This window comes from Mytilus edulis, chromosome 3 (assembly GCF_963676685.1).
Source record: "Mytilus edulis chromosome 3, xbMytEdul2.2, whole genome shotgun sequence".
In the NCBI taxonomy this organism is placed as follows: Eukaryota; Metazoa; Mollusca; class Bivalvia; order Mytilida; family Mytilidae; genus Mytilus; species Mytilus edulis.
The window spans coordinates 25,229,008-25,343,445 of record NC_092346.1 but is presented as its reverse complement, the minus strand read 5'-3'; the positions used below and the strand labels follow the sequence as shown (position 1 = coordinate 25,343,445).

Below are 114,438 nucleotides of genomic sequence, written 5' to 3'. Positions count from 1 at the left end.
TTTATATGTAATAAGAAATATACCAGATGAATTGGTTCGAAATTTGTGATTTTACTCTTAAACGAATTTCGGTTTTGTTTTACATTTCATTTATTTGGGTTTTTGTTCTGTTTCAAAAGATGAACATAATATAAAAAAAGAAAATGTAGTATGATTGCCAAAGAGACAACTTCCCACAAGAGACCAAATAACACAGAAATTAACAACTTTTGTAATAACTTTTTGTAAAAACTTTTGTAAAACGTGTGGAATAACTTCTTAAGATGCGTCTTCTAAATTTATGTAACATGTCTTTAAAAATAATACATACTATTATTATTTTTCATGAATTTTGATAAAAAAAAAAACGCTGTATACAATTCCTACAAAATAAAACCAAACGTCATAAAAACAGGTGTCCGTTTACTCGTTTTCAAGCGTGTGGTTGACAATTAGTTGGATAATATCAATTGGAAACGAAGTTGTAACTTTATCTAGGATCAGACTTCCATTATGTAGTTATTTTTGACATAAGTGGTATTCTTGCCTCTTCTTACTTTTCACACAATAGGATAAAGTGTTCCATCATTTCATCTGCTTTACTACAGAGTTTACAAGTTGAGCTTATATGATTCTTTGAAAATGAAAATGGGTTTGTAGGATATAGTTCCCAGTTGAAATTTTAAGACGTACAGGAATGTTTGGTGAGTCTTTTGTAGACGAAGCGTGCGTCTGGCGTAAATATAAAATTTTAATCCTGGTATCTATGATGAGATTATTTACCACCACTGGGTCAATGCCACTGCTGGTGTAATTTTAATTCCCCGAGAGTATCACCAGCCCAGTAGTCAGCACTTCTGTGTTGACTTGAGTTATCATTGATATGTTCATAATTATAAATTAACTGTTAACAAAAATTTGAATTTTTGAAATACTAAGGCTTTTCTACATCAGGAATAGATAACCGTAGCTGTATTTGGCAAAACTTTACTCTTAAACTTTGTACTTTATTTGGCCTTTTTAACATTTTTTTATTCGAACGTCACTGATGAGTCTTTTGAAGACGAAACGCGCGTCTGGCGTAAATGTAAAATTTTAATCCTGGTATCTATGATGAATTTATTTACTACAACTATCCCATCACTTTAACCTGGACCAAGAAAATAATGTAAAGGTCAGATGAACCAAACTGGAAATACATGTGGACCTTACAATCATTTCATACACCACTTAAGCTTTAAATGTAGTTGACCTATTGCACACGGAAGAAACAAACAAAACCAGGAAAACTTAACATTGCGCAATACACCATGAAAATGAGGACAAGGTCAGATGAACGCTGCAAGACATGTACACCATACAATCATTACTTGTTTACAATACTGTTGACCTGTTCCATATAGTATCTAAGAAAGAAACCAAATCAGGAAAAATTAAGATTGGCCAATGAACCATGAAAATGAAATCATGGTCAGATGATAATTGCCAGACTAACATATACACCTTTTAATCATTCCATACACCAAATATAGTTGACATATTGCTAAAAGTATTAGAAAAACAGACCAAAAACAAAAATTTAAGATTGAGCAATGAACCGTAAAAATTAGGTCACGGTCAAATAAAACATACCAGACTAACATGTACACCGTAAAATATTCCTATTCACCAAATATAGATGACCTATTGCATATAGAATTGAAACAACAAGTCGAAACACAAAAACTTAACTTTAACCACTGAACCATGAAAATGAGGTAAGGGCAGACGACACATGCCAGTTGGACATGTACACCTTACAAGTATGTCATAAACCAAACATATGAGACCTTTTGCTTATAGTATCTGAGATATGGACGTAACCACGAACACTTCATCTTGTTCACTGATCCATGAAATGAGGTTGAGGTCAAGTGAAAAGTGTCTGACGGGCATGCGGACCTTACGCACATACCAAAGATAGTTATCCTATTATAAAGTAGAGAGAAATAAAGAATACAAAAAATCTTACATTTGTTTTCAAGTAGTCACTGAACAATGAAAATGAGGTCAAGGACAATGGACATATAACAGACGGAAACTTCATAACATAAGGCACCTATATACAAAGTATGAAGGATCCAGGTCCTTTACCTTCTGAAATATTTAGCTTTTAAGCGGTTAGCTAACGTCGTCAAGTTTGTTAACAATTATACTCGTTCATAATTTACAATAATAATTATATCAAGGAAAATTCTTGTCCAAACAGACATGCAGATAACTGGACTCCCCTCAAAACAATTGTGAACATCTTAGCTGGTTCTTCCATGAATTACATCCAGAAGTAATATTCGGAGGTAGGAGGTTAAAATCTTTAATTGGCAGAAGTTGAATTTCAAAGTGTATATCCTTGGCGGAATTCTGAGAACATTCTGACTGTCATTAGATGTTCTTTTGTGGTCTTTCAAAATATTCTTTTGATATTTTGACTTAATAATGTATATATTATCAAAATAAAATCAGTCTGAGCCAAAAATTATATAAAGTCATCAGTCACAAACCAATAAACATTAAATAAAACCCACTAAAATTGGTATTATATTTGTATTGAATTAATTCATTCGTTCTTTAATTTTTCAATTTGGTTTATCGTAGTAAGGTTCTAATATTCCTTCCAAGCTGTACGATATTTTTCCAATTCTAAAGCTAAATAATGACCTGTATTTTGTGGGGTTTTTTCCCTTCTCATAAGAAGATTTGTTCGCCGTCTTGTCTTATCTTGTTATCGGGTGTATTGGTAATTAAAAGATAACTAAAATTGGCAAATCAAATATTGAAGAAAAAAGTAGTAACATTCCGGAGCACCTGAGATCACCCCTAGTATTTTGGGGGGTTCGTGTTGTTTATTCTCTAGTTTTCTATGTTGTGTCATGTGTGCTGTTTTTTGTTTGTCTTTTTCATTTTTAGCCATGGCGTTGTCAGTTTGTTTTAGATTTATGAGTTTGACTGTCCCTTTGGTATCTTTCGTCCCTCTTTTGTATACCTTTTTGTGACCAAAATATAGGGAAAATGTCAAGTCAACATATAACATCTGTCACAAACCTTTTAAATTCAAATATCACATTGAATGGAATACTAAAGTTTCATGGAGCATTGAACATCGCACTTTTTGAACGTTCTGTAAATTTTCTTGTTTTTCAAAACAAATTATGTAGATTTTTAAAGCAAAGTTCTGACTTCATTTAAAAAAACCTCTTAAGTCGAAAACAGACAGACAACGTCATTACAAACTAAACAGCTGCGCCATGAGATCACGATACGCTCGTCTCTTTTTCAGAGAATATAAGTTCAGTAACTTCTAAATGTCATATCAGAAATATATATACTAGTCAACAAAAGAAACGATACACGACTTTTTTCAAATTTCAAAATGAAGTTTTCCGTTTATAGGACCAATATTAAAGGTACCAATACTTAATGACAATGGAAATATAAATCCGTTGAAAATGTTTTTTGGGCTTCCATGACGTCATTTGGCGAAATTATTTTTTGGGACAAAATTTACATAAATCGCAATTTTAAAAAAGCAGAAGTTCCAACTAATTATGCCAACTCATTTAAAGGTTAAGACAATGTTTGCCATCAATTCTTTTTTTTTTTTTAAATCATACAGTTTCCTTGTTTATTGTAAAGCAAAGTTCGGCCACACAAGAAATCGTTAAAATGTATACATTATCCATTGATCTACCATAGACAGTATGTGTAAAGTGAAACTAAAAAAAAACGGTAACAATCTTAAAACTAATCCGAAAGGTTCCAAATTTACAGTGTGTTGTTTTCATATCTAAAGCATTTATTTGAGACGAAAACATTTTTTCTTTTTTTTTGCATTTTTTGAGATTCAAAAAAACACCTTTTTTTTAACCAAAAATTAAAAAAAAACCAATAATTTAACTCATAAGTTACAATATGAACATGACTTGATTAGCATATTGAATGAATATTTTTAACCAAATTTTAAAATTCATTTAGTACTTAGAAAAGTATGTGTCGATTTTTTATCCAACTTTCTGCAAACATAATTTGCACCCTATGATCGTTTACACGGAATTTTGTTACTTTCCGATTAGTTTTGATTTTCATTATCATATGTGCATACATTGCAAATCAAAAGTTTTTAAAATAATGTATCTCATTTTGTTTTATATTTAAAACTTTTTGATAAATTTTATTCCAAAGTCGTGTATCGTTTCTTTTGTTGACTAGTATATATGAAAAATAAAGGAATGTTATTTTAATAGATATAAACAAGTCATCAAAGTTTAATAAAAACTGTTCAAAGCACATTTGAGTTTAAACTACTCAAAAGCATTGTTTAGTTACTGTCCGAAAACTAAAATCCTCCCTTTTTAATGAATAAAATGTCATAACTCAGAAACATACAATCTAAAATCCCTATAAATCGAATAAATAATACATATAAATAACTCATCAAAATTTCTTGCAAATTAGTGAAAGTGTTATTGAGTTACTATCCACAAACTGGAAAATCATCCATTTTAATGAAACATCGGAAATTTGAATATGAAATTCATAAAATCGAAAGGGAGCTAACATCAATAGATATTAACAATTCCCCAAAATTGCGTGTTTGAGTTATTGTCCAACATATTGCTTTATTTGTTATTCTCATCGTATTTTGTCTAATGCTAAGTTCGTTTCTGTGTGTTAGATTTTAATGTTGTGTCGTTGTTCTCTCTTATATTTAATGCGTTTCCCGCAGTTTCAGTTTGTAACCCGGATTTGTTTTTTACTATCGATTTATGAGTTTTGAACAGCGGTATACTACTGTTGCCTTTATGTTGACGACAGACTGACAGACAGACGGTATGCCATAATAAAAACGAGCGTATAAAAAAAAGAAAGATACCAATATTAAAATCCGGTTAGGCACCCACTGTGTTGCTCACATGCGTAAATACAAACCCGATGATAAGTCTTCTCTTATATTTAATGCGTTTCCCTCAGTTTTAGTTTGTAACCCGGATTTGTTTTCTTCTATCGATTTATGGGTTTCGAACAGCGGTATACTACTGTTGCCTTTATTTATTCGGTAGGTCACTTTTGAGGAAAAGGACGAAGGGATTGTGATTACAACGATTGCAACATATCCGTCGTCATCTGTGAAACAGATATTCCATAACTCGTATTTTTTTTATATGGTTCCAATTTCATTACTTTGAACTCTTGATTTAATAGCTTTCTTAAGCTTGTGAGCAGCAATCCTCTATCAAGGAATTCCTGATATGAAACGCCAACCCTAGAATATCAAGGGGGGTATATGCAATCCATATGTAGGCGCTGTTAGAATGTTGCTTTCTAGAAATGGAAAGTTCACATTTATGATGTAAATCAAGATACGAGACCGTTTTAACTGTATCTGTTGTATTCTTAATTTCAAATCCAATGGAATACATGCGTTCAACATAGTCACCAACTTCGAATTATGTGGTGTGTTGACATCATCAGAAGTTAGGAGATACTTCTAACTTCGTTCAATTCTTCTTAAGATACTCCTAAGGGAAGTCAGCTGCATGTGAAAAAAAGAACAAGTCTACAAGAAGGGGAACACGGTTGATTCCCATTAAAATTTCGATAAATTGTTGAAAAACACGTCCTCCAACGTTTGGAACGTCCAAATAAAAAAATCAAGCATCTTTATTATGTCAGTTTCAGAAGAAAAAAATATTTGTTTAAATCAAAGTGATTTTTTACAAAGGACGATGTATCCCTCCTAAGACGAGATACTTGTATTATATCTACGTTTGTCATTCTTTTTATTAAACAAAGAAGGGCCATCCCTTTTAATTTGTCCTTTAGTTTGGAATGGGGAATACTTGTGTAAAAGGTAGAAAAGTCAAATGTTAATAATACTATTGCAGGATGAAAGAGTCTTAAATTGTATGTACTCTAAAAGATCTTTTTATATTTATTAGTATCCACATCTGGTTCACGCCCACTGTAGAATATGCAGTTTTGCAATAACTTTAAAGTCCAGCTTTGATTGCTGATAAAACTGATGTAGATACTTTAGAAAAAGGATTCGTAGAGCAATATACCGTTGTTTGTAAGGACACTTTTCTACCAAAGGAATACTTGTCTTTTTATTTGGCACATTTTTTTTTGAATTTTGGATCCCCAATGCTCTTCAACTTGTATTTGTTTGGCTTTCTAAATTTTGATATGAGCGTCACTGGTGAGTCATATGTAGACGAAACGCGTCTGGCGTACTAAATTATAATCATGGTACCTTTGATAACTATTTACACCAGGTGGTCGATGCCACTGCTGGTGGACGTTACCAGCCCAGTAGTCAATACTTCGGTGCTGACATGAATATCAATAATGTGGTCATTTTTATAATATTGTTGTGTACAAAACTTTGAATTAATAAAAAAAAAAAAACTAAGGATTTTCTTAACCCAGGCATAGATTACCTTAGCCGTATTTAGCACAATTTTTTGGAATTTTGGATTCGTAGAGCAATATACCGTTGTTTGTAAGGACACTTTTCTACCAAAGGAATACTTGTCTTTTTATTTGGCACATTTTTTTTTGAATTTTGGATCCCCAATGCTCTTCAACTTGTATTTGTTTGGCTTTCTAAATTTTGATATGAGCGTCACTGGTGAGTCTTATGTAGACGAAACGCGTCTGGCGTACTAAATTATAATCATGGTACCTTTGATAACTATTTACACCAGGTGGTCGAAGCCACTGCTGGTGGACGTTACCAGCCCAGTAGTCAATACTTCGGTGCTGACATGAATATCAATAATGTGGTCATTTTTATAATATTGTTGTGTACAAAACTTTGAATTAATAAAAAAAAAACTAAGGAGTTTCTTAACCCAGGCATAGATTACCTTAGCCGTATTTAGCACAATTTTTTGGAATTTTGGATTCGTAGAGCAATATACCGTTGTTTGTAAGGACACTTTTCTACCAAAGGAATACTTGTCTTTTTATTTGGCACATTTTTTTTTTTGAATTTTGGATCCCCAATGCTTTTTAACTTGTATTTGTTTGGCTTTATAAATTTTGATATGAGCATCACTGATGAGTCTTATGTAGACGAAACGCGCGTCTGGCGTACTAAATTATAATCCTGGTACCTTTGTTAACTAATTAACTAGTTGTATTTAGCAAAACGTTTAGGAGTTTTGAGTCTTTTGTAGACGAAACACGCGTCTAGTGCAAATACACAATTTCAATCTTAGTATCTATTATGAGTTTATTTATGTAGTTTAGGTATCCAATATAGTGATGGAGGATCCAGTAATTCATCTTTGGTTGAAATTCCAAAGGAAAAATGAACAGACCAATCGTTATCTTGGATTCCCTCTTTAGAAAGTGTCGTGTTGAGTTTCCAATGAAACTGCCAATACCTAATTCATTTATCAAGCACTTTATGTAATGTGATCTACAAAAAAACGGTTGTGTGGGGCTTTATCTGCGGGGATAATAACATATTTGTCATGGAGGTAGGACAAGATTAACCCATTTCCTGGCATAATCCTCGACTGAATCAATCAATATTTTGAGGTTGTGTTTCCAATTGACGGGTATAGACGCACGAGATTTCGGGCCTTTAGATAACGCATTTCGCAGGCAAGTGTTATTGACAATGTATAGGTCAACGGTAATAACGTGTTCAACCGGATTATATATGAATGGGGAACTAGTACCGGTGCACTCAGGAGGTTGAAACTTGAAGTCATCAATATTGAGATCTTTCAACACGTTTTTTATTTGAAAATTGTACATGCAATTGATTTGGTATAGGTACAATGTATAAGCAATGTTAAGTACAAACTGGTTTTTAAAATAGGGAGGTATTTTCAGGCGAACAAATTTCTGGTGTCGCAGTTCCCAATTGTCGAATCCAGTATATCTCTTTTAGTCCTAGGAGAGGCATTGCAAGATGAGGATTTTTGTTCTGTGATGTATTTTTTTGATAATGCGAACTTCCATAGAAACGAATGAATTATCAGGCTGATTTAAATGCTGGTCAATAATGCAGCTTGCATTGTTGTTGATGTCTGATCTATGGTCGCAAATACGTTTGTTTAGCCTTCCTTTCGTTTCACCGACTTATACCAATCCGCAAAGGTTACTCTCTAATCTGAAAGACGACATTTATAGATTTACAAATCAGATTATCTTAACCTCTGGTAAAATAAGACTGTTTAGTTTAATTTCTAGTGAATTGAGCATCTGGTATTAAAAGTTTTGCAGCCATTGACTTCACATTTCGAATTGAGATTTGTTTAATATCACAGCCTTAGTCTATTTCGAAAGAGCATATATATCGTTTTGTTGCGTTTATCCCATTACGCTGGCATATTAATCGACTGAATCCATCAGTATTTTGAACTTATGCTTCCAATTGATGGATTAAGCCGCAGAATATTTCGGTCCTTTTGATTATCTATGTTATATATGTTGGAAGCATTTTGGAAGTCTTTATAATATCTTCCTATTTTGGGGTCATAAAGGCTAATGACTTATTTGGTAAAACTTTTACAGTATTCAATTTGAAAACAATTGATGTTTGACCGCATCCTTTTCATCAAATATAAAATTGTAGTAAACCAGTGATCAGTCATTTTAAACCAATAGGAATAAAAACAAAATAGAAAGTTTAAAAGTGGTCTTTATTATAAACAACTGAACTTATTAAAACAAAACAAGGTAACATGATTATAGTAACATTTTGATTAAATATCATAATTTAGAAGAAAATAACAGCACTTCAAATATTGTATGTATCTGCTACATGTATAGTTAGTATCTGGATGACAATAGAATATAATGGTGATTAATTGTACTTTGGGGTAATTTTTTTTTAATATAAACTAAATCTACCATTAAACATGAGCAACCAGAGACATTTTTTTCATCTGTTTGAATCAGGTTAACATATGTTTTACCCTTTAGTATTCTAAAACAAACTAAACTTTCTATGAGATTAAAATATTGGTCATGTGTTGTGATATAAGTCATTTCTGTGTGAATAAATTTTGTATAATTCTGGTATTTTTCTGCATTTAAATGGATTTGTTGTCATTGTTTTAAACCAGCAAATCAATATGTTTAACAAAAATTGTTTCATGCCAAACTTCTAAAAAAAAATAGAAGAATAAAGCACAAGATGGCATTTCTAAAACACTTCATTTCTCTAAATCTAATATACTATGGTTTTGAATGAGTAAATATGTGCATAAATGCCATTTTTATCTGCTTTGAATGCCTGGTATGAGGTATATAGTTTTTATAATGGGAGGATTTCAATGTTCAGCTCAACACCTCTCATCAGGAAAATCCCCTTTTAAATGGCAAGTTAGAAGGTATAAATACAAGTATCTTAATCCATGATTTAAAAATGATCACTTTTGAAATACATATCATTAAGGGCTGATGTATAAATGTAAAATTAATACTCATACAAAACAACTGTTTCAACTAGTAGAAGCACTTCATAGAGAGCAACATTCATATATAACAGGCTATTATTTCAATACGGAATTATTTTCAATTGTGGAATTTGCACAATTTCTTGTGCTTGAAATTTTTGATAAATTACATGTTTATTTGATATTTTAATGTTTTGAGCGGTTCATAACACTTTCAATGCATTTTGTATAGATAGTGTTGTGCTAGGCACAGTATATTCTATTGAAAACATACTATCTTCTTTGTAATAGAAAGTGTTGTGCGCTTAACAGAACATTAAAGTACAGAATAAGCGTTGAATTTATTAATAATTTAAAATACTAGAAATTATGCAAATTCCATAATTAAAAATAATTCCAAGTTCAAATAATAGGCTGTTATATGTACATTGAAAAACAAAATAAATTAAACATACTAATGGATATAAATTGAAAATAAAAACTTAAAACCTATACTTTGGTTTTGCCATGATTTTGGATTTACATGTAGTGCAAATCTACAAAAACAAATGGGCACAAATAAAACATGATGGAAAATCTTGAAATGAATAAAGAATTGACACTGCCATACACCAGCACTTTAGTTTCTAAATTTAACCAAAGCTGTACATTTAATGGAAAAAATGCAAAGCATAAACTTTAACTAAATTTGAAACATTTTATCAGCATTATATAAATCATTGCCTGCCATTCCTGATTCAATTCAAGTTCAAAACAAGTACACTATTTATTATATTGACTACATAAAAGAGTATTGTGGCATATATATATATCATATATGTCTATAATAATTAAATGGTTATTAATAAATCAAATTCTAATAAATAATAAAAAAAATTATGCATGGCATAATATAATATAGTCATACAGTTAACAAACAAAAATCAAGCTACCAATGAACACATACTTCAGCAAATACCATATCACATATAACAATTTATATGATAACATATTTTCTTTATAACATAATAAATTAAATCATGACTCATTTAGGATAATATATATATATATATACATTGTATATAAAGTTATAACCTAAACCATATACAAATGAATGTTTTGTGAACTTTTAAATAAGTTTCTTGCAACTGTTCACTTCATAAAGAATGTTTGTAATGCTTCTTTATGTACTTTTATTAGAATGTAAAATTGTTGACCAAAGCACATTTTGTATGAAAATGTGCAATCAAAAGTACATCAAGATTTTGCTTTGTTTTGCTATGCATTGTAGTGACTTTTTCATAAGACAACATGTGCAGTAATTAATGTTGAATTTTATTGAGAAATACAATTTGTTATTGGAATGCCTCCAGATTGCTTTTTGCCAATCAAAAGTACAAATTCTTATGAACCATATGTGTAATATGGAACTATAGTTATATATGTCCATGGTTCAATAAAAGTTTAAGTTCATCATTTAGGTATTGTAATCATCACTCTTCTGATAAGGATACTTCTATAGGAAACTTACATGTTGATAACCCAAGTTCTACCAGAGCGTCCTTTGTCAGAGAGGCTCTAAAATGTATTGTTATCCACCCCAAAATGGAAAAGAAGCAGGAATGGGCAAATACAAAATTCACTAAATTTCATATATGCAAAATTAATTTTATAGCATAAAGTGGCCTTTGCTGTAAATGACTGCAATGTCACTGGACTCTATTCGTCATCTGATTTGTATGTGAATTTTTGTTACAGGTGAAATTTCTAAATAAATTGCAACAGTGATCAAATTAAAACAAATTTCGAATCATCTTTGTCATGTTACTCCCATTGTAAATTCACCTCGGAAGATGTAATGTAGATCTACTTGTGTTACACTAAGTAGTTTTCATTTTATTTTAGAAGCTATTAGTTTTTAATAGCTATTGTTTAATTAAAGTTTTAGTGATTACTTTATAAAAAGAAAGTACAAGAAGAGATGATTAGTGTCTACTGTTCATTTAAATTATTTGTTAGCATGAAATATTTGATGTGTTCAATCATTAATGTGTATATTTCTTCTTGTTTTGGAGAAGACGTTACTAAGCTGTAAAACGTGTGTCTAACCATTTGTCATTTTGAACAATAAAATTTGTTTAACTAAACTATTGCCTTAATATATCTCTCATTTGAATCAGTTAATCAATAATACATGCTGTAATTTTTTTAATTTACGGTATCAAAACATCATGAAAAATACAAAAAAATACACAAAGATATTCAGATTGATTAGTTAAATAACAGTAAAATAAAAATCTAGCATATAAAAAGTCTGCTTACAAAGCTACTTACAAAGCTATATTTTACACTACAGTATCACAGACTAGTTATTGAGATCTTTGAACAAGTACAAATAAATGTTTCAACCACATGCAGCCCTGTATTCATATAAAAGTTTCACTTGATAGGGTGTGAAATACATTAAAAACATTTATGGCTTGAGAAAATACCAAAGTGATATCAAAATTTAAAGTAATTTAAATACATTTGTATTTCAAAATGAGTATCCGTAATAATTTTTTTGAAAAAATTGAATAGATAAATATTAACCTTTCATTTAAAAAGAATTTCCCTCTGTAACATAGCAGAGTTCACCATTGTTTTTCTAGCAAGTGTTCAATTCCATTTTTTTATTTCTTTAGTCAGATATTGAAGCTCAAATTTCTCATCAGGAATTAATCTTTCATTTCCTCTGAGCAATAGTGATTTCAATACCTTACATCTGATCAAAATGCTGTTCATGAAATAAAAAACAAATTGGTTAAATTCAAGAAAATTTGTGAATAAATGTATGGTTGATGGTGTAAAAAAAGTTCAACCATTTTCATAATCTGACACCAACTTGAATTGTTTGGATATACACTTTGTTAAATCATGTATATGGTCCATATATCTTTGCTAACATGTCTAGGATTATTTCCAGATTGAGAGTTGATATCCACAGAGAAATAAATCTCAGTAAGATATGTTTTCCATATAAAGAAAATAGTAATTTAAAACTCGGTGAATCCTGCTTCATATGTCATTTACTCTTTTCAAAAATAGTGTTCAGAAGAGAGAACCATTTAAATAAAAATGTTAGTGAATCATCTGAAGAACTTATATCATCATGGTGCAGCTTAAGGCTTACATTTTTACAGCATTATTACTTTTGATTAATTATAAATATCAGGCAAATCCAAATCCTTGAAAGCCTTCAGTGATCGCTGTTATCATACATTTATGCATCTGTTCCATTGAAGTATATGAAGGGAGACATAACTGGTTAAAACTGAAACAGAAGAAAACGAAATCATTACAGAAACATGTAAACTTTCCTGTTTACTCCTTCCAAATGAGCCTTATAAAAACATATACTACAGATACTATTTTAAACTGGTGTAAAATACACTAATCCCTAGGTACCTAGACATCAATTTTTCAAAAAGATTTAAGAATAAACAAATAAAATAAACAAAAACAAAATTGCCAAAAAAATTCCTACCATAAAATAAACTCTACTGACATATGTTCCCATTAAAATTCCTATTCCTTGTGCAGAAAAATAATGTTAACTTGATTGTTTTTTTTGTTTCTACATGATTTTTTTTAACTGTGAGGATCATATTGCAATAAAGGTCTTCAACCATTATGTATTTAGCATGTATCAATGCATAAGTTTGAGGTCCATGGATTTTTCATGGTTTTTCTAGTGACTGTAGGACCAGATGAGCTAAATTTAGTTAAGTTCTTAATATGACAAGAATATTCTAACCTTATAAAACTCACCATGTATGTGCTGTGGGTAAACTGTTTGTGGAGTAGGATGTAAATGAGATTGTAAAGTTAGGATCTAGGTCTTTAAATCCTCCTGGTGGTAACTGAGAGCTGCCTGTTGTAAATTGTAATAGTCTAGCCATCTGTTCATCTGTGAAGCTGGCAACAATTGCCCAAAACCATTCCAATAACTGAAAAATTAATTCATTTCAGTCACAAATATTTTTTCATCTTTACTATGTCAGCGTATTTATGTTATACAATAATGATTGGTGCTATCCTTTTGTTTTCCATCTTACTTTCCATTTTTTTGGAAATCTGTGAAATTGATCAAGAAACCTATTTGCCAAAATATCAAAGTTGGAGAAATTGGCACAGTATTACAGTGTAAAAGATATTGTTGGCTTATTAAATTAAAATTTACATTCCATGTATGTTTCATAGGAATCTGTTAGTTTGATTGGCTAACAACAATTGTGTGTCATTCAAAAGCCATCCTGCCTATCAAAATGAAATATTACATTCATGATGACAAGTGCCTTCACAAAGAAGTGCACAGGTGAATAAAAGAAACTTGATAAAACTTGTTTTTCATGGTCTTATTTGCATAAAAATGTAATTATAAGAAATAAGTGTCTCTTTTTGTAATTGTATTGGGGTGTAAACATGTTGATTGTGTACACATATTTAGAATGCAGCGATTCCACACTTTATACATGTTCTTCCATCAACACTTTTACATCCTAATAAAATTACAAAAAGAAGCATTCATTTCTAAAATGAAATCCTACAATGAAGTTGCTTTGTTATGCAAAAAGAATACCCAACTAGTTATTCAAAGTATAGGAAAACAGAAAGTAGGTGTATTGAAATAATCCATATTTATCCTTCTCACCTTACTACCTGCAAAATCTCCTGATATGACTGCATTCTGTTTAAAATCACTAAAGCTGTAATTATCTGTACCACACATTAATAGCTAAAAAACAAAGTAAAATCAGTTTAACATTTAATTACGGCTCATTTATTATTACTATATTGAAATTAAATGACATGAGTTGATATCAAGCAATACCCAATTCGTACTTGCTACGAAACCTAGCTTTTTAAAAACGACATCCCTATCAACCCAGGACACCAATATAATTTCTATCATAGAAGGCTAAACAATTTTTGTTTGACCTACTTGGAACTACTTACATGTTACCAATGATTCGAAAACAGAAATAGGCCTGTTATACACCATTTAGTAGATAATTTAATGTAGATTTATGGCACGACACATTTCAATCAAATAGACAATTGCAGAATCCCAATATATTGGAAGTTTGCTAACAAGTGTAATTTCTCAAAATCACAGGTTGGATAAATTGTGTTATATTAAAGTATATAAGTCATTTCTTTCAGAAAAAAGTGCCTGTGCAATTGAACTGTGACTGATAATATATCTTTAAAGATGGCTGATACATTCAAGACTTTCATCTGTTATTATCTTATTTTATTTCTTAAATATGTATCTTGATATTTTGTTGTAAACATCAAAGATGTTTAATGCATTGTTCTTACTCTTTTTTAACTGTAATTGATGGTAGAATAAAAGTTTTTCTATATATTCCTTTAAACGATGGATACATTGATAATTGTTTAAAAGCTTACCTCCAGTTCATTTTCATCAAAGATACTAAGTAGATTATCAGGAATGATTGCATTAAGTCCCTTTAAAAAACTTTCTACTTCCTCCTTCACACCAGATACCAGTTTATATTGAGCAAGGCAGTTCAGGTAATACAGTTTATTGTCATCTGTTACATTCATTTTTGAACCATTAAGAACAAGATCAACAGTCTGCAAAAAAAGTAAGAATGTCAATATTAAAATAACATTGTTATCTTTTGCAAATTGTAACAATATCTGATACATAGATATCATTCTTTAAACTTGTACCAAAGACTCATGTTTTGTCATCAGTGACACTCTGTTAAAGGTTAAAAATGACAAAAAAGGAAAGGCCAAAGAGAGTATGAAGTTGAAGAGCATTGTGGACTGCATATTAAGTACACTAACATTACCCCATGAAAACATCACCTTTTTTTAGTGACAAAAATGCATTAATACACATTAAAATGCAAGCTTCAAGCTGAAGTTATATCTAGAGTGGTTCATCTTTTACAAAATTATTTATAAAGGTTTCTTACAACATGAAAAGGTCAGCAGTACTCAGCACTTATAAATTCCAATCAATTTCTTAGAAACTGACTTAAATTCAATACTTAAAGAACGTAACTAATGCTTAAAAAAAAAAAAAAACTCTGGAAAATTTCATAAATGGTTGCATTATACTAGAAGACTGAAGTAGTATGCCGATATTTAATTATTTTAAGTTTCTACACTATAGAAGTAAGACCAAAACTAATCAAATCACTCACCATAGTGATCAAATCTCTTATGAACAATATTGAACTATGAAGAGAATTCTTTGCATATATTTCTAGGAAACATAAAACATAACATAACCAAAGTCACTCAAATGTGGAAAATAGGACATAATGACTTAGATAAAAACAAGAATATTTGTATATATCCAAACTTTCTTGAGAAATGGATCATATGAAAAAACAAAATTGGGTATGGTCATAAAACTTTACTTTGTACAAGAAGTACAAAATTTTTGCTATAAACACAGAAACTAAAAATTTGATTTGTCTATTTCTGAGTCTGAGTACAACAATCGTGCTCGAAAGTTTTATGACCACAAGGCCAGAACACATCGATGGACCACACTATATACACACATTTTTGCCCTAATATTAGTATGAGTTATCTCCCTCAAATTGTTCTCCTTTTAAAATATTTACCTTCACAAGATGTCCATCCACATATTCATCTTCACTAAATGTTAAATCCATATCTTCTATACTATTATCTTCTATAAACTTTATCTTGGTTTTATATAAATCTGGGTCATCTGTTTCAAAATACTGAAGAAAAAAAAAACATATCAAATATATCACTGAAATCAATTTATATATTTACTATAGTTGAGCTTTTGCAGAAAATCACGATACAATCAGACAATATTCAAAATACCATGAATATTTTTCATCTCTTAGACACCAATATTCAAAATTAAAGAAAATTAAATAAATAAAAGTTATTTATTACCAGGTTCAACCCACCCTTTTTTATTTATTTCTGCGTTCTGTTGTTTTCCCCTTATAGTTGATTTATTTCCCTTGGTTTTAGTTTGTAACCCAATTAATGACATTTGATCAGCGGTATACTACTGTTGCTTTTATTTATCATTATGTTATGTTTACATTTACAGGAGAGGTTGTTGGTTCATTCAAAACCAGTTTGAACAAAAGAAATAAAAAAATTGTTACATGTCTTAGCTGAATCTTTGCCATGCACATGGATAATTAGGATTTATAGTAAGGATGGTTCATGTGAGTCAGAATATGAATTGCTACACAAATTGGTGTGTATTTGACATCAGAAATATTCATTCAAGGAAGAAAATTATTTTCTGTTAATTCAGAAATTATTGAAATGTTTTTATCATTGCCAAAAAATGTGACATATCGCAAAAAAAAAAACTAGCATTTTTGTCTTAAATAACAAAATCGCAATTGTAAATGCACACAATAATTTCTGAATTTACAATATTTGAAATTTGCTGTAGCGAACAAAGATGAAACAGAATCATCCAAAAGATCTAACAACAGTGTTTAATAAAATGCAACAATAAGATCTGTAATGTTTAAACATATTGATACACAGAAAGTACAAATAATTTGTGCCAAGTGTGTAAAATTGATATTCTGATAGCGCATATTGACAACTGACAAAGATTTGTTTATCTCCTATTAAAACAGAAATATTCTGTTTTCTCTGAGATCAATTTTATGTACTGCTGATCAGCTCTATCTATATTCGATAACTATTTGTATATAATGCTAAAGTAAACTGTATCTGAAACTTACCTTATAATTAACCTGAAGTCCAATGATCTGTGCTAGGAAAGACCTGGAAAAGTTGGCTTTTATATAAAGCTGAGATGTACTTCCTAGAGAACTGTCAAGTAAACATTTACCAACAAGTTTACCAGCTAACTCATATAATTTTAATTTGACACCAGTGTTTGGACGTGGATGAATCTGAAACAAATGAAGAAACTTTGATTATTTTAATCCTCTTTGGAGTTATAGTATTTTAGTTGTATCAGGAATTTAATTACTGTGCTAAATGGTTTCAGTTTAAACGATTGGTTAGCTTTACCAAATGGTTAAAGCTAGTGAAAGTAAACAAACTAAAAGTTTACTTCAGGTTAATTTTTTTAGCAAATAAATCCAGATCTTTTTTTACATTTCTACATATTTTACAGCAAACAGTCATAAAGAGACAAAACAAGTTCTATATTGCAAGTAATACAACTGTTTATCAAGAAAATACAAAGGAACATTTGTTTTAAAATTGACTTCCCTATGATTTATCAGAATAAGAACTTGGATTAGTTAACAAATCGAATGAAGATGTACCTTATTATTTAACTTTTTTTAATCGAGCATCACTGATGAGTCTTTGGTAGATGAAACGGGCATCTGATGCAAATACAAATTTTCATTCCTGGTATATATAGTGAGTTTATTTATAAGAATATAAATAAGATGATAAGACACATTTTTTTCAAGATGATAAGACACATTTTTTTCAACACAATGCACCAACAGTACAATACTGTGGATTCATTATTATTTATTGGATACCAATTTTTCGTGGATTTTGTTGGTACAGGTGAACCAGAAAATTTAATGTTCAACAAATGACACATTTTCTATAGATTTGTATTCAGACTTCAGCAATACCATGAAATTAAATATCCACGAATATGGAAGTTATCCTTAATCACGAAAAGTGGTACCCACGATAAAAAACGAATCTACATAATGGAACCATTTAAACATCTGCCAAGTCAATTATATAAAGGACACGTTCTACAGAATACATACTAATCCCTGAGCATTATCTGTAAATCTGGTGAACAATCCAGATTTATCAGGATCAAATAATTCTGTACTTAAAACTTGTATCCATTCTCTTCTCAAACCTCCCCAATCTAAACCTAAAATGACAATTACACATATACTTTTATACTTTTGATATTAATTCTTTTAAAGATGAAATGAATTATGTTAGTTGTTCTTTGGCGGAAAAAAAAATGAAAGTGGCGAAAAATATTTTGAATTTGCAAAAGAAGTGACAGAAAAGAAAAATGATCCAGGGGAAAATCTGGAAACATCTATGCCTCCATTTGGAACATTTGTAGCAAGCAAGACAAAATCTTTAATAAATAATATACATTGTAATGACAATTTCCATCAGTATAATGAATTGGCTATAATTTATTTCTAGTACATGTACAAATAATAACTTACCTAATTCATTTATAAACTCTATATTAAACATTTTAAACCAATCTGAGGCATATAAACTCTTTGATGCTTTATAGGACTGAAATAAATATAAAATTCAATTATGATACAAAATCATCTTTCAAAAAACATTGGATTAATTCATCTTATTCTCATCATCTACCCTAAAAACTGAAAATGCTTCCTGTCGTACATATCTGGTTGATCAACAACTGAATAGAGTTAATTTTCCTAACTATACAACATCTACCTATAAGAAACAGGAATATTTAATTACAGATGTTATTCCACAGTAAATAATCCAAATAAACTTACACTTTGAAGTAAATTAGCTCTGTCTATTTTGAGAGTGACATTTCCTTTCTTAGTTGATTTTTTCACTTCTTGAAGAAAAAATATTCTTTTATCTTGAAAAGTTTCTGATCCACCTAAAATAAACAAAGAATTATTCTTAAAGTAAATTTGACATCTTCCCATTCTTCAAATCGATCATAAAAAAGCGAGGAGGATATTTAAAAAAAATTTGAATCTGAAGTTTTTTTCAGCAGTATACAGTGAAATCATTTTTATTCTGAATATAAAGAACTACATAACAATTCAATTTGGCCTTTTTCTTATAACTTATAACCAAAAAGTCAAAAAGTTGGTTTTGATATATTTTAAAGAAGTTGCATAGGGGGAAAAAATTTAGATTTGATCCCTTTTTGTCTGGACAATGGAAAATATTTATTATCTCCCCTATGTATCTTGTTGAAGAAAAAGTTTTTTTGGTTTCATTTTATGAGTGCATGACAATAATAAAAGCAACAACAAATAAATAATCATACTTTTCAGCTTACTTTTACTAAAAAAAAAAATACTATTAATAATACCAACCAATATTTCTAAGGAGAAAATTTGTAAATGTAGCTGCTATAATATTTCTATCTTTGGTGGCTAACATCACTGGTAACTGTGAACATCCATATATTTTCATTACAGGAGCATCATATCTTTTATTATATCCAATAAATGAAAACTGAAAAAAAACAAGGACATAATACATTTTTTATTACATTCTAAATGCAGAAAATTTCATATTTTATAATATTTTTAAATGCATACACCAAATCCCTTACATATAGAAAACCTACTAAAATTTTATCAATATGGAATAATAATGAATCATTGTCTAAAGGACATCATACTTAAAACACATGTTTACCAACATTAGACTGATAGAATTCACTTGTATCTACATTAAATAGCAGCTATTAACTGTCCCTATGCTATATAAATTAGCTATTAAATTCAATTGTGAAGACTAAAGATCAAACACAACATTAAATTCAGAAGTGGAATGAAATGTAACATTCATGGCAAACATATTTAAAATATTTCAATTTAGTTTAAAATCCCATCTTTGTCTATGTTAAGTGAATAACTAATGTTTCAAACTTCAAGCAGTTTCCTTCTTTTCTTTAAATCTATATAAGTTAACAATGATATAAAATAGTAGCACATACCTTAGTTGAAGGACAAACTCGCCAAGTATGCAGTTTCTTTCCAATAATTTTTAAAAAATATTCTTTTATGGTTAATTGCTGAAAAATAACATCTAAACTGTTAGCACAGAAGTTTATCTCATCTGAGCAAAATATACACAAACTTAAACATTTGTTGATACCATGTCATAGGAAACAGTCTCCCTTCTGCTATTGTGAAAACAGGAGAGACAGATTATATTACATCATTTATTTGCACTTCTGAGTTTGTAATTATGTTATAAAATGATAACAAATATGCTTTATTCACCTGACTTAAAACTTCCTTAAAAGAGTGTTAAAAGATAAATCAATCATAGGGTCAGGACACTGTTGTTCATTGTTAAAGGCTGTATGATAAACTCTTGTTGCTAACTACTAAGTCTTTGATCTCTCCTGGTGAGTTGTCTCAATGGTGATTGTAATCATTGTACCATATCTTCTTATTTTTGATGTACTACAATGAAATACCTATGATTTCCCCAAGATACTCTGCTTAATGTTTGCACTTTTAGCGTATTTCTTTCTTTTTTTTTTCTTATTTGTATAATTCCATTACCTTTGGAGATATATACACATACACCCTTTTTGCCTTTTCAGCCGAGTCAGCAGTATCAGATAAAAGACGAGCTTCATACCATAAATTATGACTTTTTTTAGATGTTGTTTTATTTACAACTTCCAAATCATCATCTGAAAAAAGGTGAAAAAAAAACATATAACTAGTAATGAATTATTACACATTTTCTCTAAGATTCTTTATTTATCAAACCTTTCAAAAAAAGAGTATGGAAAGAAAATTACATGTAAAAGTGTGAAAAGAATGAGATTTTGAAATAATTTGCCAAATAAGTAAAAAAGAAAAAAAGACATAAAAATACAATATAGACTTCAGGACATCAGCTATTGTAATTTTATTTCATAATTCCAGGTCATATGATCTATCTAGATTTTACAGTTGCAAATATCAATTCAAAGTTCTATTTTGTGTCACATGATCATACAATATTTAACACATTTATATCGTAAAATATCAGCCGCGAGCCTGAACCTTTTTGGCAAGTGAGCACAGCATACGAGCTAAAATGCTTCACATTGCTTCTATTACTTGTCTTTTCCCCCTCCTAAAGACAGTTTTACGCTGACAAAAGCAAGCTTGATAATATCTTCACACATAATGACATCCCTGATAACTTCTCCTCAGACATTGTGATGTTGCTGATAATTAGGAGATAACTGTATTGTATTTTAAGCTCCGACGCCATCAATTGGGGATTTGATGGTCGCAAATTAAGTTTACTGGCGACGCGTTAGCGGAGACAGTAAACGGATATTTGCGACCATCAAATCCCAAATTGATGCCGTCGGAGCTTAAAATACAATATTGTTATCTCCATTCTAATGAAACTGACAGAAAACAACGTTAAAACATGTATTTAAAATCTGTCATATGCCGTCTGCGCTTGCGCGAACGTCCCATAGCATCAATTATCAATTGATGCCATGTAAGAAAGTGACGTTATCCAATCAAAATGAACGTTACAAACGTTTTTGCATTAGAATGCCTGCTCTCTCTCAAAGCTGTTATTCAAGAATTAAGGAGCAACTGAGCAGGATGATATAGGCGTAGGGAAGGATGATAACACCAAGTAAATGCATACAAATACAATAAAGAATTCTTCAATTTCCCTTGCCACAATATATCCTTTTTGAGCTTATGTGGCCTAAAGTAATCATCAATTATTCAATCAAACAATATTAACATTCCAGTTAACTAAGTAAGTTATAGATGACCTATAGAGAAAACTCACCACTTATGACTAGAATATTAAAATCCCCATTCCTGAGTTTAACATCACCATAAGACACAGCAGCTTGATAACAACCTTCGTTTTCCATCTTTATATGCATAGTAAGTTGTTTACTGTCAGCATTGTGTATTATTTGTGTTGTAGGTACATATCGTTCATTAGTCTCTGACTGCAAACAAGATACATGAGAATATTTAATGAAGTATACTTTTTAGTATTTTTTACATAGATATAATGGAATTAAATTGGGTTAAAATCTAAAATCAAAGAACATCAACTAGAGACTCGATCGAGTCAAAACTATTTCAAATCAAGCACCTTAAAAAAGTGTTTAGTTTAAATTTACTGCATAGGGTTTCAATTTAAATTTACAATTCATAAAATTGTGTTTAACTTTTGGCAAAGCTGTCTTTAAAACTTTAGTTATAGCTGTTCTTTGACTTTTTAAGCCTTTTTTTGTGTTAATACTCTCATACAATTTTCTTGAGCATACCTGACATACTGCGGATTCATTTATTTTCATGGGTATCATATTTACGAGGGTTGAGGAAAACTTGCATTTATGTAGATATTTGATTTCCTGGTTAAGGTAATTTCTGCATAAAAAGCCTATATTTTTTTTTAATTTATTGAACATTGGAGTTCGTGCTTCACCTGTATCTGAGAAACCCACGAAAATTGATATCCAACCAATAATAATGAATCAACAGTATTACTCGATTTATTTCACTTGACTGGGCGGAGTTTAATTGGTTCGCTCATAATAAACCAGTCTATCTACAGATAGACTGGTTTATTATGTTTTAGGATAAACTCATCAATGAATTGTCTAGTCATTGTTGTTTTGTAAATTCCTTTGATGACACTGATAGGTGATTAGAAATAATTAATACCTATAAAGGCAATCATCCTTATCACACACGTCTTCAAATTGACTGTCCCTATGCAAATTAAAACGTAAGCTCCACCCAATCAGTTGAAATAACATTGATAATACATATACACATATTTTAAGTGTTCAGACCAGTAACTTAATGTACATACCTCATAAACTTTGAATTTAAAATAATTTTTAGTATCTGTTTTAAACATTGCTGGATTGTCATAACAGTCCCTTGTTTCTATAACTAACGGATAGGACTGACCAACAGTACAAACTATTGTTGAGCAATAATTGGTAAATCCTGTCTTAGTGGCATCTATAGAACCTGAAAATAACATATTACATATAAAAATTATAAAAAATGAATATTTTTGTGTTTTTATTTAGTTGTCTTGCACTTATATTGTCTATAAAAATTACTTTTGCTTATGCATAACAGGATATTCTTGTGACTATGTAACTGATACTTTAACTTCAATAGACGTCATTTAAGATAATTTTTGATGCAAATTGAATTTAAAGAGGCTTTTTCTGACACTTCAACACTTCTAACTATTTATCCCTTATTTATGACCAGTGCTTACGAAAATAAAACAGTATTTTGTTTCTCTAGGAAAAGAATATTCAACTAAATAAAAACATAATAAAAATGTTTTTGTTTTTTTTAAATTGTAGAAACTTCTTCTAATGCAATAACAAGGCATGATATCAGAATATTCCTGTTAGTATTTATATATAAATATAATAAAATAAATTTAGAGTGGCTTACTGTACATTTTCTGTGGTCTATTCCAATGTTATGTTTTTTGTTACATTGTATATTTATTCATCTTTATGTCTGAATAGCTATGAATTTGCTACCCATGGGAGTCTAACTGTTAGATTAGAAATATTTCATGCTTAACTGTCAAAAAGTTTAAAAGCCTGTTAAGTAATTTCGGTATTTCCCAAAAATCAAACGAATCCATTTCACACAGACAAAAAAATTGATTATTTTCAGTTCTATTTTCCAAGAGATTATATCATACTGAGCCTCTGACAGTGAAGAGTGTTGCTGTGATTCAATCTTTGTTATTCTTCCTCTATATATGGTTATTTATTCAAATTTTTTTGCTTTATATATTGCCATGGCAATCATTATAATGTATGGACACAACATTCAAGCTTGATACATCTCTGAATTTGGATTGTGATTAAATAGTTGACACAGCATAGGTTTCTGACACAAAATGAATGTGGTCTAATGAACTTAACATTTTTTTTGTTGGTTTTGAGCAATTCACTATAATGTTGAATATTAATCCCCTCAAAAAAATATTTGAAGAAATTTTCTTTTAATTTCTGAAATCTGAAATGAGAAAAATTGTTCCCCCCCCCCCAAATTTGTTTCACCTCCCCCTTTCCCTTATTCCCAAAAATCTCAATTCACATTTCTAATGCAGTTTGCAACAATAACTCCTTATTTAAATCATTTAAATACAACATAAAATATTAAAATATAAAATAACATACAGTCATGGTTAAGATGAATATTAATCAATAGTAACTTCTAATTTTTTTTTACAGCTAATCATCTCAAGACAATCATCATTTCTCGATACACAATTTTCAAGCAGTGTAAGGGAGGTAATCAAACATATTACCGATATATATATATAAGTTTTATTTAAATGAAATTGGATTACCCCCCTTACACTGCTTTTAAATTGTCTAAATTGTCCTTTAACTAGAATAACCCTTTTTTTCCCCCTATTTTGCCCCTAATGCTAAATGATTTGAGCCATAACCCCCCCCCCCCCCCCCCTAACCCTCCCTTTGTAGTATGGAAACTTGTGGTATAATTTCAAAGAGATTTATACACTTAAACACAAGTTATTGACTGGAAACTACAAAAATGCTTATTTTCGCCCCTTATTTGGCTCCCCACTTATTGAAACATCCCTTGGAACAAGAACCCCAAAACTCAATTCCAGCCTTTCCTTTGTAGTAAGAAACCTTGTAGTATAATTTCAGAGGATTCATACACTTAAACACAAGTTATTGTCTGTAAACTAGAAAAATGCTTCTTTTTGACCGTTTTTTGGCCCCTTATTCCTACATGTTCCAGGAAAATAACCCAAAACTCAATCGATGCTTTCCCTTTGTTCTATGGAACCTTGTGGTACAATGTCAGAGAGATTCATACAATTATACATATGTTATTGTCCCAAAACTACAAAAATGTTTTTTTTTGGCCCTTAATTCCTAGACTATTTGCCCAATAACCCTTCAAATAATTCCTAACCTTCTACTTATGGTATTAAACATTGTTGTACAATTTCAGAGCAATTAATATACTTATAAACAAGTTATTGTCCTGAAACTAGATAAATGCTTCTTTTTGGTCCCTTTGGGGCCCCTATTCCTAAACGGTTGGGACCATAATCCCCAAAATCAATCCCAACCTTTCTTTTGTGGTTATAAGCATTGTGTTCAAATTATATTGATTTCCATTTACTTATATAAAAGTTATTATCCGGAAACTATTTGTCTTCGGACAACGCTGACAATGACGGTGTGATACCAATATACGACCAAAATAATTTTAATTTTAGCGGTCGTATGAAAACCAAACAACATAATGCACCTAAGTTGGGAATAAAAAAATGACTGAAACAGCTCACCTAGTAATAAAAAAATAAATGTAAAATTATTATATATCTATACAAACCTGCATCAAATACTTTAATAAATGGACTTCCTTTTATATGTTTACCATGGACCATGACATGTATTTTATAAGGTCCGGCTTTATGTACGGTAAAAGACACGGATACACTACTAGCATTGTCTTTTACTATGTTTTTGGTACACGACATCTTCTCTCCTTTGTGAAGTATCTCTATATTAACATTACTGACATCATTTATTTTGTATGATTTACCATTCTTCTGGCTTAGCTGAAATTAAGAATAGATACTGTGGATTCATTAATATTTGTTGGATACCAATTTTCATTAATTTCGTGGGATCAATTTTCCCATACCTCATTTAAATAAATTGATCAGTATTGATTTTCGAACATTTTGAAGACATTGCTGATATAAAGTTATGACATAACACATGAGAGCGCTAACAATACAATTTTCCATATGATTAATGTATCCAAAGGGCACAAGTTGCACAACTCTTTTAAAATACTTCATCAGCACTGATGTTCGAACATGTCCAAGACATTTGCTACTATAAACCTATGATTCAAGTTTCATAAAAAAAATGGCAAGAATTGTACACTTGAGAGAGCTAACAAGACCAAAGGATGGACAAACGTGTCATTTCGGTCTTTTGTGGACGGTTGTCTCATTGGCAATCATACCACATCTTCTTTTTTACATGTATATCAGATATTTCTATGTTCCTACAACGTGTTGCATACGGGACAATAAATGATAAAGTATTTCTCACAAGCTGTACCTTTTTGTTACCTCTTGTAAAAATTATACAAGAACACTAATTACCTGTATTACAAATGACATTGTGTTTCCAACAGCTTGTGGTTCCTCCCAGCCCCACGTCACACTGCAGTTCTGTGTAGATATGTATGATCCAACAAGCCAATTCCAAAACCACCCTTTGCTGTTGTTACCTGGTGATAATCGTGGAATACCTGTACGTGGAATCTGAGGAATATGATTATGGATTTGATTTGCTCTGCGAATTGTTGGACTTATAGCTCTTGCAATGCAATCCACTACCATTATAAAACAAAGGATAAAACCTCCTATGAAAACAGTAGCAACTGAAATATATAAATAAATTGATACCAGTGTTTGTAATACAATTGTTTATTGTTATTGACTATATATAGCTATAGGTCTATGAATAATGCAAAGTAATAAGCAATGCTAACTCAATTCTTTTATACATTATTCAAATTTCTGTCTAATATCTCCATGATTCTATATTAGATATCCCTATGGTCAATTGAGGCACAATGTGGCGAATTTTTAACACTGTACTCCGAGATTCCATTCATATACATTTGGCTAAAGTTCTACTTAACACATGTAGCTAAAGTAACAAGCATTTCAAAAAGGAAGATGATGAATTCAAATCCTCATTCCTTAGTACGTATATGTAGTATATTCTTATAGCTATTGTGAATGAGTTTTATGAATGAAGTTGGCTGAAACAACATTTTAAGCATCATTTAAGAATAATCCAGATATCAAGTGCACAAGATAAAAACATTCTTCTCCAATTATATATCATGTAAACTATAAAAGAAGCAAATATTTCAGTCAAATGTACAAATATCTCCTAAAGTATATTATTGATTGAATCCAACTACACAAGACAAATTATAATTTAAATAGCACAATACAACAATTTTTATGCTTCCTAGTCCATTTTATAAAGTCAAGCACTAAATCCATTAAATTCCTTTATTTCTTTCTTTTAAATCACTCCCAACTTCTTATTGTTGATTTCCCAGTAAACACTTCAAAGAACCTTTGTTCGTTTTTAAACACATAATTTGATATCTAATACTTTATATCTACATTGAAATAATTATAGTAGATACAATTTTATGCAAGTATATCATTGTAATGTAATCAATAAAAGATCAGATATCTGGCAATTCGGAAAAACTGTACATGTGCCGTGCCGTCCATGATTCAATAAGATCAAATGTATCACAAGTCTGAATAAACTGTGCCATCCATGATTTTTAATTCCAAAACGTATAACAAAGAATACTTGGTGTGTCACTGTAATTCAATTTTCTGTCATTAAAAATTGATGTTAAAAATGTCTTTTTCTTAACACTGACGTCAATACCAACTTAGAACACAATTATTTTCTTGAAGCGAAAATTTTCCAGGAAAATCGTTTAAACAAAAGCATGGATATATCACTTTCTTTCTGTCACTGTTAATTTAAAAAGAAAGTTATCTTTGAATAATACTACCCTTTCATAAAGAGCTAAGATAAAATAAAAGATAAATCTGATTTCATTTACCTTTGTGAAGCTTCAATTATTGAGTAAAGCAATACAATCTTGTAATATAGCAAATCTTTATCATATGAAATGTAATTTTTGACATAACAAGTTTTCCAATACTTGAGCAAATGTTTTGACTGTTGGCGATAGAAACAAGAAATAGCAGTATGACTTATTGAGTTTTTGATTTAGCACCAAAAAAAAACAAATTGTCAATTTCCTTTAAGTTCTCATATGAACAGAAATTTTAAGTCATATTTTGGTTAACCAAGTTCATGTAAAAAGATTTTATCAGTTTATATAATATTGATGCAAGTACAGTAAGAAATAAATTTTACATGAAAAAAAAAACATTTCTTGTCAGTCAAAAATCAGTTAATGAACTAAACAGAAGGTTAATGGAGTTAAAACCATCCACAGTGGGGGACAAAGGATTTGGATTATTTTAAAAATCTTTAAAAAAAAATATTTTAAACTGCATCTATTATATTTTCTTCTTCATAAAGGAAGACAAAACACCTCATAATAAAATCACTGATCGTTGAAGATAATGAATGTTAATTGCTACATTAGCACATTTTGTAATTTAATATCAATAACAATTATAAAATCAACCAGCCAAAAATTTAAGCAACAAAATCAAGATAGAATACAGAAATTAACATACCCGTAACAATAGGTCTAATCTTCCTTGTGAGATTTAGTTTTTGTTTTTTGTATTGATTAGAATAAGCCAACAGAGTGATGATTCAATTAGAAAAGAGATAGGGGAACATGTATAGATCGTCTGATACTTTGACACCTCCCTCGTGTAAATATCATATATATTACACTATATAAATTTGATGGGCCAATAAAACTTGCATATATCGATATCGGCCTTACCAATCAACTCTATGACATATAATGCACATGGAAAAATTTTGTTTTCATTTAGGAAATAGGATCAATATGAATATTATTAATTGTATAGACGATTTAACAAGTGAAGTTGATTTATGCACATGCAATTCATCTTTCCTGCTGCTATATGCATTTTAAATCAATACCAACAATATTTAGAAAGAACCAACATGTTATTCTTTAATCTGAAGAAAAAAAATCTCCTGATATTTAATTAAAAAGTTGTGGTATTGAAAAGCAACAATCTTTTGATAGAATCAGGAAAGTTAGAACTTAAACCACAAATTGCTAAAACCAATTTTTCCTAACCAGCCCGATATTACCATACTAAAGGCCGGGTTGGGACTTTGTGTGCAACCCAGCCAAAAGTGGAACAAGACTGAAATATCTTGCAATTTAATTTATTGCTCTATTGATGATTATTAAAATATATGACAAGTTTTTTACTACATCACATAAACTTAATTATCAAGGATGCATGAAAATAATGTAATGGTCCGAGGAATCATATCATACAGACATGTATACCTAACAATTGTTCTATTAACTCAATTCATACTTAACCTATTACTTACAGTACCTGAGATAACCTGACCTTATGATAACTACAAAATAAAATTTTGCGGATCCAGAAATTTTCATAAGTGAGGGTCCATTCACTGCCCAAGTCCACTCATGCCTAAGCTATAACTCCCTAAAACACCAGCAAAATTTCCCCACAAACATGACAAAAGGGCAAGGCCCCCTGCCTCCCTCCCCCTAAATCTGCTTCTGACATTCACAATTAATGTAATTTAGTTGAGGTAATAGATAATTCAAAATGCATATGAACCTTTCAGTGATGGTATTGTGAACAAATAGTAAGCATACTTACATGAGTAATACTGTATTATGACAACATCAGAAACAAAATCACTTAAGGATTAGCCATAAGTGAATGAATTTGAAACCCATGTTAGAGACTTCCTTTAAAATAAATAAAACCATTTAACTGCATTCAAATGGTGATTTCTATAAGAATTCACTGAAAACATTTGACTAAAGAAGCCTTTTTAAATACATAGCAAAAAAGAAAATAGGGAAGATTTTTGCAGTAATCAGCGTTTCTTTTGTTTAGCTTCCTTATACATGTACCTACTTAATAATTATATCCTGCATATTTTCCCCATTTTTATCTTCCTATTAGAACACAAAAGTACAAAATAGTTAATTGCACTTATAAACAATTCACATGCATTAAAATATATTTTGATGATACAATAAGAGTCAATGAATTTGATTTAAGGATGTACTTAGGTGATCTTAGGTGAAATTGCAAAATTGATACTATAAGCTGAAAGAGTATTAGTTAAGGATAAAAATAAGCTAAAAATATTGATAGGTCATGGAGCTCCTTTTTGAGATATTTGATTTATAAAAAATGATGAGAAAAGGCTGACTCGGATTTTTACCTTATATTTGCATTGCTATTATTTGGGTCTCAAATTAAAAGAAAGAAACTTAAGAATCTGCTTAAATTTTGTCAAATGACCTTTTATGAGTTATTAAGTCTTATATCAAAAGATAAATAGGTGTTTCCAGGCAAAATATGTTATCTTGTATCGCATGGAAAAACACCAAGGAGTCCAAACATCTGACACAAATTTCAAAACCTCACCTAAGTACATCCTTCAATAAATAATCCACAAGTAGAATATGTTTGCAATGAAAAATACAGTATTTTTTCCTGTAGACTTTTATTTTGTTCTTTAGTAAAAATCCTCTTTACAAGAACCTGATTAAGAAATGACAGAACTCTGTCTTTGGTTTTAAATTTTTGGCAATATCTGAATATCACTCATCTAAAAAAACTGAGCAGAAAATTATTACACCAGGGTTTTCGATATCACAAACTAGTCAAAGCATTTACTAAATTTAATGATCATTATAAGGAAACAATTCGCAAATATAACTCAACATGCAGACATCTTATACGTTCAGGTATTTCACATCCAATCTTTTATGGTAATATTCTTTACAAAGCACAAAAATGTCAGTATTCACCTCAAAAGCTTACAAAACCTTTAACAGACTTATTAAGAAGGGATATAGTTACGATACTGTTGTCAGGTCATTAAAGATTGTATATTTTGGCTTTAATATTGATTCACTTATAGGGTCTTTGCACCGGAACTAAACACATTTATTTAATAACAGTTGTTGGCATGACACAGTTTATGTTCTTCTCATATATTTTATGATAGTATGATACTAAACCCCTAACGGGAGGGATTGTGCCTGATATTCATATGATGAAGACATAATCTTTCTATCAGTTTAATTGAGGTCTGGAGCTGGCATGTCAGTTAACTGCTAGTAGTCTGTTGTTATTCATGTATTATTGTCATTTGTTTATTTTCTTTTGTTACATCTTCTGACATCGGACTCGGACTTCTCTTAAACTGAATTTTAATGTGCGTATTGTTATGCGTTTACTTTTCTACATTGGCTAGAGGTATAGAGGGAGGGTTGAGATTTCACAAACATGTTAAACCCTGCCGCAATTTTGTGCCTGTCCCAAGTCAGAAGCTTCTGGCCTTTGTTAGTCTTGTATGATTTTTAATTTTAGTTTCTTGTGCATAATTCGGAGTTTAGAATGACGTCCGTTATCACTGAACTAGTATACATATTTTAAGGGGCAAGCTGAAGGACGCCTCCGGGTGTGGGAGTTTCTCGCTACATTGAAGACCCATTGGTGGCCTAAGGCTGTTGACTGCTCTATGGTCGGTTGTTGTAGCTTTGACACATTCCCCATTTCCTTTCTCAATTTTATGTAATTATATTAATATGAAACAGTTTTGGAAGAAGTCAGTAACTTTCTAGATACATCAGAATCAATTAATAGACTACAAACAGAGTCAATCTAAGAGAGTAGCTCTGTAATTAAAAAGAATAAGCGAATGTTGAATGTGTCCTTGGATGATGCCCTGCTTGCATATCATGTAAAGTTATAAAGGAATATAACTCAAGAACAGTAAAAGTTATGCTATCCAAATTTGTACTTGATCTGAGTTTTGGGGTAACATTTAGTTGAGGCAAACTTAATTTAAAGATAGAAATTTAAAATTCAGCAATTTTTCTATTTGTAAACAAGGAATAACTAGAGGTTAAAGTGACACCACTAAAATTCAAACTTGATCTGTATTTTGAGGTGATAAGCATTGTGCATAAGTTTCATAACAATTAGTTGAGGCAAACTAAAGTTAGAGAACTCTAGAACTATTAATTGTCACCATCAAAATTCAAACTTGATCTGTGTTATGTGGTAAAAGTTTCATAACATTTGCATTGGTTGAGGCAAACTAAAGTTAGAGAACAGAAACAAACTTTGGGAGGAACAAGGGAAAAACTTAATGCCCACTCCACTTCAGCAGGGGCAAAAAACTTTTAACCAGATGCTTGGCAGGGCGCAGCTTAATACGACAGCAGAGGTCAAAACCCTGAACAGTTGGGGCAAGTATGGACACAACATTCAAGCTTGATACAGCTCTGAATTTGGATTGTGATTAAATAGTTGACACAGAATAGGTTTCTGACACAGAATGAATGTGGTCTAAGAACTTAAAAAAATTAAATTGGACATTTACCTATTATGGTCCAATATCCAAAATCTAAATCCATGGTTAGATTCAGGATATCAAAGAACCCCAATAATTCAATTTTTGATGAAATCAAATAAAGTTCGATTTTGGACCCTTTAAACTCAATGTGGACCAATTTGATAGAGGGGCCCAAATATCAAAAATCTAAATACATGATTAGATTCAGCATAATTAAGACCCCATATATTCATTTTTTGTTGGAATCAAACAAAATTTAATTTTTGACCCCTATTTGGACCCACTTGAAAACTGGGCCCATAACTAATCTAAGTACATGTTTAGTTTCAGAATAGCAAAGAACCCCAATTTTTGATCAAATCAAATAAAATTTAATTTTGGCCCCTAACTGTTGGGACCAAAACTCCAAAAATCAACCCCAACCTTCCTTTTGTGTTCATAAACCTTGTCTTTAAATTTTATAGATTTCTGTTTACTTATACTAAAGTTATTGTGTGAAAACCAAGAAAAATGCTTATTTGTGCAACTTTTTGGCCCCTAATTTCTAAACTGTTGGCACCAAAACCCCAAAATCAATCCCAAACTCTGTTTAGTGGTTTCTATTTGCTAATACTAAAGTTATTATCTAGAAATCATCTGTCTACAGACGACACTGACCACGACAATGCCATGATACCAATATACAACCAAAATTTATTTAATTTTTGCGGTTGTATAAAAAGATTATAGTTTACTTTTCAATAAAAAAAAAGTTGAACCTTATTTCATCCCAAAGTACTGAACATCAGATGACTGCAAAGTTCTTATGGATGGTCACAAGTACTTGTCTCAGAAAAAACAAGAACGTGTCCATAGTATGCTCCACTAATACTATCATTTTCTATGTCCAGTGGACTGTGAAATTGGGGGTAAAACTCTAATTTGGCATTTAAATCAGAAAGATCATATCATATCATAGGGAACATTTGTACTACGTTTTAAGTTGATTGGACTTTCACTTCATCAAAAACGGATGGAAGAACAGACGACGGAGAAATGGATGATGGAGGAACGAGGCACAGACCAGATGATGACAGGGAATTCAACCTGACTGTGATAACTTTTATATTGTAGTGGTCATGGTGATAACAATCAGTATACTCTGGGTTTGTTTTTTTATATAGATTAGACCGTTGGTTTTCCCGTTTGAATTTTGCATTCAGTTATCAGTCAAAAACGAAAGCCACATGGGTAGAAATGTCTTTTTGCAACAATACATCAGAACGCCTTTACAGTCATCAGATGTAAAAAGAAAAAAAAAAGAAAAATGCCAAATATTATCTCCCTTTCATTTGGAGAATTAGACTGTTTAAAAATAGAAAAGTTACATTATAAGTGATGTACCAAACTTATTAAGTCTCAAAATGAAGACTGTGGATTTCTTCAGTTTTCTTTCTAAGCATTGTGTATAAGCAGCTGTGTATAAGTCTCATAATATTTGGTTGAGGCACACTTAAGATACTGTAGTAATGAAATGGGCTATATAAAAAATCTAATTTATAAATTTTTTTTGCTCAATCATAAATGAAATGGAAATAGTGAAATAATAATCAACTTTTAGAGGCCAGTATGGTTCAATTTTGTCAAAATAAATTAAAAAAACATTATTACATTGGTTGCAATGAATTTCATTGATTTCCCAATTAAATAAAAACCAATAATTTCACATGTGAAATAAACTTGGTTATTTCACTCTCTGACGTCATATATACAATAATAGGCGTTGTCAAGACGTAAACGAAGCTACTTGTTTTCATACCCGTTCCCTGTTAATTGTTTATTTTAGACTTTTGATAGTTTGGATAATTGTTTTACATTGTTATCAATCAAATATGAGAATTTGATGGCAATCGGTGAACATGAGTTTGACAGCTAGTGCCCCTTTAAAGCCCCACTAGTTGTAAAAAATTCACAAATATTAGTTATGTTGATAAACATGGAAAAGACAAACATGCAAACTGTTAAATGAAAAAAAATGTACTTACTCAAAAAGAGTATTTTGAAAACAAAAGAATTTCCTGGAGTTTTCCTTGCAGACTGGTAATAGTCTATCATCAGCAGATCAGTTTTTATGGTTTTTGCAGCCTTTATTGCTTTCAGCATATATGCATAAACTGGTATGTCACCATCAACTATCTTTTCTATAGTCTGAACATCATCATGATTATTTTCAGACAGTTTGCTTAGTGCAGATACAGACTTTATCCCCATATTATTCAACCTGTAATAAATTGTAGCTTTTATTATAATAGAGGTTAATACATGTAAAAATATATTTACACAATATATTGTAAAAAATAGATGGATATCACAAGTAAAAAAAAGCAACTGACAATGCCATTTGGAAAAAACTACAAAAAATGAAAAGATAAACAAGAATAAAAAACATAGACAACTAAAGATTGAGCAACAAGAACCTCTTATAAAAGAGATAAAAATCAGGTGCTCACAAAAGTTTAGCAGTTCCTTCTCTACATGTGCCACCTGTTGTTGTTCATGCAAGTTCAATCCAAATCTTTGATAAGTTTCATTCCCTGATGTTTTAAATTACAATCCAGGAAAAGTGGACAGGATTGTCCTTACGACAATTTGAAAATAACTGTGGTCATCTGTGACACAGATTTTCCATTATAGCTGACCGCATCATGGTGGCAAAGTAAAACGTTTAAAACTTTAAAATTTTGAGCACATGATTAAATATAGCTTCCTGTCTATAAGAAAATCATGATAGGAAATTTAAGCGCTGGCATATAGTATCAACTAGAAGATATATACTTATATGCAGGCACTGCTGGAAAGGTGCTACATACTACATAGAAATGAAAAGTTCACAATTGGGAAGCTGAAATCATAGCTATATCCTAAAGTTTTGTTCTCAATTGATCCTTATTGCCAATTTCTAGAAGTAATTTAACACATATGGCAGGCTTAATTGTATCTAGGGTTTATCTTTTATTTTAAGATTGATGATATGGATACGTTCATTCTTCTTGAAAGCTTCTCTCAGTTTCCTTTTGATAAATGAAAAGCACAGGAGCACAATTTTATCTAATGCGAATGCTGATGTTTTGTTAAAAAAAATATCATAAGGAGTGCAGGGGAACCCTGTGTCTTGCCTGTGATTGCTGCTGTCAGTGTAAAAGTGTAATGTTGACTAAAAAAAGTGAGTCCATTTATCAGTGAAATACAGAATTTAATAAAAAAATCCTCTTTTTTTTTTAGACATATTAAATGCTTTTTCTTGCTAATGAAGATTTATTTAGCTCATATCTGAGTTTAATAACAAGTCATTATTTTCCTTAAATCCTTAAAAAAAATCTGCTACTGAATTGCATTACCTTTCTATCACAGATACAGGAATACTGTATTCCACATTCAGCCATAAGTTAAGTATCTTCATTTCTTGAGCAAACTGAATGGCTTTTTTAAGCTTACTTTTTACTTCATGAGGTATTGTTTCTAATGTGTTAAAATAGTCCAAGTTTACTGATGACAATTCATCATTATCATTACCTGAAATAGAGCATGTAAAAATAAGTATAAACTGTTGAAGCAGTTAAATATTTTGGCAAATTTGCCTTTTGTATAGATATTTTGATAATATAATCCAAATATCATGAATATTGAAATTAAAATACATACATGTATATGTCAATACTTTAAAATACATTGTATGAACACCTTTTTGTCATTAAAATGAATGGTTTAGCAAGACATTAAAGTCAATGAACCATGATTAAACATGCTGCATCCCATAAAATCCATGGAAATAAGAATGTCAATGCTTATACATGTACATTGTACAACCGCATTACAAATACCATTGATTTATCATAAGTGTTTCAATCTAAACTGACCTAAACACAAGCTTTTAACACTGTAAACTATGCAAAAGTTAAGTCTATGACCCATAGTGAGGGCCCAAACCATATAATCTCCATGGAAATGACATAAAATTGAAACATTAGCAATTAGTACATGAACAAGTAATTACTGTAACTTAAGAAAATATCGAGTGAAGTTTTATAATTGTAAATTTTGAAAAATTGACTAAAATGCAAGATAAATTATTGCAATTTCAGGAAAATGTGCATTCAGTTATACAAATGTATGATACATATATATCATGATTATGAATGCAGAAATAACTACATTGGGTTCAAATTTAACCAGATTCCAAAGTGACTAGAATTTGAAAATAAATAGGAAATTCAATAAAAAAAAAAAAACTAGCCAAAGTGTTCGTTTGCCTTACACTTTCACAACCTACACGTTCGTACCCAAAGTCTGTTCACACCTAGTCCGAGATTACTCTGACGTCCAACGGCTGTTTTGCCAGACAAGCTGGGGCCGTGGGACATCAGAGCTCGTCCCATATCAAAAATTGGATATTTGCCCACCCAAAATAGATGCGTTTATTTTTCCATATTTTAACAGTTTTCACGGTGACCCATTGATTTCGGCATTTTGCCTTTCATTTTCAAAGATAATCACGTGACCACGAAAAAACAGTGATGATTTATGCAAATGACCATAATGTAACACCTCATTCATTTACGATGCAAGTTATCTAAATGTCTGAGAGCTTCCGACTGTAACGTGGTTGGAACTAAATGCTTCATACCGATCTCCTGTAAAGGAGGTGAAAAATCGTGGTTGGCTACTAAATGTTAAACATCGATCTCCTATAAAGGAGGTGAAAAAATATAATTATTTGCATATTTAGAGTCTCGATACCACGAACTCTCTCGTAACTTGACGTCCATTTGAAAGTGAAAGTCAAAATGCCGAAATCGATGGGTCACTGTGAAAACTGTTAAAATATGGAAAAATAAAGGTTTCGCAGATAGGTGAAACTTACATAAATGAAGAGATAAATGAAAAATAAATAGATTGATGCCCGATTTATATAATTCCAAGGCCGTCAGTCGGCATCAATAGCGACAAAGCAGCGCATCTATTTTGGGTGGGCAAATATCCACTTTTTGATATGGGACGAGCTCTGATGTCCCATGGCCCCAGCTTGTTTGGCAAAACAGCCGTTTGACGTCAGAGTAATCTCAGACTAGTTCACACCCTACACGTTCGCACCATTTTTATTGGGTTTAAACATGAGGTGCGAAGGTGTAAGGTGCAAAAATGTTATGGGTGCGAACTGACCTAATACCATTCTTTTTCGCCCCCTTTTTGGCTTTTATGTTCGCACACAGTATTTCTCATTAACTGTGAATGATCTTACCTGTTGATTGAAATATTGGTGTTATATTTTGATGATTATTTTCTTTTAACCACAGACTAATTGACTGTCCTTCAAATAAAGTGTCGGTCCTTGCAAATCCATCCAAAACATAAGACATGCAAGTATTTATTCCCACAACACTAAGACATGTACATGTAATTGCTAACCATATCTTTCCTTTATGAGTTAAACTTCTCAAGCGTGTTGGAAAAGAATAAATATTCACAATCGTCAAATAAAACAGCCTAAATGACATTGCTGCCTTTTCTTTAACCCACAATGGCCACATCCTTGAAGTTGAGTGACTTTACTTTACTTTCATTCTGTCAAAATAAATAATCAATGTAGAATTGTAGCCATCTACACAGTGCGAAATTAGTATTAAAAAAGCGCACGCTTAACTCAATAACAAAAGTTATTTTTAGCTTATTATGCATCTTTTGGACGTTTAATATTAGGGATATGCAATCACTTATAATAAGCGCTTTGAAGACATTACAGAAGACAATTTTCCATTGCTAACCAACAACACAAACAAGAGTTAGTATATTTTTCATGAATTTAGTCAAAATTAAAAGAAAAGAATACCCTTTTCACGTCAACAGCATTCAATATTGGTATATAGAAATGTTTGTCTGAAGAAAGAAAAGTTTTTAATGATAAAATCGATGATAAGCGGGCACCTTTCCTATGTTGTTTTGATCTAGTTTCCGTCTAAATCGTCTTAATCGATTGAGTGTGGTTTTATTTCAAATTTATTAATATGTTATCTGTTTTTCTGTAAAACTTTCATACATTGTGGTTATATTTCGTTCCCAGGAAAAACAACTAAATTTTCATAAATTATATACAATGATATATGACTGACAAAAAAAGTGACATCATTCAAGGGTGTGAAAATCAAGTCAAATCGTCGCCTAGTCCATTCAGTACCTATAGCAAAAGTCAATTAGGCACCTATTTTACGTCCGCTCTTCAGAGTTCACGAAAATTGTTTTGACCCGTCGGTCATGGGGCCGACAAAGCAAAATTATTTGTCAGTCCTAAAAAACTCGTGTCAATTTGATCCTAAAATAAAAATAATAACATATTTTATCCAAAAGTAACTTTATTATTATTACTTTTATTTTTCACAGCCACGGACAAATTAATAATGAAGGACCAGTTCTAATCTTCTGATTGTTCTTAATTAAAGTCATTTTCACTATCCATTTCATCATCTGAATAATTTTCTCGATATTTGTTATCTCCATCTAAGATTTCAATCGCCGATTGTTTGCCATGAACGAATTTAGCAGGCCACGTGTAGATCGGCACTTTGGTTTCCATAGGTTTCAGTTTGTTTATAACAGGAAACCAGTACCAGAAATTAGCAGCAGGTACATCTGAAGACCGATGTAAACAAAAAAGGCACTGCAACGGCCGTTTTTACATCGGTCATCGGGACCGACACTAGCTTTCAATATACTGGTCCAAGCCTCATTTTGACCGATAGGACCGACAGGACCGACCATTTTCGCGAACTCTGGCTCTTATATTTTTGTAAGTTATGGGTATATAAAGGATCTGTATGGTACTGTTCAAGTCCAAATAATAATGACATCTTGAAAGGGGTCGTAATGGAGGTACTTTCATGACAAATAACGATAAAAAAAACTTGCAAAATTATTAGTTTTGATGCATGATGATTAAATGTATGCTTTCTTTAAGATGTCAAAAAAATCTTCTGATTTTGATAAATATTCACTTTAATCATGTTAAATATATTTCAAACATCATGGTAACGATAATTAATTTAAACCTCTGACAAATAATGGTAAAATTTTATTCAATATGAACTAATATGCTGCTAAAGGTATCCATAAACGACCATTTGACACCTGATGATAAAGGGCATTCCTACCCTTATGAAAGGCTGTTTAAGTTTTTATCTGTGGCCCCTTCCTACGACTCCATAAGCTGAAGCCACTTTCATCTGGACTTTGAGAGAGAATTGGGTTGTGTCATTTTTATATTTTTATATTTTTAACTCTGCAGAAGTGAAACCATTTTGAAACAGAGGTAGATCATTGCACATCTAAAATGAAATGGATAATTTGTACCGGAACAGGTGCTCACAACAAATATTTCTACACCCCAGAGTCCCCCTGATATTTTAAGGAACATTTTTTTATTTTTTTCTAACATTCTAAAGTGAGCCTTGTTATACATGTATGTATATACTTTATTTTTTTCTAAAGTGAGCCTTGTTATATGTATATACTTTAGTTTTTTCTAAAGTGAGCCTTGTTATATGTATAGACTTCATTTCTTTCATGTGTATTTATTTCAAAAAATCAAAATAAAAGCCAACTCGCTTTGAAAAATAGATCAGAACATTTTTAAACATTTTTTGACAAGAACAAAGAACATGAAAAATCAACTTGTGTTTTGAAATGAAATAAAAGTGACAAGTGATGCTTGTATGATGCAATTTTTTTTACTGTCTGATATCTCTATTTATTATAATGTATAAATCATGCAATCAAGTTTGTGTGCATTCAAAAAATTCTGTTTTTTATTCTCAGTGCGTGATGTAGTACGCAATGACGGCTCAGTCATTGGTCTTTATCACAGAGTAGACCATGAGGGATTTAAAGGCTCAGTCAAGTTTATTGGCACTTTACCTGATACAACTGGTAAGGTTTTTATTTACACTATTATATGAGAGTAGTAGTATGAGGAAAGGGAGATATACGGTATAAATCAATGAGACAGCATTTTTGCCACAAAAGCCCGACCGTGCAAGGGCTGTATAGCCAGTCAAGGTCCTTACAAACTTCCATTTGTTGTTGCAACAAAATAAAACTAGACGAGGCACCAAGAGGTCATATGGACTTAAACATTTTAAAACATTTGTCAACCTGTATACAATCTAATAAAGTTTGATCCAGAGTCATAACAAGTTTCTAAAACCCTGTTATCTACAAATTACAAAAACACTAAGATTTACTATGACTGGTTTTTTTTCTGATTTAGTCATTGGGAAGGTTAATATTGAATTTTGTTATGTTGTCACTTGAATAAAAAAAAATTGCGTCAGGTTCAAATATATTTAGTTTCAAAACATAGCTAGTAAGATAAATCTTATTTTGTACATGTACATTGAATGTCAAATCAATTTTGATAGGACATTTTCATTTTGGGACCGGAATATATATGATAGAACAGCACAAAAAGCTTATAGAATTTTTTAGTTTTTCTTACTGACGTCAAATGATTTAACTTTGCACTTGTTTGCAGTTGCTGATTAAACTTTACACTCATTTGCAGTTGAAATAAATGTATTGAATTTTGGTATCATACATGTAGCCTTTTGCATATAAATCTTTTATTATTATGACTTCCTGTTTCCATCTCATTGATTTGTCATAAAATGCAATGTGATAATAGAATAATTCATCGATATCACATGAGCAAATGTACATTTCCAATATAGTATATACTATGTATCTGCATTGCTGTATTTGGAAGAATTAATAACCTCTAATTACTGCTGTTAGAACTTGCAATTTCCTTTGAGCCAAGCTACATGCCAAGAATGTACAATGTAAAGTAGTGTTTATATTTAGAAAATATAATTATTACTATATATTGATTATTCTAAACAGGTTCATGGTATGGTGTTGAGTGGGACGATCCATCTCGTGGAAAACATGATGGTAGTTACAAAGGGAAACAATATTTTCACACCAGGTAAGCTACTTTTGCTCTTTTATTAAAACTGTATTCCTCAGTTTCATAATCTTTTTGATTTACACACAAAAATAGAAAATGAGATCTAATTGACCAATTTGAAAGTTGTCCTTCACAGTTCAGTGGGAGCAAATTAAAAATGAACATTTACAGCAATCTAAATTTCCAATATTTATTGTCATTTAACCAAATTAGCATATATGTGAAATCTAACACAAAAAGTGCAATTAAGGAAGTTTGCTTGTCATGTTTTGGAATTTTTGTCACATTTTCAGAATCCTCTGGTTTTATCTATTTGAATGCCTTGAAAAAAAAAATTCTTATTATAAATCTTTTACATGTATCATTATAAGCCATCTGTAAAATTCTTATAAAATCATTGTTATTTGGAAGGCTTATATCTCAAAAACAAGCACATTGACCTATTTTTTATTTTTGCTCTTTTGGTTCCTTTATTAATCCCCTATCAATAAATACTTTGTGTTATAAAAAGCTTGTTATTTTGAAAATGAGTAACAAACTTCCTTAAGGTACAAATGTATACAGAAAAATAAATCATAAAATAGCAGATTAAATAAATTTATGAATAACCCCCTGTCCTTAATTCTAATGACTTTTGTTATATAGGAACCAAAAGTTTATTTATTATTTAAAACTTCTCTGCTAGTACAATTCAATCCATATTCTACTTTTTGATATTTTTAACTTTTTCTCTTACAATTTAGTATGAGAATTGAATTTTCTAAACGAATATTATAGCATTAATTTTATCATTCACAATTACAGTAGTAGTACTGGTGGTTCTTTCATCAGACCCAAGAAGGTTGATGGAGGTTACAGTTGTTTCTTAGCCATTAATGATAGATATGGCAAGACCAATGAAGCACATGCTGGGGTCATTATAGAGGACTTGTTTGTTGTTGATGGACATAAGAAACAAACGAAAGTGGAAATGGTTGGAGCTGAAAAAGTCAACAAAAAGCAAAGGTATTTATTTCATATGCTAGAGAATAATCAATATTATTGCTATTTTACCAAATTTTCCTTTGATCTAACTGAATGATAATTTCCTTTCTTAGTACAGTAGAGAAAAATTATTACAAGAAAATAAGGGTGCACATGCCCCTTGTCAATGACATTAACAATGTTGTCATTGGTAAAATAGCGATAAACAGATTATCATTGGTCATCTCAGCTCGATGGCTTTTCTCACTTTCGCCATACCGGCTCAAGCCAGAAAATCAATCTCGTTGAGATGATCAACGATAATCTATAATAATACAACAGTTGAATGTAAAAACAAATATTTGATAGCAATCTCATTCACAATCCATATTAAACAACTGTCTCACATTAAACCAATATGAGACAAAATCTCGTGTACTATACAACGGTTTTATGTATAAAACTAATACAAGATAACAATTCAATCTCATGCAAGTCCATGTATCAAACCAATATCTACATGTAATGATAAGAAAAATCACCAACTTTATACAATACAATTGTACTCATTATATATATTATTCAATATTTTCCTGTAATATTTAAAGTAACCAAGAAAATGTTTATCAGGGAACAGCACTTGTATTGGTATTCTCCACTTTTTATTTTGACTTGATATTAATCAGAGGATGGAAATTCTTGTTTATTAGAAGAGAGGTACCATTTGGAATGCAATAATCTTTTTTTAATGATGGGAAGTTGAATAAATGGACCTTTCAATTATATGTTAAAAAATCAAATCTCAAATCCTGCAATATCCAAACTGAAACAAAGTTAAACTAGGTTTTACTGACCTCATCATATGTGCTCTGTCAAATTTGTACTTGATACTAATTGTTCGATGTATAACTTTGATATACTACTTCACTGTAAGCAAGTATTTGATGAACACGAAATATGCAATTGTTGTCTCACCTCAACCAAGTCATTTGTTTCACTGTAATCTTCTTCAACTTGCAGCAAGCTTGATCAGCTTCAGGAGGTTGTATTACGTGGTATGTCTGTATATGGGGTAGGATCACATGGCAGTGAGCTACGACAGCATACTCCTAATATAGAGGAGTTAGATATATCAGCAACACTAGTATCGTCTTGGTTGTGTGTATCACAGATTACTGAATGTCTTCCTAAGCTCAAATCACTAAATGTTAGGTAAGTGTTTTGTTATAATACAGCAAAGAAACTTTGAGAATAAATAAATCAAGAGATGTGGTTGATTGCCCATGAGAACTCTTTACAAGAAACCAATTGACACAGAAATTAACCACTATAGGTCACCATACTGCCTTCAACACAAAGCAAAGCCCAAACCGCATAGTCAGCTATAAAAGGCTCCAAATGACAAATGTAAAACAACTCAAACCAGAAAACTAATGGCCTAGTTAATGTACAAAATATTGAAATGGAAATAAGACAAGATTAAAACAAAAAAGGCCATATATTACAGAAACAACCACAGGTGGAAGTGAATCTTTCATCAAAAACACAGTTTTGTATTTAAAATAGAAATGATTAGGCAATAATTGGTTAACCTGATGATCTTATCCAGTAAAATTAGTTACATCCTGAAAATACAAATATTTATCACACTAAATTAGCCTACATTTCTTGTACATTTTTACATATTATATTGAAATTTTTTATCAATCAATATTTTTATTTCAGTGACAATGTACTACCAATTATACCTGGAGCAGATGAGGATATGCCTTGCTTTAGTACAGTTGAAATCCTATATATCAACAGAATGCACTATACTTGGAAACAGGTACTTACTTAGCACATACAGATTAAGAAACTTCACAAGAAATGGAGATTTTGTGGAATCAATAATATATTAAAGTGGTGGGGTAGGACAATAATTGTGAGCAAAAATGGGAGAGAAAACAAATATTAACTCCTGTTGGTTAACTTTCATTCTCTATTTTATTTACTGATAATTTGTATGTTATTTCATAACAAAGAAAAAAAATGAATGAGAATAACAAAGGTTTAAAGGTTAAAGGATATATTCTTCACCCTTGGCCCTTGGTTGAGTTTTAATGGTCATACTTTTACATTTTGTAATCATTCTTTTCAGATTTTACAGACTTGTAAGATGTTTCCAGCACTGAAACAGTTACACTGTTGTTTTAATTCTGTGGAAAAGTTGTGTCTTCCGAGTTCTTTGGAACAGCTTACACTGCTCAATCTAGAGTCCAATAAAGTGCCATCTTGGGACAATGTACTACAACTAGCTGGCTTATCTAGGTAAATGGTCCAACTTTAATTCTTGTATGGTCCACTATGGAACAAGTTATGTTTGATAGTTTGGTGTCCCATTGGTTTTAGAAAATAAAATGTTCATTAAATTTTCTATACTGACCAAAGGCTTGTACTGAATAGTAAACTGCACTTTTAAAAAGTTTTTGTCAAGTCTACAATATTTATTTATTTGATAAATCAAAACGTTGTCCAATAATTTTCAGATGTAATAACTGTGTCATTAATCGCACATATTTACTGCTGTACGTCCATCTATTTATCTCTGTCACATTCATGAATTTATAGAAATTTGATTTATTAAGCTGGGGATGCAATTTTGCATGTAAACAAAGTTAGATACATGTTAAGCTTACAATTAGTTTATTTACCATGTTTACACTAACAGCAATGGTTATCTTTTACAAATATTTGAATTGTTTATTTTTTTTAATTTCGCAACAGGTTGGATACATTGATACTTAATGACAACAAAATAGAAAATGTTTATTTCCCTGATGTACCTCCGGGAGATACTACCAGTTGTTTCCCTTGTTTGAAGTCTCTCTCAGTTAATTACAACAAAATATCAGAGGTTTGTAATCAACATTTCACAAGTTACGTCCCTTAGTTGAAGTAATTTTAGAAGATTGATTATGAAATTTTTGTTAACCATATTTGAAAGGATTGAAAAATATGATTAAGATGATTTAAAGATAATGCATAAATGAGATAAAAGGAAAATTGGGGTTATAAATACTATCTTAAGTATTTTGATTACATAATTATGTGAGCAAAGGATCCCTTTCTTTCTCATTGTTGTAGGCTATAATTTCTTTATCCCCGGCTTAGTATATATCTAGGATTTTGATTGGCTAACGCACGTCGTTACAAAACCCATAGCCCCTGGGTGTTGCTAACCCATATCCCCGGACGTTGCTAACCATTTTCCTGGGGAACTTCACGCAAGTTTTCTTTAGTTCCATGATTGCTCCTTGTGAAATATTGAATTCTGTAGATTATCCATAATGTTTGTAATTAAATATTTAATTCATTACCGATTTTGTCCTAGTATGGCGATCATTTACACTCATTTCATTAAATGCTTCACTTGACTGCCACATTTTCAAGGAATGGGACTACTGACATAGCTATGCAAATGACCCACGTTGACGTCACACCATCTATGGCATAACTCTCACAATATTGAGCGCCAAATTTGACTCAATCCAGTTTCTCTGTCTCCGTATTAAAAACGTCTTATATTGACTAACTGTAGGGTTCTACCAAAGGTAGTACCCTACACCCCGTAAAGAATATAAAAAATTCCAAATTTCAATAAAACTTTTTTAGATAATGAAAAAAACGTTGTTTTCACGTTACACTTTGTATCGGAATTTCCATAAAACTCGCCCGATTCGGACTAAGACCGGGGATAAATTCATTATCTACGTTCATATCCGTAGATATGGATATTTTAACACCCTAAAGTACCCCAGTACACCATGAGGCATAATATCTACTTCCACTTCATTTGAACTTTGGTGCATAGTTGTCTCATTGGACATCATATTTGATCTCATTAATTTTATATCAGGTATTACTTCAGTATCATAAGATTGTCATGAAGATTTTTAATTATTTTCAGTGGAAGAGTATAAATGAATTGAATAAGTTGCAACAGCTAGGAGAAATAAGAATTGTACACAATCCTATAATGGACTTAGCTACACCAGAAACAGTTAGACAGATGCTAGTGGCGAAGATATCTACCCTGAAAATGTGCAATAGAACTGAGGTAAAGCATCCTTTGTGTCACAATTTGGTTATACATGTATAAGTTATACTTTGGCATCAGTATTTTTCATGGGATACCAATTTTCAGGGATTTCATGGGTACAAATCAACCACTAAGTTATAAGTTCAACAAAGTAAAAATTGTCTATATGGTTGTATGCAGACCTTATCATAACCACAAAAACAGATATCAAAGATACCCGTTATACATGTACAATTTTTCCTTTATCCACAAAAATTGGTATCAAGGAAAATAATGAATCCACAATCATAAGACGATGATGAGTAAACAAATTCTTAGATGTTAGTTCACAGATAATATTTTTTTTCAAAATTTAGAGTCACCATATCCACACTCAACAAGGAGGTTTCCTCCTACATCATTTATTTAACTCAAAATTGTGTGCAGATGTGACATAGATACACTCAAACACAGCTCATTGCAAGTTTAACAAGTTCCCTGGTAAATACATATTTATTCTAATCCGTGGCTAGATTTAACTAGTTTTATAACAAACTACTTACATGCACATGATAAAACTGAAAGCAAAGAAGCTAGCTATGCTTTGTAGTGCTGTTCTTAATTTCTTCATGTAGTCTCTAACATAGAGCAAAAAGTTGCACTGAATTGCATGTTCTACACTGCTCCTATCAGATGGAAATGTTGTCGGTTCATTGTAGCAAGATTGAACCAAATTAATGAATATATTCAAACCCTTCCTTGCCCTAGTCATTGACTGAATAAGTGAAAACAGTGCAATATACTACAATCCTAGGGTTCACATCTATTGCAGGTATTTGAGGATGAGAGAAAAGGTGCTGAAATAGACTACTTAAAAAGATTTGGTCCACATTGGTTAAAGGCAGGTGGTCACCAGGAGAAAGACAAAGACCAAACAAGTGCAGAATTCCTTCAAGAACATCCACGCTTCAAACAATTCCTTAAAAGTATGGTTCTATTTCATCTCATTACTCAATCTCATTAAATTGAAAAGATGGGGTGGCTTCGTGTTTTAATTCATGACACAAAATAAATCCAATTAACAAACCCAAAGTAAAGGAATAGAGTTTTTTCCTGTTTTCATCTGAATCACAGCACCTTTTTCATGTAAATGTTTGTTAGATTTTCATTTGTTAATAAAATATGTTTAGTGGTAATGAAAAGTTTTAAGGTATTGAATTTATAAGAGAAAAAAATACATTTTAACAAGCACTCATTGTGTGAATTCATTGAAAAAATAAATATTGGTTACTATTTGTAAATTTTATTTTTTAGAGTATGGTGCTCCAGAAACTTCAGAAATGGAACAGAAATCAAAAACCCTGAAAGACAACCTCATTTGTATCCTCTTTAGTTATAATTGTGGATTTCCTATGCATACTATTTTGATTAAGACTTAGCATGAAGTCATGAATAATAGTACATTTTTTGTACTCATATTCTACTGGTGTGGTTTCATGGTTGCTTGCTTGTATCAAGTGCAAGTGGTTTGAGTTTGATCATAGATCAGAAAAAAATTAAAAAAAAAATATTAATTTTTATCTGACATCTTAAGGCAATCAATTTTATTATCAACTATATATTCTTTTTTCTGTCAATTTTTGAAAAGAATATCTTCCATTTGAATATTTACACATTAGAAGGATATAAAAAAAATATATATATAATGAGAAAGGAATTTCATGATAAGAAATAATTGGAAAAGTCCAAATATAATGGATTTATGACTCAAAAGTCATGAATATTATGTTCTTTCTTTTGAAAAGACTTCAAAAAAATTTTGGGATCGTATAATGGTATGATGTCGTCGTCTGTGTCGTCGTCCGAAGACACATTGGTTTCCGGATAATAACTTTAGTTTAAGTGAATAGATCTTTATGAAATTTTTTCAGAAGGTTCAATACCACAACATGAAGGTTGGGATTAATTTTGGGGATGATGGTCCCAACTTTATAGGAATTAAGGGCCAAAAAGGGGCCCAAAACAAGCATTTTTCTAGTTCAGGATAATAACTTGTGTACAAGTATTTGAATTGCTCTGAAATTATATCGCAATGTTTAAAACCACAAGTAGAAGGTTTGGATTCATTTTCAGGGATATGGGGCCAAAGTTTAGGAATTAAGGGCCAAAAAGGGGCCAAAACAAGCATTTTTTTCTAGTTTCCAGACAATAACTTGTGTGTAATTGTATGGATCTCTCTGAAATTGTACCACAATGTACCATATAACAAAGAGGAGGCTGGGATAAAGTTTTGGGTTAATTGCCGGAAATATGTTAGATTTAGGGGCCTAAAAAGGGCCAAAAAGAAGCATGTTTCTAGTTTCTAAACAATCATGATGATAACTTGTGTTTAAGTGTATGGATCTCTCTGAAATTGTACTACAAGGTTCAATACTACAAAAGAAAACATGGGATTGAGTTTAAGGGTTATTGCTCCAATGAGGGTTTCAAAAAGTGGGGGGGGGGGGTTTGTTTACCATTTTTTTAAGGGATTCCTTTTTTTTCAAAATTTTTCAAATTTCAAATTTTGAAAAGTTTCAAGAAGAAATATTCAATTGCACAGTATTGTGCAATAGATTTGTAAGATCTTTGACCACATTATTTTGTGACAAAAACTCATATTATGTAAAAAAAATTATCACAATCCAAATTCAGACAGTATCAAGCTTGAATATTGTGACCATATTTGCCCCAGCTGTTCAGGATTCGACCACTGGGGTCGTATATAGCTGCGCCCTGCGGAGCACCTGGTATATTTTATGATGTATTTAAATGAGTAGTTATTGTTGAAAACTCCATAAGAAATTTGAATTGAGATCATTTTTGGAATAAGGGAAAGGGGGAGGTGAAAAAAATTAGTGGGGTTCAGTTTTTCTTATTTCAGATTTCAGAAAGGAAAAAAAAAATTTCTTCAAATATCAAAGGATTAATATTCAATAGCATACTGAATTGCTCAAAAGCAAAAAAAAAACATTTTAAGTTCATTAGACCACATTCATTCTGTGTCAGAAACCTATGCTGTGTCAACTATTTAATCACAATCCAAATTCAGAGCTGTATCAAGTTTGAATGTTGTGTCCATACTAGCCCCAACCGTTCAGGGTTCGACCTCTGCTGTCGTATAAAGCTGCGCCCTGCGGAGCATCTGGTTTACTTTGTATACTGAATATACTAGAGCTTTATTTTTTATTCTTAACACTCAACAGCTGTCAAAATAAGAAATCCTGACCAACCTGACCAAAGAGTTATAACCAAAAAGTTACCAGGTATTTATATATTTTGTTACTTTTCTATAGTGTGTAATGTTTGGAAGTACATGCATTTTATTTGAATGTGAGTTTATGACAAATTTTTGTATGGAAAGTAGAATAAACCATCTTTTGTTTTTGACATTTGAAAAAAATTCTTATGTATTCTTAAGAAAAGGTAATTTAGTATTTATAAATACATGGAATTGAAAAGAAAAAGTATCATTAGAGATTTTTCTTTTAAAAATGGAGCTAAATTAAACCCAGCATCCTATTCTGTCAAAGCAATGTTAAATTATATTTTAATATGATTACAGTTACCATGGTGATACAGAAGGTAAAAACCTTAATACAGAGGTTGTACAAAGTTGGTGCTGATGAAGTTACATTGTCATATATTAGCAAAAAGGTAGGGAAAAATAAATGACAGCTATAAATTTCCATTCATTAAGTTCACAACAGTATCTGCAATGAAAACTGAATCAAATGATAAAGACATGAGACAATCAAAGATCTGCTTTTACCACTAAATCTTCAAAGGAATTAGAAAACAACAATGCAAGATACAACCAAAAACATCCAACAAAGAAAATCCTGAAATGACACAGGAACATGAACATTTGGTGCTTCAATAAACTATAAGAATAACGGGATGGGATACATGTTTTGGTTTAAATGATATTTGTGTGTGTGCAAAAATATGTTACTATGCCAAATAACTTTCATCAAAGGAAAAATTGTTAATAGTCAGATTCCTCAATGATTTAATTTATTTTGGTAACTTAGTACAAAATGTATTGCATTGTAAATTCAGTTAAACATTTTCCTATAACATTGATTTATTTTACATTTTAGATGCCTGATCAAGAAATTCCTTTCGACAATGATTTAAGACAAATATCTTTTTATTCTGTGGAAAATGATGATGAAATCCTAGTCAGATGGTGAATCCAGAATCCTTCAACAACTTAGCCCCTCATATATTTTCATACATTTGACTTTTGCTATTGAAAATTGTCTTCAAATTGTTAACATTTTTAATTAGCTAGAAGTTGCAAATAAGAATTTTCAAATTAAATAAATGAATTTGTATGATTAAATTAACAGAACATTTGGGTAGTAAATCATGTAGATATGGTGTGAATATACTGAAGATAATAACACACCATTTATGAGACAATTAGCACACAGCAAGATAAGTGCTTTTATTGCTGTTCTTCATTTTCAAAATAACAAGAAGTGTCAAGGCATCCAACACACACAGAAGACAGCAAGTGCGAGATGTTCCTTAGTGTTGATAAAACAAAGAGTGCTTTTAGTATTAGAATCAAATAAGATAACCTAGCAACAGTGATATTGTTTGACTAAATAATTGAACTCTCAATTTATTTTTTCTTCTTCTATTTTTATGTTGTTTTTCAATATGACATTTTAACACTAAACCAAAGGACTTCAGGTTTTTAATGCACACAGGGTTTTTTTTATAAGTGAGAATGCAAGAACTTTAGGTTTTTAATGCACACTTTTTTTTAAAGTTTGATGTTAACTGTTGCAGGGTTTTTTAATTACTTCTGATTTTCAGAAATAGAAATGGTATCCAGTTCTATGTACTTAATTAAGTGACATTGTTAAATCCATGCTTTATCTCGTTCATTCATTTATCATTTTAATGCTAGAAATAAAGAAGCAAGAATGTTATTTTACACAGAAATGTTGTAAGCGCCATGGAAATGTTTATCAAAAATGAACTTAATATTATTTATATTGTTAAGTTATTTGTACTCCTATAAAGCATAAAGACTTTTACCTTCTTAACAATTGTGTTTATTTATTAATTTGCCATTACATATTAAGTTTTTTCCTTAAGTCCATATGGCTAGGAAATAGCGATAGTGGACTGGCGGCAGCAGCGTTAACTTACTTCTTTTAAGATTTATATTTTAGAAGATGGAAGACCTGAATGCTTCATACTTTGTAAATAGATGTCTCATGTTATGAATTTTCCATTTGTTGTATGTCCATTGACCTTGACCTCATTTTCATGGTTCAGTGACTACTTGAAAAAAAGTTAAAATTTTTTGTTGAGCCTGCGACTTTTGTCGCAGAAAGCTTGACATAGGGATAGTGATCTGGTGGCTTCTACGGCGGTGGTGTTAGCTTACTTCTTAAAAGCTTTATAATTTAGAAGGTGTAATACCTGCATGCTTCATATTTTGTATACAAATGCCTCATGTTATGAAGTTTCCGTCAGTCACATGACCAATGTCCTTGACCTCATTTTCATGGTTCAGTGACTACTTGAAAAAAAAGTTAAGATTTATACATCCGCAAAAATTTTAATTTTTTGGTCGTATATTGCTATCACGTTGGCGTCGTCGTCTGCGTCGTCGTCGTCGTCCGAATACTTTTAGTTTTCGCACTCTAACTTTAGTAAAAATGAATAGAAATCAATGAAATTTTAACACAAGGTTTATGACCACAAAAGGAAGGTTGGGATTGATTTTGGGAGTTTTGGTCCCAACATTTTAGGAATAAGGGGCCAAAAAGGGCCCAAATAAGCATTTTCTTGGTTTTCGCACTATAGCGTTAGTTTAAGTGAATAGAAATCTATGAAATTTTGACACAAGGTCTATGACCACAAAAGGAAGGTTGGGATTGATTTTGGGAGTTTTGGTTCCAACAGTTTAGGAATTAAGGGCCCAAATAAGCATTATTCTTGGTTTTCGTACAATAACTTTAGTATAAGTAAATAGAAATCTATGAAATTTAAACACAAGGTTTATGACCATAAAAGGAAGGTTGGGTTTGATTTTGGGAGTTTTGGTCCTAACAGTTTAGGAATAAGGGGCCCAAAGGGTCCAAAATTGAACTTTGTGTGATTTCATCAAAAATTGAATAATTGGGGTTCTTTGATATGCCGAATCTAACTATGTATGTAGATTCTTAATTTTTGGTCCAGTTTTCAAATTGGTCTACATTAAAGTCCAAAGGGTCCAAAATTAAACTTAGTTTGATTTTAACAAAAATTGAATCCTTGGGGTTCTTTGATATGCTGAATTTAAAAATGTACTTAGATTTTTAATTATTGGCCTAGTTTTCAAGTTGGTCCAAATGGGGGTCCAAAATTAAACTTTGTTTGATTTCATCAAAAATTGAATAAATGGGTTCTTTGATATGCCAAATCTAACTGTGTATGTAGATTCTTAATTTTTGGTCCAGTTTTCAAATTGGTCTACATTAAGGTCCAAAGGGTCCAAAATTAAACTAAGTTTGATTTTAACAAAAATTAAATTCTTGGGCTTATTTGATATGCTTTATCTAAATATGTACTTTGATTTTTGATTATGGGCCCAGTTTTCAAGTTAGTCCAAATCAGGATTCCATATCAAGTATTGTGCAATAGCAAGAAATTTTCAATTGCACAGTATTGCACAATAGCAAGAAATATCTAATTGCACAATATTGTGCAATAGCAATTAATTTTCTATTGGAGTTATCTTTCTTTGTATAGAATAGTAGTTGATAATATATGTTGGAAATTTGCCAGACATGACTATGATGTCATTTTCTATTTTTATTTGCCAATAACTTTATGTAAATAACTTCATTGGAAATTTGCCAATATAAAATGTTGCTGATGAAGCTTTTTTTCCTTATCTTATCTAAAATGTTTTTAGATAATGTATGTTGGACATTTGCCAGACATGATTATGATGTCATTTTCTATTTTTATTTGCCAATAACTTTATGTAAATAACTTCATTGGAAATTTGCCAATATAAAATGTTGCTGATGAAGTTTTTTTTATTGTTTTATACAATAAACAATGTATATTCACTTTTACTACCAACCAATCTTTACCATACAGGGATAACAAGCACTTTATTTTACATTTTAATATTTTATGATGTATTTAAAAGAGTAGTTATTGTTGCAAACTCCATTAGAAATTTGAATTGATATCAGTTTTGGAAAAAGGAAAAGGGGATGTGAAAAAAGGGGGGGGGGGGTTAAATTTTTCTCATTTCAGATTTCATAAATAAAAAGAAAATTGCTTCAAACATTTTTTTGAGAGGATTAATATTCAACAGCATAGTGAATTGCTCAAAGGCAAAAAAAACCTTTTAAGTTCATTAGACCACATTCATTCTGTGTCAGAAACCTATGCTGTGTCAACTATTTAATTTTAGATTTAAAAAGTTTGAAGAAGAAATCTTTAATTGATTTGTAAAATCTTGACATTTGTTTTGTGTAAAAAAAACCCATGTAATGTCAAAATTTGATCACAATCCAAATTCAGAGCTGCATCACGCTTGAATGTTTTGTCCATACTTGCCCCAACTGTTCAGCGTTCGACCTCTGTGGTCGTATAAAGCTGCGCCCTGCGGAGCACCTGGTTTGTAATGTTAAATTCTCTCTTATTATAAGTAATAGGATAACTATATTTGGTATTTGCAAGGTCCTCATGCCCGTCAGACAATTTTCACTTGACCTCGACCTCATTTCATGGATCAGTGAACAAGGTTATGTTTTGGTGGTCAAGTCCATATCTCAGATACTATAAGCAATAGGTCTTGTATATTTGGTGTATGGAAGGACTGCAAGGTGTACATGTCCAACTGGCAGGTGCCATCTGACCTTGACCTCATTTTCATGGTTCAGTGGTTATGGTTAAGTTTTTGTGTTTTGGTCTGTTATTCTTATACTGTATGCAATAGGTCTACTATATTTGGTGTATGGAAGAATTATTAGCTGTACATGGCATGGTTCATCTGACCTTGACCTCATTTTCATGGTTCATTGGTCAATGTTTAGTTTTCTTGCTTAATGTTAAGTTTATGTGACAGTTGTAATAAAGCTTTATATTTAGGACTATCAACATAGTATCAATGCACTCTTGTTGTAATGTTAATTTCTTTCTTATTATGAGGAATAGGATAACATCATTTAGTGTCTGCGTACCTTGCAAGGTCCTCATGCCTGTCAGACAATTTTCATCTGACCTCGACCTCATTTCATGGATCAGTGGATCAGTGAACAAGGTTTAGTTTTTGTGGTCAAGTCCATATATCAGATACTCTAAGCAATAAATCTACTATATTTGGTGTATGGAATGAATGTAAAGGTGTACATGTCTAACTGCCTGGTGTCATTTGACCTTGACCTCATTTTCATTGTTCAGTGGTAAAAGTTTTTGTATTTTGGTCTTTTTTTTCTATTACTATATGCAACAGGTTAACTATATTTGGTGGATTAAAATATTTTATGATGTACATGTCAGTCTCACTGGTTTTATTAGAACATGTTCATTGCTCAGTGTCAAGTTTTTCTGAGACTATAAGCAATAGGTCAACTATATTTGTTGCATGCAAGGATTGTATGGTGTAAATAATTCTATGTTTGTTGATGTGGTTCATAAATGTTTCTTGTCTCTCTTTCTATATAAAGATTAGACTGTTGGTTTTCCTGTTTGAACGATTTTATACTAGTTATTTTTTAGGACCCATTATAGCTTGCTGTTGAGCGTGAGCCAAGGCTCTGTGTTGAAGACCGTACTTTGATCTATAAATTAATGGTTTACTTTTATTACAAACTGTGACTTGAATGGAGTGTTGTCTCATGGGCATTCATACCAAATCTTCTTTTATCTATGTCAGTCTAGCATGGTTCATCTGATCTTGATCTCATTTTCGTGGTTCATTGGTCAATTTTTAGTTTCCCTAGAAGTCTGTTTCTTAGAACCTATAAGCAATAGGTCAACTATATTTTGTGTGTTGACATAGACAGGGGAACACAGTGCTTGCAGATATACCATCAACTATGTGATTTTGGGTGTCAAGAAAAGGATCTTTTGGTGCTGTAAAAGTATTAGGTGATTAACTGTATAGTGTAAGTAATATACACTTGAAAAGAATACACAAGGATTCCTGACTAAAATTAAAAGTCATACAAGACTAACAAAGGCCAGAGAGGCTCCCGACTTCCCCCATTACCTCTAGCCAATGTAGAAAAACGAAACACATGTATATTTATGAGGAACAGACCATCCTAAAAACTTAACAATGACCAGTGGAACATGACATTTAGGTCAAGGCCATACAACGTATGAAGATGGATAATTACTCCTCATAAAAATAATCCACATACCAAATTTTGTTGAACTGTCATGAATATTTGTCATGAACCAATCTCATCCAGAAATGGTTAGTTCACCACAGGATCATGGCATTGATGTCAAGGCCTTATGATTGACTTTTACGCAATATGTATTTTATTTTTTATTTCAAAAGAATGTAATGTCATAAAGTATGGCACACATATAATATGCAGGACAAAAAAAAACATTTATGTAAAAACTATGTATATTAAACACACAACAAAAAATAAAGTGACATTACATGTACATCAAGGAAGACATAAAAATATTGCATTTCTCACACTTAATATCCAAAAGGAAAAACAAACAACAAGTAACACATAAATTGAATAAATATGAGATCTAAAGGTAACTTACAAAAACTTGCTATGATTAAGGACAGAAATCAAGTACAAAAAATGTAAGTATGGAATGTGGTAGGAATAAATACATTATGTTGACCTCTAGAATGAGTAGATATGTTTTTGTTTTTGTGTAGTTTGGTTGCTGTCTCACTGATGTATATTCAGCATCTTCTTTTAATCATACACACATATTTTGACATGTGTAATGTTCTAAGACATGCAAATATGACCTAAAGGGGTGATTTATTATACTTTTAAAATAGGATATACATGTATATGTAAATATTTTATTTATGAACTTTGTGAAATATAGTTTCTACAGCAGTGGCGGATCAAGATATTTTGGTAAGTGGGGTCCCAGTCCAGTCATGCTTCAGTAATTTCCTATATTATCAACCATTTTTTTTTCCACAAAAGGGGGAGCCAGGCTCTAAATCCGCCTGTGTTCAGTTTAAAGGCAAAATCTTTGAAAGATAACTACTTTTTTTACTAGTCCAACTTGGCAAGCAGATAAATAACATCCATAGAATTTGTAAAATAAATTGGTAATTGAATGGACATTCAATGCTGGAATTATATATTTTCTTAATAAATCCTACAATCAGACAGTAAAATAATCTCAAATTCAACATATTGAGCTGATTTTTGTTCTATTTGCCAAGCAAAAAAATTACATGTATACTTCTGGCTTTTGTCATGTTTGTATGTTGGATGTTGTGAAATTAATTGTTTCTTAAAAACTTCATCTACTAAAAATAGGTGCATTAGGTTCATGTATCCAAAGAACTAAAAATCAGTTGAATTTGGACCAAATGTATTAAAGATCAGATACTAACCCACATGTCCCATGGAAATGGTATTTGATCAAATTGAGACTTTATAGTTCTTTTCTTAATATCTAAAGACATTTCAAATCTTAATGAATTTGATCTAGCCTTAGAGATTACATCTTGGTGTTGACTTGGAGGTAATGCAGTTGTCTCCCCTGGATCTTCTTTGATGTTATAAACTAAAGGATCTTCAAGTATATAACCACTGCAATCATTTGATATATTTTGAGAAACAAAGTATATTTTGTAATCTCCAACCGTAGCTGCAGAGACATCTCCAGTATCACAGTAATGGAGTAATACTTTATGGATTTCATCAGACTTTTTATTCGGATTTTTAAATAACTGTTTTAAATCTTTACCATCGAAATGTCTCATATGTGTTCTTTGAATTTTATTTGGTTGTCCAATGAGATGCTGAATTGTGGGGAAAATATCCATCACAGATGTGACCACAGCAGTTTCTTGGTTAGGTTCAATGAAATTTGGCCAACTAACGATAGCTGGTACTCTTATACCTCCTTCTCTCAAAGAACCTTTTTCACCCTGTAGTTTCATGTCCTTACTTGAATGCTTTAAATGAGAATTTGTATATGGGTGTGTTAAAACAGGTCCACTGTCCGAGAGAAAGAATATAACAGTATTGTTTTCCATTCCTTGTTCCTGAAGAGTATTCATCACCTCGCCAACACTCCAATCTAATTCCAAAACGGAATCATAATATTTATTAATCCCAGACTTTCCCAGGAAATTTGAGGAAGCAAATGCAGGATGTCCTGGCTGATGATAAGGTATGATTAACAAAAACGGAGGTCTTTTCCTAAATTTTATGTAATGTTGTGCTTTCTCTGTTATCTGACTAGTCAGTGTAGTATCAATATAAAAATCTTCTTTCACCATCTGGTTGTCAAATACCTTGCATGTTATACTGTTTAATGGAAGCATCCAGCAATATATTCTAAAAATACCAATACTTATAAACACCATGGATATCAGAGGAATGAGTAATTTGATACTTATGAAAGAAAGCATCTTTGATGAGATTATTAAAATCAAAAATGTTATGATAAGGGGTCCTAGTTCTGCTAAAACAAACCAGAAATAGTCAGAGTCCGCAAAAAAGTCCTCAGCATCACTGCTACATGCAGGACTATGTCCCATCACAGTGCCATAAAATCCTCCAAATCCTTGATTAGTAGGCAATGACCAGGACCATGAGCCAAGACCCCATCGTCCAAATAAGAAAGGTACATGTCCTTTCATTTCATAGTATTTGGCCATGTTCATTTCACTGAGTGGGATACCTCCAGATTGTGCAACACTCCAAAAACTTGGCCAGCCTAAATTTCCTTTCACAAGTCCCATTCTCATTGGCTGTCTTCCTGAGAAAAAAAAAGAAGAAAAAAAACAACTTATTAACTTTGTTGAATTAAATTACACCCCCAAAAAAATCTATAGTTGTTGATATTGCCACATTTACTTTTTTTTTTTTTATGTCAAATACAGGTGAAATAGGTGTATTGTTTGGTAGTTACTTTGAAATTACAACTGATTTTTAGTTCTTTGGATATTTTAATGAATTAATTTTTTTTTGCATTCTTGAAAAAAAGTTTCATAAACAAGGAAATTTCATAAAAATCATTAAAATAAAATCTGTACTATAAAATTATTCTGAATGTGAAATAGAAAATAATTGGAATCTTACAATAATGACAATCATAACAATGTGGACTCTAATACATTTAATACAAATGTACATTTTCATTTATCAAGGTTTATGAGCATTTTCCATAACTTTAAAAGAAATATATGTTATAAAAAGAAAATATTACAAAATAGTCAATAAACTATTTGTGACTTTTTGTCCTATCGAATGACTTAATAGCTTTATGTCCTGTGACTTTCTGTCTGTTTACCCAAATTATTTGTAGTTATAAAAACCAGAACCTGCAGGTAGTGTCATGAACACTTTGGACATCAAAAGATTCATTTATAATGTTAATATTAAAATAGGTTACTCTTTTAAAACAACAGTACTACTGTTTGAAATGGGTAAAACGGGAAAAAGCTGACAGAAAATCTTTGGACTCTTTTTTTAATTCAGTAATGAAGATAGTTGATATTCGAATACAACATTTTAAAGAACATTTTACCCTCAACAAAAACTATAAAAACCCTATTTCGCGTATCAAAAATAAACTAACAGAACTAGCCAAGGAATTCGTGTTTGTCCCGGCTGATAAAGCTGCTAATAATATCATTATTGTTTGACGTAAATTTTATATAGAGGTTCTGCAAAAGGAAATCACGAATTCACCAACATTCCAACTGACTTCATTTTCAGAAAACGACATCTGTAACAAACATAAACTTTTAGCTACTTCTTTACAAGCAGAACCAAACACAATGAAAGTCCCAACTATGTACTGGCTTCCGAAGCTGCACAAAAAACCTTACAAATATAGATTTATTTCATCTTCCAGCCATTGTTCAACTACTAAATTGTCTGTTTTACTTACTAGTACACTTGGTACAATAAAAAACCTGATAATAAATTGTTCAAATAAGGCCTTTGAAAATAGTGGAATTAATTACTTTTGGAGTGTCAAAAACTCGTTGGAAGTACTTGATAAATTGCATGCATATATTGGTGATTTTGAATCTGTTCAAAGTTTTGATTTTTCTACCCTATATACCACTTTGCCTCATATTCTTATTAAGAAAAAATTCACATCCCTAATTAACTGGGCATTTAAAAAGTCGGAATGCGAGTACATATGTTCAAACTCTTTTAGATCATTTTTTAGTAGCAATAAACAAAAGAACTATGTCAATTGGACATGCTTTGATACTATTTATGCACTTGAATTTTTACTTGATAACATTTTTGTTCGCTTTGGAGATTCCGTATATCGTCAAGTTATTGGAATTCCAATGGGGACTAACTGTGCACCACTTATTGCGGACCTGTTTTTGTATTGTTATGAGTTACAATTTATGACTAAAATTAGCAAAGACCCATCAAAACAACATTTGATACAAAAATTTAACAATACTTTTAGATATTTGGATGATATATTGGCTCTAAATAATGACGACTTCAGTATGTATACTAAAGAAATTTATCCTGTAGAACTTACTTTAAATAAAGCTAATGATAACAATGACCACTGCCCTTTCCTCGATCTTGATATCTATATCATAAACGGGAAGCTTAATACAAAAATTTATGATAAAAGAGATGATTTTTCATTTCCTATTGTTAATTATCCATTTTTAGATGGTGACGTTCCCTTGTCACCATCTTATGGTGTTTATATATCTCAACTTGTACGATTCGCTCGTGTATGTAACAATGTATTAGATTTTAGCGAGAGAAATTTATGTATTACTGAAAAATTATTACACCAGGGTTTTCGATATCACAAACTGGTCAAAACATTTACTAAATTTTATCACCGGTATAAGGAAATAATTCGTAAATATAACTCAAAATGCAGACATCTTATACGTTCAGGTATTTCACATCCAAAATTTTATGGAAATATTCTTTATAAAGCACAAAAATGTCAGTATTCTCCTCAGAAACTAACAAAACCTTTAAATAGACTTATTAAAAGGGGATATAGTTACGATACTGTTGTCAGGTCATTAAAGATTGCATATTTTGGCTTTAACATTGATTAACTGATAGGGTCTTTGCATCGGAACTAAACACATTTATTTCTAAAAAAACAGTTGTTGGCATGACACGGGTTATTTTCTTCTCATATATTTTATGATAGTATGATACTAAACCCCTAACGGGAGGGATTGTACCTGATATTCATATGATGAAGACATAATCTTTCAATCAGTTTAATTGAGGTCTGGAGCTGGCATGTCAGTTAACTGCTAGTAGTCTGTTGTTATTTATGTATTATTGTCATTTTATTTATTTTCTTTTGTTACATCTTTTGACATCAGACTCGGACTTCTCTTGAACTGAATTTTAATGTGTGTATTGTTATTCTTTTACTTTTCTACATTGGCTAGAGGTATAGGGGGAGGGTTGAGATCTCATAAACATGTTTAACCCCGCCGCAATTTTGCGCCTGTCCCAAGTCAGGAGCCTCTGGCCTTTGTTAGTCTTGTATGATTTTAAATTTTAGTTTCTTGTGTATAATTCGGAGTTTAGTATGACGTCCATTATCACTGTACTATTATGCATATTTTAGGGGCCAGCTGAAGGACACCTACGGGTGCGGGAATTCTCGCTACATTGAAGACCCATTGGTTGCCTTCGGCTGTTGTTTGCTCTATGGTCGGGTGGTTGTCGCTTTGACATATTCACCATTTCCTTTCTCAATTTTAGTAATACATGTAGCATTTTGGCACTCTTGTTTTTATTTTCGACATTATATACCGGTTAAACTAGATTTATACAGGGACTTTCTATACTAATCCCTGATTTATATATATATATATATATATATATATATATGAATGAAACTTAAAAGGGTATATGGGGTATAAGACAATAACACAGAAAACAGACAACACAGATGACCAAAATATTCAGTTTTTCATGCATAATATATTATTTTATTGTAACTCTTGCCCTGTAGTTTAATAAAGACTTTGCCCTGTTTAGTATTAGCAGCAACCCATTTCCTTTCCCAAAGTTCCTGAAATTTTGTAAACATACCTGTGTATATAGCTGCTAAGCTTCCAGCCTCTGAAGGCATCGAATACATTCTGGTCAATTTCAGACCATTCTTGGCAAGTTTATCAATATTTGGGGTTTGTATTAACTCATTTCCAAAGCAACTCAAATCTGAGTATCCGAGATCATCAGCTATAAAGATGATTACGTTCTTAGCTTTTTCATCTAAACAGTGGCCTAATCTTGAGATACAGGCGATGCAAGACAAAATAGTCAAAATGTATAAAGTTGTTGACATATTTTCTAAGGGAAATAATAAACAGCTCATACACCCTGGTGAGGATGAGATTAAATTCCGTGTAAGATAATAGAAAGGAATGTATTTAATATTTTTTAGTAAGTAAGTTTACCTTTTAAGAGGGAAGTGAAGCGATTCATTTAATTTCGCCAAGGAAGTATTAGACAATATCACTTCCATGATTTTACGGAGGAACTATTTTAGGTTTCTTATTTTACTATAATACTTTGTCATGGGAGAAACAAGAAATATTAACATAAAAAAGTTTTGAGCTTGTACGGTATATTAAAAACGGCAAACGTGAAAACAGAGCAACAGAAAAAGCACACATTGTAGAAAAAGTCACACATTGCAGAAAAAAATAACACATTGTAGGAAAAAGTTACACATTGTAGAATAAAGTATATACAATAATTATTATTATTTTTAGTTTTTTTAATTGTTACATGTTTCAATCAAATCTTCACAAGTCAATTTTCTCAAATCAAGTTGTAAATTGGTTATTTTTGTTGTTGATTTAAGTTTAAGGAGTCTCACTTTCATACACTGGTCAATACCTGTATGCCTAATTAACAATATTATTCATCATTTATGAACTATTTACGACCTAATTACACACTACTTTATTAATTAGATGTGATAATTAGTGCTAAAGAAGCCATAAAATTGTCTACAGGTAAAATATCCTTTGAAGTTCAGGTAGATGGGCATCCTGGTAATAAACAAGGTACAATTAAGTGTTAGCTACTATATACACAGAGTTTGACAGCATCCCGACAGCTTGTTGGGGAGGAGCAACAATAAGGTATAAATAATAATCGCTCATCTCGTCTACTATTATTTATCGCTTATTCATGAAACCGAATAGAGCTCAAGAATTAGACTGGTCATCGAAAATAATGGACAACTTTAAGACACCTTGCAACAGATACAGTCAAACTCCTAATTTAGATTATGGTATGTTTTTGGTTTCATTTAGAGCTTATCGTAACTATAACTTTCTCATATATACATCAAATAACCCTCAACATTAACTGTGATTTTAACCTTACGAAGTCAAGAATCTACAAATTTGTCATAATTATACTATTTCCAATTTAAAACATTCTGAGCATAAGCATGTGCAGTTTTTTTTTACAATTATGAATTGACCAATAAGATGAGGCACTACAGTAACTTTCATAATTTTTTTAATTTTTTAAATAAAAAAAAAAAATATACATTTCGAAATAACAGCAGTTTGCAGTTTCAATGTTAAAATCAGAGATATATATGCATGTACCAAGTTTACGTCAGTGAACTAAAAAAATAAGATGGGGGTTTTAATATGTGTTGTTTTTATCTCTATACCTTTGTAATTTGGGTTGTGAGAATATACATATATATTTTTTTTTATGGTAAACTGACAAAATTTAAAGACAAAAAGTCATAAAACTGATAGAACATAATTTTACTATATCGATCGATAGGACAAAGAATATATGTTTGATACAATGCATCAAATAAATCCACTTTGTTAACTTTTCAATTAAATTCGTTAGATGAATAACTTTCAGCATCTTATAGTGTTAGGAATAACTACATGATGTCGACTCAAGCTTTTTATTGTAGTAGTCTCAGATTCAAGTTAGAAATAAATATAACGTATCGGATAATATCAGGATACAAAATGCATGTTTTTAAAACTATATATGTAAGTCAGGAATATGACAGTCTGTCAGTTGTTGTCCATTCGTTTGCTGTGTTTTATCTTTTGATTTTGCCATTTGATTAGGAACTTTCCGTTTTTTAATTTTCCTCGGAGTTCATTATTTTTGTGATTTTACTTTTTACACCGAAAATAAAACATTAATTATTTTAGTTACTACAGAGTATATTGTTAGTGTTCTATTCCCAGGTTTTTAAAGTGTCAGTGCAAGTCACTTGCAATAATCTTTTTTTATTTTTTTTATTTTCAGACTTCTTAGATGAGATATTCAAAGACCTGCAAGATGTTCCATCATGTCAAATAACAGATGATCATACAGAACAAATGACACCTTCACTGTATGACGAATTGTTTCAACCATCATCAATAAAGAAACAACCGGCAACTCCACAACTGGATATCAATCTCCTAGATGAATTCATTTTACAAGAACTGGACTTCATTTCTACAGAACTGTCTTTTTACAACAATAACAGACGGGGTCAGAAGGTCAAGAAAAGATTGTTTAGCTGTAGTATTGATGATGAACCTACGCCAAAGAAACTATGCACAGTGAACCTATCCGATAGCTATTCAGAGGATGATTCTGAGTTTACATGGTCATCAATTGACCGGAGTTAAGACATCGTTATACATCATTTGTTAGATATTATTTTTGTTACGTTTTTATAACACACTTTATACATACATGTAAATCAACAACGCATAGTGCTAAATAAACTACTGTTATACATAATATTTGAGTCTTTTTGATTTTGCAAATTTGTGTTCTCTAGGTTTCAGTATACCATTTTTAACACATTTTTTCTTCTTTTTTTTTTTGATTTTCAACACATTTTATTGCATCTTGGTTAATTCATGTTAAAGTCAGATGTGTTATGATTGCCAATGAGACAACTATTAACCACAGTTCAAAAACAATTAAAAGTGGATGCAAGCAAATATAGGCAACTTTCTTCAGTGGTGGGCACTTGTTGAAGAGGTTCAACAGGGTTTTTGTCGAGCCTACGGCATCTGTCGTAGAAAGCTCGACATAGGGAAAGTGATTCGACAACGATGCTAGTTCACTTCTTTATCTTGATCCTTTCTACTTTGTATATTCATGCCTTATGTTACTAATTTTCCGTCTGTCGTATGTCCATTGTCCTTGACCTCATTTTTATGATTCAGTGACTACTTGAAAAACAGATTTCAGTATTAATTTCTCTCTTAATGAGATAACTATATTTGGTATGTGTGTACCGTACAATATCCTCATGCCCGTCAGACACTTGACCTCGACCTGATTTCATGAATCAGTGAACAATGTTAATTTTTTGTGGTCAATATAAAAAAGAAGATGTGGTATGATTGCCAATGAGACAACTGTTCACAAGAGACCAAAATGACACAGAAATTAACAAATATAGGTCACCGTACGACCTTCAACAATGAGCAAATCCCATTCCACGTAGTCAGCTATAAAAGGCTCCGAAATGACAATGTAAAACAATTCAAAAACGAGAAAACTAACGACCTTATTTGTGTACAAAAAATGAACGAAAAACAAATATGTAACACATAACAAACGACAACCACTGAATTACAGGCTCCTGACTTGGGACAGGCACATACATACATAATGTGGCGGGGTTAAACATGATAACGGGATCCCAACCCTCCCTCTGACCTGGGACAGTAGTATAACAGTACAACATAAGAACAAACTATAACCAGATGCTCCGCAGGGCGCAGTTTTATACGATCACAGAGGTCGAACCCTGAACGGTTTGGGCAAGTATGGACACAATATTCATGCTGGATACAAATCTGAATTTGGATTGGGATTAAGTAGTTGACACAACATAGGTTTCTGACACAGAATGAATGTGGTCTTAATGAACTTATAAAAAAAAAATATGGCTTTTGAACAATTCACTTTGCTGTTGAATATTAATCCTCTCAAAAAAAAAATATTTGAAGAAATTTTCTTTTTGAATTCTGAAATCTGAAATGAGAAAAAAAGATTGACCCCCTATTTTTTTTCACCCCTCCCCCTTTCCCTTATTCCAAAAATGATCTCAATTTAAATTTCTAATGGAGTTTACAACAATAACTACTCATTTAAATAAATCATAAATTTTTTAAATATAAAATGTCATACAGTCATGGTTAAAATTAATATTAATTAATAGTAACTTCTAAAAAAATAAATGGGGAATGTGTCCAAAGGGACACAAATGATGCCCCTGCTAGCATATAACGTTATAAAGGGACATAACTCAAGAACTTAAAAGTGAAGCTGCCAAAAATTGTTGAGAGGTTATAAGCATTCTATACAAATTTCATTAAATTTAGTTGAGACAAACTTAAGTTAAGAGAACAGAAACTAAAAAAAATCAATTTTTCCACTTGTAAAGATGTATAACCCTAGAATGGTAATCAAAGTGCTTGTAATCACTGATTATAATGCAACAACGTTTGTAACGTTCATTTTGATTGGATAACGTCACTTTTTTACATGCATCAATTTACAATTGATGCTATGGGACGTACGCGCAAGCGCAGACTACATATGACAGATTTTAATTACGTGTTTTAACGTTGTTTTCTGTCAGTTTCATTAGAATGGAGATAACAATATTGTATTTTAAGCTCCGACGGCATCAATTGGGATTTTAATGGTCGCAAATACCCGTTTACTGTCTCCGCTAACGTGTCGCCAATAAACTTAATTTGATCCCCAATTGATGCCGTCGGAGCTTAAAATACAATACAGTTATCTCCTAAATAGTAAAGATTGCTTTAGTTTATCAGTTGGTAGTAAAGTGAATATTGCATTGTATATTGTATATAGCATGGATTTAAGTTGATTTAACTATTATTCTGGACAAAGAAAGATAACTCTAATTTTCAAAGAAAATTTCATACAGCATTGGTTTTAGGTGATTCAACAACCATTCTGGACAAAGAAAGATAACTCCAATTTATTGACTTGAAACTACAAAAATGCTTGTTTTTGGCCCCTTTTTGGCCCTTATTCCTAGACTGTTTGCCACAACCCTTAAAATATAGCCCAACCTTCTACTTATGGTATCAAACATTATGGTACAATTTCAGGGACTTATTTTCGGCTCTCCCTTGAAACCATTTGCGAGTATGGTCTTGAGGAAACGATGATAGAACGTCGGAAGGGGACGATAAATGATTGACCCGTGTTAAGAGAGAGTCATAACCCTTGCACGTCAAAGACACCCTTGTAGAGGCAAAGTGATCACAACGTTTTAGTTTTTGAGTATAAATGTTATATTAAACATGGAGTATCTAAGTCGGAAAAGTTTAATTATTTTAAAGCAGACTTTGAAATGTTACGTCAAGATTTTGTCTTAAATGTTAATTGGGAAGAATTATTAGCAGACAAAAACACTGAAAAAAGGTTAGTGCTTTTATTGATAGATTACAAATAGCAATGAATAACCATATTTCTAAAAAGAAAATATCGAAAAAGAAGTATAATAAAGAACCTTTAAGTGTAGAAGCTATAAGAGTAATAAGGAAAAAAACATAGAGCATGGGGAAAGTATTCATATAAGAGAGACAATGATAGTTATAGGGAGTATACTAAAGCTGGTAACAAGGCAAAATCAACTGTAATTAGTAGTGTTGTCAACGGTTAACCGGTTAATCGGTCGAACGACCGAATACCGAATACCAAAAACGCTAACCGGTTAACCGGACTTTTTTCAATTTGATAGATTTTATATAAATTTGTGTTGAAAATCAAATCATTAAATAGTTATGTTTTATTTTAAAAATGTCGTCGTTATAATTAGTTTGACAGATCAATTGTCCAGTATATTGATTGATTGTTAATCCTACAAACATAAAATTAATTAGAGTTCGGGGCAGGATCTTTAAGAAACATAATTAGTAAACATGTTTTTTTAACAGTAACTTTAAATCAGTAATGAGATTTAATTTTACTAATTACTTCATTATTTCGTTTTCGGTCGAATATTGTGTAAACCTACATTTAAATGTGCAACTTACGTAGTGCAAGGGTTAGTCATACTTTAAATTTAAAAAATTGTGAAATGCAAACCAATGTGAATGTACTCAATGTATACGTGAAAGTACGAGTAATATGCTTAAAGAAAAAAGCAAACACAGTGAAGAAACAGGTCGTACAGCATGTACAATGGCCTATAGTTGTTAATTTCTGTGTCATTTTGGTCTCTTGTGACGAATTGTCTCATTGGCATCATACCACATCTTCTTTTTTTATAATTAATCATTTCAAATTGAAATACACCCCATTATTTTCGGAGACAACAAGAGAAAAGGAAAAAATAATCGATTTCAGACATATGACATATTCAATTCTACGAGATTAAGATTTTTTTTTTTATTTTTTAATCTGAAGTTTGTACAAACGCTATAGTTGATACGGTGTATTTGATTATTAAAAGTCAAACTTCGCCAGGAATCCCCACAGACAAGCCTTATAATGCTAAAGGAAAAGCTTCAATTCTAAAAGCGTATTTATGACTTTGATGAAAGTTTGTCAAATTGACACTCATACCACATCTTAAATCGGTGTGTTCTCATTTCGCCTTAACTGGGAATTCCATGTAAAAAAGGTAAAAAATATACTAAGGCCAGATGGGAATTGAATTAAGGCGAAATGTGAATTTAGATAAAAATATTAAATAAACAAATTAAACCTCTGTGTTTTTATTGCAATTTAAACAACATGCAACATTTTAATTAAAGTGACCATTTTTATGATTTCAAAAGTTGTGAAATTAGGAAAAATCTAAAATAAAACATTTTTAAGTTGGAAAGTTGCTTCTCTTGAAATATTGTTTGTTTCATATTTCATAAAAGTTGAAACTTTTATTTTTATTTTATGCAGTTAGAAAAATCTAAATAATCTAATTATCCTTTTACATTATGCAACACTCAAAAAAGCTTAATAGAACAAAAAAACATGTTTTTCAACAGACTTTTATAACAGAAACTTTAATAATAAAAAAAAAATTGAATTAAAAAAAAACTGTGCTTCTTGTATATTAAATTTGTAAGGATTCCGTTGAACCTGGTGTCTCGCCTACTTTTGATGTTAATCGCAGTCTCAACAAAAATGAGAAAAAATAATAATTAAGATATTCCTCTCTATACTAACTTTTGATTGTCCAAGATTTGTAAAAAAAAACAGGATAGTTTATGAATCTAATAAATGTTTTAAAAACTAGCTTTAACTGCAGACTATATGTAATGCATCTAGAAGAAAAGCTAAGTCCATTCATAAGTAAAATACGGAAATAAAGAACAAAATTTTAACTTAAGTTCTTTCTAGATACTAGCTTTTGATAATAAAAAAGCTTCTGTCTAAGTTTGGTACAAATCCAGGATAGTATAAAAAAGTTATCAAAATTTTAAAAACTTTAACCTCTAAGTGAATGTAATGTTTTCTTGGCAGAAATGAATAAGTCCATTTATATGTAAAATACTGAAAAAAAATGAATATTTCATTTTACAAAATTTACTTCTGTATACTATCTTATGATCATAAACAAGCTTCTGTCCAAATTTGGTACAAATCCAGGATAGTTTAAGAAAGTTATTTTAAAAAGTTTAACCACAGAGGGAAATTGTAATGTTTCCTGGCAGAAAAACTAAGTCCATTTATATGTAAAATACTATCGTTATATTAATATTTATTTATGTTTATATTTTGTGCTTTTTGTATTAATGCTTTTCTCTCATGTGATTCTTAATTACATGCATGTACATTATTAGTTTTCTAATTTAAAAATACATTTTAAAAAAGATGAGCCACTCTTAAAAGAATTATTCAAAAAGAGAGACATTGGAAAGACACAAAAAAAAAACATCTTTTAAAAAGTATTTCAAGACTGATTTTGACATTAAAATAACACATATCAAACATAATTGCAATAAAAACAAAGAATAACTTAATTCCATTGTTTACACAAGTTCCCATTTCGCCTTAGTTAATTCTTTTAACCTGAAAATTTGTACTAAGGCAAACTGGGATTAATTTTATATTATAATTTTGACAACTAAGGCGAAATGAGAATAAGCCCTTAAATCTATGTGTAGGGTTCTATTGATAAGGCTTTCAAACACCAACTTAAATTACCGGTTAACCGGTTAATCGGTCGAACGATTATCCGAGTAACCGGTGAGGCAAAAATGTACGATTTGACAACACTAATTATATTTTTCAATAAGTCAACTGTAGCTGCAACTTGCCAGTCCTCCGAAGAGGTAATATTATTTGAAATGATAACTGGTGAAGAATTATCAAGTTTCTCTACAAGAGTTCGCACTTGTTACGGTATAAGTTATCAAAATGAGATGTTTTAAAACACTGTGAACCAGTGAATCCTTTTTAAGGACGACTCCGGAGGGTGAAATGTAAAGCACATTGTTGTGTACTGTAACAGATAATTGTATCATTTCTTCCAATTTTTCAAATAATACAGTTTTATGTTACACGATAAAAGGCGATCTTGCTTGTGAATTTCAAGATCCAGATTTGCAATCCCCCTGTGATGTAAGTTGTAACCATGGACGAAGATGGAAATGTCCTTGTAACCGGATCAAAATCAAATAACGTCTTTGTAATCTCACCTGATGGGTAAAGTGGCAGAGCAATTTTACAAACTGTAGACAAACCTAATGCACTTCATTTTGATAAAGCGTCAAAGGTGATGGTAGTTGTCAGCAGAACTTGGTTCCACAAAGGTGTACCAGAAATAAATTATTTAAATCGGACCGATCGAGTCGACTTCCGATGCAGGTTTTCAAGTTTTACTTTTGACATATAAATGGAAGTGAAAATAATATTACTTTTTTTTTATTTCGATCTACTAATAAATAAAAAAATTACTAGAAATATAACCAGTTAGTTTGTTGCTTTTCTATTTTGAAAGAAACAATGACAAGTGTTTTTGGTTTTGAACTACTTTAAGTAACTGTCAGTACTTTGAGATGCTCAAACTATTACATCAAACCTTTAGATCGATACGGTATGAGTTCTACTGGTTGTTGAAGACCGCACGATGATTAATATAAAGTAAGTCTAAACAAGTCACATTTCTATGACAAATTCATGCACCAGTGAAAGTGACACATGACTGAAAACACTAACGTATATACTGCTTGCATTCGTCGTTCAGCATTCCATGACAACAAACATATAGATAATTATTATTTTATTATAATGTTACAATCGAAAAATAAATATTCAATGAATAACTTCAACATTGGCTTTTTATTGTTTCTCCATCAAAGATCCGTACTATCTTTGAGGTATCCGAACAGATATCAACATAAACTTTTATTCGGCGTATACTTGCAGAATAAACCATGATTCTTGTTTTTATCATATTAAAAATGCTATTGCATTGTATTCTACTAAAACAATAACATATTGTATACGGTAGCAAGCCATTTTATAACTTGGCCAATGCGTACCTCTCCCATTTCGTATCCCATATTACCATTTCGTATCCCACATTTGCCATTTTGTACACACTTTGAAAAATATTTCGTAACCTATATTCATCTACCATTCGTATCTCATGAACTACATAAAATTTTTAATGTTTACCATTTCGAATCATTTATTTGTAGAAGTTATATATTTTTTAAAGATATTTATTAAACATTTTGAGATTAGTTTTTTTTAAGTATAACACAAATAAATTGCATCCAGTCGTACAAAAATCATGAATTACAAATTGTTTGTTTGCAGGATTTATCCTTTATCATGGTCAACTCTAAAAATATGAGGTTAATCAACCAAATTTCTCTGCAACTATTTTTATATTTTTTTAAATTTTTGTTTTTTGTACTATTGTTTGTTTGTCTTTTTCATTTTTAGCCATGGCGTTATCAGGTTTTTTTTTCGATTTATGAGTTTGACCGTCCTTCTGGTATCTTTCGTCCCTCTTTTATAGTTATTAACAGTTGTTGATGTCAACTAATATATTTATATTTAAGAAGTCCGTGGATAAAAATATACAATACAATATATACAAGTCTTCCACACGTACGAAATGGTATACGTACAATCCCTCAAAGAATTGTTCTAGATGTTAATATTCTATGAGGTACGAAATGGTCGAGGTACAAAATGGTCAAGGTATGAAATGGTTTTTACAGGGTACGAAATGACTATAATTCAAAATCATCTATTTAACATCAAATTCTCCTGGGGGATTTCTGAATGATTTATCAAAAAATCAAAAAATCAACTATATATACTGACCGGCTTTAGAAACGCAACACTAGATTATTCTTTTCAATTTTGATTTTTAATTTTTATGCATTTTTTTGTAAACAAACTTATGAATAGAAAGTTCTGTCATTACTTAAATGTTTGAAAAAAAAATGCAGTTCGAAAGTTGAATTGATTACGTCATTTTCGATGTTCAAATATTGTGGTATACACTGAAACCCTGGTTTTCCCCGTACCAATGAACGTGTCACCGTCAAAAGCAATGACTGCCTGTAACAAACGCCAAAATGATTGTTAGAAAGGTCAACCATTTCTGTTCGGCACGTTTTGGTTTCTGATTTTGTCGTTGTTCCACCCATTACAATGTGTTTTGTCAATTATGCGGTTTAAACTTTAAGGCTCTAAATGTTTTTCTGCAGTCGATTCTTTGCCAGTTCGGTTAATGGGGAAACATTTATGGCATAAATCTGTGCAAAATTTCATTCATCAATTTGGTTAGCAGTTGACGTTGCGGCCGTAGATCTGTCTCACAAATGACGTTGTCTAATCAATTTCTATTGACGTTGCATTGTCACTACATGTTGATCTAGTCTTTGATGGTCTTCAACAAATCCAGTCTACCAGTACCATTGTCGGAAGGACGGTAAGAAGAGTTTCTGACGTCAATTTTTTGTGTTGCAGCACGTTCACGTTTTCCTGTTTGCAGAATTCTAATGAGTTGATTCAGCTTTTCATTCCTGAGTTTTGGCAATATGGAGATGCCACATTTTTTAAATGATTAAAGTGTGTCCAAGGATTGAACGAACTGTTTCACAAAGAAGAAAAAAACCGGAAAAAAATCTTCTATTGGCTCGAAATTTCTCTTTCTGAAATTTCGTGCGATCTAAAAAATCTGGTATGTCCAATAACCACAGGTAAGTCAGATGTTTATTTTCGAAAGGGAAAGACATATGATGAGCATGAATAGTAGTTGTATGAGGATCAAACATTATTTGGTGAAAAAAAATCTACAAAATGAGTGTTGCGTTTTTAAAGCCAGTCAGTATATTATAAGTCATACCTTTTACCATGCAATTACTACGGAGTTAATTATATGTTACGCTTCTGGTGCTGACGAGATCAACCATGAATTTTTGGGGGTTCGTGTTGTGCATTCTTTATAAACCAATAAATCAAGGTACATGCGTGTGTATCATTGTATATTCGAAATGTTAGATAAATAACTACTGTTGACAATTGAGAATAAAGAGTCGATAGTTCAGAAATTTAAGTACCATCAAAAAAGAGTAGAATTAAATCATAATATGTATCGCCTTCAAAATGAGCCACAACAATATATATATATATATATAGGGTTATTACACACACAGTCATATGTAATGTTTTTACACCCATGTTCTGAATGACAACAGAAACCTAATACGACTTGTACACAGCGGTCTTTTAGGCTAAAATAGTGCAATGACGTTACGCGCGATGTTCGTACATGTAAGCGTAACACAACGTCGCGAATATTTCGTAACGTTCAAACCGAAAATTCGACTGAAACGTTGTTTTTAAGCAAGTGCGACATTCTTGTAAGACTCCGCAAAATCGACGGACTACTTATCGAAAATTGATGTATTTTAGTTTTTTGAAAATTTAAGAAAAATAACATTTTAAAAAATCATAAAGTTCTACCATTATAAGAGCAGTGATAAGCAAACAATTGACGTAAATTTGAGTTGAGTTCGTTTTTACGTCAAAAAATGGCGGTGCGACAAACTTGTAAGCCTTTGAAAAATCGCTCACAAATTACCATATATCATTTTTCAGGATATTTGTCTTTAAATTCATAAAATTAAGCAAATTAACATTGATTTAGTAAATACAAATACTAAAGTTTTTTCATTAGATAAATGTTTTTTTATTCTCAAATCTGGAATCCCAATTTTTTTTTCTCCCGCGGGACAGATTTGCCCTTGTAGTAAGGAACACGGTTTTTTTCTATTACGTCATCATAACGTCATAAAAAAATGCATCAAAGACTGAAGGAACCATTCTGTTTAATAATGGAAAAAAACATTTTTCAAAATTTTAAATAGTTTTGACGAAAATCATAGTTTAGTGGTTACAATAAATGAAATATGTTACACGGGACAACCTAAAAATCGCCTTTTTTTTAAATGAAGCTTGTCACATGCGGCATAAAACATAGTTTCAACAATTATTTTTTTCGTTTTTATTTTAAAAATCGTTATTTTTTAAAATCCGTACAATAGCAATGAATTTGATATCACGCAATTATATATTTTGGACTTGCATCTTGCCTACTACACCGAATTTCCAATGAGGCACGAACATCGCGCGTAACGTCACTGTAACAATTCGAATCAACCAGAAAAAGGTTCAACAGATGCAGGATTGATGAATATTCTACCATGTCCTGTCTGTTTTTGTTTAGTGTTTTCTGTTTTGTATCAATTTGAATTAAGCCTTTTTGATCTGATCTTTATATCTTGTTTTCACTTTGTGCTGCTACACCAAAGTCAAAGGTTAGGGGAGGGATAATCATATGCACTAACACACCTATTTAGTATTTTCCCAAATTCAGAAGCATATAGTTCACTGGATGTCGGTGATTCATGTCTGTCATATTTCATTTTCGTATATTTTTTTGTTAAGAATTAAACCATAAATTTTTTCACTTCAAGTCGACCATATGGTGTTTTTTTTTTATCATTGTTGATAGTCAAACGGTTGTTTATAATTTGCTCACATCCATTGACAATCATACCACATCGGCTTATTCATATAATAACAGCAAAATTAACAAAAACGAAATGAATTATATTATTATAACATCAGCCTCTTAAAAAAATTAATGGTCCATTACTTCCAACGTGATTTGTATATTTCAAATTTTAGTATTATTTATGGACAATAATTTCTCGAGTTTATTTCCAAATTTGTAACTGTGTTTTATATCACATTCTTAATGGTCAAAGGGTGTATTGATTTGATGTAATATGTGACTAGGAAGCCATCTAATTTTGCCGACGGTATATAATCTAGATAATGCATATTGTAAGGTTTCTCTTGTTGTAAAACACATCGTTGGGTGCAGGGTTGTCAAAATGGAAAACACCTATTTTCAGTTTATCAATTTTGATACCCCCGGATGTGGTATATTACTACAAAACATAAATATGTATATATATAGCACAACGAACATTATTTCTTGCTCGCAAAAAGTTGCTTTAACACTAAAATTCTATCAATTACTAATAAATTGCTGTACCAGGAGACCCTGATGCGTCAGACTTACTAAACTGCGGTCAGATGTACAGCATTGTTCTGAAATAACAAATATACAGTGAATAGTGATATAAGTGAATTTTACACATGGGACCTTTGGTAAATATATAAACATATTGACATGTTAAGTCCTTGAGGCGTTTGTCTTTAATTTCATTAATCGTGAATAAAGTAAAATGTAAAATCACAAAAAAAACTCCGACGAAAATTCAAAACGAAAATATCCTTCTCGTATAGCAAACTCAAATGCATCAAACGAATGGATAACAACTGTCATATTCCTAACTCAACCACTACGTGAGTAAGTATTCAATTCGACAAAAAGCATGATTCCAATCAATATGTAAATAATCAAAACACTAACATAATTTGTCATTACAACATTGATTGAATTTAAAGTACGTTTACAGAACAACCAAGTCGAAATATAAGACCACTATTGCAACGTAAATGGGACGAAAGATACCAAAGGGACAGTCAAACTCATAAATCTAAAACAAACTGACAACGCCATGGCTAAAAATGAAAAAGACAAACAAACAACAGCACACACGACACAACATAGAAAACTAAAGAATAAACAACACGAACCCCACCAAAAACTAGGGGTGATCTCATGTGCTCCGGAAGGGTAAGCAGATCCTGCTCCACATGCGGCACCCGTCGTGTTGCTTATGTGATAACAAATCCGATAATAGTCTAATTCGGTAGGTCACATTCAGGAAAGGGAAGGGGATTGTAGTTACGACGTAAGGAACATGTAAACGTAGTTTTCATTCATAATCTGTCTCATTACAATTCAGAATTTCAATACATTTTCGAACTTCCCCCTTTTTTGAACAAACGATGCGGTGAAAAATACCCATTACAAGTTTACCAATTCAAAGAAGCGTTTGGCCTTAGTGCTATCTAATGGAATAAAATAATTATATGATACTAGAATTTTGAGGTGTCCGTTTTCTTAAAATATTGAGAGCTGTACACTAGTCGTCTTTAACTAAAATATTATCCAATCAATCAAGTTGTGACGTCAACCTTCCGAGACAAAAAAATATATACCCACTGGTTCCCACCGACTTTGTTAGACTAGATCATGAACCTCATTATTCTATGACTAGGGAACAAAAATCGATCCAGTAAAAAAAACCACATCGCATTTCTCTATACCTGTTTAATTTTCAATCCAACCAGAGCAATGTCTGAAAACGTTTTTCAATATCATTGACCAGTTCAAGATCCAAAACCAAAACATGCGATAATACAAAATTCTATGTCAGAGTAAGGCACGAACAATTCCGTAGATTGACGACCGTTACTCCAAAATACCCCTCGGATTAGCCATCTGTTTAAATATCGCTATCAAAATGAACTCCATCTCTTTATAAACCCGAAATCATAAAATCTCTAGCTAGTGTACAATTCCCTCTATTTATTCTGGAACGGAAACGTAATTTAATATTTTAGAACTGTTTGACTACGAAACCGAAAAGAAATATATCAAATAAGAAGAAATAAATATTTAAGTCAAACATCAAAATACAAAATAAAATGAAATTTTAAAGTACAACTTACCAGTACGAAAGTTTTCCCCAATCTAAAGAAATACTGCCCTGACGAGGTTTAAATATCCAATTCTGGACATTGAGTTCAAGCACGAGATAAACGATCCCCGCGAAAAAGTGACCGGACAACTATAGTCATATATAGTATCTAAAAATAGAAAAAGGGGAATTTACGATGACCCACAAACGTTACACTATTCTTAATCAATTTAGAAAATTGAAGTCGGTTTCATAGATGAATTTAACTTAATGAGCAACATGTGAAACTTGCATTGAAAAAACACATGGAAATTCTCCAAATACTTACGAGTTACCCCTGCTGCTGACGTTTGAGTTCCCGAATGCATCATCATATCAGTAGTCTATATTCGTTACTTGCATGAGAAATACAAAATAAGAAGATGTGGAATGATTGCCAATGACATATGCCTACACACATGACACAAAAGAATGTATTGAATAGAAGTTTACTATAGGCTCTAAATAACTTATGTATAACAATTCAAACCAGAAAAGTAACGGGCCTGACTGATTTTCAAAACAACGAAAGAAAACCGAATATGACATAAAGCAACAAACGTCAACAACTGATTTGAAAGACTTATAATTTAGTTATTACACTTATTAAGCAGTGGGTTTAAACATTTTTGCGGGCGCCATGGGACAATGGTGTAACAAAATTACTTATTTCTGTATTATTGCCGGGTAATGAAATAGATAAGAAATTAAGATTCTCTCTGTCTCTTTTCTTTATGTTCACTATTGTCATATTTCTCCATACGTGTTAACGTATTTATTCATCCCTGCCCTTCTATCTCGATGGATGCTTTTATTAAATGCCATCTAAAACTATAAAACAAGTCTCTCAATATTTTATAAAATGCAACAAGTGTGGACACAGATGAGTGTGGATAGTATGTTTTGATGTTTGACAGTTATATAAAATGCAAATAACATATCTTCCTCAGATAATTCATATTTGGCAAATAGTATGTCGTTCTCAGCTAATGCATGTTGCTCCTCAAACAGACACATGATATTATGTCAATCTACAAAACGGAGAAAATTCAATATCAGATATGACGTAATTATTTGTTTTAATGTAGCAAACCTTTTTTTTTTTTTTTAAATATGAACCTGTTTATGATAATTGTAATGCTGTATCGTTGTTACCTGCTTCTATCTTAAGAAAGATGTAGTTACCACTATATAAACAACCACAAATAGGAAACATAATTATATTACAATGAGAAAACATTTAATAAATTTGTCATTATTGTGTAAGTCGTATATAGAGACATGGTTGTTAATCAATTATTTACTATTGATGATGAAATACGTGTGATGTTTATTCTTTTTCCAACGACCAAAAGAGTGAAACATTTATTTTAACAAAACGCATTTAACTAGTAGGTCGAACAACTGATGTTCCTAATCCCTGCTGACTGCCATTGGCGGTTGCCCAATAAATTGATCACAAAGTGTAACAAAATTGATCTCTATATTAACTGAATACCAAGTAGAAAACAATAAAAATTGCAGCAAAGATTGTAAAGTGCTAAATGTTTTCAACCATATCCGGATTTCGACAATTAATGTCTCTTCTGTGATGATAGGGATCAAAAAGTGTTCTAAAGGCTATTTAATTTACCTCAATTTAGGATCGACTCTTGAATTTTAAAGAGTCAAAATAGGATGAAGGGATTATATAAACCGGAGGGAATATAAAATACAAACCCAAACGAAATAAATATAAACAGGTCTAAACTGAAAACAACGTTCAAACCTATCATTGCATTGGATAAAAACCGCAATTTTTACAAAATGTTTTGTACGTGTGCATGTTACACATGACGTTGTAGAAGGGTCTAAATACAGTACAAACACCATTTTCCAAAGACCAAAAGAGTGAAAAAAATATATTCTAACAAAACGCATATGACTTGAAGATCGAATATATGAATTATTTCTCGTTTTTATAAAAACAATGAAAAATAAGACTGTTGGTTTTTTCGTTTGAATGGTTATATACAAGTAATTACTGGGGCCCTTTATAGCTTTCGGTTCGGTGTGAGCCAATGCTCTGTGTTGAAGGTCGTACCTTGATCTATAATTGTTTACTTTTATTAATTGCTCCTTCGATGGAGAGTTGTCTCATTGGGACTCATACCACATCTATTTATATACATATATATCTATAAACGCAAGTTGGAATCTGTTTCTTGTTTCCATATTTAAATGAAAAATACGATTAAAGAGTAAGCTTTAGATCGATAGCATTTCTCATAACTACTACTTATGGATAACTTATGGTGACTTGAGAAACACCAGTATCACTCAGATTACAATTCTACCTTGACAGGTAGGTTTGTATTTAGCCTATAAAATACTTATTTAGCCTTGAGAATTGAAAGGTCAGTTTATCCCATTCATACAATAGAAGTTGATAGATTTGGCTTCACGCCATTTACCTTGTCCAAAATTAAGGTCACTTTATTGTTATTGTGATATTGTTAAAGTACAAAAGAACCCTATATTCTGACCAATACTTAAAACTTTGTGCATCTTGATTTAATTGTTAAAAATCTGTTAATGTTGAATTTTTGGGGTTATTTTCGGCCTTTTAATTGAATATTTCTTTACAAGGTCGTTTTTTTTTCAGTTATAAAAAAACTATCTGCTTGACTGTTATAGAAATAGACAATGCTTGCAGGTTATCTTATAACACTGTCTTGTTTTGTGTTTACACCAAATCTGACAGATTATTATTTAGTTGCAAAATATTTTAAATGAGATCTGAAATTTTTCTATCTTTATATGTGCATTGAAGGTTAAAATAATCATAATGTGAACAAGAATGAAGGAAACATCTTGGTCCCAAAAAAAACATCATCAACTAGGATATATAATTCAAAATATTAATTTATTATACTAATATCAGTTGAAATTTCAAGCCGCTGTTTTGCATGTTAACAATGTAGGTCATGTCCCAACAGAAAACCAATAAATATGACAGTACAATGTACTCTTAGCACTCACACATAAGGTCACTGTGAAATAGACATCTAGGGCAAGAAACAGTCAGTTATACCAAACCAGTTTGACTAGATGTCTAGTTTAAAACCAGTTTGACTAGATGTGTCCCAAATTTTGACAATTTAAATGACATGAGGACCTGCAAGGCTTTTTTTAATATCTGTATTCTTTAAATTTTAGGGCATTTTTCTTTTAATAGCCTTAAAAATAACTCTCATTCTGTAAAATTCTCATGTAAATGATTTTACTATTTAGTCTTTCTGTTACAAGATTATTTATCAATTCTGTACAATGATCAGTATATTATCAGTATTGCATTACAGTTACCTAAGTTACCTTTTTATTTTGCACAGTTATTCTTTATACTTTTGCACCGCTTTAAATTATTCTCTATTCTTTATTTTGTTGTTAATTTTCTCTATTCTCTATTTTTTGTTGCTATTACATGTATTCTCTATTCTGTAAACCCCATTCTGACCCTCATAGGTAAACTTCTATTGTATGAATGGGATAAACTGACCTTTCAATTCTCAAGGCTAAATAAGTATTTTATAGGCTAAATACAAACTTACCTGTCAAGGTAGAATTGTAATCTGAGTGATACTGGTGTTTTTCAAGTCACCATAATAGTTTTATTTGACCAGTTGTGTTTTGAAAACGTCCTGGGATCGTTACAGGGTAAATAAAAGGCAAGAGTAGTTTATAAATGTTAACATCCATAATGAAAATAAACATTCATCATTTTATAATTGATTGTTATAGTTCGTTCAACATTGTACTGTTACACTACTGTTTCAGGTTAGGGTAGTATTTGGATCCCGCTACCATGTTTAACCCCGCCTCTTTCTGTATGTGTGTGTCTGTCCTATGTCAGGAGTCAATTCAGTGGGTGTCGTTTGTTTATGTGTAACTTATTTGTTTTTCGTTTATATTTTGTACATACATAAGGCCCGTCCGGTTTCTCGTTTAAATTGTTCAACATTTGTCATTTCTGTGCCTTTTATAGCTTACTATGCGGTATGGGCTTTGCTCATTAGTGTAGACCATATGGTGACAGATAGTTGATAATTTCTGTTTCATTTTGTCTCTTATGGAGGGTTGTCTCATTGGCAATCATACCACGTCTTATTTTTTTTTTTATTGTGGTGAACATACTTAACTTAGGTGCAAAAAGAGTGATAATATGTCTGTCAGGGAAAAAAATAAAATCACAAAAAAACGGATTTCTGAGGAAAATTCAAATCAAAAAGTTCTTCATCAAATGGCAAAACCAAAAGCTCACACACAACAAACAAATGAATAATTAGATATAGGAAGATGTGGTGTGAGTGCCAATGAGACAACTCTCCATACAAATAACAATTTAAAAAGTAAACCATTATAGGTTAAAGTACGGCCTTCAACACGGAGCCTTAGCTCACACCGAACAACAAGCTATAAAGGGCCCCAACTGTAATATTCCTGACTCGGTACAGGCATTTTCTTATGTAGAAAAAAAAGTGGATTAAACCTGGTTATAGTAAGCCAAACCTCTTACTCGAATGACAGTTGTACGAGATTCCACCATATTGAAAACGACGTGCGAACAAAACAAAAACACATCAGGTACAACTGTCAAAACTAAGGGTACAGCAGCCAACATTGTCTCCCAATCCAGACAACTAAAAACAACAACGAAAACGAAAGAGATACAGATATATCACACAAAGCGTGTTTCGAGCGTATAGTGCAAATACTAAATTTCAATCCTGGTATCTATGAAGAGTTTATTTACTCTATATGATCCACCAAAATGGTAAAATCTTTCCCCATTCGATATTTTACAAAACTTTTTCTTATTTCCTTTTTTCCTCTTTTATTGTCTAAAGGAAGTAGTTGTATAATATGTTTTCCATTTTTAAATTTATTTTCTTACCATGGTAAATGGGGCTTTAATTCTTCTTACCGAATTTCACAAACAGACTGTAATGGTATATTGCTACAAAATTCGTCATTCCACTTAAAAGAATAATCTGTATTTATCATAACACAATGTGCGCCTAACTGACCATCGTAATCTTTATTATCTGGTTGCTGTGGTGGTCCTTGATACCAGTTACTGAAATTAAGTGGTTCACCAGACAACCATTTATATGACATCTCATCATTATTGTCTGTAAGGCCAATCCAGAAGAATGCTTAAAATAATAATATCAACATAATAAGAAAGAACGCTATCTTGAAATGTAAAACAGAAAAATAACTGAAAATAAGAATTTACAACTGCATGAATTTCTTTAAAAGAATTAACAAAATAATGTCATCAAGCATATAGCCTCTGTTATGAATGTTAAGACATGTCACATAGATGTTTAATTTACACCATAAATATATAAATTAGGAAATATGGTATGATTGATAATGGCCCGAGAACACAGTTATTTCGTAGTGCATTTCTTTTTGACAATAAATGAAAAAAATCGTACCTGCTCTATCTAAACAAGAAATTTTAAGTAGAGGGGCAGATGATATCAAAATCATAGAAACTTCTATCAGCTCTAACTCAACATATTGACAATTCTGTGTTTTGAGGGTCTAGACCTAAGTTTGACAGCTTTAGACGTAATACACTTTGACCTTTTGGGACTGGAACAAATCACTACTTAACATAAAAATTCAGCACCCAATTGTTTTAACATGTATTTGATCCCCCTACTCAATATTTAATGCATTAAATTTCATGAAATAGATTAAGAAAGTGTATCAAAATTTAAATTCAAGTTATACACTGTTCACACTAGGGACTATAGACAACGAAAACCAAAGGACGATAACTAGACAACGAAAACCAAAGGACGATAACCGGTCCTGGGACCTCATGGGACAACTATTCAATACAGTTTTAATGCAGAGTGTGAAACGGTATGATTGACAAGGAGTATGAAAGCAAGCTTAGCACGAACTTAAAAAGAATCAAGGATGCACGATCTTTGTCAAACAACTTCACCATTGTAATATTCAATATATTTTTTTAATCAACATGTTGATAATTCGTTTACACAGACCATAGAAATTCGTTATTTTTTATACATTAAACATATTTTGTTTCAAAAAATCATGTTAATAACATATAAATAGATAAACAAATAATAAGGCATTCGGAATCAAGGATTCCCTTATATTAATATGTCTTGCTGTCAAAAAGAAAAAGAAAAATAACTTCAAATAAAAAGTAGATTTTTTTCGTGTGATCTTTCCTATATATATGTATTGTCGGCGGCTGTGTGTTTTTAGGACTTTGTCTCACCCATACACGTCTGATCTTTCCTATATACATGTACTGTCGGCGGCTGTGTGTTTTTAGGAATTTGTCTCACCAATACACTATTCTTTATGAGTAAAGTCATATGGTACAATGAAACAGGTTAAGAGCACATGTCTAATGTTTTTGTTTTGAATGGAAGGCTGTTACACTACTCATACGTACTCCATTGAGTATTTTATATTAAAATAAATTGAAGTAACATAGAGACCTAATGAGTAACTTTCTTGATTGTAGGTTTAAAATTATTATTTTCGTAGTCAGAGTTCGTATATATCATACATTAACATACAAATGTACATGAAGAAAAAAAATATTTATCTTTAAAAATGAATTTTTAAGAATTATTTTTTGAAGATTTATAGAAGTCAAACGGACTTATACTCGTTATTTTATTATGCTTCTTCAAAAGAAATGCTTAAACACACAACGTTACAAACTTCTAACCAATGATAGACAAAAATGATATCGGCCTATAGATTGACACCAGTTCTCTATTATAACTTTTGAACTTGAGTATTGGTTGTTAATTACAAGTTTTTCTAGATAATTAGCTTAACGTATAACAATTATTGAAAAGCTAAGCCAGGAGTCTACTTAACTCTCGAGCAGCATACTTCAGACGCCTACCGCTAATATATAACGTAACATAGGTAAACAAATGAAAATTTGACTTAAAGTCATATGAAACCTCAAATAAAGAAAAAATAATGCATATGTTTTTTATACCTAAAGAGATGATATGCATTATAAAACTTATGTATATATACTTTTTCTGAAAAAAATCTCTTATTTGTGCACATTTGGAAGAAGTTTCCTTTTTGGTAATTGCTTGCTTTTAGGAAGCAATTCGCCGACATATTTTTCGTATTCGAAGTGACCTTATAGTCATGTTAGTGTGACCCTACTCTTTAAATTCCGGTGATCGCATTACGTATGGATCTGTTACTGAAATAAACTATTATCTAATTGTACATACTATACACGTGCTCAATATCCTTGTAATCTCTTGATTTTATGGTAATAACATAATATAGATTACCAAAATTAAGTGCTCCTGCTCCATCTTTGTTATTTTTAATTTGTGTTAAATCAATAACTGCTCGTTTTTTCATCAGACACACGTTCGTCGATCAAAACTTGAACACCTTAGCAAAATGAAGCATTTCATACCAAATATACACTTCAATAAAAAGTTTTCGGTATAGAATACCACTCAAACTGTGTGAGGCATGAACACAAATTTCCAGCTCATGATCTATTTTGCGCCATCAACCACAAATGCACATTTTTCTGATATGCAAATGTGAGCACGAGCAGCGTTCATAAAAACTTATAGAATAATAATATAATCAGACAGCATAATGTAAATATCGATTAAAAGATAGTTTATCGATCAATTTCATAACAAAATGAGAGTTTATCATTCAATACAAATATCGTCTTAGTTTTTAAAACGTAATATTATTAAAATCGGTTGATTTCATTATTTTCTGTGTCAATACAATTTTCCTACCAGGTATGCTCAGTATGTTCTGCATCAATACAAAGACGTCTAATAAAAAAGTGTTTTCTTCGGCAGTTTCAATAGAAGCCAAATGTCCACCACTGGCAATGCAGTTAGTCTACAACAATGAATATTAGTTTAAAAATTCAGCAACCATACCGTGCTTATCATTGTGTACACAAGACGAGCATTTGTTCAAAACAAGGCTCGTTAATGAATAAAATTGGTAAAAAAAAATGATATACGAAGCTAAATTGAATTTCGGAACAAAAAATCCAGAAAAGTCTTGCCCTGTACAGCTAAGGTAATTTCTTCCTAGAAATTTCGATTTATTCAGCTAAATCATCTTCATCATATACATTTAACGGATTACTTCTTTCAGGATTTTTGATGGCACGCACATATATTCAGGAAGTATAACGTAATAATTTTCATCATCTGTTTCAAAATGAAGGAATATAAAATGTTTACTTGTTAAATATTTTCTTACGTTTATCTCTGCTCAGTTCGGAGCCCGATTTTTTCCTTGATTTCTACTTCTTGTCTTAATATTTTTCGGATAATGCAAATTCACAAACTCATAGATTAATAATATTGTAGTTAAGGAGTAATCCAGTTATGTAGAAAAAAAAACATGTTATAATTGCAAAAAATAAATTGGATATCAATATATTAAATTGTATACCGTCGAATCAGACCAAGTTGATGTTATGATGCAAATTCACAATTTCATAATTTATAAATATTTTACTGTAAGAGCAATCCAGTAATACATAGAAAAAAACATTTTTTGGTACGTTCTAAAATAGAAAATTAAATTGTTTATCAAAATATTAAATTGCTTACCTCAGAGTTAGACCAATGTCTCTTGCCACAGCTGAATATGTATTTTGAACCACGAAAGAAGGCTATCGTCTCAGGACATAATATAGATACTAAAATTGTATCAAAACAATATTAACTGTTTTAAGGATTTCTGCCAACTATCATTAATAAATGGTTGTCCACATTCGAAGCTCATATATTTCTGTCAAGTTTTTTTTCGATGATAACAAATTTATAAATTTTGTCTCGTAATGTACAGACGCATTATTGTGGTTCTTACAATTTATAATATTCGTATTATTTGGATGTTAAATCAATATTTCGAACACCCTACTAGATGTAAAGCGAACAAAAAGCAACATGGACACAAGCCACATTGTTCTACGATTGTTTGTAGTTGAAAAAGGAATCCCCTTCTGTACCGGATCGCCAGAGTTTAGAGCAAGTGTTTTATTGGATTTATGTTACCTGTATTTGCCGTCTTCGGGATATTAGAATACAACTTTTATCCGTAATTTCCAGAAAGTGCCTTACAGTGCCTTACTCCCAAGTATGATACTTAGTTTCAGTTAATGTGCCAAAGGATAAATGAAGCATAACAGAACGCTTTTTAGTTCAGCGTTTTGTAGGGTTAGTTCGTTTGTTAGGGTATTTGTTAGAAATTGCTTTCATTTTGACAGTGATGCCAGGATTCATTAAACGTTGGATAGATTGAATATCTTCACTAAATAATTATCAAAGGTATTAGGATTATAATTTAGTACGCCAGACGCGCGTTTCGTCTAAAAAGGACTCATTAGTGATTCTCATATCAAAATAGATGTAATACCAAACAAGTACAAAGTTGAAGAGCATTGAAAATCCAAAGTTCAAAAAAGTGTTTGTTCTTACTGCATTGTGGTATATTCCCATTCCATCCTGAGGAGGTACATGTTATAGTTTCGTTTCCAACAAGTGAATGTCCTGCATCACAGGTAAAATTTGCCGTTGAACCAATAGTTCTTTCCGTTACAGTAACAGCACCATTTGTTAGATTGTTGGGTGGAATATCTTCACACAAATCTACACGACTATCTGCAGTTTACAAGTTATTACAAACAAACAAAAGAACAACTAATACAACTAAACTGTTTATATAAAAAAGAAGATGTGGTATAATTGCCAATAAGACACCTCCCCACATGAGACCAAAATGAGACAGAAATTAACAACTAAAGGTCACCGCGTACGGCCTTCAGCAATGTGCAAAGCACGTACCGCAAAGTCAGCTATAAAAATCCCGAAATTTATAATGTAAAACAATTCAAACGAGAAAACAAACGAACTTATTTACATAACAAAATTAACGAAAATCAAATGTGTACATTTTTGTAACACATAAGCTAACGACAACCACTGAATTATACTCTCCTGACTTGGGACAGGCACTTGCATACGTAATATGGCGGGGCTGAATATGTTAGCGGGATCCCAATCCTCCACCTAACCTAGGACAGTGGTATATAACAGTACAACATAAGAACGAACTATAAAAATCAGTTGAAAAATGTTTAACTCATCAGATGGATTAGTTCCTTTTTTAACAAATACTAAAAGACAAATCCACGAAAGACAATCAGCGGTACGTTTGTTGATTGAAGGCTATCATTGTAAGATTTTAACTTGCATCGCTCAAATTGATCTGTTATAGTGGTAAAGAATTCATAACTATCCCGAAACACTAAGATAAGGACAAATATTTTATTTGATTTGAAAAAGACACATTTGTTAATTTCCCGAAAGATTTTTTATCGTAACATTTGTTTTCGATCAACTGACCAAAAGATGTGTTAAGCATAAAAGAATGCTCCTTCAGACTTTTGTAGGGTTCTTGTTAGAAATTGCTTTCATTTTGACAGTGATGCCAGGATTCATTTAACGTTGGATAGATTGAATATCTTCACACTGAACTAAATAGTTGATTTATTTCACTTGACTAGGCGGGGTTTAACTGGTTCGCTTATCTAAGACCAGTCCATCTATAGACAGGTATTTCAGGATAAACTCATCAATAAAGTGTCCAGTTATTCGTCCTATATCATACACTCAGTTCATTTGTATATCTGTTTGGTGACACTGATAGGTGATTAGAAATCAGTTATAATCATAACAGCCATCATCTTTATCACGCACATCTTCAGATAGACTGTCCTTACGTTAATTAAAAAGTAAGCTCCGCCCGATCAGTTGAAATAACATTAGTAATACCAGGATTATAATTTACTACGCCAGACGCGAGTTTCGTCTAAATAGGATTAATTAGTGATTCTCATATCAAAATAGATATAATGCCAAACAAGTACAAAGTTGAACAGCATTGAAAATCCAAAATTCAAAAAAGAGTTTGTTCTTACAGCGACATTGTGGTATATTCCCATTCCATCCTGAGGAGGTACATGTTATAGTTTCGTTTCCAACAAATGAATGTCCTGCATCACAGGTAAAATTTGCCGTTGAGCTAATAGTTCTTTCTGTTACAGTGACAGCAACATTTGTAAGATTGTTGGGTGGAATATCTTCACACCGAACTACAAGTCTTTAGAATACCTGCAGTTTACAAGTTATAACAAACAAACAAAAGAACAAATAATACAACTAAACTGTTTATAGAAATAAAAAGATGTGGTATGATTGCCAATGAGACAACTCTCCACAAAAGACCAAAATGAGACAGAAATTAACAACTATAGGTCACCGCGTATGTCCTTCAACAATGCGCAAAGCACATACCGCATAGTCAGCAATAAAAGCCCTCAAAATAACGGCCTTATTTACATTTTGACAGTGATGCCAGGATTCATTTAACGTTGAAAATATTTAATATCTTCACACTGAACTAAAAACACAGATCTCAAGATCATTAAATAAATTCGGAATGTGTCTTCGATAACGTTAGATAGAGATTGAATATTTTTACACTTCAAACTTAAAATATTTCTCAAGATTATGAAATAAAATTGAGAATGGAGATGGGGAATGTGTTAAAGAGATAACAACTCGACCAAAGCGCAGTCAACAACCAGAGACTACCAATTTGTCTTCAATACAGCCAGACAATCAATTCCGCAGCCAGAGGTGTGCTTCAGCGGGACCCTTAACAAAAGTTTGTACTAGTTCAGTGATGGTGGACGTCAAACTTAACTACGAACTATATAAATAATTTAAAACATACGAGATAAAACAAGGCCAGAATCTCCTGCCTTGGGGAAAAGCGCAAAAACATGCAGCGGTGTTAAACAGGTTTTGTGAAATCTCAATCTTATATTCATTCCTCTAATGTAGAACGTTAAAAGTTTAGTATCATACAATTGTACAATATACTAGGAAATGGTAATCCGTATTATATGTTTAATTCAATTCTTAGACAATATATATAAAATCTAAAACGGGAATGTCACAACACATACCCTCTCTGCGATCTGAATAATGAATATAGTTTCTTACGCATTAAACACACAGTCAGAGGAATTTAAGGTTATCAAACACATCAACAGTCAGAGGAATTAAAGGTTATTAAACACACCATATGATATATATATATATGTTAGCGGGAATAAGTGAAATTAGGCATTAAGCTTAAAACATAGGCAGTAAGCTAACGCCTAGGCATTAAGTTATTGCCTGAAATTTTCAGGCATTAAGCTTATTTCCTGAAATCTGATTGTAATTATTCATCCTATTGCCAAACATAACTTTAGGCAATAAGTGAACTCTAGAATTTATGCATATACGTTGATCTATTCTTGATATAAAGTCGTTTCTTAATTATATTTCTAATATTACATGTATTACATATACATTCATTTGACAAATCTTCAAATTTGGTAAGTTTATTTAGTAATTTTAGCAGTTTAAAAACAAAATTTACTTATATTTTTTCATGTTTTTGTGGTATAACAAAATATTAAAAGATTTAAAAAAAGTGATTGTATCCAATTAAAAAAAGGGAAGAGATTCTATAGAATGATTATAAAATTTATTTGAAAATTTGTTAACTTCACTAGTTGAACTGGTTTGAACTGGTCAAAAGTGGACAAAATCAAGATAAGTTTTTTTTTGCTCACACCATTTTCATTTTTTTCATTGAATAAGTTAATTTTCCACAACTTGTGATAACAAAATGATTTTAACACACATTTCTATCAAGTTTTCATATTTGTAAATCATTACATATGTATTTGATGCGTTGAAATATAAATAAAATATTTTATTAGTGATCTTATATCTTGTCTCTTGTGGAGAGTTGTCTCATTTGGAAACATACCACATCTTCTTTTTTATATTTAGAATGAAACTGGGCCCTGTAGTTTAGCATCGGTAAAATTCGATATTTGTTTTCTTTTGCTCATATTCAAACGTATGTTAATTGCAGTAATAAAATAAAATAGATGCAATAAATAAAGTATGAGAACGTGATACTTCGAATTGAGCTCCCTTAAAACATACATGGATTTTATCGATTATAATTTTATTTCATTTAAACTATTTACAATTCACTATATAGTTTGTTCAATTCAAATATAAAACGTAGTTATATTTTTTTACTTATGTTTTGTTTTAAAGAATTTAAATATACAATTGAAAACCAATTCTTCAGAGAACAATTGAAGGTCTTTCCACCTCGATAATAAGAATGAAATTTAAAAAATGATGTTAGAAAAATGTCACACCTTGATGATGTAATTGGTACCTCAAATTGATATAAAAAAAAAGATTAATAGGTATATGCAGAAGACTTAATTGTTTTATAATGAACAAGAAAGAATTTTTAGCAAAGGTCAAAATCAAGAACGTCAAATTGACCTTTGACCTTGACCTCAATATCAATGTCATATGTCAGTGATCTCAAATCAAAAGACCTCAGGTCAATCACTTGTATGGTTGTTGAGAAATACCGATTTCAAATACAAAAGGGGAGAAAACTACTATAAGGGTTGACCAAAACACTTCAACTTAAATGGGTTGAAGTTGTGCCTTATCGTAGACAGTTATTTGGCAAACACTCCATATCATTAACTGTTACAGTTTCTTTGAATAACGATAACAAGCAAAATTCAAAATTTATAACATGACCTTGACCTTTGACCTTGACCTCAATTTCCTTCAAATGGACTAAGGACTTCATATCAAAAGACGGTAGGCCTCTACGACTTATAACGTATGAATTTATCCAACGTATCGCCTATCTTAAATTTTCAAAGGGAAATAACTCCCATAAGATGTCTTCAGATCACTCCAGTTAAATTAACCAAATCATTCTGAAGAGTAGAAAAACAATTTGGTGAAAGCAGTTTGTTAAAATCTTTTACGGTTTTAGAGATATAGCGATAACAAGAAAAATGGGACGTGGGGAGATAACTCCTATAAGAATAAGTGTTCGGTCACACAGGGTGAGTTTTGCAACCCCCATTACTGTACAACATCATTGGCCAAACATCCATTCGATATGTTGAAAAACAAAAAAGCATCTCAGACGACAGAACAAAAAAAAAAACAACAAAAAAATAATCAGAAGAAAAACAAAAAGTCTTTCCACGAAAAGAGGAAAGACCTAACTATAATATCAAAATTATTTGTTGCCTTTAATTTAAAACTGATAATTATTTTCTAAAGAGTAATCGCTTTTTACATTAAAGTTGTTGGTTAAATTTGAAACAGTTTTTTAATAATTTTTTAATCTGTTATTTTCTTTTACGCCAGTGCTTAGGACCTCGTAGCTAAGATAATCCCCAGATAGCTTCGATTTGCATGCTGAGACATGTCATAAGTCGATCCTAATTTTATCATAATTTCTGTCATTAGAATATCTTATAGGACCGATCTTAGGACAGTTTCTATTAACGGGCCCCAGTTCTCATAATGTTATTATGTAACAAAAATATTTTTATTTAAATGATTAAATGTCTTTTAATTACTCGCATTTATATTTTAGGCATTAAGCTTAATGCCTGTACACATTTTTCAGAATTTAAGCTTAAATTCTAGGATTCAAGACAAATTTCGAACATCATTTAGGCAATAGACTTACTGCCAAGGCGTTAGCTTATTGCCTAGAATTTAAGCTTAATGCCCAATTTCACTTATTGTCACTAACATGTATATATATATATATATATACTTTCACTTATTGCCGCTAACATATATATATATTAGAGATATAGCGATAACAAGAAAAAGGGGACGTGGGTAGATAACTCCTATTAAAATAAGTGTTCGGTCACACAGGGTGAGTTTTGCAACCCCCATTACTGTACAAGATCATTGGCCAAACATCCATTCGATATGTTGAAAAACAAAAAAGCATCTCAGACGGCATGGGTTCGAATCCCGGCGAGGGAAGAACCAAAAATTTGCGAAAGCAAATTTACAGATCTAACATTGTTGGGTTGATGTTTAGACGAGTTGTATATATATATACTTTATAGAATAAGTAAAATCAATGCACTCGACGAAACATCGAAGTAAAATATTCTGCAATTGTAGCTAAGGTAGCTACATTTCTATATAAATATTCCAGCTTATATCTACGTGATATACTGCAAAACAATGTTAGTTTACGGCGACTTGTATGATAGTATACTTACACACGCAACACGGTCTCCTTCGACAACAACTGCCTTTTTCTGTCCATCCAGAACCAAAACTACTTTCACAATTGGAATATTTTGTTTGAGCGCATCTTCCCTGTGAGGCCGTACATTGACGAGTTAACTCTTAAAAATTAAGATATTATACTTAAAATGACTCTACATCATGCGATGTTTACATTTCGAACAGAACATTATGTATTATGAAAAGATAAAATGTGTCAAAGATAGAGGATAAACACAATTGTTTCCAAAATTGGTTCTGAAATTAAAATTATTTTTTTGCCGTCAAAAGAATAAAGAAATCTATTAATTATTTCAGGCAAATTCGATAGTGGTAATGCACTATATTTTTTTTACATCAAAATGATATAACTCATTACATTTAATCAATATATTTAGTTTGACACATTTTCAAACGAAATTCTTTGCATTCATTTTTGTAGATGAACATTAACCTTATGTATTATTTTCGTGCGATATACTCTACACAATCAATAATGCACTTTATGTTGATTATTTATATTTATCAATGTTAATGTTGAATCTTGTTTACAGTTCATCCATTGATATGAAGCTTACTTTCTTCTGCATTCACCTCATGGTATATGCTGAGTGCAATGACAATCACGTGACAACAGTTAAACATGGTGCTGAAACATTTACATTATTCATATTTCATTAAGTACAATATTTGCATTTTTCATATTTCAGAAATTTTTTATAATATGTGCATTTTTCATATTTCAGAAAATTTTTATAATATTTGCATTAATCATTTTTTATGAAGTATAATATTTAAAGTATGTATTTAAGATGAAATATAACACTTTAAGTATTCATTTAACATGAAGAATAACATTTTAAAATATTCATTTAAAATGGAGTATACCATTTAAAGTATTCTTTTAACATGAAGTATAACATTTAAGGATCTTCGCTTGTCATATTTTGAGATTTCTATCAGATTTTCGGAATCCTCTGGTTTTTATCCATTTGAATGCCTTAAAAAATTTGCCCATTGAACCCCATTTTTCCTTTTAAAAATCTCCTACAAGTATAATGATAAATTATCTGTCATATACAATTTTAATTATTTTTCAATAGTTTTTGGGAACTTAAACTTGTCAATAATAAAGCTATGTAAAGTAAAGAGAGAATATTTTCCCGCCAAAGTTTCAATGGCTAATATCTCGAAAACAAACACATTGACCTATATAATCTTTTGATTCCTTTATTAATCCTCTATCAATATAATCTAGTGTTTTAAGAAGCTTATTATTTTGAAACTGAGAAGCGAACTCCCTTAAAGTATTTATTCAACATTGAGTATAACATTTAAAGTATTCATTTAAGATGAAGTATATTCATTTACGATGAGGTATAGCATTAAAAATATTCATTTAACATTGAGCATAATATTTAAAGTATTCATTTAAGGTGAAGTATAGCATTTAAAGTATTCATTTAACATTATGAAAAATGACATTTAAAGTATGCATATAACATGAAAAATATTTATATTATTAATATCACATGCAGTGTAGTAATTACATAATTACGCAAATAAAATGTATGTAAACATTTGCAAAAACAAAACTGGATATTGGGGTGCGGGAATTTCTCTGACCTGTTGGTGACCTTCTGCTGTTGTCTTTTCTATGGTCGGGTTGTTGTCTCTTTGACACATTCCCCATTTCCATTCTCAATTTTATTGGTACAATTCATAATTTCAATAAAAATATTGCGTTAATAAATTTCCATAATTGAGCATTTATTAAGACAACAACATATATACTTACAATTAAAACTGTAAAAACTTGCTGATGCAAACTAAGCAAATGTTATCAATTTCCTACACATTCACATATAGATACTTTAGAGATTGAATGCACAGATTTATATATGTTTGAGAAAAAATTATGTAATAGCGCTTTGATTTCAATGGTTATATAAGAATGATGCAATATCGCTTTGATCCCATTGGCTTAGATATGAAGTACACGTAGGCGCACAATTTAATAAAAATAAATAAAAAATAAATCAATAGCAATATGTAAGCAACATTTGCAATGACCACACATAGTACATGTATGTACTATTGAACTTTCAATTAAAAAAAAATAATCAATTAACATTTTAAGAACCATTTAACATCGATCGAGATTGTATAATAAGTAAGTTAAATTGTACTCGAGATTGTATTTTGTTACGTAACAAATTTACATATGCTTAGCAAGTATAATGATGTTTAAAATGATCAGAGGAAAATGTTAGAAAAGTTTGTTATGAATCAAGCCACTTCCGAAACACTGATTAAAGAGTTGGTTTAACTCGCAGATAAAAATAGCTGACTGGCAGTGGTATCAACTCATTGTAAGTAAATAAAAGTAACACTTCTATTGTATTTTGTGCATCCAAAGCGATACTCTTTATTATACCTCTTAAAGAATTCGAAAGTTCACTCAATTAGGATAGATAACACATACATGTAAGCATTCAAGCGCAATGCACAAACCAGCACAGTAAAACAAACATCATATTAAGTAAATTTTGCCTCAGGGCGTTGGACCTTTAAAATAATCTTGAAATTTCAAAATAAACTAGAAAAAAGTTTGTTACATACCTTGACAATACCTTAGCTAGTATGTTTTTGTCATTGATTACGAAATTCAATGTAATATTACGACAATGTATGGGTTTCTGGTTTTTTTTGCACATACTTCTGGTATGTTGGGTCCTTAATGCTCTACAGCTGTGTACATGTTTGGCTTTTTTTCAGAAGCAATCATACTTATTGATAGTTTGACATTTGTTAGTGGATACATCAAATATATACATTTATAAATTATAGTATATCCAACTAATACAGTATCAATATAGAATGATCCATGAATCTTAATAGATAAAAGAATAAAAAATAAATAAATAAAAATCACAGAAATTGGAATTTTGAAAAAAAAAGCAACAATTAAAAAAAAATAATATATATATTTTACTTAAATCATTCATAATACAGCTTGCAGGATTTATTTATTCAAATATTTGCGTACAGGCAATAACTTAGAGGAACATACATGTAGTTATAAACATAGACAAAACATCAAGCATATATATGAACCAATATATAACAGTATCAAAAGAGGGACGAAAGATACCAAAGGGACAGTCAAACTCATAAATCTAAAACAAACTGACAACACCATGGCTAAAAATGAAAAAGACAAACAGAAAAACAATAGCACACATGACACAACATAGAAAACTAAAGAATAAACAACACGACCCCCACCAAAAACTAGGGGTGATCTCAGGTGCTCCGGAAGGGTAAGCAGATCCTGCTCCACATGTGGCACCCGTCGTGTTGCTCATGTGATTACAAATCCGGTTAATAGTCTAATTCGGTAGGTCATATTCATGAAAGGGAAGTGGATTGTAGTTACGACGTAAGGAACATATCCGATATCATTTGTGAAACGGTTATTCCATAACGGTCAACCAACTCGTGATGGCGTCCGTAAAATTTACGAAGGGATGATTTCAACTTCACCATTTGGAACTCTTGGTTTAATAGCTTCCTTGTGAGTAGCAAACCTCTATCAAGAAAATCATGATAGGAAATGCAAGCATGGGAATATCGTATCAATTGGGAGATATATACCCCGAATACAGGTGCTGCTGGAATGTTGCTACTTAGAAATGGAAAGTTCACAATTGTTATCAAATCATAACATAGGTGGTGATGTGGATAAGGAAAGAAATGTACATAAAAATAAGTCCGGTACATAATGTACCGATTTTTTGTATACTCAAAATTGGAAGCCAGGGGTCCCAGCAGATAATGGCCATATGAAAAGGGTTTCTTTTAAAAATATATATTCTTTTCTAATGCAAGAGTTTCTTTGGTGTAGTTTTTAAGTCCTGTAAAATTTACCTTATTTTCACAGAGTTTTGTTCTGTAAATATAGAATTTTGTTTAATCTTAGAGACCATTTATCTTCACAACTAAGCCTTGTACTATTTTTTTTTAAGAAAACATTATACATATCTGTTGACCCTTTATTTGACAAAAAAAAATGTTCTAATATTGTTTGGTAGAATTGGTCAATGAACTTTATAAAGATTTTCTATAGAGATATTATGTTTAGAGAATTTGATATGATTTTATTTCTGATATAACTCAATTATAAACTAGAAGGTTAGATTTAATTTCATCAATATATTTGCATTGCTCAAAAGACATTAAAAAGTAAAATCACAAAAATACTGAACTTAGAGGAATTTACTCTCATTATCTACCAGATCATTCATCAACAAACTACTGTTATCATCCCAGTCCCAGTCTTTATAGAACACAGATATGCTATCTATTTTAATATTTCCATTATTCCAAAGTGAATCTGTTAAACATTATTCTTCGTTTTTTGGTTTAAGTTTATTTTGCATTTCTGTCCATGCTTTAAAAACTTTATAACTATTTTGATCTGATCGTCAGTGATGAGATATATGTAGACGAAACGCACGTCTGGCGTTTAGAATCCTTTGATAACTATTAACATCACTGGGTCGATGCCACTGCTGGTGGACGTTTCGTCCCCGAGGGTATAACCAGACCAGTAGTCAGCACTTCAGTGTTGACATGAAAATCAATAGATATAGATATAGGAAGATTTGGTATGAGTGCCAATGAGACAACTCTCCATCCAAATAACAATTTATAAGAGTAAACCATTATAGTTCAATGTACGGCCTTCAGCACGTAGCCTTGGCTCACACCGAACAACAAGCTATAAAAGGCCCCAACATTACTAGTGTAAACTATGGTCATCTTTATAAATTGTCTGTTACAAAACTTTGATTTTTTCGAATAACTAAGGATTTTCTTATAGCGTTAGTGATGAGTCTTATGTAGATGAAACGCGCGAGTCTGGCGTATTAAATTATAATCCTGGTACCTTTGATAACTATTGATAGGTTTTAATAGTTTTTAGTACACTACATTCTGTAAGATATCGTGAGCTATTAAACCAAGAGTTCTAAATGGTGAAGATGAAATCATCCCTTCGTAAATTTTACGGACGCCATCACGAGTTGGTTGACCGTTATGGAATAACCGTTTTTTCCTCTTTTATTCAAAAACAAATGTACGTCTAGGTTTCAACTGCTTGTTTTACCTACAATATCTACAAAGTAAACATATTGAAATCACTAGTATTTTGATAATTTTCAGCTTTAGTGTTTATAGTTTTTTCACATTGTCTGATTTTTATCAAACAATATTCAGATTTTTTTTTAGATTTTGTGTATGCATAATATATTATTTTCATCTTTTAAATTTTGTCCAAAATAGGCAGTTTATAATGGGATGATTTGGGTATTTCTTAAAAATGTACTTGTATGTAAAATCAGGGGTTCCCATTGGAGTGAATTCTTTGCAATGCTTTACTTATAAATTTAAAAAAAAAAAAATCAATGAATACTTTTTCTTTTAGATAACTTATCAAACCTACAATATTTACTTTTCCACATTGCATTTTTTGTTCTAACAAAATCATCTATGTATTAAAAAAAGGGGGGGGGGCGAAAGATACCAAATGGGTCAGTCAAACTCATAGATAGAAAATAAACTGACAACGCCATGGCTAAAAATAAAATAGATAAACAGACAATAATAGTACAGAAGACACAAAATAGAAAACTAAAGACTAAGCAACACGAACCCCACCAAAAAGGGGATGAAATCATGAGCTCCAGAAGAGTAAGCAGATCCAACTACCCGTAGTGTTGTTTTTGTTATTACACATCCGGTGATTAGTCTAATTTGGTAGGTCACATTCGTTAAAAGGGAAGGGGATTATGTAACGACACAAGGACCATATCCGATATCATCTGTGAAACGGTTATTCCATAACGGATTTACCAACTCGTGATGGCGTCCATAAAATTTACGAAGGGATGATTGCAACTTCAACATTTGGAACCCTGGGGTTAAAAACTCCCTTGTGAGCATCCTTGATCAAGGAAATCATGATAGGATATGCAAGCCAGGGAATATCGTATCAACTGGGAGATATGTACTCCGTATGCCGGAGATGCTGGAATGTTGATACATAGAAATGGAAAGTTCACAATTGAGAAGCTGAAAACATCTCTTTTGTCGTAGAGTTGTGCTTTTAACCGATTATCATTGTCAATTTCTAGATGTAAGGCAAGACATGAGGCAGATTTTACTGTATCTGTAGTATCCTTAATGAATAGTTCGATGGGATAGATTCGTTCAATAAAGGCAACAGTAGTATACCGCTATTCAAAACTCATAAATCCATGGACAAAAAACAAAATCGGGGTAACAAATTAAAACTGACGGAAACGCATTAAATATAAGAGGAGAAAAACGACACAACATTAAAATGTAACACACAAACACAGAAACGGACTAAGCATTAGACAAAAGCCTATGAGAATAACAAATATAACATCAAAACCAAATACATAGTTCAACATAGTCACCAAGTTTGGTATTATTTATTGAAAGAACATCATCTTTATAGTAGGGCGTAAAGTTAAAGGATATTTTGTCTTTTTTCTGTATCAATACTTAAATAAATAGGAATATATGATGTTACAATGTATCACATAAATCAACGGTCCAGGATTTGCATAGTTGTTGATCTCTTTATAAAATCGCAGAAACAAAACTTAAAAGTAGAATGTTTGTATTAGATCGGATACACATCATGGTAAAAGGTAAAATCACAAAAACAAAACTGAACTCCGCGGAAAATTCAAAACGGAAAGTCCCTAATCAAATGGCAAAATAAACGGATAAAACACTTCAAACGAGTGGACGACAACTGTCGTATTCCTGACTTGGTACAGGCATTTTCAAATGTAGAAAATGATGGATTGAACCTTATTTTATAGCACTAAACCTTTCACTTTTACAACAGTTTCATCTTAACAAAACTTTTTTTTTTCGAAAAACTAAGGATTTTTATACCAGGCATAGATTACTTAGCCATATTTGGCACCACTTTTTGAAATTTTGGGTCCTCAATGCTCTTCAACTTTGTACTTGTAGGCGAAACGCGTCTCTCGTACTAAATTATAATCCTGGTACTTTTGATAACTATTTACACCATTGGGTTGATGCCACTGCTGGTGGACGTTTCGTCCCCGAGGGTATCACCATCTAAGTAGTCAACACTCCGGTGTTGACATGAATATCAATAATGTGGTCATTTTTATAAATTTCCTGTTAAGAAAACTTTGGATTTTTCGAAAAACTAAGGATTTTCTTATCACAGGCATGGATTACCTTAGCCGTATTTGGTTCCACTTTTTGGAATTTTGGGTCCTCAATGCTCTTCAACTTTGTACTTGTTTGGCTTTATAAACATTTTGATATGAGCGTCACTGATGAGTCTTATGTAGACGAAACGCGCGTCTGGCGTACTAAATTATAATCCTGGTACTTTGGATAACTATCATCAAATTCCGTTGTATATACAACTATGCGTGAACAAAACAGACATAATAAATAAAATAGTCAAAATATAATCACTGTGTTACAACAATCTTAAAACAAACAATTTTACAAAAGAGCACGCAAGCATCTATCAAAGTAAACACATTCATTACTTCGCGTGTCTGACGTCAGAAAATTTATACGTCACATAGTAAGCCATTTTGTCGTTCAATGTTTACACAAAACAATACTATAATTTCACATGGGAAATGTTAGTATACAGGGTTAAAAAAATCAAAAGTATGTTAGAATTAATTTCAGAAATAGATCGGGGTTTAAAATTGTCCAGAATTTCTGTAGAATATCTAAGAATAAAAAATGGTTAATACCACTACTCGATTAAATTGATTTTGTCGTTCAATGTATTTTCTAATTTATAATAGAACTATAACATAATGACATTTAACAGTTTACCCATATCCGTACAATGACCAAAACACAGTGAGCAGTCTATATTTGTCCGGTCATGCTTTTATCTATTCCGGTCATTACCAAGGTTAATTAGGTCATTATCAACGTTTTTCAGGTCGAGTTTTCGTATGCTTTAATACGAATTACGTTTTTTATTCTGGTATATTTATGATTCAGTCGCATCAAATTCCATTATGTTGACAATGGGGTGTGAACAAAATGTCACAAATAAGGGTACAAGATCATTACGAACCCAATTGGGTCATTTCAGGTGCTTCGGAAAGGTCGGCAGATCTTCCTCCACATGTAGCACCTGTTGTGCTGCTCGTGTTATAACAAAGCCGGTAAATAGTCCTACCCGGTAGGTCGATGCGTACACAAAACAGACATAATCAGTAAAATAATCAAAAATGGTTACAGCAGTCATTTCTGTGTAAACCTCTTCAGTACCATTTGAACAAAAAGCCTATTAACCCTTAAAAATCTATCAGTTCTTATTTGTTGTTAATGCCGGACGGGGGATATAAGTTAGTATACAAAAAGGTGCAAACCAAACAATATATATACATTGATTAACAATCGATTAATATTCAGACAACATTGGTACGTGGGCACAACATTGGTCAAGCCTATCAACATGAACTGATCTGTCGTTGTATTTCAACGTTGGTCCAACCTATAAGTGCAAAGTGGCCCTATGTTGGCCCAACGTGATGGCTTCACATTAGCACAATTTCATAAGGTTTCCATAATACATTGGCCCAACATTGGCTCAATGATGAAATGATTATACCGACGTTGGACAAACTTTGCACCAACGTAGTAATAAAACACACATTTGCTCTCCGTAAGTTCAATTTGTATACTTTTCTTTCCATATGAAGGATTCTAATTCATGGTTGTTCAAAAAAGTGAAAATACAAATTTTTTATAATGTTGCAATTATTTCGATTCAGAGATATAATATACCATGATCTGTCTTACATACTACCAGAAAATTTGAGTTTTTTTGCCACTTTCTCTCCATACTCCTGAACATGCATGTAATATTTCCTAATGCACGTTTCAGTAACCAACAACTTATCAATATCTCTCCATGAGTACTCAACGTATGCACATATATAATATATTAAATCCTTCTACAAAATAAAAACGAAAAGACAATAAATACATTTGTTTCCGGTGTTTTTGCACATCAAAAACAACTTGACGTTTTGGTTCAGTCGATGATTATTTAAAGAATGGAATTTCGAAGACTATTCATTAGATAGAACTTGACCTCTTCAAATTTCCGGACCTGTACAGGTACACGTAAGCCTTAGATCACTCTTGTTGACAGGCCTACCCTGAATATACCTGATGACTTGTCTGCGAGTATATAGACCTGTGAACTAGTAGACTTAGCTGCATATCATTATGACAAAACCTGTTGAACGGTATGCTTATGAAAAGTTTGTAAATGTGGTTCATACAAATTTCTCGTTTCTCATTTATTTTTATAGATTAGACCGTTGGGTTTTATGTTTGAATGGTTTCACACTAGTATTTTTTGGAGACCTTAATACCTTTCTGTTCGATATGAGCACAGGCTCCGTGTTGAAGATCGCACATTGACCATAATGGTTTTCTTTCACAGATTGTGACATTGATAGAAAAATTTCTCATTGGTACCCATACCACATCTTGTCATATCTTATAAAAACCTATGGCTGAAAAAGTCAGGAACCTATGGCTTTTGTGAGACTTGAAGGGGTTTTTTTTCTTCTAATTTTGTCTAATTTATATAAGTTAAGTATGGCGTCATATGAGTTTGACTATTCCTCTGGTATCTTTCGTCCCTATTTATACAAGATTTTAATTTAAGAACAAAAAGACGTTTCAAATCAAAAAAATAATAAGGAACGATTTTTTTTCTCTCTCAAATTATTTATGATTACCACATATAAATGTATAGAACTGATTAGGTATAATGCAAAATGTTTCTATTAATCTAAATTTTCAATAACTAACACATATAACAGGTATGGCTATAAAACGATATTCGCCTCAGCGAGTGCCGTTTATTTGTATTCATTATAGATTTCTACGTGATTTGACCATCATGTATTCATGCAATGATCGTGCTTAATATCAGAAGTCCTATAATTTTTTCAGTTCATGAGTTTTATTTTCTACCTATATCTAAAGAATCAAAATATATTGTTCTTTGCGTGTAAGGAAATAAACGACACCGACACGGTCACCAGTCAACGTCTGGTATATTAAAGATCAATATATATGGAAGTTTTAACGACCTTGACTGGCTATACAGCCCTCGCACGGTCGGCTCGGTGCCCGAAGGCGATTGATGAGCGTTTGAATAATTTCTGTCGTGGGTCAGGAACAGGTAGTAAGGACGCCGAATGGAGGCCGCCATCTTGGTTTTGGTGAGTTGATTTTGGTTTGTTTACTCAAGTGAAGTCAACACTCACATTTATACTTGACAAGGTTAATAAATCGTCATCTTGAGTACATGCATAGAAAACCATTCAAATACCACCATTTATGAAAGTTAAATGTTCATACTATAGCATATCCATAATTCATATAAACATGAGACATTGCACTTTTTCAACAAATTTTCCAGTCAAAGAAAGTTAATAATTATCATAATTATTCACAAATCTGTTACAGAACATTTAAAAATTCTACTAATTACATGTAATTATTTCCAGTGGTAGGAAACAACGTGACAAAATTCCAATAATTCAATGACATTTTAAAGTATTTTATAGGTACAATGTACTTGAATGATGTTCCTCCTTTACTTTGAAGTATTGTTTCTGCAGATGTTTGAAATCGTTCAAGAATTATTCAGATCCCGGACCGTTGGTTAATTTGATCATATCATATTTTCCTATTTATTGAAGTATTGTTATTGGCGGCAGGAGGTATATGAAATTCTTGAAAAAGACTATCTTGATGTAAAAACAATGACATATATAAACGAAATGAAACGTCAAGTTATACCTAGTCCATATATTTTTTAAACCTTTCAAACCTCTTGTACAACACTAACGGGTGTAAGTCGTGGTTGTAGTGTAACGCAAATCTATACAAGATTTTGATTTGGGAACAAAAAGATGTTAAATTCAAATACAAATTATGAACGAACTTTTTTTCTCAAATAATGAATGATTACGACAAATAAATGAATATAACTGATTAAGTATAACAGGTATGGCTATAAAACCATATTCGCCTTATCGAGTGCCGTTTATTCATATCGAAGGTTTCAACGTGATTTGACCATCCTGTATTCATGCAATAACGTGTTAAAAATCAAAAGTCCTATTTTTTTTTTCAGTTTATATGAGATTTATTTTTTACCTATATTTAAAGAACTAAATGCATGAGCTGCTATATACATGTACTGTTTTTGGAATTGTAGATATTGTTCTTTGCTTGTAAGAAAAAAGAGACACAGACACGATTGACCAGTCAGTGTTAGGTATCTGAAAGCTAAAGTGAAGTCAACACTAAAAATTATACTTGACAAGGTTAATAAGTCGTCATTTTCAGGCCACTCATAGAAAACCTTTCAAATATTTAAATTTCTGAAAGGTAAATGTTCATTTTTTTTTTATACTACAACCTATTCATAATTTATATAAACATAAGACATTGTACTTTTTCAACAAATTTTGCAGACAAAGAAAGTTAATAATTATAATAATTATTCACAAATGTGTAACAGAACATGAAAATAAATTTACTAATTATATGTTCAATGACATTTTAAAGTATTTTATAGGTACAATGTATTTACCGTTCTTCTTTTTCATACCAAATACATCTGAACAACCACTCGAACTTTAATTTGAACTTTAACTTTGGTGATACCCATCCAAAGCACTTTCAACAAACGATATATTGAAATCTGTTAAAAAATAGATTTGTTTTCACATAGTGCATGTTGGCCTTTTGTAGCTGACTATACGGAGTGTTGAAGGCTGTACCGTTGCCTATTTATGATTTCTTACACCCACTGCATTTAAACTCTGGTGGATAGTTGTCTCATTGGCAATCACACCACATCTAACTTTATTTCAACTCATATGTTGCGTTTTGTATACTGCAACATTGTTAATTTAGTACGCATATCCCGGAGCCCTCTTATCGGAAGACGAGCAAAAGCCCTTGTTCCGCGATAGAAAATTTAATTACGAACTCAAAAAGACATATAAAATAGCTTGAATTTCAACTCGAAATCTTAATTAATCTAAATGAGACTTAAATTCGAATCTTACTCAAACTCTATTGTTGCGGCCATTGTATGGGTCTCTTGGTATACAATAAGTATTCATGCAATGATCATGCTAAAAATCAGAAGTCCTATTATGTTTTCAGTTCATATGAGTTTTATTTTCTAGTTATATATAAAGATTCAAAATGCATAAAGTAGCATTGAGCTGACATATACATGTATTGTTTGCATTTGTAATTGTAGATATTGCCCTTTGCGTGTAAAGGAAAAAAAGGAAACAGATACGATTACCAGTCAGTGTTAGGTATATTTCAATTATACGTAACAATGTTAATAAATCGTCATCTTAAGTACACGCATAGAACATCGTTCAAATACCAAAATTTATAAAAGTTAAATGTTCATTTGTATACTATAGCATATTCATAATTCATATTACATAAAACATTAGACATTGTACTTTTCAAAACATTTTGCAGACAAATAAAGTTAACAATTATCATAATTATTCACAAATATGTTACAGAACATTTGTAAAATCTACTAATTACATGTAATTATTTCCGTTTGTACAACATGACAAAATTCCAATAATTCAACATTACTGTACTTGTATGATATACTACCTTTACTTTTAAGTATTGTTTCTGCATATTTTGTAAAGTGTTCAAAAATTGTTCAAATCCAGGACTGTTGGTTTTATGTGATCATATCATATATTCCTATTTATTTAATAAAATTGATAATGGAAATGGGGAATGTGCCAAAGAGACAACAACCCGACCATAGAAAAAACAACAGTAGAAGGTCACCAACAGCTCTTCAATGTAGCGAAAAAAAGATGTTTCAAATTCAAACACAAAAACTAAATGAATGAACTTTTTTTCTCTCACGTTATTCACGGTAGGTATAGTGTCCGGCTAGGATCGTGGATTTTCGAGTGATTTGAACGGTCTTTTTCGAGTGTGACCACTTTTTTCCCGAGTGAATATGATCAAAATGTAAACAAACAGACTTCTTTTCTAACAAGACGTGATATAGAAGCTTGAGTTTGATAAACAAGGTTATACATGATATGTCAGTATTTTAGATATTAAGATAGTATCATTCTGCTTTTCGTTTAAAAAGTTTAATTTTGCCTCAAAATGATTTTATTCCAAAATACCGAATAAAGCCATTTTCTTACAGTCACATACCAATGCAAATGTCATCGAAATGCGTACATGGAATCTATATATCCTTAGATATACAGACACTTTACAAAACCTATTGTTATTGCATTTAAAACGACATTTTGAGACTAAAATTCAGTTTTTCATGTCCGGGTTTTTTCGAGAGCAGTCCGGGCTTTTTCGAGTGTGTCCTTTTTTATCGAGGGATTATACACATTTCTTATAGCTATAAACGTTATGTGTTTACGTTAAAAAAACTATAAAATAAAGGCTCAAATTAAGTACTTTCAAGGCACATGGTGTATCAACACTTGCATTTTATCACGAAACAAGTATCGTTCGTTTGTATATATTCCTTTTTTTACATCTTATAAACTGCGTGTGCAGTATATATCCGTGATGTCAACAAACTTATGTGAGTGTTCCGGACCATATAAGTATCTGGACCTCATGGGATCACTGTTATTTTATAGTCCGTTTTATGTAATTATGTAAGGATTTCTGCGTTTTCGGTAAAATCAGATGTAAAAAATGATAAAAATCGGGAAAAATCATGCCAATTTTTGTGTTTTGTGTTTTGAACCAAAAAACTTTTTATTCGAAAAATTGGTCAGTTAGCAGTTTAAATGATTGAATTCTTCTCTTATACCCATGAAAATAACAAAAAAATGTTATGCTTTATCAAATTTTTACCATAAAATACGATGTTAGCCATTTCTTCTTGCTATACTAATATATACATATGATGTCATGTTGTTTCCATGGCAACCAGACTATACAGATTTTTTTTATTGATTTTTTTTTTAATTTGACTGTTAGTTTGGACCATTTTAACTTAAAAAAAAGTAATCGAAAAAAAAATAATCTGGCCAAAATTTTTCATATTTGGTCTATTATTACAGAGAATTGATGTTAAATGGCTTCATGGTGCCAAGAAATCTCTTTTGCATGATTAAAATTAAATGAATTTTCAGTTTTCAAGTATAATGACACATTTCCTAAACTTGAATATGAATATATGTATTAAAAAGTAAATATTTCAAGATATTTCTCTTATACTAGAACACACCCGTGATATCGCGGGTCCGTGCCTGAATTAAAGTATATAACTATGCGCAAGCATTATTTTAGTATTAGTATTGTCATCTGATCAAGTCATGCCGATTATAAGATACACCGTTTTCTCTGCTTTCAAATCTTTCTGTTTGAACCCGTCGAACTGTAACTTATCAATTATTGGTAATATTAATTATTTGGAAAACAAAAGGTCCTGGAATGGAGTATTTTTCAATCAACAGCATTGTCCTATATTAGTTATAAATAAAGTTGAATTCTTTGATTCGCTGTTTTACGTCATGCCCGCTAACAAATTGAAAACTGTACCTATACGCCTTATTTTTAGTCCAGATTTTTAGTATTCGTATTGTTATCTTAGAAAGTCTTACTGATTAAAATACTACAATAGGTAACAATTCGACAATTTAGTAGTGTCAACCCTGTGATTATGACCCGTGTATATAGCATATTAATCCTGAATACACCATTTGTTGGTGCGCCTGTCAGATGCGGAACGTACAGATAAGGTAATAGGTAACAGGTGAATATACTATAGGTATCGGTATCGGACTCGACCCGGAACTTCTTAATTATTGGCAATATTAATTACGTGGAAAACAAAAGGGCCTGGAGTGGTGTAATTTTTAATCTACACCTTAGTACTATATTAGTTATATATAAAGTTGAATTCCTTGATTCGTCGTTTTTACGTGATGACGGCTGACAAATTGGACCTCGTAATTTTAGTATTATAGATATTCAAACAATTGTCAACAGATTATTTGTGACTTTTTGTCCTGTGACTTTTTGTCCTACCAAATTTGTGACTTTATGTCCTGTGACTTTCTGTCCGTTTACCTTTGTACCTACAAGTTAATGGCAATTACTCACAGTGGCATAATGTAACTAGTGGCATAATGTAACTAGTGGCATATCACAAGGGTCAGTTCTCGGACCAATACTGTTTGTTTTTATAAACGATTTACCCTTATGTATATATGTTCGCAGACGATACAAAATTATATAGAGATATACAAACCCCAAATGATATAGACATAGTTCAACAAGACATAGACAAGTTGTTCAGATGGAGTGAGAAATGGCTGTTACGGTTCCACCCCGATAAATGCAAAGTGCTGCCATCTTTTCTATTATATTTATGTGTTATGGTAAAGAAAATTAATCACCGCCATCATTTATCAAATTTGATTTCGTTCAACGTAATCAGTACGATATTTTACGTTTGAAGTTAGATTCAAAACAAACCGGACATAGTTTTATAATATAGTTAATTGCTACCTTAGTTTGATATTAATAAGTATTAAAATGTGCTTTGTTATTAAATGCAATATCAGTATTTAGTTCAAATATATAATCTTAAATCAATCCTAATTCAATCTTATTCATTCTTATGTGACGTCATTTTTCATTTTTTGATGATCTGTTTTACAAATTCAAATGACGTCATTTTTTCGTCATTTTTCAGTTTCAAATAGGACGTCACTTGGCGTAGAGGTTTAAACTTATTCGGATGTGTCTACTTTTGTGTTTCAAATGTCTGGTTATGTAAATGTAGTTCAGTTGTTTCCTGTAATTAGTTAATACTTCAGTTTTATCATGTACATCTTTTGAATATTCATTTTATAAAATTTACTGTTTGCAAAAGTATAAATTATTCTAAATTATAGGGATTTTCTGGTAACTAACAGAAAACCCTTGCCGTTTTTGGCACAACCTTTTTGATCTTTTGGTCCTCGATGCTGTTCAACTTTGTACTCGTTTCGGCTTTCAAACTTTTGTATCTGGGCGTCACACGTAGGTCTTGTGTGGACAAAATACACTTCTGGCGTATTAAAATTTTGAACTTGATGCCTTTTGTTGGCCGTTGTTCGTGTGATTCTTTGTCAATTGTGTTCTCCAATTTATTTATATTGTAGTCCTGTGTTGTCATTTTGATGTTATATTTCACATGGCCATAAAAGTGCGAGGTTTGGCATGCCACAAAACCAGGTTCAACCCACCATTTTTTCCTTTAAAAATGCCCTGTACCAAGTCAGGAATATGGCCATTGTTATATTATAGTTCGTTTCTGTGTGTATTACATTATAACGTTGTGTCGTTTGTTTTCTCTATTTTTGAGTGTAAATTCACATTGCGATAAGACGTGTCACGGTACTTGTCTATCCCAAATTCATGTATTTGGTTTTGATGTTATATATATATGTTATATTTGTTATTCTCGTGGGATTTTGTCTATGTGTGTTACATTTTAGTTGTATGTCGTTATTCTCCTCTTATATTTAATGCGTTTCCCTCGGTTTTAGCTTGTTACCCCGATTTTGTTTTTTGTCCATGGATTTATGAGTTTTGAACAGCGGTATACTACTGTTGCCTTTATCTGCCAATATCCACGAAACAAACTAAGAACCAAGATGCGAGATACAAGATGCCAACATATGATCTAGAAACTGTGGAATGTGAGAAAGATTTAGGTGTAAACATAGATTCTAAGCTTAAATTTGACAAGCATATACAAACACAGGTTAACAAAGTCAACCAACTAGTAGGACTAATCCGAAGGTCATTTAAGTACTTAGACTACAAGAGTTTCTGTTTACTATTCAAATCACTAGCTGGACCCCATCTTGCGTATGCCAGCAGTGTTTGGAGTCCTTATAAGAAAAAGGATATTGACTCAGTTGAAAACGTACAAAGACGGGTTACAAAAATGCTTCGAAACTTGAAAGATCTATCATACGAAGACAGATTAAAACATCTGAAATTACCAACACTTAGATATCGTAGACTATGAGGCGACATGATCGAGACGTACAAGATTCTCAATAACATCTATGATGAAAGGGCATCAAGTGTTATTTTCACATTAAGTAGTGGTTCAACGACAAGAGGGCATTCTTTGAACAGGAGTAGGCTGGATGTTAGAAAGTATTGTTTTACCAACAGAGTAGTGGAAGTCTGGACCAGTTTTCCTGAAACAATTGTAACTGCCAAAAACGTTAAAACAATCGAACGAACACTAGATAAATATTGGAAAGAACATCCTATGATTTATGACTACACAACAGATTACAACTTCACGATCGGAGGTAGCACAGTAATCAACAGTGATAGTGACGGTGAAATAGAGCCAACTATAGAGGAGCAAGCTGATCTCCTGGGTTTGGATACACTTAGGTAGATTTCGAAAAAAGAGTAGGCTAATGCCGCTACAAGGCAGCACTGGCACCTGCAAAGTGGAAAGGGTAAAAATCTACGGCTTATCAAAATGGGACCACCATGTACAAAATGTATAAATATTATGTTAGATAGGAATGTACATATTACTATATAATGACTAAAAATAATTAAAAAAAATAAAAAATTATATGGACCCCAAGGAAGAACCACGTCTAAAAATAATTAAAAAAAATAAAACAATAAAAAATTATATGGACCCCAAGGTAGAACCACGTCCTCGTCGTGGGGTCTGGAAACACGCTTAAATAATAAAGATGGCAAAGCGTGGCTGAGAGTTCTACAAATAAAAAGTAAAATCACAAAAATACTGAACCTAGAGGAAGATCAATTGGGAAAGTCCATAATCACATTGCAAAATCAAATAACAAAACGCATCAAAAACGAATGGACAAAAACTGTCATATTCCTGACTTGGTACAGGCATTTTCAAATGTAGAAAATGGTGGATTAAACCTGGTTCTATAGCGCTAACCCTCTCACTTTAATGACAGTCTCATCAATTTCCGATATTTTTACATTGATGCGTTAAATAAACAGACACAATAATATAATAGTCAAAATATGGGTACATCAGTCATCATCGTTTCACAATTTTAAAAGGAACAATTTAACAGAACACAAAAACATCTACTATCTACGAACACATTTATTGATTTGAGTGTCTGACGTCAGAAAATTTTATACGTCACATAAATTTGTCGTTCAATGTACGTACAAACAATTTTAAAATTTTCATGGGAATGTTAGCATACAGGGTTAAAAAATCAAAAGTATGTAAGAATAAATTTAAGAAATAGATCGAGATTTAAACTAGTCCAAAAGTTATATATAGAATTTATAAGAATCCAAAAATAGTTAATTCCACTACGCGATTGAATGATTTTGACGTTTGTGGTTCAACGTATATTGTAATTCATAATAGAAATATATCATAATGACATATAAATAGAACAATATCATACTGACGGGATCTTTTAAAGTACAGAGTCACGTTATAAGAACAAAAGAAATACTAAAAGTCGCAAATACAAAACAAACCACAAAAAATGAAAGCCGATACAAACACATTGACGAGATGTATAAGTACCGAGCCACGTGAAACGGAAATCACATGAAACCATTCAACAGTAAAAGTAATATTAATAATAGAACAAAGACAAATGAAAGAACTATAAAACACGTTGTTAAGATGATAAACAACATCAGTACGAAGAATCTATACATCAAGACCATCGTGTATTATTTGAGAAGTTGATACGGAATATTTATCAACAAGGTCTTGGTACCTTCCGATGAACTTTTTTAGAAAAAGAACGAGACGTTCTTTGAAATACCCCTGTTTCATCAACTTTCTACTCAGACACTGATGACGTATTACAAAGTCTGAGTAGGAGCTGCAAGCTCTTGAATATCGAATAAGTTGGGAAATATATATCCCATATGCAGGTGAAGTTGGTATATTGCTACTAAGGTGGGGGAAATTTATGATTTCAAAATTAAAATCGTCTCGTTTGTCATAGATTCTGGTACTGAGATGACTGTGTAAGTCAAATTCGAGATATAAGTCTAAAAATGAAGCATCGAATTGACATAACAAGAGTACACTTAGAGCATAGTATTAAGCAAATGAATCAAAATATTATATTCCATTATGCCCGCTCCATATATATCTCCATTCGTTTATTCATACTTTGACTTTGATGAAAATAGATACATACATTATCTTATACATATTCTTCATATCTAAAAATAAAAAAAGAAGCTCAATCTCTTTCTTCTTCATAAATGTTTAATTTCTTCATCTACCAATATACTAATATAAACTTCACAATCTCTTTCTTCCTCACAAATGTTTCATTTCTTCGTCTATCTATATAATAAAACATTTTAATTAGACATATCTGCTCGTATATATAAAAAAAAAACATTAAATACAAATTTCTTTATATCTAATAAAAAAAAATGTTTTCTTGTCGCTAAATAGTCTTCTTGTCGCTAAAATAATTCTTGTTGTCGCTAATTAGTGAGACCCTAACTGAGAGGTCGGGGCCAAATAATCTCCATGGTAATGAGATCTGCCAATACTAATACAACTGCATACCAAATACCTTTTACTTACCACTAGTAGTTCACCATAAACTAGACCTTATCACAACTAATCCAACGCCAACTTCCGAAAAAGCATACCTATGTATTGCTTTTTGACCCTGTCCCAGTCAAGCGATACAAAAATGACCATAACACAATCTGTGTCAGTGAAATAAGGAAATGAGATCAATACTGGTTATTATACTGTACATGTATTTCAAACAATTCTATTGGCTAGAACCCTCGTGGAATAAGCCTTATAATGGTTGACAATGGATAATCAACTCCTCAGTGGGCCATAATTGTATATTGTCCTTCCTTGCCAGGATGAATAGATATAGGAAGATGTGGTACGAGTGCCAATGAGGCAACTCTCCATCCAAGTCACTTACATAGTTTCTTACATAGTCTGTAACTGAGCGCTGGATCACTCCACTATGCTCAGATCTTCAGTTATTTGCTGAATTGTTTCGGTTCCGGTTCCTGTGTCAGCTTTTGCTCTACAGTTATATTTCATTTCACTATTTGTCCAAAATTTATCTAGGCGGCTTTCAAATGTCTGAATAGTTGGTGCATTTACAACGTTGCTGGGTAAGCTGTTCCATATTGGTGCAATTCGTTGTGTGAAGAAGTTGGATCTTATGTTTTTGTTGCATCTTTGGATAGTCAGTTTTTTGTTGTGTCCTCTAGTAGCAGAAGTGGTGTTATATGTGAGTAGGTTAGGTAACGCTTCGTCGTATATTCCAGATGTTAATTTGTAAGCTTCTATCATATCACCTATCATGCGTCTGTATTAAAGTGTTGGTAATTTAAGCTTCTTAAGCTTCTTCAACTCTAGATCTTTCAATGTTGGTATCAATTTCGTTGCTCGCCTTTGAACATTTTCAATTACTAGTACTTTATATCTTTAACTTTGAATGGGCTCCATATAGCATTGGCATATTCGAGGTTTGGTCTTGCTAATGCTTTATAAAGTAATAAGAACATTTCCTCATTGAGGCAGGTAAATGTCCTTCTAATTAGTCCCATAATACTATTGGTTTTATTTATTTTTTCATTCATATGTTGTTCGAAATTTAGTTTGTTATCAATGGTTACTCCTATGTCTTTTTCTTTGTCAACATGTTCTAGTGTGGTGTTACACAGGTTGTATTTATGGTTGTTATCATGTTGTTTCCCTGTTGTTAGGACTTTACATTTATCTGGGTGAAATCTTAGCAACCAAGTATTTGACCAAGTTTCTAGATGAGATAAGTCTGTTTGAAGTGCATCACTATCATCTGTTGTTTGTATTTGTCGAAAGACTTTGGTACCGTCAGCAAACATGTAGTCAAGCATTTCTGGTAGATCATTAATGTAGATGACAAACAATATTAGAAGCTTGTTACTTGTTTGAATTCTGAGTAGCTGCCGTTGACACGTACTTGTTGTTTTCTACCACTAAGGAATGATGTTACCTATGATATTATCTCTTCTGCTATTCCGTAACTCTTTAATTTTCCAATCAGTCGTTTGTGGGGGACAGTATCAAATGCCTTCATGAAATCAAGGTATATAGTATCTATGGAACCTCCATTATCCAGAATTTTAGTCCATTTTTCAAGAACATGGAGTAGCTGTAATGTAGTCGACCTTCCTGATAAAAATCCGAACTGGTAATCACTAAATAGTTTATTTAGCCTCATGTGTGACACCATATGGTCTCTAACAAATGTTTCTAGGAGTTTACAAAGTATGCACGTTAAGCTTACTGGCCTGTAATTTGATGCCTGTTTTCGGTTGCCCTTCTTGAATATGGCTGTAATACATCCTTCTTTCCAGTCTTGAGGTATAGTTTTTTCTTTCAGCGACGTATTGAAAATTATGGTTATTGGAGTTGATATTGCATCACACACGTCATGTAATAGTCTAGGATGAATATTATCGGGTCCTTAATTGTGATTTATTTATGTTCAGGTTTTTCAGGTGTTTTTGAACATTCTCCTGTTTAACTACGAGATAATTCATGGCTTCTTTTACGGTTTGTCCTTGAAGTTTTGGTATGTCTCCATATTCCTCCTTTGTAAAGACGCTGGCAAAGAAACTCGAAAGTGTTTCTGCCTTTTCTTTGTCGTTGGTTGTTAGTACATCATTACCATCTTAAAGTTTGTGTATTCATGACGAGATCGGATATTCCAGTTCTAGTTTTAGTTTTTGATTTTACGTAATGCCAGAATTTTTTCGGGTTATTTTTTACTTGCTTGGCAATTTCTTTCTCTTTCATCTTGACTGCTTTTCTGGTAAGTTTCTTGATCTTGTTTCTGGTTTTACAGAATTCTCTATATTTTTCGCTACTTTTTGTTTCCATATACCTTGTCCAGCATCTGTGTTTTTTTCCTTATTGCTTTCAATGTTTCTTGGTTGAGACCTACAGCTTTATTTTTTTTTTGCTCGATTGTCCTATCTTTTTATTTGGTATGTGTTTACTTTGAAGTTCCAAGAGTTTGTCTTTAAAAAATATCCATTGTTCATTTGTAGACTTTTCTTTCATTATGTTGTACCAGTCTATATTGCTCAGATCTGTCCTTAGTCCATCTAAATCTGCTTTATCATAGTAAAACTTTATCCTTTCTGAGTTTGTTTCTTCAATGTAACAGTTGAA

The 114,438-nt window shown here is 31.4% G+C and overlaps 6 protein-coding genes across 9 annotated transcripts; 3 read left to right on the top strand and 3 right to left on the bottom strand.

Annotated features, from left to right (window-relative positions):
* Nucleotides 1-8,656: 8,656 nt before the first annotated feature.
* LOC139516052 (apoptosis-resistant E3 ubiquitin protein ligase 1-like) lies at nucleotides 8,657-37,984 on the bottom strand. Of its 2 annotated transcripts, none has more exons than XM_071305863.1 (19): nucleotides 37,625-37,984; nucleotides 35,724-35,898; nucleotides 34,371-34,606; nucleotides 26,358-26,638; nucleotides 25,571-25,799; nucleotides 23,022-23,185; nucleotides 21,978-22,146; nucleotides 20,726-20,859; nucleotides 20,149-20,226; nucleotides 19,520-19,661; nucleotides 18,959-19,071; nucleotides 18,647-18,722; nucleotides 18,221-18,333; nucleotides 17,195-17,368; nucleotides 16,067-16,189; nucleotides 14,868-15,056; nucleotides 14,107-14,190; nucleotides 13,224-13,402; nucleotides 8,657-12,726 (listed from the first exon to the last, which is right to left on the bottom strand). In XM_071305863.1, the coding sequence occupies exons 1-19, from the start codon at nucleotides 37,911-37,913 to the stop codon at nucleotides 12,624-12,626; spliced, it is 3,051 nt and encodes a 1,016-aa protein (XP_071161964.1). In that variant the 5' UTR covers nucleotides 37,914-37,984; the 3' UTR covers nucleotides 8,657-12,623. The 2 variants fall into 2 exon arrangements, with proteins under 2 accessions (XP_071161964.1, XP_071161965.1); XM_071305864.1 differs by having other exon boundaries at nucleotides 37,792-37,976.
* Nucleotides 37,985-38,031: 47 nt separating this feature from the next.
* On the top strand, nucleotides 38,032-51,466 carry LOC139516051 (tubulin-specific chaperone E-like). The gene is made up of 14 exons (XM_071305862.1): nucleotides 38,032-38,164; nucleotides 40,192-40,302; nucleotides 41,275-41,359; nucleotides 42,146-42,346; nucleotides 43,325-43,516; nucleotides 44,030-44,132; nucleotides 44,445-44,614; nucleotides 45,071-45,200; nucleotides 46,254-46,403; nucleotides 47,197-47,350; nucleotides 47,679-47,744; nucleotides 49,610-49,669; nucleotides 49,969-50,060; nucleotides 50,507-51,466. Coding segments are annotated over exons 1-14 (1,608 nt in total). The 5' UTR covers nucleotides 38,032-38,163; the 3' UTR covers nucleotides 50,600-51,466.
* A 4,450-nt stretch (nucleotides 51,467-55,916) lies between these two features.
* Nucleotides 55,917-61,952, bottom strand: LOC139516050 (steryl-sulfatase-like). The gene is made up of 2 exons (XM_071305861.1): nucleotides 61,670-61,952; nucleotides 55,917-58,364 (listed from the first exon to the last, which is right to left on the bottom strand). Exons 1-2 carry the CDS (start codon nucleotides 61,923-61,925, stop codon nucleotides 56,977-56,979), a joined length of 1,644 nt encoding a protein of 547 aa, XP_071161962.1. The 5' UTR covers nucleotides 61,926-61,952; the 3' UTR covers nucleotides 55,917-56,976.
* A 622-nt stretch (nucleotides 61,953-62,574) lies between these two features.
* Nucleotides 62,575-64,338, top strand: LOC139516049 (uncharacterized). Its single transcript, XM_071305860.1, has 2 exons — nucleotides 62,575-62,882; nucleotides 63,884-64,338. Exons 1-2 carry the CDS (start codon nucleotides 62,780-62,782, stop codon nucleotides 64,252-64,254), a joined length of 474 nt encoding a protein of 157 aa, XP_071161961.1. The 5' UTR covers nucleotides 62,575-62,779; the 3' UTR covers nucleotides 64,255-64,338.
* A 13,262-nt stretch (nucleotides 64,339-77,600) lies between these two features.
* Nucleotides 77,601-93,963, bottom strand: LOC139516048 (type-2 ice-structuring protein-like). 3 transcript variants are annotated; one of them, XM_071305857.1, is made up of 8 exons: nucleotides 93,841-93,963; nucleotides 92,621-92,691; nucleotides 92,036-92,164; nucleotides 86,304-86,486; nucleotides 85,434-85,522; nucleotides 84,597-84,705; nucleotides 81,695-81,956; nucleotides 77,601-77,792 (listed from the first exon to the last, which is right to left on the bottom strand). In XM_071305857.1, the coding sequence occupies exons 2-7, from the start codon at nucleotides 92,685-92,687 to the stop codon at nucleotides 81,721-81,723; spliced, it is 813 nt and encodes a 270-aa protein (XP_071161958.1). In that variant the 5' UTR covers nucleotides 92,688-92,691; nucleotides 93,841-93,963; the 3' UTR covers nucleotides 77,601-77,792; nucleotides 81,695-81,720. The 3 variants fall into 3 exon arrangements, with proteins under 3 accessions (XP_071161958.1, XP_071161957.1, XP_071161959.1); XM_071305856.1 differs by having other exon boundaries at nucleotides 81,725-81,956; XM_071305858.1 differs by having other exon boundaries at nucleotides 81,828-81,956.
* A 14,934-nt stretch (nucleotides 93,964-108,897) lies between these two features.
* LOC139515122 (uncharacterized protein B0403.1-like) lies at nucleotides 108,898-109,263 on the top strand. The gene has a single exon (XM_071304684.1). It carries the CDS (start codon nucleotides 108,898-108,900, stop codon nucleotides 109,261-109,263), a length of 366 nt encoding a protein of 121 aa, XP_071160785.1.
* Nucleotides 109,264-114,438: the final 5,175 nt, after the last annotated feature.

Excerpts from the sequence above, each read along its gene's own strand:
- LOC139516052 (XM_071305863.1), bottom strand. The coding sequence starts at position 37,913 with ATGTGGCCATTGTGGGTTAAAGAAAAGGCAGCAATGTCATTTAGGCTG. Across the intron at positions 20,227-20,725 it reads ATGTGTATATATCTCCAAAG|CAATTAACCATAAAAGAATA; the intron begins GTAATGGAATTA and ends GTTATTTTTCAG. Across the intron at positions 12,727-13,223 it reads TTACCCACAGCACATACATG|TTTTAACCAGTTATGTCTCC; the intron begins GTGAGTTTTATA and ends CTTCTGTTTCAG.
- LOC139516051 (XM_071305862.1), top strand. Across the intron at positions 40,303-41,274 it reads CACTTTACCTGATACAACTG|GTTCATGGTATGGTGTTGAG; the intron begins GTAAGGTTTTTA and ends TATTCTAAACAG. Across the intron at positions 44,133-44,444 it reads TGCACTATACTTGGAAACAG|ATTTTACAGACTTGTAAGAT; the intron begins GTACTTACTTAG and ends CATTCTTTTCAG.
- LOC139516050 (XM_071305861.1), bottom strand. The coding sequence starts at position 61,925 with ATGTCAACAACTTTATACATTTTGACTATTTTGTCTTGCATCGCCTGT. Across the intron at positions 58,365-61,669 it reads CTTAGCAGCTATATACACAG|GAAGACAGCCAATGAGAATG; the intron begins GTATGTTTACAA and ends TTTTTTTCTCAG.
- LOC139516049 (XM_071305860.1), top strand. The coding sequence starts at position 62,780 with ATGAAACCGAATAGAGCTCAAGAATTAGACTGGTCATCGAAAATAATG. Across the intron at positions 62,883-63,883 it reads AACTCCTAATTTAGATTATG|ACTTCTTAGATGAGATATTC; the intron begins GTATGTTTTTGG and ends TTTTATTTTCAG.
- LOC139516048 (XM_071305856.1), bottom strand. The coding sequence starts at position 92,687 with ATGTTTAACTGTTGTCACGTGATTGTCATTGCACTCAGCATATACCAT. Across the intron at positions 92,165-92,620 it reads TGAGGTGAATGCAGAAGAAA|AGTTAACTCGTCAATGTACG; the intron begins GTAAGCTTCATA and ends TTAATTTTTAAG. Across the intron at positions 84,706-85,433 it reads GACATTGGTCTAACTCTGAG|ACTAACTGCATTGCCAGTGG; the intron begins GTAAGCAATTTA and ends TCATTGTTGTAG.
- LOC139515122 (XM_071304684.1), top strand. The coding sequence starts at position 108,898 with ATGCCAACATATGATCTAGAAACTGTGGAATGTGAGAAAGATTTAGGT.